The 138,474-nt window shown below is 56.5% G+C and overlaps 3 protein-coding genes and 1 long non-coding RNA gene across 30 annotated transcripts; 1 reads left to right on the forward strand and 3 right to left on the reverse strand.

The window, feature by feature from the left end:
• Positions 1-7,645: 7,645 nt before the first annotated feature.
• PCMTD2 (protein-L-isoaspartate (D-aspartate) O-methyltransferase domain containing 2) lies at positions 7,646-30,333 on the reverse strand. 10 transcript variants are annotated; one of them, XM_072735239.1, is made up of 7 exons: positions 30,205-30,333; positions 29,001-29,053; positions 25,017-25,347; positions 21,503-21,605; positions 20,391-20,562; positions 13,278-13,401; positions 7,646-10,536 (listed from the first exon to the last, which is right to left on the reverse strand). In XM_072735239.1, exons 3-7 carry the CDS (start codon positions 25,321-25,323, stop codon positions 10,160-10,162), a joined length of 1,083 nt encoding a protein of 360 aa, XP_072591340.1. In that variant the 5' UTR covers positions 25,324-25,347; positions 29,001-29,053; positions 30,205-30,333; the 3' UTR covers positions 7,646-10,159. The 10 variants fall into 10 exon arrangements, with proteins under 10 accessions (XP_072591340.1, XP_072591342.1, XP_072591343.1 ...); XM_072735241.1 differs by having other exon boundaries at positions 29,001-29,050; positions 30,205-30,318; XM_072735242.1 differs by having other exon boundaries at positions 29,001-29,050; positions 30,136-30,297.
• Positions 30,334-39,780: 9,447 nt separating this feature from the next.
• On the reverse strand, positions 39,781-102,162 carry MYT1 (myelin transcription factor 1). 18 transcript variants are annotated; one of them, XM_026014999.2, is made up of 23 exons: positions 101,790-102,132; positions 84,597-84,697; positions 76,163-76,217; positions 75,318-75,348; positions 70,061-70,123; positions 69,135-69,382; positions 67,159-68,046; positions 65,342-65,476; positions 64,539-64,629; positions 63,450-63,563; positions 60,770-60,984; positions 58,915-59,039; positions 57,927-58,196; positions 55,376-55,530; positions 54,431-54,493; positions 54,253-54,321; positions 49,795-49,857; positions 49,353-49,436; positions 46,118-46,339; positions 45,145-45,236; positions 44,408-44,511; positions 42,025-42,168; positions 39,781-41,712 (listed from the first exon to the last, which is right to left on the reverse strand). In XM_026014999.2, the coding sequence occupies exons 3-23, from the start codon at positions 76,215-76,217 to the stop codon at positions 41,572-41,574; spliced, it is 3,372 nt and encodes a 1,123-aa protein (XP_025870784.2). In that variant the 5' UTR covers positions 84,597-84,697; positions 101,790-102,132; the 3' UTR covers positions 39,781-41,571. The 18 variants fall into 18 exon arrangements, with proteins under 18 accessions (XP_025870784.2, XP_072591362.1, XP_025870786.2 ...); XM_072735261.1 differs by having other exon boundaries at positions 69,135-69,215; positions 101,790-102,111; XM_026015001.2 differs by having other exon boundaries at positions 58,915-59,102; positions 69,135-69,215; positions 101,790-102,074.
• Positions 102,163-119,416: 17,254 nt separating this feature from the next.
• LOC112932189 (uncharacterized) lies at positions 119,417-122,827 on the forward strand. Its single transcript, XM_026015051.2, has 4 exons — positions 119,417-119,532; positions 120,331-120,490; positions 120,897-121,455; positions 121,547-122,827. Exons 1-4 carry the CDS (start codon positions 119,417-119,419, stop codon positions 122,104-122,106), a joined length of 1,395 nt encoding a protein of 464 aa, XP_025870836.2. The 3' UTR covers positions 122,107-122,827.
• Positions 122,828-125,930: 3,103 nt separating this feature from the next.
• Positions 125,931-132,078, reverse strand: LOC112932260 (uncharacterized). The gene is made up of 3 exons (XR_003237446.2): positions 129,104-132,078; positions 127,350-128,528; positions 125,931-126,816 (listed from the first exon to the last, which is right to left on the reverse strand). It is a non-coding gene; the product is annotated as an uncharacterized lncRNA (long non-coding RNA).
• Between the last annotated feature and the right edge of the window lie 6,396 nt (positions 132,079-138,474).

Here is a 138,474-nt window from a genome sequence, read left to right on the forward strand (position 1 = left end):
AAAGGACTGATGCTAAATGAACTAAGTCAGTCAGAGAAAGACAAATACCATACAATTGCGTTCACGTGTGGATTTTAAGAAACCAATCAAACTGGCAAAGGGGCGTGGGGGGGGGGGGATGAGAGAAGCAAACCAAGAAACACATTTAACCATAGAGAATAAAGTAATAAATACCAGAGGAATGGGGGGGTGGATAGGGAAATGGGGGATGGGGATGACGGAGGGCACCTGTGACGAGTACCAGGCGTTGTAGCCAAGGGTTGAATCACTATGTCGGACACCCGAAACTATATTATACCGTGTTAACAAATGGGAATTTAAGTTAAACTTTATAATAACAATTGTTAGTATTGATGAAATGGGTGAGCACAAGAGATAAAATCAGAAAGGCAACTGAAAATCCAAATAAAGAGTATTTAGAGCCACAAATGCCCTCCTTATCCCAGCTCAGGAGATGCCTGCCAGGTCTATTCTCACCTCAGCAGAGGCCTGGAGTTTGATTCTCTGGAGAGGCCTCTGAATGCCTCTGATGCCAGGCACATACCGTAACCCAAAACCTAAACAAAACATTTAAAACTAACCCACTGAAGATACTGGGACTCCCAGTGCCAGGCACATGACCAGATCCAATCTGTACCTGTAAACAGATAATCACCCTAACCCTAACTCTAATCCTAATCCTAATCTTAACCTAAGCCTAACACTAGACCTAAACCAAACACTAAGCCCAAGTCCCTAATCCATAAAAACTAACCCTAAATCCAACCCTAACCCTAACTATAACCAGTAATCCTAAACTCTAACCTGTAACCCTAACCCTAACCCACTGAGCGAAGCCCCACATTCAGCGTCCCCCTGAACACGAACCCTGAGCCTGAGCCTCATCCTCACCTTTGCCCTCTACTCAACTCTCCGGGCAGATCTCAAAAGCACCCCCACGTAGGATCCTTCCAAGCTCCTGGGCCCTAACCATACCCCGAGGTTGGCTTCTGACAGGACCACTCCCCAGAGCCTGGCTTCGAACACCGAGCAACAGCACACAACTCGACCAGCAACGCAGGAGGGAATCATGCCATGTGGAGTAAAGGAAAACAGCCCAAAGGAGTAAATCCAAAGGATTCCCCGAGCCAAGACCCTCGTTCAGAGTCCCTCTGACACACGGCTGACGGGGCCTATCAGGTTCCTGGGCCCTAACCCTAACCCTAGATTGGGTTCTGACCCGACCCAGAGCCAAAGCCTGCCTCTGAACCCCGGGGGATTTGGGGTACCTAAGGACACCAGAAGACTCAGCTAGCAACACAGCAGGAAATCCTCCGGTTTGGAAGGCTGGCAAGTAGCCTCCACCAGCGAAATGCAAAGATCGGCCTGAGCCGAGCCCCCGTTCAGCGGCGCCCTGAGCACCAACCCAAGCCTGAGCCTCACCCTCAACTCAGCCTCCCGGGAAGGTCTCCACCCACCCAACAGATAGGACCCCCCACGGTCCCGGGCCCCAGTCCTAACCGGAGATATTCTTCTGACAAAACCCAGCCCAAAGCCGGGCTCAGAACCCCAAGGGACCTGGGCCGCCAGAGCAGCGCCAAAGCACGGGAGTAAGACAGAAGCAACTGGTAACATCTGGAAACCCAGAAAGGAGCTAGAACCAGAGAATCTGATAGAAAACCTAAGGCCACACACACCTCCAGGGCCCCTCACAGCACAAACCCTGAGCCTGCGCCTCCCTCTGTCACCCAACTGTAACCCTGAACCCTAACCCTAAAGCCTAACCCTCACCTGAGTTAGGACACTGGATCCGAATGGTAAAGACGTTTTAGACAGTGGGCAGGTGGACACAGGTGAGAGCTGTGCTCGGTTACGATGCGTCATCTGTGGCATCTCCTCCCACAGCGCTGTGTGCTGCGTCCTGGGGAGGGCGTCCCCGGTTTGGCTGAGACGGGCCTGAGAAGGGGCAGCCGAGGTGAGGGGATGACGGCCGGGGCATCTGGGGCCTGGGGTACAGAGTGTCTGCGCTGCGGGGACAGGTTTCCTGCGGGTCTGCAATCTCCGCAGAGTCGGTGACTCCCGCACCCACGTCAGCACCCCACCAGGAGCAGAGGACGTCTAGCTCCGTGACGGAGGCCAACTGCCACCTGCACCCAGCTCAGCCGCAGCGGGAGGCCACCTGTCACACAGAGGCCTGGGCGAGGGTCGCCCCGGAGGCCCCTGTGTCTGCAGCGCAGAGGAGGCAGGGGACTTGGATTTCCAATTCTCCACAGCCCTCCAGCAAAACCTGGTGACAAGTGTGACAGTGAATGAGGGGAACCCACAGTAAGTGCACTGGGGCGTCTAGGCAGGGAGGCTGGAGGGGAGGCTGGAGGGGGGACTGGAGGGAGGCTGGGGGGAGGCTGGGGGGGAGCTGGAGGGGAGGCTGGAGGGGAAGCTGGAGGGAGGCTGGAGGGAGGCTGGGGGGAGGCTGGAGGGGGGACTGAAGGGGAGGCCTGAGGGGAGGCTGGGGGGAGGCTGGAGGGGAGGCTGGAGGGGAGGCTGGGGAAGGACTGGAGGGGAGCTGGAGGGGGGACTGGAGGGGACACTGGGGGAGGACTGGAGGGGAGACTAGAGGGGGGACTGGAGGGGAGGCTGGGGGGAGGCTGGAGGGGAGGCTGGGGGGAGGCTGGAGGGGAGGCTGGGGGAGGACTGGAGGGGAGCTGGAGGGGGGACTGGAGGGGACGCTGGGGGAGGACTGGAGGGGAGACTAGAGGGGGGACTGGAGGGGAGGCTGGGGGGAGGCTGGAGGGGAGGCTGGGGGGAGGCTGGAGGGGAGGCTGGGGGAGGACTGGAGGGGAGCTGGAGGGGGGACTGGAGGGGACGCTGGGGGAGGACTGGAGGGGAGACTAGAGGGGGGACTGGAGGGGAGGCTGGGGGGAGGCTGGAGGGGAGGCTGGGGGGAGGCTGGAGGGGACGCTGGGGGAGGCTGGGGGAGGACTGGATGGGGGACTGGAGGGGAGGCTGGGGGGAGGCTGGAGGGGAGGCCTTAGTGGAGGCTGGGGGGAGGCTGGAGGGAGGCTGGAGGGGAGGCTGGGGGAGGACTGGAGGGGAGCTGGAGGGGAGGCTGGAGGGGGGACTGGAGGGGAGGCCTGAGGGGAGGCTGGGGGGAGGCTGGAGGGGAGGCTGGGGGGGAGGCTGGGGAAGGACTGGAGGGGAGCTGGAGGGGGGACTGGAGGGGACACTGGGGGAGGACTGGAGGGGAGACTAGAGGGGGGACTGGAGGGGAGGCTGGAGGGACGCTGGGGGGAGGCTGGAGGAGGACTGGAGGGGAGCTGGAGGGGAGCCCGCCCCATGTCCAGGACAGGCCCCAGCAGGAGGACCCCGCAGCAGAGACGCCTGCGACAGGCCGCAGCAGGGGAACGGGGTCCCCAGGAGACCCTGACCCCGCAGCCCGGCGCTGAGGAGCCTGCTGCTCCAGGACGCTCCTCCGACACCGCCGCCCAGCTGCCTCCCTCCCCAGGGAATAATGAACAGGTGACAGGCCTGCTCCCCGACCCGCACCCCCGGGGACACCCAGGGCGACACGGCGCCACGGGGACCCTCCGTGCTCGGCGACCGGAAGACCCGATGCTGTGAAAATACCGCTCCCCGAGGCCGTCTACGCAGTCAGCGCAGTCCTGCCGACCTCCCAGCGGCGTGGTCACGCGCACGGAGCCAACAGCCCCGAAGTGGTGTAGACGCGGGAGGACCCTGCAGGCGGCGGCGGCGGCGGGAGCTCCCGGGCTGCAGACGGCCTGAGGGGCCGCAGGACCCGAATCCGTGTGGCGCCTAACACGGCCGAGCGCACCGCCCAGGGGATCCCGAGCCCAGAAAGGGGGTCGCCCCGGCCCCGGGCACGGCCCCGTGCAGGACCCCAGGTCACGGCAAACACCACCCGGAAACCCCGCGTCGGTGCAGCGCGCCATCCTCCGCGGGGCCTGTGGGCACGGCGTCTCCTCACCTGCTCCGCGCGGGTCCTGAGGGGGCTCCTGTCAGCGTGGACGCGCCCCCAGCTGCTCCGCGCGGGTCCTGAGGGGGCTCCTGTCAGCGTGGACGCGCCCCCTCCTGCTCCGCGCGGGTCCTGAGGGGGCTCCTGTCAGCGTGGACGCGCCCCCAGCTGCTCCGCGCGGGTCCTGAGGGGGCTCCTGTCAGCGTGGACGCGCCCCCAGCTGCTCCGCGCGGGTCCTGAGGGGGCTCCTGTCAGCGTGGACGCGCCCCCAGCTGCTCCGCGCGGGTCCTGAGGGGGCTCCTGTCAGCGTGGACGCGCCCCCACCTGCTCCGCGCGGGTCCTGAGGGGGCTCCTGTCAGCGTGGACGCGCCCCCAGCTGCTCCGCGCGGGTCCTGAGGGGGCTCCTGTCAGCGTGGACGCGCCCCCACCTGCTCCGCGCGGGTCCTGAGGGGGCTCCTGTCAGCGTGGACGCGCCCCCACCTGCTCCGCGCGGGTCCTGAGGGGGCCGAGCTCCCTGAGGACAGGGAGATGCCCTTACGATGGCTAAAATGCCTCCGAACTCAGAAGGTCCCCGGCACGTGAATCCATAAGCTCGCTGTGGCGCACCTCACACTGTGCCAAGGTTTGCTTGGGGCTAATTAATTCTCAGAAACAGCAGATAACGGAGACTCTGCAAACCGAGCGGAAGCTGTCACTTGTATAAGGAAACCCCCGTGTGCGGAGCAGCCCCCTCCCGGCCCCAGGAGGACGGAGGACAGTCCCGGGGCCCCTCAGGGCTGCCGCAGGCCTGAGCGAAACCTGCCCGCGACCTCAGCCCTGCGCGCCGTCCTTGGTCCAACAGCCTCCCCGACAGGCCGCCTTGGTCTTTAGCTGAAGACGGTATTTAAAGGGATTATTGGGGCCATTTCAGGGAGCTGAGCATCTCCCACGTACAAAGGATGTGACCACGTTATAAACATGTTTCTCTCCTGTTCTTTTTTTTTTTTTTAAATTAGCAAGGTCTTTATTTTATTTTATTTTTTTAATTTTTATTTATTTATGATAGTCACAGAAAGAGAGGCAGAGACACAGGCAGAGGGAGAAGCAGGCTCCATGCACCGGGAGCCCGACGTGGGATTCGATCCCGGGTCTCCAGGATCGCGTCCTGGGCCAAAGGCAGGCGCCAAACCGCTGCGCCACCCAGGGATCCCTCCTGTTCATCTTTTATTGCAGAAGCGGCCTCAGCCAAGACCCTGGAAGAGTAAACTCGTTTGCGTCGTCGACGCGTGCAGGGCAATGCTATTCAGCAGCAGAGAGGCACGAGCCTTCACCCCCCTTCGGGGACATGGAGGAGTCCACACGGATGCTGCTCAGCAACAGAATCCAGTCTGAAGAGGCTACACACTGTATGGCCCGGTATATAGGACATTCTGGAAAAGGCAAAACTACAGAGGTGGTAAATGGATCATGGGGTTGGGGTCTGAGGTCTTCCGTAGGATACTTTAGCAGTGGATGTCTACCACGATGCATTAGCCAAAGCGCACAGATTTTTTATAACCTGGAGCATACATCATAATTATTCAAATTAAATTATTTAGGATGTGGGATTGTCACAGGACAGAACACAGCATGCGACAAATAAGCTAACTGTATTAGAAATGTATGGAAAAGCTCACTGTAGGTGGTGGGCACCGGGTGCTGACCTAAGCAACTTCAGAAATCACCAGAACGTGTAGACGGAGGGCACATAAACAGTGGACTCTATTTTATAAGATTCTTTCCCAAGGTGTAGCCAAGGATGCTGAAGCAGTTATATCTGTCATAGGAAATCCGGCAATGAATTAAATAAGTGACAAGTGGCAGGAGCCCAGTTCAGCACTGTTAGAGCGCAGAGTTAGAGATGAGCAAAGGGAGATTACAATATCCATGTGACAATGGATCAGGTTTTAGAGACCCCAGTATTAAACTCCTCTTTAGGCAGACCCGGTGGCACAGCGGTTTAGTGCCGCCTGCAGCCCAGGGTTTGATCCTGGGGACCCTGGATCAAGTCCCATGTCAGGCTCCCTGCATGGAGCCTGCTTCTCCCTCTGCCTGTGCCTCTGCCTCTCTCTCTCTCTGTGTGTCTCTATGAATAAATAAATAAAATCTTTTTTAAAAATTTTAAAAAATAAACTCCTCTTTAGCCTAATATGGATACAGGTGGTTCCACAGAAAAACTATCGGTGTAACAGTAAATACCAGTTATGTTAGCAGTAAAATAAGTTTATTTGGGAATAGCAAATAGCAGAAGAATTGCGATCTGGGACAAGTGAGCTACGGTGAACCATAGGAACATTCAAAGAGACAAAGTGGAGGTCAGCTTTTACTAGGTTTTAGGAGGACACTGGGGAGGGCTCTTCTGAAGTTCACTGGAGATGCCAGCATGAGCCCTCTCCCAGCCTTGTCCTCACTGCCTCAAATTGTCCCAAAGCTCCAAGTATATCCTGGGGCCCACTCGGGTCCTCATGGAGATGTGGGACTGAGTCTGAGGCCGGGGTATGCGTGCTCTCCCTGGGGTCAGAGCCAGGGTCAGGACACCCTGCTCCCCGCTAGGCTACAGCATAGGACACACCCCACTCACAGTGTAGCCCCTCAGGGCAAATCCAGGGAGTCTCTGAAATTTAGTGTTCTGCTTATTTAGGGTCAGAATTTGTAAATTCCAACTGAAATAGAGCCCATCATTCCAGTACCTTGATTGGGAAAATACAGCTTTTTTAAAAGAGTAAAGGCCAATATAAAAGGTCCAGTGCTATGGTCTGAATGTTTGTTCCCCCCAAATTCACATGTTGGAATCCTAATGCCTGATTTGATGCCTTTGGGAGGTGATTAGGAGATGAGGGTAGAGTCCTCATGAATGGGATTTTCCCCCTATTTATAAGAGACCCTAAGCCATTCCCTACATGTGAAGATACAAGGAATGTGCCTCTACGAAGAGGGCCCTCACTCAACCACGTCAGCACTCGGATCTCAGACTTCCCGCCTCAGCAACTATGAGAAATGAATTTATACTGTTAATAAACAGTATTTTTTATTTTGCCACCCAAAATAAAAGTTGTTTTAGCAGTCCAAATGGATTAAAACAATCAGCAAGCAGTCTGATCCTCAACACTACCCCTTACTCTGTCCCCAAATCCTGGCTAACACATGGCCCTGGCACCTGGTCCCTGACCCCCTAAATCCAGCCCTAAACCTAAATTCTCACCGGCACCCTAACCCTCATCCCTTGCTACCATGGAAAATATGTTACCATTTACCCAATTATCTTTCAACATTTTTACAAAATAGGAAAATTGTGCCCAAAAGCTAACCACAAACATCCTTGAGACACGTAGTCTCATGGAGTCTGAGCTACCGCTTTTCCATTTTGCCGTTCAAACTAAGCGTTAGTTAAAAAATAATGTCATCTGGGTGACATAGCTGGTTAAACATCCGACTCTTGGTTTCAGCTCAGGTCATGATCTCATGGTCATGGGACAGAGCCCCGCATCGGGCTCCATGCTCAGCACGGAGTCTTCTTGGGATTCTTTCCCTCTTCCCTCCACCCCTCCCCCCACCTGTACATGCCCTCTCTCTCTCTCTCAAATAAATAAATAAATCTTTTAAAAAAATAAGTGTCTTCCCTAAGTATATCAGCATGGTACAGAAGGAGGCAATAACACAGTGATAGAAAACACAAGCTTGTAATAAAGAAAAAGTTTATTTTTAAAGATTTTTGGAAAATATGTAGTCAAGAATTTCAATCCCACACAGGAAACACAAGCCATGCCAAGAAGGCTGAAGTGCCGTAACTATGTTTATTGATACCCTTTCTATTTATCCAATGTATATCTGCTCACTGAAATCTTTGTTTGAAATTTCTGGCATTAATTCCCTGAAAAGGTCCAGACTGGCAAAAGCATTTTTACATACACAGCTGATTTTTACGTTACATACTTTGATATTTATACATTTGATATTTCCTTTGCACGTCTATGGCTTTACTACTTTCAAGACAAAAATCACATACAGAAATACATACTTCTCAAAACATAAAAGTCAACAGTTGTCTAGAATGTGGTTTACAATATAGGGGTTACAGACGACACATCTGTCAGGAAACAGATAGCAGTAGTAGTGCATCATACTGGACTCTGGTGAGGGGCCCTTCAGCCCAGGAAAACCCATTTATAATTCTTCTCTACATGTATAAGATAAACACCAAACTATTTCACATATATTATATCTATATAAACTTTTAACCAAATTCTGGTTTAAACATCACAAAATGACAACATGTAAATACAAACACAAATGTTACGAAAGGTTTGACATATACAGGGAAAAACATGTCTTATGCATTATGAAGAGTTTTTACAGTCTAGCATAAAAGCAAATGTGGTTTAAAAAAAAATAAAATCCATATACGGTTAAAAAACTTAGTCAAGCCACCTCACCTGGTGTAACAGATTTCACAAATATCATGTATTTAACATTATGCTCCAAATGTCCACGTATTGCAGAGATTGCTACATATCAATTAGAATGATGTCAGCAAAGATGTGCACACTAGAAGTGACCGCAAGTAAACATAAACCATGCGCTTCTGAGACAAGGATGCTTGACCTTCAATTAAAAGCCAGGTTAAAAACGACCACGAAGTAACTGTCTTTACAAAGGGTTACATTTTCAAATCTAGGGCAGCAGACATGTTTTCCCAGCTACGCATGCACACAGTATCCTGTGGAAAAAATGACTCACTTACTTAAGAGAGAAGAAAAGGTTTAAAAAATTTTTAAATAAATAAATAAACAACCAGAACTCAGTTCAGCTGGTGAAACCAGAGAGACACTCAAGCTCAGCAACATCCAAGAGGCTAAGGGATAAAACTAGTCATGACTGACCCTACATCAGCACTCGGAGTTTGAGTTTCCTGTTAACGTCTTACACCATTCTTTTCTTTGGGTACAAAAAGTGAGTTTGAAAAGAACCAATGTTTTGGAATGACCAATGTAACTTGAAAACATCCTGCCATCTAACTGACAGGTGGCCTCCTCTTCTAACCCAGAACTTGGTCAACACAGACCGCGCTCCACCCGAAGGGCCTGGAGAAGGCAGGCTTCACAAGTCACCGTTATTCTGACGCAATGGAGCTACTAAAATACACATATTTGTTATTAAGAAAAATTAGAAAACACGTCTTTTTCTCCAGAATTATAAAAGATAAAATCTATTAATCAGTACTCTAATGTGATTACAGAAAAATAGCCAACTGAAGTTTTAAAAAAGCACAGGCTGTCTGTAACATTGTCCCCAATGCAGTTCCTGCATTTTTAACGAATACTTTCCACCTGTTTTGAGGACGGAGCACATCGATGCCTTAGGTGCCCATTAGCATATTCAAGCTTGGGTCAACCAGTCATCCCTACCTACCCTTGGGGTAAAAGCTTATTACACACAACACCTGTTTCATTGAGTCTATTCTAAGGAATTATCTGCCACTCGTTCTTCTAAAGGTAAGAAAAGGTGTCAGGAGAATATTCCTTGGATTATTTCAGAATTCGAGAGAGACATCTGGCAGTTTGATACTTTTATTCCTCCTCCCCATCACAATTTCCTTCTTTTAAAATTACAATCGACAACTCACATTAAGATTTAATCACATTCATTTAAAATAAAGGAGAGCTTTTCAATAATCTTCCCCCCTCCAGAGAACTAAAAGGGTGAGTGGGGCTCAGCGCCAGTAATTAGGAGGTTGGTACTATAAAGTTCTAACTTGGACACAGGTGTGTCACACCCAGGAAAGACTTTACACACTTGCAAACTTGTGCTTTCTTTCACATTTTATGAGCAACACAGGTTACTTTCAACTTCACTGCTTCATGAGTAACGCAGACATGTGTGTCTTGGGTGGGAGACGGTCACCAAAGCGGTCTCTGCGCGCAGAGGTCAGTTTCACCAGAGCAAAAAGCAAACACCCTTCTCCAGGAGATTCTCTCCCTTTTGAGAAAACATTCTCCTATGCACCTTGCGTTTGTCAGATTATGTTTGCTGAAATGATACCAATGAGTGGGAATTCTAGAGGAAAACCAAGAACAAACTGAAAACAGAAAGGTGGAGAGGACCGCACCTCCTTCCCCACAGCATGTGCCCACGTGGCCCGGCGAGGGCGAGGGGCACAGCCTTCGGCTCTGCCTCCAATCGGTGCCCACAGACTTACTTCTCTCGGTAGTACAGCAGGTAGTATTTCAGGGGATCGGGCAGGGGGAGGCTCAGGACCTTCTCGCGCAGGAAGTTCACTGGCGGGGCTGGCTTCGTTTCCGGCGGGGCCTTGTCCTCCTCCCGCTGTTCCTCTTCCAAGTCCTCACAGCTGTTGTCATCAGAGGGGCTGGAGATCCGACTGGCAAATACCTCTTTGTCCAAAAAGACGATGGTCTCCATGCGGCGGCGGCGCACTCTCCTGCGCTTGGCCCTGGGAGTGTTCTTCAGTCCGTTCCCGCCACTGCTCACCGTCTCCTGACGGATGACCTTTTTAATGGTGGCCCGGATGGCGATGCGAGCCAGGTCCTGGAGGCTTCGCACGGCCAGCGGCGCTGTGGAGCAAAGGAGGAGAATGTCAACCTCGTGTGTGAGCGACCCACACAGGACAGGGTCCTGACTCTGGAAAGCCCACCGGTCACTGCCATTCGCGGGGCTATTTACAGCGCGAGCACAGGGGAGCATCTGGCTAATGTCAATCACAGCTCTAACGTGCATGCACGTGGTCCTTCTCAAAAGGGATTTTCAAACAGACTGACCCCAAACTTAAATGAGGAAAGGAAGAAAGTCCGTTTGTCTCATCAGTCAGAAGCAGAAGAAAATCCTGGGTTGCAGCACTTTGCTTCTTGGACAGCCAGGCTCATGACTCTGTTTACTGTACTCGATTCTGGGTTCAAGCTCATCCAATGGGAACACAGAGAACGTAGGCCTCCAGAATTCTTTTATCTATCTTTACATTTTCGCAGTACTTTACAAATTGAGTATTTGTTCCTTTTTCTTATTAGAGAAAAGCAAATCTAAAACATTTTTAATAAGTACAAAAACTCCAAAGCCTACTAAGGAAAAATAAAATCTGGTAAAGTCCAGCTCAATTTAATGCAGGGGGTACACACATGACAACAAGAGCTTTGTCTTGAATGCGGAGGGATTAGGAGTTGTGTGTTAAATACAGTATACTCAAAGCCACCATCACTTTTTTCCCCTCCAGTACCTAACTTCTCCCCAAAAAGAAGACCATGTACAATACAGGGAGGACTCGTAGGTTGACTGTAACAGTTAATACATATCAGAGAGGCCTACACAGAATCCCGTGCAATGCTCCCTGTTCCACAGGAGCCCTGGGAAGCACCGGGGCCCCGAGCTCTCGGCACCTTCTCCCTGTGTCCACACCAGGCCTCCTCTCCTGCTCAACTGTCTCCTCCTTGTTGTCCAAAACAGGCTCCAGCACTTGCCCCATGACGCAGCACCACAACCATGACTCTCTGCTCACTACACCCACCTTTCCTTGCTCACCCCTCAGTCTGCTGAACTGACTCCTTCACGGGTGGCCAGACCTCCGGCCAGCAAATGCTGGCCTCTCTGGCTCTCCCTCAGGTGCCGCTGGAAGGGAACGGACTTGGCCCAATTCTCTCCTGCCAGCTCTCCCTCCACCTCGGCTTTAATGTTCCCTCGGGGGCTGATTCTATTTCCCCTACTGTGTGCCTATCAATCCTTGCTTTGACATCCATGCTGTGGTTCTAGTAACAGACACTGGGCAGCGGCCCCCAAGGCTCTGATCTAGTCCTGACTGGAGTCCCGAGCCCCCCTGGGACCCACATCTACCTAGGTCTACACCCTTCCTCAGAAAGACCCTATGTGCCTGCTCCAAAATCCCTTCCACCATAGTTGCCACTGCCTCCACGGACACAACTTTGCTACTTTAGAAAACTCTGGCCTAGGAAGACAAAGTTACAAATAACTGGACTGTTCACCTCAGGAACCATAAACAACATCATGATTATTTATCATTCAGCATTCGCTCTAAAGTTCTGGCCTCAAACCTGGCATCTCAGGGTACTACCCTCCGTGCTGTCGTAACTCTCACCCAGACCCAATCAAGCGCTCACACCAAGAGGCTTGTCTTCAACCAAACACCCAAGAAGCCTCATGGATGCACCAACTATGGCCTCACCTCTTGACACTTGGGCCATGTTCTGCAAGGCCACCCCCTGGCTGATTGCGAGCTATGTTAGCTTCTCCTGGGGAGATTCCCAGGGAACACAACAAATTCACCCTCCACTCGGCCACCAGGGTCATCCAGAAGACAGAAGCACCACACATCTGGCGGCTTTCCACAGCCTCCATGATAAACTCAAGTCTAACCTACATAGTGGGCTAGTTTCTCCTGTACACCCCCACCTGGACCACACCACGGAGCACGCATGTGCAAAGTCCCCCATCAGCCTCTGCTCATGCTTTTTCTCCCTTTCTTCTCTCTTCAGAGACTTCATTTTCACCCAAAATGTCCCATCTTCTGTCAAACCCTCCCTGGCCCCTCTCAGCCCCTTTCGGTATTCCACTGCTACTCATTACCACATTTCACAGACCGCATCTATATAGCATGTGACCTCCACTTAGCAGAGACCAAGGCAGAGCATTACTATCTAATAAATGATTCCTCACAAATTAAAAAAAAATATACTGGAAGGAATTTGCCAACATGTATTATCTTTGGGTGGTAAGATCGTGGTGAATTTTTTTCCCTTTTCGTGCATTTTACAAATTTTCTAAATGATCAGAATGCAGAATCCATGCTGAACAGCTTTACCTTAAATAAAATCATTTGCAATTCTCATTGCTGCGTAAATTTCTATTTAAATTACAAAACAGTATCTGGATAAATGCTGGCCCTGCTGTTCGCTCTTTCTGGGCCCGCATCCGGAAGGAGTTGAAGGCACGGCCTAGCCAGGTAAGACTCCAGGGTAAGCCTCCTACCACACACCGCAGACCCGCTGAAACATGTACCCCACAAGGCAGCCCCAAGGAGAAAAGGGTCCCCATCACTCTGAGTCCTCTGGCTGAGTGGTGCTGGAACCACACTCTCTCTGTGACACCTCCCCACACAGCAGAATTAACTCCCTCTCATGGGAGTCTTCTGCTTTTCATGACCAGCAATAATTCCTGCAGATTTAAAAGGCAAAAATAACCTAAAACAGGCTGAAAACTCATTACAGCTCCTTATAATTTTTCATTCTCTTCAAAACTAATGCGATTTTTTAAAAAGATCTAAAAGATAAGTAAGGCTCTTTGTACTTACGTAATTGGACAAGTCTTGATTTTCCAGACTCTGAGTGACAAGGCTGGATCAGAGGAGCAAAAGAAACAGCCAGAATCTTTTTGGTTTCCCAAGCAGAAGGACCGGTTCGTGTTATCTTAGTCAACTGCCCCAGAGAGAAAATGAGAATATTCAAAGATCTGGCTACTGTTACTTTATATTTAATCATTCCTACATACAAACTAAAAAAACACAGATATGCTAATTATGAAATAACCTGACAAAAGTGGCCCCACATGTGGTGTGACATGAAGTACACATAACGTATTAATATTATTGCAAGTACATTTTGCCTGAATATGCTCAAAGCCTCCAGACCTAATTTGTTTACAAGAAATGCGTATGTTAAAGAAAAGAAGTCAAAGGATAAGAAGAGACAATCAGAGGAGACAACTTCCCTGGGTTCTCCTCAAGAGTCAGTGCCAACAGTAAGGGGCTGACGGGTGTTCTAAAGTCAAAGTCATTAAAGACATTCACATTCAGGACCACCTGCAAGGACCTCAGGCCATTGTTTCTGGAGGACAGAAACAAAAAGATCTTCTTGCAACAAGGTGACCACATAGCCAACAGCGGCTACTGCTGCAGTTTCACAGTGACTTCCTTGAGGGTGAGTTTCTATGTGACATCACCACAACACAAAGACTGGCAGTGAAGGTCATCAAAACATTTCTTACAAGTCACAGTATTAGGGGTACCAAAGAACCTAGTTAGACAACATGGCCCTCTTGTATGTTCTGTGTGATGGTACCAGTTTCTGAAAGGCCCAAGCAGGTCACGGTGTTATTTTTGCTTGGCTTTGACATGTTAAGATTATACACTCTTGTCTAAAAATACCTAAGCCAGCAAATCCTCTAAAAACTATGATTCTATGTCATGAATCTTAGAACTGAAAGCATTAAAGTAGTCACATACTAGATAAACATTAGTAAGTCACTCACATTCTTGTGTACCAGCAAAACTATTTTTAATTAATTTTTTTAAGATTTTATTTATTCATTTCAGAAAAAGAAAGTACAAGCGGGCAGGGGGAGGGAGTGGGGTGGTGGGGGGAGAAGGAGAGGGAGAAGCAGACTCCCCACGGAGCAGAGCTCAAGTCCAGGACTCTGAGATTATGACCTGAAGCCGAAGGCAGATGCTTAACCAACTGAGTCATCCAGGCACCCCCCTCCCAAAAACTTCTTTTTAAAAAACATCTTTTTAAAGCTGAAGTTCTAATTATAATAAACATCAAATATTTAAAAACCATCAATAAATAATGTGTGAACCCTAAAGGAAAACTATAAATCCATATTCCATGTTCCAGACAAGGAGATGGATGCTGAAAATATGTCTATGATCCTCAAATTAATATATACATAACACAATTCCAATAAAGTGTCTGACTTATTTTTCTGATACAACAAAGATTTCTAAAATAAGTTAAGTAAAGGGGCACCTGGGTGGCTCAGTCGGTTAAGTGGCCAACTCTTGACTGCGGATCAGGTCATGATCTCAAGGTGGTGGGATCATGCCCTGCATCTGGCTCCATGCTCTGCGCTCAGTGGGGAGTCTGCTCCGGGACTCTTTCTATATATATCAAATAAATAAATCTTTTAAAAACTAATAATAATTTAAATAAAGACGTATTTAAAACAATATTCTGAGAAAGAAGAGCAAACATGGGGACATCTAGCCTTGCCATCTACAACAATGATAGCAAGAAGCTGTTGGCTGTCGGCAAGGGTATGGATGACTCCTGTCCTGTGCTGCTGAGAGCAAAGCCTCTGGAAAGGCAGTAGGCGAAAGTTAAAATACAGAGTCTAATCAAGCACTTTTGCTTCTGAGACTGCACCTGAAAGAGGTCATGGGTGTAGACAAAGATTAAGATAAAGAATATCCACAAACATGTCTATGCACAGCCTCTTCAAAGCAGCACTACTTATAAACAGCAAAAGGGTAGAAAGAACCCACATACTCATCAAAAAAATCACATTCTCATATACCAACAAAGAACATTTTTAAATAAACAAAATATAGACATAAAAAAGAATTTCTATTTATGCCAAACATCAAATACTTAAAATGAACAATAAATGACATATAAAACCTAAAACTATCAATTCTTACTTCGTATGTTTGGATGAATACATGGAATGGGAAAAAACGTGCATATCTTCACTTAAGTTTTTGGGGTTTCTTTTTAAGACTTTATTTATTCACGAAAGACACAGAGAGAGAGAGAGAGGCAGAGACACACAGGCAGAGGGAGAAGCAGGCTCCATGCAGGGAGCCCGAAGTGGCACTGGATCCTGGGTCTCCAGCGTAATGCCCTGGGCTGAAGGCCGCACTAAACCACTGAGACACCCAGGCAGCCCCACTTGAGTAGAGTTTGAAAAAAAAAAGTGTGTTTGCTTATATATTATTTGAACAAACAGATAGACCAAAAACAAAGTGGTTACCTACAGGTAAAGTGGAGGGCACATACATCTAAAAATTATGTGAGTATTCGTTATTTAGATTTTGAAATTTTGTAAATATCTCACAAAGTTATAAAAACTAAAATGGAAGTCCCTAAATATTGAAAACAAATAAGCTGTAAGTCAGGCTGGCAGTGTAACCTCACAGGGAAGCATTATTTCCAGTGACTTTAAAACATACAAATTTGGGACGCCTGGGTAGCTCAGTGGCTGTGCGTCTGCCTTTGGCCCAGGGTGTGATCCTGGGGTCCCGGGATCAAGTCCCACATCGGGCTCCCTGCAGGGAGCCTGCTTCTCTCTCTGCCTATGTCTCTGCCTCTCTCTCTGTGTCTCTCATGAATAAATAAAATAAAATATTTTAAAAATAAATAAATAAAACATATGAATTTGTACATCCCCAGGAGAATATCCGGGCAATCTGAGGGCAGTGAGAGACCCAGCCTTCCAGTATGGGATACAAGTGATGCTGTTGTAAGACAGAAGAAGTCAGAAAAACCCTCTGGTCCTACATCTGAGCTCAAGTACCAATATAAACCCATGCTGTGTTTCATGTCCAAAAACCAAACCAACAAAAACATGTGTGTGCGTGCGTGTGTATGGGGGTGAACTTCCCAGCTCCAGAGTTCCACTGAAAAAACTAACCCGACTAACCCAGCCTCACAGATTCCCACAAAGGCCCCACTTTTGCCCTCTAAAAACACTATTTCCCACTGAACTTAAAATTAACAAGGATCCTCAAAAATGGTTAATTCTAATTTTGTGGTACAAAATACACAAAATGAGTGTGGAACATCTTTTCTCACCAGCAAGTAACAAAACTACTGAGGTTATATCAGAGCCCAAGAGCCCTACTGACCAAGATAGGAAATCTTAAGCTTCATTAAGAATCATACAATGATTAAAATATTAAGTATGTCTATATCCATGAATTCACACCGCCAGTAGAAATCAAACAAAATCTTCCTATCCACCACCTTTAACTGATGCTAGAGAACCAGCTTATTGAGGAAACTGATAAACAGAGCTTAAGAATCAGAATTTATCCAGCCTCTCCTTATAAAGTATACCTAGGGTAACCAAATAATTGATGAGAGTGTTTCTCTTTACATTAAGTATTCCAGGTACTATAAAGTGGCAGGATACAAAATCATTGTGCAGAAATCCACTGTATTTCTATACACTAATAATGATGCAGCAGAAACAGAAATTAACAATCCCATTTACAATTGCACCAAAAATAATGAAATATCTAGACATAAACTTAAAAAGGAGGTGAAACACCTCTATTTTGAAAATTATAAAATACTGATGAAAGAAAGGGAAGATGACACAAAGACAAGAAATAGATTAAGGACCTAAACATGATACCTGAAACCATAAAAATCCTAGAAGAGAGCACAGGCAGTAATGTCTCTGACAACAGTTGTATCAACATTTTTCTGAATAGGTCCCCTGAGGCAAGGGAAACAAAAGCAAAAATAAACTACTGAGATCACATCAAAATAGAAAGCATCTACACAGCAAACAACCAACAAAGCTAAAAGACAACCTACTGAGTGGGGGAAGATATTACAAATGACATATCTGATAAAAGATTAGTATCTAAATTATATGAAGAACTTATACAACTCAACACCCAAAAACCAAACAATCCAATTTAAAAATGAACAGAAGACATGAATACACATTTCTCCAAAGAAGAATCCAGATGGCCCACACTCATGTGAAAAGATGCTCAATATCACTCATCATCAAAGAAATGCGAATCAAAAGCACAATGAGGGGTGCCTGGGTGGCTCAGTCGGTTGAGCATCCAACTCTTGGTTTCAACTCAGGTCATAGCCTCAGAGTCATGAGACCGAGCCCTCACTCAGCATGGAGTCTGCGTGAGATTCTCTCTTCCTCTCCTCTGCCCCTCCTGCTCATGCTCTCTCTCTCTCTAAAATAAATAAATCTTAAACAAAACAGAACAAAAAAACCCACAGAGATATCCACCTCACACTGTCGGAATGACTAAAATCAACAACACAGGAAAGAAGTGTTGGTGAGGGTGCAGAGAAAAAAGAACTCTCCTGCACCATTGGTGGGAATGCAAACTCTGGAAAACAGTGTGGAGGTTCCTCAAAAAGTTAAAAATAGAGCTACCCTGCGACCCAGCAATTACACTAGGTATTTACCCAAAGAATATGAAAACACTAATTCAAAGGGATATGTGTACCCTGATGTTTATCACAGCATTATCTACAGTAGCCATTATATGGAAGCAGCCCAAGTGTCCAAGGATCGACAAATGGATAAAGAAGACGTGTGTGTATGTGTCTGTGTATGTCTGTGTGTGTATACACACAATAAAATATTATTTGGCCATAAAGAAGAATGAAATCTGGCCACTTGCAACCACATGGACAGAGCTAGAGGGTATAAGGTTAAGCAAAATAAGCCAGTCAGAGAAAAACAAATACCACTAGTATCACTCACATGTGGAATTTTAAAAACACAACAAATGAACAAAGGAAAAAAAGAGAGACAGAGACAAACCAAAAAAAATATACCTACAGAGAACAAACCCATAGTCACCAGAGAGGAAGTGAGTGTGGGGGGGGATGGGGAAAGAGGTAAAGGGGGTTCAAAGGACACAGATGTTGATGAGCACTGAGTGACATATCCAAGTGTTAAATCAGCGTATTATACATTTAAAATATAATACTGTACGTTAACTATACTGGAATTAAAATTAAAAGAAAAAATAATTTGAGGTACTAAATGAAGAGAAGTGACAGAATCAGAATGTATTATTCTGCATCCCTTAATGAGATAATGGATCAGGACCACAATAGCACCGACAGCGTCGGGAAAAGAGAAACAACAGACATGATATGCCTCTTATGGAGGTGTAACACCTGGTAAGTATTCTTGCACCCCTCCTCCCCCCAAAATTAAGTCAAACTGGAAACTAAGCAAGTCTTTAGATCCAACTAACAATTTATAGTGAAAATAGGCAACAGAAAGAATATGTAAAATATCACCACAGGGCTGTGTAATCTCCAAATCCAGACTATAGGAAACTCTGTAAGACAAATGACCCGATTTCTTCAACAAGTATATTGTAAGGAAAAAGTGAAGAACAAAAAAAGGAGAAGTTATAAACACTTAAGAGATATATAAGCCAAGGGTTCCTGGCTGGCTCAGTCAGCGAGTGAAGTGTGCAACTGTTGCTCTTCAGGTCATGAGTTCAAGCCCCAGGCCGGGTGCAAAGATTACTTAAAAATAAAATCTTTAGGGCAGCCCGGGTGGCTCAGCGGTTTAGCGCCAGGGCGTGATCTTTGGAGACCCCGGATCGAGTCCCACGTCGGGCTCCCTGCATGAAGCCTGCTTCTCCCTCTGCCTGCGCCTCTGCCTCTCTTTCTCCCTCTGTGTATCTCTTGTGAATAAATAAATAAAATCTTTAAAAAATAAATAATAATAAAATCTTTAAAAAGAAAAAAGAGAAGGACCAATGAAATGTAAGACATCTTGCAATTTTAAATGGAGCCCCATTCAAATAAGCTATTCAAACAAATTTTGAGACAATCAGGAAAATCTGAACACTAGCTAGCCAAGAAATGACTGGTAATTTTTTAAGTTAATAATGGTTTTGTGATATCTAAAAAATAGAACCCTTATCTTTTATAGATACACACTGAAATACTTATGGATAAAAATATTGCTTTCCTTAGTGATATTCACTACTGCCTGCATGTAACAGTAAGTAACAGAACATGACACATGCAGCCTCACGTGCAATTCCAGGAGCCAGAGGACACACTATGGTCAACAAACCCACAGGATACTATATAAGCACTCAAAATGATGACCTGGAATGTCACATGGCTGAAAATTATCTCATGAATTTAGTAAAACATCGTAAGTTCTAAACCTTCTTGGAAAAGGGTACAAACTATAAGAATCATACGCTAATATGGCTTAAGGTGGGGATTGTGAACAATTTTATACGTTCTGGATTTTCTACAATGAATGATTACTTTTTAAACAAAATAAATTAAGTGGTAACATTTTTAAATTGCAGAAAATCACACAAAAATGTACAGTCTCCTAATTTTTATCACTTCCATTTTCCCTAGTTCTCTGTGATGGAGACATTATTCCTGGTGACCAATTCGGGTCTGATTCATCCTCTTATTGATTACGACGTGTGTTTCTCAAGGAAGCACAATAGCAACAACATACAGAAACATGCATGACCAAACAGACTGAGATGAGATCCCTCCTAAGAAAGGGACTCCTATGTAACACTCACTGTCACAGAATTTAACAATAAGAATAGAGTTACTCTCATGATTTTTATATGTAATTCTAACAATAAAAGAACCATACTAGAACAGCTGTGGGGGAAGGGAGGGAGGTGGGAGAGAAAGGGGGAGAGATAAGGAGCCAGAAGGGGGTGAGGGGTAGGTTTTACAGCACGGGCTCCAGGGTGCCCTGGCCCAAGCGAGGCTATCTGTGTGACTTGTCCCTGCCCATGTCCTCATCTGTGAGGGGGAGGGAATGGTCATGAGGAACGCAAGGAAAAATGTATGTCAACTTCTTGGCACAGACCTTGGCCAACAGTTAAGCGTGTCAGTTATGACAGGGGTCTGACCTTCTCTTCCAGTGGCATGACAAGGATGCCTCCTACTTTGAGAAGACTCTTCATGTACTCTTCATGCTCTTTCTGCACACCAGCCCCACAGTACACACGATCGTACTGAGAACAATCTGGAGAAATCTCCAGGCAATTGCCAGTAACAAAGGAAGGTTCACAGAAGTCAAATCTAAAAGCAAAAAAATATTTTCCATAACTGAATAGATCACCTGTAGCAAGTCTATACAGTAAATCTATACTAACCACAGGTTATGTTCTCCTTGAATAATCCGATAGTGATATAACTGACAGAGCCAGACTTCCTATTATGAAAGTGAACATCATAAACATGATCCAGGCTTAAATCATCTACCCTCCAATCATCACTGTCTTTACTCTCTTTTTATAAATCATTACCTTACTTAAGGTACCAAAAACAAGTAAAATGAGGGGCACCCGGGTGGCTCAGCTGGTTAAGCACCCAACTCTTTCAGCTCAGGTCATGATCTCAGGGTCATGAGACCGAGCCCAGTGTTGTATCGGGCTCCACACTCAGCAGGAAGTCCCCCTGAGATTCTCTCTCTCCCTCTCCCTCTGTCCCACTCCTGCACTTGTGTGCACATGCACTCTCTCTCTAATAAACACATGAATCTTTAAAAAAATAAAATATAAAAACAAGTAAAATCAAAGAAGACTACACTTGGTATTTCTAAAAAATGTTAAACCCCAAAATAAGAATTTTAATGCCTTAAATAAAAATGGCAAGAGGTAGTTATATATACTGTTTAAAGACAAATCCAACAATTCTGTTTTTGAAACTATTAGGTGATAAAATGTTTCCTGTGTTGGAAACATGAAAATTAAGTAAAATGAACATTCTATTTCCTTCTCTTATTATGTTGGTGAAAAATCACCTTTCCCTGGTATCATAGTTAAAAAGAACCTGAAGCCCTTAAAAGCACAAAATATTTAAAAAATAATTAGGACAGCTATGCATATACCCCTGGTTCTCCTGCCAAAGCTGAATTGTGTTTGCTGGTATATGAACACTAATAAATTTATTTCTCCCATCTAATAAAAATTTTAAATTGTAATTCACACAGCAATCCAAGGGTCGTATTTGATCTTACTTGTCAAAGCTGTCGCTGGTTCTAATAAAGAAGTCCAGCTTCTGCCTTGCATATTCTATTACATCTGAATGGAGTTCAACCCCGTGGTTCACACCAAAAGGACCTAAAATGTTTCAGAATAAGAAAACTTTTAGAACTAGGGCAAGAATTTTACTCTTTATTTCTATTTTATCAGCTTCAATGCACCAGATTCAGCATGTATAATTACATGAAGAAATTCGCGAGATTTTGAGGTCTAACCACATTATCAGACCTAAATCACTCAAGCTAATCTTTAAATATGCAGGGTACACTATGCTCATCACATTGTAAATACTGGTTTCTTTGAAATTACCAACTCCACAGCTTTCCTAAGCCTGGGTCACTCGGCTCTCAAACTGTTAAAGAATTATTTGAAGACGTAAAAAAGCCAAGATCTACAACCAATAATTCAAGATCTTACTAATAAATTGAAGAAGAAAAATGTATTTCCAAATGAAACTGTACTCAGGACTATGTTCCACAAAAGGTCACTAAAACAAATAGGGACACAATTATTTTGATAATCATTAAAATAAAACTATAACTGGGGTTCCTGAGTGGCTCAGTCAACTGAATGTCCGACTCTTGATTTCAGCTCAAGTCATGATCTCAAGGTCACAGGTTCAAGCCCCATGTCAGGCTCAGACTCAGCTTGGAGTCCGCTGCAGATTCTCTCTCCTGCTCTCCCTCTGCCCCCCTCCCACTCATGTACACACTTTCTCTCTTTTAAATAAATAAGGTCTTCAAAAAAATTTAAACAAAAGAAATAAAATATAGCCAAGTTACAATGAAACATTTTTTATATCTAAGGAAATTTATCAATAATCGGCAATAAATTGGTGAGAAAAGTTACAAGCCCACTTAAGAGTAAAGGTGTTCCCTCCATATAAAACTGCCTCTGGGTGAGATCTACTAACAGCTTAGATGAGTCTCTTTGTTGTGGGAATCCATTTATATGAAGGTCAAAAACAGGCAATGCCTATTTGTGATGATGGAGGACAAAGCAGCGCTCTCCTCCCTGGAGGCAGAAGGGCAGCATGAGAGCTTCTGGGATGCTGATTCTACTCCATACTTCGTTCTGGGTGGTGCTTGTATGAAGGTGAATACTTACAGAACAATTCACCAAGCTCCACACCTCACACTTGTTCATTTACTGCAGATTAACTTACACAGCAATTTTTAAATATCTCCATGTAAAAATCAACAGGGCAAGTAAAACTTATTTACTAGACAGATACACTGAAGTCACAGTGCAGCACCTAACCCTACAGTCCAACAGAAATACTAGAAAATAAGCAACCATCTGTGCTTCCGTATCTTTACATTTTGCCACTTGGGCTTACCTGGTCCCCTGACAGCACAGCAGCCACCCCAGGCCAAGGCTTCCCTCTCCACCACCTGGACAACTCATCTGGGGCTCTCCTCCCTCAACATCTGTCAAAGGCACACCTGCTGCTAAAACATTCTCTGATTAAAACACACCCTACCTGAGAAGTCACATTTTCACTATTTACAACATCAAATCCAAATTATCCAACTTCAAGACCCTCTGTCAAGTCCCTGACTTTCATCCCCACTGCTCTCTAGCTAGCAGCACCTTTACTTTCTCAGTCATCATAGTTTCATTAGCCCCTTACCCTTTATCAACACCTATTAAGCAGTTAATTCTAATAATAGATAGAAAACACAGCTCCTATCCCCAAAAAGCGTTAACACCAAATAGAGCAATAACACATAGCCCCCAATGCACCCCAATAAAAAGAGGACTATGAGGGGAGGGAGCACACGGGAAGAGTCAGAACTGACACAGGAGGGCCATGGCACTGAAGCCAGACCGCAAGCCCCCCGTGCCCCCCACCCTCCAGGGAGGGCACTCCACTCCCTAATCTCACAGCACTTTCAGGTCAGCCGTGTGCGGGACAAAAGGGATAAAGTTCAGGGCCAGGCAGAAAGGAAGGTGGGTTCAAAAAAGAATCAGACTCCAGGCCTCACATCAGCTCTGGAGTGATGTGCATGAAGCAATGCTGAAGGCGGAATAAACGGGGGAGGGTGGCCCAGAACATGTGGTATCCAGACAGAGACGCCAGTCCAGTGCGTGCAGCCTCCTCCCTGCAAATGCAAGAGGTCTACCCGGGAAAGGAAACTCCAGTCACCTCCTTAAAATACATCACAGCATTACAGAGTATCCACTGCAACCCCCCAAAAAGTTTTCCTTCCTTCCTTTAGATCTCTCCCCATCTCAACATCTAATTACATTCCCAGCAAACAGGGGACTCAGAGAAGAGAAGCCATTTCTTTCTAATTCCTAGGCAATGTCAAGTGCCAACAGGTCACCTCACATTTACTGTAAGAACTGAGCATCTCAGTTCTTTTCAATAGCATTTCTAACGTAGTCTCCCCAAAACAGCATCTCATCCTTAGCTCCCCCAATTTCTCTGCCCCACTGGAGGGAATCACCCTTCCCTAAGTCCACAATGATACATAACCTGAGCTGTTCCCAAAGCAGTCTCAATCCAAGACAAATTAAGTTCAAAAAGTATTTAGCTTTAAAAAAACAAAACACAAATAAACCTATATATTCGAGGATAACAATCTATAGCCTAAAGACTTATGATCAGTCTCAAAACTTCACCAAAGTCTTCAAACTTATAAAGAACCAAAAATTTGATTCCATACTCACAAAAATCAACTGTTACAGTTAAGATTTTCTCTAACAACCATAAAGAAATGAAGTGGTGGCGTCCATGGTGACGACTAAAAACAGGACATCTAGCACCTGCACCTGCAGTTTGGATGCCACCCTCTCTCACAGATGCTGCAGCAGTCCCAGCCCTGCTTCCTCTTGAGAGAAATCTTTTAAAGCACAGGTGAGCCCGTTACTCCTCTGGCAAAACCGTTCTACCTCTACTCTAAAAGCAGACACCTAAACCCTCAATTGTCTGGTACTGTTGTTTCAATAACAAAAATGCCAATTTCAAAAAAAAAAAAAAAAAGCCAATTCCCATGTGCAGCCTTACAACTTATTTGGGAAAAGAGGCAAAAACTGTGAAATTCTTTCCATCCCTGGAATTTATTTACACTGCCGGGAAGAACTTTAAGTTCCAGGGAATTTTATTATTTATTTATTTTTTTATTTTTTTAAGTTCCAGGGAATTTTAAACTTAGTTTACAGAAAGAGTGACAAGGCAGGCTGGGTGATTGTATTAAACAAAAAAGTCACTGTAAGGCCCCGATCTACACAATTCTTGAGGTGCTCTGTTGTCCAGAAGGAGGGTGTGCTGCACAGGCAGTGGAGGTACCGGTGGCAGCGGGGAGGGAAGAGGAGTCCCTCCTCCTAAACCTGAAGCCCCCCCTTCACCAGCCCACCGATGACTCCATATAAACGATACCAGAACCAGACCATGGCTCAGAAGGCCAACGGCAAAGAGACAAGGTCCCTACAGAGGAAACACTGCCAGCAGACTCGTCTCTCCCACACTCCCCGCAGATTTACCTAGAATGAGCCCCACCATCGAGCTGAGGTAGCCCGTGCCACTGCCCAGGTTTAAGAAGGAGAGCCCCGGCTGCAGGTCGAGGGCTTCCATCACTTCTGAGTAGATGCAAGGGGCCGAGAGGTGGATGTTTCCATGTTTCCACGCCAAGTCTTTATAAGCGTTTTCCTTAAATTCTTCAAGATAATAATCTGCGCGGTCGATAGCTCGGAAAGCTTGCTCTACTAGCTCGGTCCGGATGTACTGCGCTTCCTTCAGATTGTCTATCAGCTCATCGTTGTCTTCACCAGCACTCACAGCACCTCCCATCTTCAAGATCACGCTTAGGCAATACTGTAATTAAAAATGTTTTAAAAAGCTATTTACGTCGACGGTAAGAGCACAACAGTTAAAGTTCTAGTAACATGCCATTTTCAAATTCTGAATTCTGAAAATATCACAGATGGGATGTATTTTGTCAGCACCCACCTGCCCAAATTCAGAAGGAAAAAGTTAAATATGAAATTCTATTATTTCCATCCAGAAGTAAGCTTGTAATTAATAATATCAAATGAATTCAAATGAACTTGAGGTAGCTAATGCATATTCGACAACTGAAAACATCATTAAAGTATGAATTCAGTATTTTACTACAAGTTGTCAATCTACAAAGTCAGGTGTTTAGAATTAAAATAAATCTGCCTCAACAGGGATATATTCACATACAGCAAAGTCACTGGATATAAGCATAAAAAGAATATACATATGGTGTTAACTTCTCTTTGAATATTTCAAATGCTACAGATGAGTTTTGATAAATAAATCTTTAAAAGCAAAAAAAAATGAAATAAAGATAAACAACAAACAATAAAATTACTCACTATTTAAATTTCACATTTAACTGGTGTCCTAAATTTTACCTGACAACTCTACACCCTCACAGACACATAAATACCAGGTCAAGGAATACGTCCAATCTGTTCACTTGGATATACAAATTTCTGGCAAAAACACCACTAACAAAACTCTTACCCAAAAAGACCAATGGTGACATTTTATTTGTAACAAATACGAAATCTGTTTCCAGGCTATAGCTGCTACAAGAATCCTACGCCCACTTTGGAAGTATACGTCATGCAATCTTTCTGCCTCTTTAACAATAAAAGGTACATTGCTTACCTTCTTCCCAACTGCTTTCAAGAAGAAAAAGCAACAATGTGATGCCCTCTGAGCCACCTGCTAACATACAATGTGCCTCCAACTAATTCACAGGGACCTCATCTTCATGAACCATAAAAATATCTTCTCCAATTTTATACGTACCCCATGTAACTCTTTCCAAAAGAATGATTTTACTTCACATAAAATGGTAATGTTTTACAAAACACTTGATATAAATTGCTGGGAAAACCAGGAAACACCAGGCTTCACAAAGACGGACACATTTTCAGATTCAGGACTTCCATAATAACGTACTATAATTTATTACTACAAAGTCTATCATTGTGCTCCCCCTCACAATCCTCTGGATTTCAAACAGCAGAACAAGAATCATAAATCCTGGGGGAAGAGATTCCATACACATACCCCACACACACTACTGGCAACTGCGATGGGAGAGGTTTTCCCAGGAATAGAAATGAACACATGATAATCTTCAGCTTCTCACAACAAATAAAGTATGTGAAACGTGGGGCTTAGTATAAACGCTCTTCTACTTAATGGTTGAACAGTTCATTCTCATCAAGATTTTAGAGCTGAATAATATGCTTTCCAAATCACCAGGATGGTCTAATTACTAGATTTTCACCTCATCAAGTTGTTTCAGAGCCCTTGTTAGGTTATGGTCCACAGCCGGTTAACAGCCGATGGGATAAAGTGCTAATGAGGTCAACTTTAATCTTCAATAAGCCACTTAGTTCTGAGGCTACAGTCTACATCCCTAGTCTCCGACAGTCACCTTACATCTAGGTGACCATTTAAAAGTGGAGTTGCGTTTGCTGTCTAAAGGTCTATTTACAAAAAGGCCTGGAAATCACACGGCTTCCACGGTGGATCTCATGTGCATAATGCTCCACCATCCCATCTCAATAGCATCATTCCATCTTTGGAAAGCGAACACTAACTACAGATTGGATAAATTTTATTTTCTACTAAGTCATCTATCACTTATTTTCAACTCTACTTCACTTTGAAAGTTTATTCATATGCAAAAGCTAGAACTTTAGTAAAAAGAGCTACAATCTCCCAGTCACAGGAGGTCATGGAGGTAAATTGGGACCAAGCAGTTATTTTGCTCATGATCACACACCTGTGTGCTAAGGGAAAGCCAGAATTCAAACCCAGGACTGTCTAGCCAAAGGCCTCCATTCTTTACCCCACACCAAATGCAGCTTTTAAAAATTCCCAAAGGAAAAAAAAAAAAAATTCCCAAAGGAGAAACCTTCTGTAACACGAACATGTTGGTAATCTTTGCCCCAAATGACAGACTAACAACGTGGTCGCCCTCTCTGTTGCCATTGGTAGGATGTGTCACCATCTACGGGGTCTGAGAATATTAACTTTGCCAGGTCATCTATCACTCCCTCACACTGAACGCCATCACTACTTGTCACTGACCCACCCAGGTTCAAAGATATCCTTGCCAAAACAAATCTGGATCCATAATCTAGTCAAATCCAATTGTTCCAAGTAATGGGAAATAATTTTTGGATGCTGTACTTGATCATACTTTGTAAACCTCAATGTAATTCGCCACTCTGGGTAACTGTCCCACAGGACACCTTACTATCGTACTGCTCCTTCCAAAACCAACTGCCGAGCACAGTGGCGGGGGGGGGGGGGGGGGGGGGGGGGGGGGGGGGGGCAGCAGCGGGCATGGGAAGGCCTCATGATTGACAACCCAACCAAGGAGGCCATAGCTGGGCCAGTACAGCCTGAATCCGTAATGGGTGTTTGCGACCCCAGTCTACGCTGGGTTTGTCAGACAAACATGGGAGTGCCATGTTCCAACTTGAGTATCACTTAAGGGAAATATGCACAAGGGAATTTCATGTGGAAAATGAGCTGGGGAATAGGATCTTGTAGCGTAAGCCATGAAAGGTTTCTCTTTTCTGTAACACGAGTGCCTGACTCAAGTTTTGATTGGTGAGAAATAAATACTTTGTGTCCTGCCACTCAGCGCCATGAAGAGTCAGGCCACCTCCCTTCGGAGCGTCCTTTGCTTGAGATCAGATCTTAGAGGATTTCCATGAGAGACTTTTTGGGACACTTGTCTTTTCTCTACCCATGCTTTAAATCCCCTCTTCTGCTTTTAAGTCCCCAATAAATAGCAAGCCTGAGAAGCCCTAGGCTCCCACCCTCAACCCCAATACAAGCAGAACCCCAGGCCTGTGCTCCCTTGAGCGCTCTCTTCACAGCCCTCCACGTCACTGGTGGGCCCACGTATGCCGTAAAATTTCCAGGTTCTGTGAATAATAAACAATTATTTATTTGTTTGTTTGTTTATTTATTTATTTATTTATTTTTAGTTTCCTGATGGTTGTCGCTGAAAGTTGTCTTTCCATCCTAACAATAGGGGCCGGTCCAACCACACCCGTAACTGATGGAGGCCCCGAGAAAACAGAACCCAAGCCACACCTCCTGCCGGCAGAATAAGAGAAGAAACAGACTCATCTTGAAAACCAGAACTCTGCAAGGAACACACGTAGAGGGATTTTTTTTTTCAAATACTTGAAAGGCAGCCACGTATACATACACTGTTCCCGGACCTGATAAAAGCTGGGTGGGTGAGACACAGTAGGTGACGAGAAGTTCTACTCAACACAGAAAAGCTTCCTGACACCTAGAACTCAAGGCCTGAACTGTTCTCAGGCCCGGCCTCGAGCACCCCCGCCCCCAGCATGTCCCAGGCCAGGGACAAGCTGAAGTGGGTCCAGGTGCCCTCCTCCACCTGTAAAGCGGAGTCACAAGCACAGCCACAAGGTCTGAGTTTATAGGAACCTTACTTCACTAATCCTTGAATGACACCCAAGTGGAGTTGGTTACTTCAGCCACTCTGCTGCCAAAAAGAAAAGAAAACCATTACAGGCCTGTGATGGACAAAGGGGAGGCGGAGACGTAGGTGACCCCTTCGAGGGCCGACCGAGCACGCACCCACTCGGGAGGCACATCCCACGGGGGAAAAACGGGGGCCCAGCCCAGGCGGCCTCCGGCCTCCTCCCGGCTCCACGCGGTCGGCCCGAGGTCAGCCTGAGGTCAGGGCCCTGCGTGCCCGAGGTCAGCCTGAGGTCAGGGCCGTGGGCGCGAGGTCAGGGCGGTGGGCGCCCGAGGTCGGCCTGGGCATCCCGAGGGTGGAAGGACTACCTTTACGGCTTTGTTTTGGTTTCGGGTTGGTTTTTCCTTTTTTTTTTTTTTTTTTAGAGATTTAATTTTAAGTAATCTCTACACCCAACACGCGGCTGGAACTCACAACTGCAAGATCCAGGGCGGGAGGCCGCGCGGCTGAGCCCCCGGGCGCCCCCGGCCCCGCACCTTCCTGCTCCGTGAATAGGGCCTGGCTGCACGGCCGCAGTCAAGCGCGGGATCGGGATCGGGATCGGGATCGGGATCGGGATCGGGATCGGGATCGCGTAAGCCCCGGGCACCAGGACACAGACCCCGGGAGGCCCCGCCGCTGCTGGGCAAACCCCGGGGCGCAGGGGACAACCCCGGACAACCCCGGGGCGGAGCAGAGGACAGCGACACCTCGAGGCGTTGGGGGGTGGGGGAGTGGGGGGTGCGGGAGGGGAGGGGAGGGTTGAGGGAGAGGAGGAGCAGGGGAAGGGGAGGGAGGGGAAGGGGTGAAGAGGGCAGGGGAGGGGGAAGGGGAGCTCAGAGGCGGGAGAGGTCGCAGACCCGGGCGGGGGGAGGGAGAGGCGCGCGGGGAGCCCGCGGAGGAGGGGGGAGGAGGGGCGACGGCTAAGGGCCGCTGGGGGGAGGGGGAGGGGAGGAGGGGGGAGAGGGGAGGGGAGGAGGGGGGAGAGGGGAGGGGAGGAGGGGGGAACCGGCCGCGGAGGGGAGGGGAGGGGAGGGGCGGGGAGGGGACGAGGGCGCCCGCGGAGGGGCTGCGGGCGCGCGGGGTCGGGGGAGGGGAGGACGCACGGGAGGGGGGGGTCCGGGAGACGCCGCCGCCCCCGCAGGCCGGGCCGAGGCCGGCGGCGGCGGCTCTACCTCCGGGCTGGGCCGCGAGACCGGGCCGCCCGGCCGCGACCTGCAGCTCCTCGGCGCCCCTCGCCCGTCCGCCGCCCCGACCGCCGCCGCCGTAAACATCCGCCGCCCCACTGCGCAGCTGCGCGCAACGGCCCGACTGCGCGTGCGCCCCGGCCTGGCACTTAAAGGGGCAACGGCGCTGCCGGTGGGCCCCGGCGCGATCCTCGCGGGCGGCTTCCGCGGGGCGGGCGGGCGCCGGGCGCGGGGCGTGGTGGAGGGCGGCGCTCCGAGCCCCGCTGTCCGCGCAGCACCCGGAGCCCAGGCGGGGAAGGGCCGGAAGGGCCGCGTGATGGACACTGAGTCACGGCAGGGGCTGCCCTGGCGGGCGGCGCGGAGGGGACGTTGGAGCAAAGGTGGACGAGGGGAACCCACCTGCGCCGGAGAGGGCCCAGGGCCGCAGAGCGGGACCCTCTGCCGCAGCCGCACCCGCACCCGCACCCGCACCCACACCCGCACCCGCACCCGCACCCGCACCCCGCGGCCGGAATCCCTTGGGGCCTCAGCAGGGAAGCGCGGGGTTGGATGAGGCTCCGCCAAGCTCGCCCGGAATGCCCGCGACCCGGTGCACCCCTGCGCCCCCGCCCCCCTGCGCCCCCTGCCTCCCTGCGCCCTCTGCCCCCGTGCACCCCTGCCCCCCGTGCGCCCCCGTGCGCCCCTGCCCCCCCCCCCCCGTGCGCCCCTGCTGTGGAGCTGGCCCACAGTGAGCCCCACGATGTGACAGGTGACACACACCCAGCGTCATGGATTCACAGGGTTGGGTTCCTAGAGGACGAGGGAGCTTGGGCAAGGGGCAGCCTCGTACGACTTCCGTGGGTCCCATGACGCAGAGAACTGTTTCTGCACAATCCGAGTGGGAACAATCGGAAAGGAGCATTATGCAGTTATGAAGTTACTGAGTCGTGGAGGAAGGGGCGAACACGGCCTCCAGAAGAGCGCGCTGGGGTGATGTGCTGGGTGACGCGAGGAGCGGCTGCAGACCCCACAGACGTAGGGAGCCAGGGTGTGCGTGCACCCAGGTGTGGGCCACACGGTGCAGAGGAGGGGTGCGTCTCCGGGTCGGTCAGGGTGGTCCCCGTGAGGCCGGCTTGAGCTTCGGGCGGCTCGTCGGACACCACGTAGGAGGCGGAGCCCGGAGGGTGGACGTTTGACCGGATCTCAGAGCCGGGAGTCACCTTCAGCAGCCTCATGCCTTAGATGTTGGCCAGACATGTGGCCTCTGCCCAGGCTGCCCTCCAGGTAACAAGAGTCTGAGATACCTTTGCTGGACATCCTGCATCTAAGATCATTCTGCATCCCCAGCAAGGCCTCGTGGCTCTGTGTTCAGGTCCACTGGCAGGGCTTTGCTAGATGCTGCCTCCCCTCCCCACCCCCAGCCTCCCTGGGCCCTGCCCTCTTCTGCTGCTCTGATGCCACATATCCCTTCCCAAAATGCCTGCGTAGCCTACCCAGTAAACTCTGTGAAATCCCACCCCACTCTTCCTTTCACTGCAGCCGAACCTCACATGTGGTTTTCCACATGAGCTTTTAGCAACAGAACCTTTTCTTTGAACAGTTTTGTAAGTCACCCCATCTCTACAACAGTTTACAAGCACTGCTGCTGTGGGGGAGAGGGCTTGCCACCAATCTCATGACCTTGACCCTGACCAACCTCATGACCTTGACCCTGACTCAGAGTCCTGCCTATCTGCATACCTCTGGTCATCTGTGACTGTTTCAAATCACAGAGTCTTAAAGCCATCCTTGACCCCCTCCCCACCGTCGGGGGTATATCCCCCATATACGCCGCCCTGTCTTGTCCCTGTATCCCTCACCTTTAGCTAGGAGAATGTCTTAACTGACCTCCTGCCTACCCTCTCACTACCCCTCCCTGGGCTCTGCCAGTGGTCTTCCTAAAAGCACGGTATGATCACATCTGTCTTCTGTTTAGATCCTCCCTTAAGACCCATCTGCTTGGCTCTCCCAGGGTTCCTTCCCCCACCCCCTCCACGTCAGTTCCACCATCCATGTTCCACCATCATTATTAATCTTTGTAGGGTGTCACACTAAGTTCTTTACATGGGTTATTTCCATGAAGTAGATACCAACGTGATCTCTGAGAATGAGAAGAGCCGTCTCTGACATCGGGAGCTGGCCTGCCGCTCACAGCAAGGCCATGTATTCCGTTGGACATAAGCAATCTTGCAGAGGCACTCCATTGGATACAGTGAGACAAAGTGTCCTAAATGTGCCCAAGCACAGACCAAAACGAGGTCCCTGAGTCACGCACAGAATCTCAAACGTGCTCTTTCCCAGCCAATAGCAGCAACCCCTGCTCTTTCATCAGTTACAGATGCGCCTCCTTCTGCCCTATCCTCTTAGAGGTTATCGTTTATTGAGAGGCCTTAGCTTCCTGGCAGCATCCAATCCACTCAGAGTTTCCCCATCTGTAAAATGGAGGTGTCGGTGCTCTGCCAAAGGCCACCAGACACACCAACAGTTGGATGTGCTTGTATTTCTTGTCCCAGTGTGTGGGATGCACACCATGGGGAGCTGTGGGGTGTTTCTAAACAGGTGTTGGGAAGATTTACTGAAGGGTATGGGCTTGGGTTGGGTGATCTGTGGGCCACTTATGGTTGACCTATCTGGAGGAGGAGTCTCCAGGCACACGGAATGCCAGGGGGTACCTGGACACTTGTGGCTGGAGCCACAGGCAGGAGGTTATGCTGTTATCTTCAAAGTACAGTATTAAGGCTTCCTTTGGTTTTAAAGGTAGCCCTTTTAAAAAATGTGGGTTTTTTTTATTGTGGTAATATATAGATAATAAAATTTACCATTTTAACCATTCTTAAGACATAAAATTTACCATTTTCGTCATTTTTAAGTGTACAGTTCAGTGGCATTTAGTACATTTCTCATTGTTGTGCAACCGTCCCCACGATCCAACTCCTGAATTTTTTCATCATCTCCAACTGAAATGTACCAAGAAACTCTGAAACTCTGACCAAGATGGACTGGACTTGCTGTCATGCCTGAGACAACCAAGAAATGGGCTAATATGTGAAGCAACAGTTCTCAGAACCTGGACATTGTGCAACAAAGCTCAGAGACTCCTGAGAGGTGAGAAACCAATGGGCTGAGCCCTTACAGTTGCCCAACTCACTGCTGCAAGTCTTCAGGCTACAGAGTAGGGAGGGGCATCCCAAGGAGAGCCTGGAGGGCTCCCTGAGTTGAGGAGATAAAATCGAGAATGCAGGGAGACCAAGGTGGCTAGAGGTCCCAGCGCAGAGTCCAGGCGGGGAGAAAGATACGTAGAGCAGCTCCCCTGCAGTGTGCAGTAGAGAACTAAGCAGCACGTGTGTGCGGAAACTACCGAAGGCCAGGGAAAGAACCGTGCCTGTTAGAGGTAGCACTGCCCGTGGTTGCACGAGGCAGAGAGTGGCGTGGGTTACCAGCAGCCACACTGGAAAAGCTCTAGGTTCAGGGAACAGCGGGAGGAGTGCGCAGGAGGGTCTTGCCTCAGGAGTGAGTGAGTTACAGCCCACCCCAGAATGATCACTGCTCAGACCCTACCTAACATATCAGAGAAAGACCTGAAAGGATCAAATTGTTTCCTGGCCACTGTGTCCCGGAGCAAAGCTCAAGCCTTGCAAGCATACAAAATATCCGACACTCCGACAAGGTAGAGTTCACAATGTCGGGCATCCAATCCAGAATTGTCAGGAATATCAAGAAGGAGGTGTAGCAAGGAGTTAAGTGCAGAAATAGAGCTTACGTAAAGATAACCAAATATAACTTCTAGAAATAAACATTACGATGTCGGAGTTGAAAAGTACAGTGGATGCTCTTAGCGGCAGATTGGATGCAGCCAAAGACAGGGTTGAGGACACAGCAGTAGGAACTACCCCAAATAAAACACGAAGAGAAAATAAAATAAATTAACAGCATCCAAGGCAACCGTGGGACAGCCTCACGTGGCCTTACACACAAGTAGTGACTGTCCCAGAAAGAAGGGACACAGGCTAGGACAGAAGGAAATAGTGGAGAAAATGCTGGAACCTTTCCCAATTTAATGAAAACCCTAAACTTCACTGAGCCCCAAGCGCAGGAACGTGAAGAAAAGTACCAAGGGGCAATACAATCAAATTGCTCAAGACCAATGATAAAGAGAAAGAATCTAAATCGCCCAGACAACAAAGACGTGTTACAAAGGACTCAGGAGCGGACTGACGGCAGGCCACGGCCGGCATTGACCACCAGGCGTCGCCCCTGCACGGCTGTTGGGTGGAGACGCTCCGGACTCGGTCCTCCAGAAACAGGAGAAAAAGTTCTTCCTCGTGGTGGGCCATCAAGGACTAGGCCTTCTGTAGCAATGAAATGAGCCTCAAGCTTCTCTGCTACTCCTGCTATGCAGGTAGGTGCAGTTTGATGTTATCAGAAAGAATCGGTGAACTCCAGTGTATTCATATATGTAAAATGATTGAGAAGGGAGGCGAAAACATGATTTCTCATCTTAAACCACTTTAATGAGAAGCTAGTAATGCTTGGGCACAGGGAAAAGGTCTGTGATGGTTTATTTTATGTGTCCAATGCGCTAGGCTATGGTGCCCAGATGTTTGGTCAAACACCAGTCTAGATGTTACTCTGAGGGTATTTTTTAGATGTGATTGACATTTAAATCAGCAAACATTGAGTAAAGCAAATTACCCTCCGTAATGGGGTCGGTCTTATCCTAGCACTTGAGGCCCTAAGAGCAAAGACTGACATTCCCCAGGGAAAGAGGAATCCTGCCTCCAGACGGCCTTTGGACACCAGACTGCAACATCAGCTCTTCCTGGGTTCCCCGCCTCCACCTGCTCTGCAGATTTCAGATTTAGCCACCACAATTGAGAGAGCCAATTCCATAAACTAAATCCCCTCTCCACTCCGTGTGTGTGTGTGTGTGTGTGTGTGTGTGTGTCTGTGCGTCTGTGCGCAGACCGGCGTCCAGAGACCTGCCTTACACCTGGGATGGAAGCACCCTGAGGAGCTGCCATGCACATTCCTTTTTTCTTAGAGACGCAGAGACAGGGGAGGGGCAGAGGGAGAGAGAGCATATTAAGCAGGCTGGATGCGGGGCTCCATCTCATGACCCTGAGATCATGACCTGAGCCAAGACCAAGAGTCAGATGCTTACTCAACTGGGCCACCAAGGAGCCCCCACCCCTACCCCCACCCCAACATTTCTTAAGCTGTGAGTCTTAGGGTTCAAGGGTCCCCTCCCCTTTGCCAGACCCTCAGACTCTCCTCGTTAGCTCTTGAGGGGAGAGCATGAGTGGGCAGCAGCCTTGGAGAAGGGAGGCCAGTCTGGGAAGACCAGACTCCAGACCAGTTGCTAGCAGAGTTGGTGGCAGCAGACATATTCACTCCTCCAGTGCCACGTGAGTGGCACCTACACTCTCGGGGGTGCAAATAGGGGCCGTGAGTGGTGCCTACAAACCCAGGCCTTACCTGGGAGCTGTGGCCACACATCAGAGGGCCGATCTTGGGGTCAGGAGTGATGGCTGGTATAAATGGGGAGATGCAGTGGAGGGGAGGTGACTTCAAGGGTCTCCTCAGAGTGTCACCAGATGGTGCATGACCTGGGACCTGGGCTAACCCTCTTCCACTTCCTCGTCCCTCCTTCAGTAGCACATGCTGTGGACCCCTTTACAGAGCAGGACACCAAAGCAGAGGCTGGAAGTGACCTGCCCAAGGTCCCCAGGTGTGAGATGGCTCCTGACTCAGAGCTGCTGCCCATGCTACTGTGTCAGAATGCAGGAGCCCCCAGGAAGGGGACCTGCCCAACACCCCTAACTCGTATCCTTGTAGCCACCTCGTGTACACACTCTTCCTGCGCCCCCCTACAGAGCACACTCCCTGTACTTGGCTGATTCTCCCCACTTGGTCTCCTAGGCCCTGCACTTGGCTGCTGAGGGAGGTAGCTAGAGACCCGCTGATGGGACACCTGTCTGGGGCTGCCCACAGGTGCTGGGCATCTCCCTTAGGCCGCACCACTTCTGACCCTCAACCTTGGCCAGAACAGCGCAGGGGCTCCGTGTGGCCTGGCATTTAAAGGGTGTAAGTGCTTGAACAACGTCTAAAGGTCACCAGTACTGACCCGACGGCCCTCCCTCCCGTAGCACCGGCCACACGAGGGCGCCTTGACACTGCTACAAGCCGCCCCGTGGCACCTCCCCCGTGGTTGACGGGGAGTGAGTGGTGTCTGGGGCAGGGTTCTGTGGGCTGGAGTGAGCCTAGAGGCCCGAAGCAAACCACCGTCATCGCAGCCCCCCCCCCCCCCACGGATGCCTCGGAGGCAGCTCTCCAGGGACCCCGAGCTGCCGGCGAGTCGGGGCGTCCGGGGGTTCAGCGGTCTCAGAACAACCTGATGCCCACTGCGGTAGTGCGCGTCTCACTTCTTCGTGCTGCCAAGGGAACTGCAGTACAGGGAGGCCACCTCTCAGGACCTAGTCGGGGCAGCCAGTGGTCCCTAGCCTGTGGCCATTATGAGTGTCGTGTTCACAGGACATTTCGGGACTGTGAACCGGGAAGTCTCCCCCTGCTCAAGAACGTGGAAGGGCTGTGGATCCAGAAGGATCCCCCCGCCCGCCGCACAGGCACCCGTAATTTCCCAGACAATGTCAAGGGGCCCCAAACTCCAGAAAGGCCCCACAGATTCAGCACTGCAGGAAGGAAATGTGCCTGAGAGTGTCTCCCAGTGATCCCAGACTGAGCTTGGCAGAAACCAAGAGGCCGGGGGTTGTCACACCCTCTGGGAACAGCAGGAGGGTAGGGAGGCCCTCCAGGGAGGTACAAGTGTGTGATGGCCAGGGAGCAATCAGGAACGTTCGTTCGGGAGGCCGCAGTCCCAGTACGAGAGCCACGTCCTAGTCCTTCCTACGGACTAAAATGTGTGCGTGGGAAGAAACCGCCTTCCAGAGTCTGGGGCGGCGGTGGTCAAGCCCCACTGGTGCCCACGGTGGCCAGCTCAGTGACAGCGCCTGAGCCAGGGAGCCCAGCACAGCCGAGGGGGTGAGGAGAGGCCCCTGCAGGGACGTGAATCCCTGGGGTTCGGATCCTGGGGTCTCGGATCCTCTGCTCAGGGCCCGGGCAGCAGGGGGGCGGGGGGGCAGAGCAGGGGGGCAGCAGGTGGGACTTAGAGCGCTTCTGCGGGGTCTTCACAGCACAGCAGGTGGGCCCGGGCGGACTCCTTGCCGGCTTTAGTCCTAAACAGCACCAGGTTTCCCCTTTGCTGTTTTGACAGCTTCTACAGAGAGACCCACGACAGAATGAAACACAAGGAAAACATTTTTGACAGTGTGTGAAAGACAGGGGCAGACACGTGTCCAATTTGGCAGAAGGTACCCTGTGAGCAGAGATGGGGGGTCCAGTGAGGGGGTGTTGGCTGGCAGGATGCTGGGGAGGAACTGTACTTGCTTCAGCATCCACTCCCCGGATCCCATGTGGGAAGCAGGGTTGCTCTGTGGGCTTCCCTGCCCCCCTACCCCCAGCCCCTCATCCTGGAAGTGGCAGGCTCGGGGATGGCCCCACAGGGCTGAGACTGTACCAGCCCCTCTAATTCTGTGGGGCTCCGGGTGTGCCCCTATGACCTATACTGGCTCAAGGAGCTGCTGGGGCTGTGGCCAGCCCTCAGGAGCCAGGACCAGTGGGCAGACCTCTCAGTTGGTAGGAGGGGCTCCTTGGAGTTCAGGAGTCACGATGTCCACTGTCCCCTACGGAAGGCAGGGCATGGCTGGGGCCATGATACATGCATCCCTGCACAGCTAGACATGAAACCCAAATAACTGCCTGTCTTTCCTCAAGCCATACACCGTCCTCATTAGGACAGTTGCCATGGGTGGCCCCGTCTGGGTGGCAAACATGACCAGATTGGTGTTCATGGGAACATTCACACCCATGTGACAGCACGAGCACTGTGGCCCCTCTTGGTAGCTTGCGTGTAGCCATGATCTCTTCGGCTGGGTGAGGGTTGGTATCTTGCTGAGCCCAGGGAGGGTTAGGCTGGGAGCAGCCAGTGGGCTATTATGGCCAACTGGGTACATGTCCTATGGACTGTGGAATATCCAGGTGGAGTCCCGGCAAGTTCTAGAACTGGGAAAAGCAGGCCTGGGAAACGGTGTGGGAGTCCTCTGCACATGGCAGACATGCACTGTAGGGAAGTTGATATGCCAGGATGTGGACTGGTGCAGCCTCTGAGGAGCGCACAGGGGACAGCACCCACAGGAGCAGGCGCAGGGTGGGGCAGAAACCAGGAAGGGGCTACAGGAGAGGCCAGGTGGCCACAGCCAGATGAGAAGGGGGCCCAGGAGAGCAGGGGAGGAGGGAGCCATAGAAGTTGCCAGAAGAGAAAAAGCCAGGCTTTAGAGGCCTGATACTGTAGACACTGAGAGGAAAGAAAGGCAAAGGCGGTGGGCAGCAGGGGTGGGGAGGTGATCTGGGGTGCAGTGAGGGCCCATAGGCCCCTCTCCCAAGGGTCAGCTGCCCTCCAAACACACCAAATGCCCCCAGGTGTCCTGGACCCCGTCTCACTCAGATAGGGTTTGGAAACTATCAGAATTTCTGAGAACTGGGACGCCAGTGGCTCAGCGGTTGGGTGTCTGCTTTTGGCTCAGGGCGTGATCCCATCCTGGGATTGAGTCCCCCATCGGGCTCCCTGCAGGGAGCCTGCTTCTCCCTCTGCCTGTGTCTCTCCCTCTCTGGTGTCTCTCATGAATAAATAAATACAATCTTTAAAAAAATAAAAAAGAATTTCTAAGAACTTTCCTTTGTCATGTCAGATGGAAGCTCCAGGTTGACCTTAGGGTCAGATTCCCAGGGAGGTCCAAAGGTTGACAGTTCAGGTTGAATGTCCAAAACCTAAGTCTCACCCTGGGAGAGCTAGAGCTCCACCTGACCCTAAAGTGTGAACATAGTGAAGTGCCACTGCAAGGCCAAAACACCAAGCCGGAGAGCTTAAGTCATAAGGAAGAAGGAGGAGGAGGAGGAAGAGGAGGAGGAAGGGAGGGGGAGTTCATTGCCCTGTAGAACTAGGAAGTGCAAGGGTGGACAACCTTTAGGTATGGCTGGATCCGGGAGCTCTGAAGAGATGAAAAGATGAGCGTTCTCTCACCCTCTTCCTTCCACCTCCACCTTAATCTCTCCAATTCTCAGCTCTGCCTCCTTCCGGAATGTCTAAGTTCTCTCATACTGGAGATGGCTTCCTCCTTGTGGCCAGAAGAGATGGCCTGTGGCAACCCCCATCCCACCCTCAGCCCCACCCACCCCCACCTCTGCCAACAGGAAGACTTCTCTCTGAGCCCAAGAGAAAGTTCTGCATTGCAATGCCCATCATGTGGGCAGGGACAGGGCACTGGGACTTAGACCCCCTAGAACCACACCTCGGGGGAAAGATGTTGGTTCCACACGGGGTATCAAGAAGAGGCCCAGGTGGAAGGGTCCACCACCCACCACTCCCCCAGAAGGTGACGGGTTGGGGCTCCCAGGGACAGAGACGGTCGCCACAGCACACACGCTCCCGTGCACAGTCAGAGTGGACTTTTATTAGGAAATCACCCTGCAAACACACCGAGAAGTGCTGTGCTGTGGGTTCCACGCGTTTCCTGAGGAAGGGGATCACAGTATCGGAGCTGTCAGAGGAACAGGGAGCCTGTGAGTGGGGACTGCTCGGTGCCGCCTGTGGCTAGCACTCCTTCACAGCAGCGTGACTCAGCCATCAAGAACCAGCACACAGACGCAACACGAGAAACACGCCAGAGCACACACATCTGCGCTACACTTAAATAAATAATAAATACAGAATTCCATTTGCTGTTGTCCGTGCCTGAAACAAAAGGAACCAAAGGGGTAAAGAAAACCAAAAAGTCTTTCTTTCCATTGGACCAAGGGAAAAATATCCCTAAATTATCAAAATTCCTCAGTTACAAAATACTTTTTTAAAAATTCCATTATTAAAAGAATAAATAACAAAATATATAAAAAATAACTTGGTTGCATCAAAATTATAAGAAGACTTCTATATATAGAAGTCACAGCAAGATTTTTTTTTTTTTGTGGCCTATCTCATAGTCCAATAGTTAATTTTGCTTTGATTTCATTGATTTACCTCTCATGGTGTCCTGGTGTGGGGTCTAGCTGAAATAGTACAAAATTAATAAATAAAAATGTTAAATAAATAGCAAATGTTAACATAAGAGGTTGTGAATATAAATACTTACATCTTGACAAAATTAAATAATTTACAGAATAATTAAACTAACTACTCTTTTATCTCTTTCAGGAAGTGCAATTTCTCTACGTTTAAATACTAACTTGGAATTGTAGTCACAATCGATTTGGACTCTATTTACATGTTAGGAACATTGTGTTTAACACTTTCTATTAAATTTTTTTTTCGTATCTTGAATGGATCTAAAAAGAAGTGAATCTTGGTGGTCTCCGAATTAGGAATTTATCCCCTGACCTTGCTGACACCATCGCCACCTCAGTCAAGCTCGGCCGTGACCCGGGTAATGTGGCAGTGACGGGTCATGGGCAGGGGTGAACGCAGAGAGCCAGAGACCCTGGCCCTGACCCAGACCTGGATCTGACGGCCGCAGCCCCAAAGAGGGGGCGTGACCCCAAGCTGTACAAGTCTCTGCAGGCTTGGGGTGCCAGCTACCCCTAGATGTGTGAGGTGCGCTAATGTGGAACTTCCAGGGGCAGCCCAGGTTAGAGTCCTCAAGTTGGCCGTGCGTGGGCTTCAGGTCTATTTCTAACCCTCTGGAACGGTGCTTTGCTCCATCCTTAAGACAAAACTGAATTAAATGAAAACAGAAAACACACTTGCCACATTGACCTCACTGAGCAGACGCGCACCCTGGGGCAGGTGCTCCAGGCTGACACTGTCACACGCACCACCCGCCCCGTGCCCACGGCTACCCTCCCAGCCTCGACAGACAAAGGAATACTGTGGTTGCAAACTCCAAAACTTCCCTGAGAACCTTGTCCATGAGCTTCCACTGGAGACTTTGAGCTGCTCTTCAGATTTCTTTCAAAAAACAAAAATAAATCACTTTGTAATACTTCCTGCCTTGCCCTGCGCTCGTGTGGGGAGGTCGAGGCCTCCAGCCTGGCAAGCACAACGGGAAAGACACTGATTTCCAGGCACCCCTTTGGATAAGCCCACCTGAGGCTGCCCTGGGCTGCCAACCAGAAGTCACTGTGAGTCGGGAATCTCCGCTGCGGGGGCAGGGCGAGGGAGGTAAACACTGGAGCCACGTTGGGGTGCCCCAGATGTCCCGGTTGGTGGGGTGGCTTCGGGGGTGACGAGGTCTAGACCTGGATGCCCCTCACAGCCCGTTTGATGCTCTCCAGGAGGTCCTTGTTCTCGGGGTTCTGGTAGCACTCCTGGTTGGAGTACATGTCGGTGAGGGTGCTCACGTAGGCATCGAAGTTCTGCTCACATATTGGCTCCTGGAGAACAGAAGCAGGTGAGCAAGGCCCATCCGTGCAATGGGTCCCATGATTTTCAGAAGCCACAGAAATCTACGGATGAGCATTAAGCCCATCTCCTCCTGTGCCACCTGACACAAGCCCACACCCACCAGGGGCAACGCTGGCATCGCTGGGCCGAAAAACCATGAGTGACGTGCTGTGGACTCCTAAGCTGTTCAGGGGAGCCAGAACCACCACGGCCAACAGCCTGCCAGGCACAGCACCCTCCCCAGAGTCCTGGGGGTCAGCCACCAGCTCTGGGGCTTGCCTGCAGGGCCCCATACTGCTTACCATGTGCGGAAGGCGGATGTTGGCGAGACTTTGGATGAGGGCTTGGCTGAGGCCCGACAGCTCCAGAAACAGGGCTTCATTCTGCTCCTCGATGAGCTTGTTCTCCTCCTCGATATTCTTCAGGCTCTTCTCCATGGAGGAGATCTGCACCAGACGAGATGGGAAATGCCTCCTCCTCCCATGGACCACGTCCCTCACATCCTCCTGGGACACACCCGGCATGCTGACTGTGCCACATCTCATGTCTCTCTGGGAGAGGGTGAGGAGGCAGGGACCCTGGCCCCTGGATGGAGGAGGGTATGCAGTGACAGGGCCAGGGGCTGTGTGGGGCCACGACTGTCCCTGCCGGGTCAGGAAGGCACCCAGACTCAAAGCGCCCGGGGCTCCAGTCCCTGCCCACCGCTAGCTGTGTACTTAAGTTTGCCACGTTTTATCGTCCTTGTCTGTAGTAGGAACACTGCATCCACTTTGTGGGGTGTCTGGCCACCTTTGGGTTTTCCCTGCACCAGCAAGACCAACAAAGTACCCTAATAAAATTGTGGAAGGCAAAGCAGAGCCGGCAACTGCCTCTCCCTCTGCAGCTCGTAGCTGAGCGGAGCCGGCCGGTGACCCCCCAGCACACCCCGACAGCGACAGCGACAGCAGGGCTGACGGTCACGGGCAGTGCTGCTTGCCCTGAGTGCTCGGGGCAGCAGGCAGGTAAGTCTCAGGGTCAGGGCAACGCTACGCAGAGGTTCGCAGCCAGCGTGGGGCAGGTGGGAAGCCTGCCCTGGGGCTTGGTGTGGAGAAGACATGCTTGGGAGGCCCTGCCCCAATCTGACCACATCTCAGGGGAGGCTGGAGGCAGAGGCAAGTCACACAATGTGCGTGGCACGCTGAAGCATGCCCTAGGTGCAGAAAGGTGAGCTACCTTGAGGAGGCGGTGGATGGGATGGAGTGCTTTCCTCCAACCGCGTGGCTGGGAAGCATTGCGCTTCTTCACTTGGTAAGAAGTCTTTGGCTTAAAACAGTTTGAGTGGGAGTTAGGGGCTTGCCTACTCTTGCGGAGCCTTTCTGCAGAGCACAGGACCCAAAACTCCCTCTAGAGGAGGGTCTGAGACAGTCCAAGAGGATGCTAGTGAATAAAAAGGTGGAAATCAGGGGAAACAAAAAATCAGAGGTGCTGCCCCAAGGTTACTTTGGGAAGGGAGAGACAGGGTGGCAGTCACACAGTGATGTGTCTTGGCACCCTGAGGTGCCCAACACTCCTCTGCTTCCACTGCCCGTGAACCTGGGGAAGCTGCTGCGAGGCAGAATGAAAATCCTTCCTGATCCCTACGGGCTGATGCTATTTTTATACCGGCTTCCAGAGCACGGGAGGTCAGCATAAAATCTTCTTGGCCAATGGAGGAAGGAACAGTATAACAAGACACGTGGGGCTCCCACATGTAACTCCGCAGCCTCTGGAAGGGGCCTCACCACCTTCCCATCTGTGCTTTCCGCCCTCAGATCCTGCAGGCCTGGTCACCTCCTTGACCCTCTGTCCCTCCAGCCCTAAGGGACACAGCTATGTGTGGTCATTCCTTCTGTGCCCCCAGCTCTGCTCTGGCCCCTAGCTCAGGACAGCGCTTCTTTTCAAAATAAGACCTTCACTGTATTTCTTTTTTCTGATGACAAATGTTCATTTGGGGGGAAATCAGAGAGATAAGACACAAACACTTAAAGTAATTCGTAACCCTATCCCATGGCGAGTGGCTCTTTCTGGGTCAGACACTTTTTCATAGAAATGCATTTATCAGGGTGGCTCAGTGGTTGAGCATCTACCTTCAGCCCAGGCTGTGACCCCGGGGTCCCGGGATCGAGTCCCACATTGAAGCAGGGAGCCTGCTTCTCCCTCTGCCTCTCTCTCTCTCTCTCTCTCTCTCTCTCTGTCTCTCATGAATAAATAAATAAAATCTTAAAAAAAAAAAAAAGAAATGCATTCATCCTGCAACAATGTCATGGAGTTGCTTCCTATTATCAGCCCCGTTCTAACCAGTGAGGACCTCAAGGTACAGACTGCTCACAGGTTTGCCCGGCCACCAGGCTGCTCTACGGCAGCACTGAGGTCAAATCAGGCTCCGGCCAGGCCCTCAGGACCTGCCCTGTGGGGCTGCTCCTACTGACAGGGCTAGCAGGAAAGCCTGCCAGGGCCCCGGCGTGAGCCCCTCAGGACCCCCACTGCCAGAAGTACTACCCAAGCTGGCAGGTGTAACCTGTTCCGAGCGTCCCCGAAGGCTGCAGCCATCAGCTCAGCCTGACAGCCCCTTGACAAGGAGCTCAGCTCTCCCGCCTCCCGGAAAAGGAGGCTGAGGACGAGGACCCCCGAGGCTGGGGCGGGGGGCAGGTGGACACCACCACCCACCTGGGACTGCAGCTGCACCATGGCGGCCTCCATCTCAGAGTTGGACTCGTTCAGGTCGCGAATCTCCTGGTTCAGCTGCTTGATCTCCTCATCATTCTCCAACACTGCTCCAGAGAGAAACCTTGGTTGTGGCTCTTGGCTTTACGCCTCGGCCTGCATGCAGGGGTGCAGGGGAGGCCTGTTTTCTAAATGCAACTAGGGACCCTTTCCAAGCAGAGGCAACCGGCCTCGCATGGTGGGCAGCTCATATCCCACGTGTCATGCTGGAAAAGTGAGCCTCGGACACTAGGAGCCATGTGTCTACGTTTGCCTCCTGCCCCCGGGTGATGGGTACAAAGGTATAAATCTCTCTGTCAGGGATTATTCGCTAAGGTAAAGATGGAAGCTTTCCAGGTGATGCTGCATTTCCTCAGCTTCCCTCTTCCTTGAAACTGAGTTCACAGCCCCACCAACCCCCGAGAATGTGGCTTCTGATGCCGCCAGCAGGGCTCTCTGATGCCAACACGCGCCAATACCCAGGTTAGAGCCAGCATGGCACGCGAGGGCCAGGAGCCCAGACTCCAGGCAACCAGGAGTTTGGAGCTGAGGCTGGGAGACCTGTGGGCTCAGGTCAGGGGTCTGTCTCCACCAGGACTCACTCCAGGAGGGGCTCAGCCTCCCTCACCCCTGCTACCAGGACGGCTCACTCTCCCAGGTCACAGAGATCACTTGGAGGAACTGCAGGAGGGACACCTTACCATCACTTGTCTTGAACTTGGTGCTGAGAACCTCATCCCCTGAGACTTTTCCCTTCTTTCCAGCAAAGGTTGCTCTGGGACAGCCAGATAAGCTGGAAGCAAAGGTCACACACAAAAAACCAGGGCAAGGTCACACACGCAGGGCCAATCCACGATGATACATCGCAGCGAAAGCCAATCCTTGCTGGCCTGCGGCCTGGTAGGATCCTGGTTTGGGACTTTCTCATGCATCTCCTTTTGCCCTCCCGCTCGCTCGCTCTGGCCCCCAAGCCGTCCACTCCCTTACTCAGCAGCCAGGCCCTTCCAGCTCAGGACACTGCCCTAAAGGCTCGTTCTCAGGCCTTCCTCACTGCTCTCCCCACAGCATCTGCCCCTTTGGCCATGCCAGGTACCTCGCTCACTTGTTTGCTTATAGTCTGTGCCCCAGCCACCAGGCCCAGACCAACTCTCGTTCTCTGCTCTGTCTCCTGAGCCTGGTATGTGGCGGCATTTCAGTAAAAGCTTGTGGAATCACTAGCTCATCAATCTTATAGGTGGAGACGAGGGCAGAACAAAAGAAAGACAAGGAACGTTTCTGAAGGGCTGTGTGATGACTCCCTGCACCTCAGGAGGAGAACGGGGGGCCCACGGGCCCCCCGGCCCTGGGCCAAGTATCGGGGCAAGCAAGCGCCCTGGCGGGAGGGGCAGGGCACGAGGTACGACAAAGCTTTCCGTGAGAAGCCTGCAGCCTGTGTCAAGAACACACTCAGGGCTCCGCTGGCTCTTGCTGCAAGGACTACACTGTGGAGGGTGCCTCACGACAGCAGCCACGTGTAGGGCCACATGTCGCAAACACCGGGACCTGGGACCCACCGTTGTCTGTGGCTTGCCTGGGCCGGGCCCCCTCTCCCCCGGAGAACTAGCGGCTGCCACGGAGCCCTCGCGGCCCTTCCTGACCAGCGCGGCCGCACGCCGGAGCACGCAGGACACCTACCTCCTGTGGGTGAGGAAGCTGCCGTTGGCGTGGCCGGAGCCGTCACAGCCAGGGGTGGGACAGGTGGGCCCCTCATTCTTCAGCGATTTCCAGGAAAAGGGTGAGCCGTTAAGCGAGCCCTCTTTCTGCCTCCGAGCGGCCAGTGGGCAGCCAGATGCGCTTCTGTGTGAGGCGTATTTGCCGCTGATGTGACCGAGCCCCACGCAGCCTGGAACAGGGCACCTGGAGCAGAGGTCAGAGGTGAGCACGGGCACTGAAGCCCGCAGACGCCCGCAGCCCCGACGCGGACGCGCCCGCTGTCACAGAGATTCCGGATGCCCCAGGGCAGACCTGCGGCCTTCCCAACCCCGAGGGGGGCAGCAGGGATCACGGCGCCTCCCGCCTCAGCCTTGCGCCTCCTGCGCCACCGGAAGGTCAGCAGCTGCCGTCTGTCCCCTCCCCTTGGGAGCCACGATGTCCCTGGGCCCCGGGAAGCTCTCCGGGACCTCTGGGGCCACAGCCGGACCTTGCTGCCGCATCACTTCTCCATCACCCCGCGACGAGGAGTGAAACCACCCAGGGGCCACTCCCTGGGAGACTGCTCCAAGCACAGTGTCTGGGGGCCCTGGGGTCACAGAAGGTCACAAGGGCACCCGGAGCCAGGCAGTGTGAGGCAGCTGGGGCCGCTGCTGCTCCCCAGCAGGTGAGGAGACAGGGCCTCCCCGCCCAGAGAGGCCCCCACACCGGCCGCACGTCCAGGGTGGCCAATGCAGACTCTTCCTTGCCTCCTTGGCCTGGACCCCTCTTATACCCATCCCCTCTCTTCATCCCTCCGTGTGGGCCTCAGACTTGTAGGATGGCCCAAGGTCATCCTGGCAATCAGTCCGGAGTGGAGACAGGGCGGCAGGTCCTGCAAGGAGCTCGGGCAGGTTCCACTCTCTGTCTGCCCCTCACACCTGGGCACCTCTCAGCTGTGGGTGCTCAGGGGACGCCGGGGCCGGGTACTCGGAAGCACCTCTGAGCACCCAGCATCACAAGATCAAAAGACCAAATGAGAGGCAGCTCTTCGTGGTTAAAACACACAGTTAAATCTGAATTCATTTTACTCGTGTTCTTTGCAAAACCCTAACTCTTCCTCTCATTAGGATTGATTCCCGGGAATTATTCATACTGGGTATTTCAGACATGTGGACAGTAACACTGCTTCTCTTTCCCTCCACGTCCCTCCAGGGTCCGAATCGTCAGAGCTGTCAGGTGACCTCACGTTAAGGTGTGTGTGGGGCGCCAGATCAGGCCGCTTCCATAAGGCCCAGGTAAGCGGGTGGTGGGGCCCGTGACCCCAAGGGCAGAGGCGTGACTCTTCTGTCGGACGCCGGGGTGGCGGGGACAGCAGTGGGGGTGGGGCACCCTGCACAGGCGATGCGCCTTGAGCAGCTCCTGACCCCCACGCTGGAACATCCACGGATTTTATGGCCAGTTATTCAGTTTTGGGAGAAGGGATTTACCACAATGTGCTGACGTGACTTAATCTCAAACGGCGCGGACACAAGATGTCCTAAAAGGGATCTCTTCTGCCACCAGCCCTCCACATGCCAGCTAGCACGTGCTCACGAAATCCCGTCACGCAACAGGACCTGGTGCACCGATTAAAGCTTCTGCTGCGGTCTGCACTTGTTTCAAGATGACAGGCAATTATCAATACAGTGAAAGTTTATGGGGGCGGAGGAGGCCCTATAAAACGGAGGCACTGAATGCCCCCCGCCTCCCTGCCTGCCCGCCGGCTTGCAGTGGAGCCAGTAGGAACTTCATCCATCCTGTAAATGCTGACCTGCTTCTAAGTCATATTCTCCACTTGGCTGCAAAATCTTATTTTTTAAAAAGCAAAGTTGACAGCACACTAGGAGGAGGAAAACTGTTCTTCCCAGTTAACTTAAAAAGTGCTGATCTTGATTTTAATCATTTGCAAATGCAGCACAATTCACTTATCGTATCCCTGCAGCAGGATCCTTGCTAAATCCATAGCAGCTTGCATTTATACGATCACAGGCAAATTCCTGGCTTCTCAGAAGGATAAATACTCTTCATCTGTCCTCGCATTTATTGGGCTGCGTCCATGACACCAACATCCATATATTTTGGGTTTTGATTTAGCACTCATTATAGTTTTGTAAAAATATAATAAATGAGCCACAGCCTTTTTACGCCAAACAGCTGGTGGGGCTGGCCCCTTGAAGGATGTGATGCTGGCCCATCAGGCCTCTCTTCTGTGGCCAAGCAGATGTTTGCATGCAGCTGGAGTGAGCTCCAAGGAGCTACAGACCCTTGGTCCAGATTGATCCCCTCTGCTGGGTGAGCATCCAGCTATTCTTGGCCCACGGCAACCAATCAGAGGAGACCTGCCTTCTGGGGACCTGGCCCTGACCATGCCAGCCTCAAGGCCTGCACCACGACGCGGCCAGAACTGTTCCTTCCAGTCCTCAACTGGCAAGGGGACCTGCTGCTTTGTCCACTGTCAGCTCTGAAAGTCCTGGGAAAGTTGAATGGTGGTTCACTCTGTTTCCCCCTGTGGCCCAGCCTTGCCCCTACGGGCAAGCAGGGGACTCAGGGCACTCCCAGTACCAAGTGGGGCACTCACAGGGTCAGCATTCACACACAATCCCCCTGATGACACGCTAGGCACCCCCGAGAGATGGTCGGGAGTGGGTCTCAAGGACTTAGATCCCTTAAGGCCCCCTCCCCACAGCAGTGTCGAGGTCCCAGTTCAGGGCGACACTCTGGAGCTCCCTCTTTCCATACCAGCTCCCTGCAGACACATGTGAGTGTGCAGACACACACGATTCAGACTGGCGGTCTTTCTAACCATCCTGTGCTCCTCGACTCCCGCACCTGACCTTCCCCGTCAGACCACAGCTGTGCAGGTTTCCCGCGGGGCTGCTCCAGGCCCGAGCCCACACCAGGTGGCCCCCCAGGAGCACGGGCAGCAGGGCTCTTGGCCTCTCCTGGCCCCATCAAACACCACCAGACCTGAGAAGCCCAGACAGGAGCCAGTGCCCAGGCGTGACCTCAATACCACACACACGGCTCACAGCTTCATAGGTGTCCATGTGCACAGCAGGAGAACCTCTGTAAAAACGGGCATTGCCATGGACCAACTGTATTAATGAAAAAGGAGTCTAGGAGCTTTTTAAAAATTATAACATACAGGAAAATCCCAATTCTGCAAACCCCCAAGGGAGTCAGCAAGACCTCAACTTACTTCATCAGCTCAGGATCTTCTTTATCATCCTTTGTGGGTGTCACCCTGGCTCCACTTTTCTTGGCACGAGGGCAGCCTGACAAGCTAGTTTTGAAAAAGAAGAAAAGCCACGGCTGTCCCAGAATGACCACTTCTTACCCACTTCTGCCCCAGCCCTCCCTCCAGCTGTGTGATCAGCAGCACCCGGGCCGTCCCAAGGAGCTTCTGTCGTCGAGCAGAGTGGGGGCAGAGGGGCCTCGGCGGCAGGTGTTGCCATGAGCCCCTGGTTCTGTCTGCAGAAGGCGACCTGATCAGGCGTCGGGGACACCAATCAGATTACAGACATGAAAGAGGCTCTAGCTGCCCCAACATCAATGTCTGACTTGGAGCACGGCAGCTTCATCTGCGCAAGAGGCCCGCCCTCCCCCGCCCGGCCGGGCACCTCGGGGCGCCGCAGGCTCACCTTCTGTGGGAGGCATAGTTCCCCGTTATATGGCCAGAGCCGTCACAGCCGGGCGTGGGGCACCTGTGAAAGACAGTGGAGCTGGAACCAGAGCCAGTGAAGACACTTGACCACAGGAGCCCCTCTGTGCCCAGCCCCCATGCAGGCCCACCGGCCCCCCTAGCACTGGTCTCTCAAAGGCGTGCACGTCCTGGTCAGCCTGCTTCCATGACGCTGGGCCTTCAGAACTCCGCCACCCGGTCTCCCTACAGGGTCCAAGAAGCCAAGACAAGAGCATATCTCCAGTGCAGGAATGATGGGCTCCCATTTTTGGCCTTCTACAAGGTTCTAGACTGGACTGGAAGGTTCCAGAACACATATGGGCCTTTAAACAGCATTCAGAAAGGCAACCCTAACACCTAAGACGGGTTCATTTTCCCTGACATGACCAGGAGGAAGAGCACTGTTTTCTGGGAGGGGTCCGTCATCTGAGGGAATGAACAGACGATTACTGAGCGCCCGTGACACACCATCCACAGCGCTGGGCACATAGAGGTGCAATTTGCACAACCAGAGGCTCCTCAGGGGTGGTGGGCCCTGGCCGAGGGTTATGATGGGAGACACAAAACCCAGAAGCCCACTTGATGCGTCCAAAATGTTTGACAAACATCATGTAGAAGGTAAAAACTACACTTTGATATCCAAGTATGGGTTTTCTTAAATTACTCTTCCTGAACGTCCATGGTAGAAGAGTGAGTGAGCTCCTGCTGGTGTCAGAGCGGGGAGGTGTGCGTGAATGTGCAGGTGGGTCCCTGTGCAACCCGCAGGACCTTGGGGCTGCATCTGGAATCTCACAGAATATTTATCTGCCATTTCTGGTTTCATCCTCTCACAGAGAATAAACCGTGGAAGCTGAGGCTGTTTCTCAATAGAAAAGTGACCCCAGGAAGGTCAAGGGGACTCACATCAGCTACAACAGGACACAATCAACAGACTTCTCTGTGCCCAAGGCCTTTCCTCAGCATCCTCTTCCCCTGGCAAATGCGGCCTCTGGCGTTTGGAGCAAGGCTGAGGAAGCTGGTGCAGCCAAAGGACTCCCCACAGCTTTCGGGCCGCCCCCCAGAGCTCAGCAGGCCAACACTGCCTGTTTCTCATCCAAGGAAGCATAAAGCTGGCACGGCAACCTGGAGGCGTCAACGCCCATCCCTCCAGCTCCTTCTCCAGTCCCGTGGTCTTTCTCGAGCACCTTCTTGATCCCCGTCCTGTGAGCCACACATGGGGATGCCTCCTGGGTCTGCTGGCAGGCCCACCGGGCAGTTCACCCTCCCGTTGGGTTTGGGGGTAACTCAAACCCTACGAGGTTATGACGGCTCCTGCTCTGGGAATGTGTGGTCACATTTCAACCCACATACATTCAGGGCAAGGAGGTTTTTGCATATTAATAGAAACCACACACCGCCTCCATCTACGTGGGCTTCACCCTTTCAAACAAACCCCAACCAGGGCAAGGCTCCTGCCGGGACACTTTGTGTCTCGGCATCATCCAAGGTCCCAGGGGCAAGCCTGCTGCAGACACCGGTCCCGTAGGCAGGAGGGGCATGCCTGCCCGCCAGCTCCAAGTGCCCTGCAGGCACTCTCACGGCCTGTCCCCGCAGCAGCCCCTTCCTGCTCTCTTGGGAGGCCAAGTGCAAAGAGTAAGGGTAGTGCTTCTCCTTCCAGGGTTTGCAGCTGCTCGGGTGGCTGCCTGTGGCTCCACTCCTTCTCAGCTTTGGGCAAATGTGCCAGAACCCAGGCCCACCACTGTAGGTGGTGGTCAGGGCAGCATGGCCCCACAGAGGCCTCGGGCCTCAATGCCCACGAGCACAGGTCGGACTCTGGTGCAACCCCAGTGGCGCCTGTGAGTAAGGCTGGCAGGGAGTGCATGCACACGGGGATGGTCCTGTCAGGCCCCAGCACAAGCGGGACTGGCGTCCCCACGGGGCCCACTGAGGCACAGCTTCTCCAGGCAGGTGGGGCCACCTGCACTCCTTGCCAAGGCCCAATCAATGGCTTTTCCTAAAAGTCGTATCCCATAGAGGATGATGTTCATGTGGCTGGAGAAGCAGGTGTCCATGCTGGGCGCTGGCTGTGGCCACCACTCTTGTGCACCTGAGCACCCACAGGGTCCGTAGCAGGAACCCTCCCACCTGTTCTGAGTGCATTGTCTGGGCAAGAGGGGGAATCCTGTGTCTGAGGGACACACGACAGCTTGAGGGCACGCACCAGGTCTCACCTCCAAGCCCCATCCCACCATCCCTGTCCCGTGGCGGGGAGGCATCTCCCACCCTGTCGAGCCCCCATCACAGCCTTGCAGGGTGTGTGGCTGCACCTCAACTCCCCACACACAGAGTGGGCTGAGCGGCCCAAGGCAGCTGCGTCACCAGCCCTTGACCACACTGGACACTTGGCAGGGAAGAGCAGATGTCCTTGGGATTCGATTAAAACACAGAAAGCACATCATCTGAGACTGTCACTGCAGCCAGGTATTGGTAGGGAGGCCACCGGAAGAATCTCATTTGCAAAGCAGTGTTGTAGGTGCCTTTTCCTCTCTGGGGACAGGTCACCTATCGCTGCCACAGGTGGGTTGGGAGCAGCCTGTACGAGAGGCCCGCTGGACAGGAGGAGAGAAAGGAGAGCGAAGCATCCACACACCAGGAACCTGGTGGAGCCCGGCCCGCATCCAGCACAAGCCCACGCTGTGCCCGAGAGAACCAGGAGCTGACTCCCACAAAAAGACGTCTGGGGCCAGAGGGGAGCCTGGGAGCAGCCGGGGCACCTTCCCAGGTCTGTCTGAACCTGATGAGTGACTTGTTTTCACACAAGGAAGACTTTCTGTTGCTATTTCTAAACAAGCTTGGCTTAAAGTTCCTCACAGGTTCTTAGTCCTAGACGAGCACTAACCCTCCCGACAGCCGCGTTTCCAGGCCCAGGCCAGGCCCACGGCGTCGTTCCAACAGGGCCCGAGCACCTGCTCTGCAGGAAGAAAGGCCCACTGCACGCGTCTGTCACTCGCGCAGCTCCAAAATCATTCAGGCCCTCAAACTGGAAAACCGTGAAAACTAAGCATAGTGAAAACGCAAATAGGGAAAAGGAACATGGGAAAGGCGTTAAGAGAAGAGAGGAAGGAGAGGGAGAGGAGGTGCGGGAAGGGGTCCTGAGCCTGCAGGACGGATGGTCCCAACTAGGTTTCTGCAGCTGGACACAGTGAGGGGATGAGTCAACGTGCACATCCGCCGTGGTCAGCTGAGCCACAGAAAATGCCGAGTCTTAGAAAGACATTTCTGGTGGTGAAGTCGCCCAGATGGAAGGCCCCCTTGGTGACAACAGGCAATGACATGCCTCTGGCTGCCGGGACCAAAGCAGCCTCCCCAGAGTGACAAGGAGGAGGCTGGCAGGATGGGGGGACTCCCAGGCATCTAGAGCTTTCTTCTCTCTAAATCAGCTCAGGCCCCTTGGGAGCCTTTCGCAGCAACAGCTCCTCCTCTTAGAGGCTCCAGGACCTCAGCTCCCATCTGGCCCCAGAACGGAATGAGCCTAGATTCAGGGGCGCCCAATATGGAAGCCCAAGGTTCGAGAGGAACACCCCCGGAGGGGGAGTGACCTGAGATGACAAGAGGAAGACCTCCTTCCCGAACCCAAGGCAGCACTGCACGGCGGCAATGTCACAGCTCAACTGAAGGCGCAAAACCCAAAGGCAATGGCAGTCCCCAGGTCTCGCCCTGAGAGGACACTGATACCCTGGGAAACCGCTGGGCGCTCGCGTCACATTTGAGCAGGGCTGTTGAGCAGGGTAATTGGTGCCCACAGAGCCTGGGCTGCCGTGTGTTAGGGACAGGGAGGAGCAGCAGAAAGAGGGGAGCTCAGCAAAGAGAGGGATGAGCATGGGCAGGCAGCTCCGGGGGGACCCGCAGGGACCAGAGAGACGCAGCAGCGGAGGGCACGGGAGGAGGGAAGGGCAGAGAGTTTCCTCATTCACCGCCAGCACCCAGGTGCCCTAGCCAGAGCCGCGCAGCCCGAAGCCCCCGAGCCGTAGCAAGACGTAGAAGCCAAGGCCAGCGCGGGCCGCTCGCATATCTCCAGGGCGGAGGCGCCAGCAGGCCCAGACCCTGTGCCGGGTCCTCGGGAGAGGGAGAGGTGGGCCGGGCCATCGGGAGCCAGAGGCGGGGCCCCTGCCCCCGGACGCCCCCCGGAGGCCCCCCGGCCCTCGGTCCCCAGAGGCTGGCAGCAAGGGACAGGCAGACAGCGGCACTCAGAGCAGAGAGAGGCGGCAGCAGCCCCAGGCAAGCAAGTCGGCCCCCGTGGCCTGTCTCTCGGCCCCATCCTGCTGGCAGGGGCTGCCCGGGGCCGGGGCCCTGAGAAGGCCAATGGGGCTGGAGCTTCCCGGCAGGAGAGCAGAGCAAGGGGCGCCCAAGAGATGGTAGGCCAGGAGGGCAGACATACTTGAGGTCAGCAGAATGGGCAGCCATGAGGTTTCTGAGGCTCTTGTCAGCAAGAGGGCAACCAGAGAGGCTGAAAGAGAAGAGATGGGACATTGGGGTGAGCCAGAGGGGGAGCAGAGGAGGACAGGGAAGACCCACCACACAGCACCCAGGCCAGCTGGCCCCGAGCAGGGACAAACCTGCGGTGAGAGGCATAGTTCCCGGTGATGTGGCCGCTGCCGTCACAGCCGGGGGTGGGGCAGCTGAACGGAGGAAAAAGAGCGTCAGAACACAGAGGGGCGCACCTGCCGGGCCTGCCCCCCCGGAGGGCACCGACTCTGGCTCCGGCTCTCCCGGAGCCGAGGGCCACCCGCCCCCGCGCCTCAGAGCGCAGAGCAGCCCTCGCCACCGACTGCGAGCTTCTCAAGGAGGAGAAAGGAGTCAGAGGAGAGGAGGCTCAGCCTGAAGCCGCGATGGCCCTGGAGCGCACGCGCCTGCACGCACTCGGGCGCACCCGTGAGCACGGCGGCACGCCCCGACCTGAGGACGCGGCCGGGACGCGGCCCGGGCAGAGCCAGCGGGGGGACGGAGCTAGCCCGGTCCATGGCAAGGAGGCAGGAACCCTGGGGGCCGACCGAGCGGGGGCGAGGCCTGGGCCCGGCGGCACCGCTGCAGGGACAGCCCCCACCGGCCGGGCGCCGCGCTCTCAGCGGGGGTGGCCTCCATCCCGGGGACCAGTCGCGGCCACCAGCGGCTTGCCCACCCTGCCGCCCAGTGGGCCAGGGCCGAGGGCACCGAGTCCCAGCAGAGCACCCGTCAGGCCCGGGCTCTGAAAGCCACGGCGGAGCTGAGGCTGGGAGAGGCCGGCTGCCCTCCGCGCGCCCTGCCCGTGGGCCTGGGCAGGGGCTTCCCTCGCTCCCCGCGCGGCGGGAGCTTGGGTCAGATTCCGGGCGCGAACCCTGTCAGCCGTCGCCTGGCTCGAGGGGGTTGTGGTACAGGACGTCCAACGTCTGCCCGGCAAGCGGTGCGGCCGGGAGAAGGGGCAGAGCCAGGCTGGGGGGGGCAGGGCCCAGGACGGAGCAGGCCCGGCCCCCGGGCTCAGAGCGGGCGGGCTCCAGGGTGCTCCTGGCCCGGCGGGGACTTACGTGAGCAGCTCCTTCTTTATGTCCTTGGAGAGGAACTTCATCTTAAAGTTGGTCAGGGTGACTTCCCCGGGGTACTTCCGCTCCTCAAAACTCTCTTCCGACACTTCCTGGTCATCTGCTTCAGAAGAAGCAAAAGAATGGGCTGCTGGCTCTGACTGCAAAAAACCAGCAGGGAGACGTTTTAACCGGCTGGCGGGGGGCCGGGTGCCCGACCCGGGGCTGAGGGAGAGGGACCCTTGAGAGCAGGGTTCACAGAGGTGGTTTCTGGAGTGTCCTGCCTCCGGGACGACGGAGGAGGACAGCACCCCGCGGGGCTAGCGTGCTCCCCGACCTCGGCCAGAGCTCCTCCGCGGCCCCCAGGTGGAGGAGGCCAGGCCGCTGCCTCCCGTGGCCCTGGGTGCGCAGGTCACCTCCGCCGACGCCCCGGGGCCACCTCCTACACACAGGAAGCCACACGAAGTGCAGCCCCTCCAGTGCCCGCTGTTCGTGGAGCAGCTACGGCAGGGAGAGCACAACGCGAGCGGGGACGTGCGCCGACCAGGCACGCGGTTCCTAAGCTGCGGTTCTAGGTCGGGAGAGGATCGGCAGCCGCCAGACAGCAGGGCCCCGGGGACGGTCCCCTCCGTAGAGGGGAGCCCAGTTCCCCCAAAGGCCCAGCAGCTCAGCACCCGCAGGTGGGTCTGGAGCAGAGGCTGCTGAGCCACGTGCCAGTCCAACCCCCGCCGTGGGTGTGGGCGTGTCCAGCCCCTCGGCCGGTCGGTGCCCTTCCCAGCTTAAGGTCATCGCAGCCCCTTTCAGGCTTTCTGGGAAGGCAAAGCACAGAGCCCAGCGGGGTGAGGGCTCTCAGGACCCACAGGAATCCTGTCAACGCCATGGGCGTCGCTCTGGCTCCCGCTGACGCTACTACTGGCCAAGGCGCAGGGGACGTAGCTCGTTCCCCTGAGCAACATGGGCTTCAGCGGGGTCTTCAGGTCAGATGGCAGCTTCCCAGAGAGGGAACGCATCCCGGAGGCCCCAGACACCGTCCTGGCAGCTGCCAGAGCTGGGGCGGGAGGTGAGGCTGAGGGCAGGGGCACAGCCTCACACGGGATGGATCACGCAGAGTTGGAGAGTCTGGGTCAGGAGTCCAGGGCCGTGGTCAAGGGACCAGGCAGGCCTGAGGCAGGAGCATGTCTGAGCTGACCCACCCGTGCCCAGAGGGGGCTGGAGGAGCGGAAGGGTCTGGGAGTGAGCTGAGGCTCCAGGATGTGGAGCGACTGTGGGGTGGGGCTGGGGGCAGCCTTTGGTGGGCAAGGACCTCAGGGCCTCTGAGACTGATGACATGAGTTCTGGGGTGCTCAGAGGGTGTGCGAAGGGAGAGGGAGATGGACAAGGCAGCCGGGGATGCCAGCCTGAGCCAGGGGTCATGGAAAGGGCCAGGAAGGGGCCACAGACAGCGGGAAGGGGGCTCTGACCCAGGGCAGGACTGGAACACAGTAAGAGCAGACTGTCCTGGTGGCCCCCACATAGGAGGGCCCGACCTGGCCTGACCCTGGGCTTCCGCTGACCGGCGTGAAGACCACCCACACAGCCCCAGGGGCATGTCCCAGGCCAGCCCTCTCCCCTCAGGGCTGAACCTGACAGGTGCCCCTCTTCTGGGGTCTGACACCAAGTCTCCACCATATAAATGAGCCAAGTGACCCCAGCGTGGGGCCCAGTCTGCTCCTCCATGAAGCAGAGACACCTGTGAGGGGTGTATAGGGAGCCTGGGGGAGGGAGGAAGGACTGAGCTGCAGGAGCCGCGGCTCCCAGACAGGAATCCTCCTCGGGGCCTGCCCCCTGCCCTTCAAGAGTTGGTGGGGTGCCGGCGGGGATGGCAGAGAGAAAGGGGGGAACTGCAGGCCTGCCCCCAGTGTGGCCCTCCAGGGCAGCTACCTGGAGTCTGTGCCATTCCCACAGCTGCGCTTTGCTACTCAGGACTCGCACCTCTTTGGGGAAGAGCTTTCCATCAGTTCCACTCTCAAGAGAGGGACACGATTAGGAAGGGATGTCCCCTGTCCCCAGACTGTGACTCCAGCGCGTCACCAGGCAGCGCTGGTCTTGGGACTCAGGCCACTGCCCAGCGCGGCGGCTCCCGAGCCCCGGAGATTCCCCCTGCCTCTGTCCAAGGAGCCAGGTGGCCAGGGTGTCCTGTGGATGGCGAGGAGGGTCTGCTGCCAGAACTCAGGGTGTCCCTATCTGCACAGCAGGTTGGGGGGAGGCCACAAAACCAAGGAATTGGGAGCCATTCCCAAGTATCTCCCCTGGGATGTGAAAGAAGCCCTCCTCCTCCCCAGGCTTTCCAAGGGCCCACGGTGGTGCTGAGTGTGCATCCGTCGAGGTGAGGAGTCCACCTCTCTCCCGGTTGGGACAAGACCACAGCATGGCCCAGAGGTGGGAGATCCTCCAAGAGGGCAGGCCGGGTCCTAGCTTCCTAGCGGCGGCAAGGCCCCGTGTGGCTAGGGACAGGACCCCGGAAGCTCTTCCTGGAGACGCGAGTACTTTCTACAGCAGCCCCCGGCCCCACACCCACCTCCTCGGGTTCCTCTTCTCGTTGGCGACTGGGCTTGGTATAGTCCAGAGGTCGATCCCACTCATCCTGGCGGGAAGCCTGGCTGGACTGGGGCGAGGTCATGGAGCTGCTGGGGGCGCTGGTGCTGCTCTGGCGCTGGGAGGCCTCGGGCGACTTGACGCCAGGGCTGCTGCTGCTGCTGCTGCTGCTGGGGAAAGCGCTTTCTCGTTTGCGGTGTTTATGCATGCTCAAGTCCAGGGTTCCGTTTTCATCCACCTCTATGTCCGCAGCCTGCAATTGTGAGGGTGAAATCCACGCGAGTGATTTCACCCCTTCACGTGTGCCTTCCGGTACTAAATCAGCATTACAGAAGGCCCGAAACGGTCTCCCTTGGAAGGAAGCAGAGCCAAACAAGAAGAGGAGAGCTCTGAGAAGCAAGGATCTGGACTTGCCACTTCCCGAAATTCATGAGGAGGAACCTCCACCCTCTCGCGGGTCTTGCCAACCTCACGAAAGCAGACCCTTGAGAGGCAGTGACCGTGATCACACGGGACATGTGCTCGACCCACAGATTCAGGGGAACACAAGGACACGTGTGCGTGACCCTCAGGCTCAGGGGAACTTACGGGAACGTGTGTGCGTGACCCGCAGACTCAGGGGAACACAAGGACACATGTGCGTGACCCTCAGGCTCAGGGGAACTTACGGGAACGTGTGTGCTCGACCCGCAGACTCAGGGGAACACAAGGACACGTGTGCGTGACCCTCAGGCTCAGGGGAACTTACGGGAACGTGTGTGCACGACCCTCCGGCTCCGGGGAACAGGAGGGAAGGTGCCTGTGCACAGGCACGTGGTGCTCCACAGCACACAGCTCTCGGAGCGGAGATGATAACTATCAGTGGACCCGGGTGTCCCTAAGCACATTTCCTGTGGGGGCATGTGGGCCTGACCGGGAATCTCCCCAGCCCGTCTCCACCTCAGAGGGGTTCCTTGCAGGGACACACCAACCTTGCTGGGCAGGTCCTGTGGCTTCGTGCTGAGGTTCTCGGGCATTTCCCAGCAGCGCGTGGAGAGGTTCAGGATGGCTGTGGCGGCCATGTGCGCGGCCTCGGCATCGTGCGCGTAGTCAAAGCCTGCAGAAGAGGATGAAGTGCACGGGCTGTGCCTGGGGGAAGAGGCCTTTGGGAAAGGTTTGGCTGCAAAAAGGGAACAACACCAGGCGGATATGCAACTTGAATGGGAGGTGGCCACACAGACCCAGTGGCGAACCCTGAGATGGCTGGGAGTACGCGGGCACAGCCACGGGGTGGGCGTGGGGGGCCGTCCACCGCATCCCAGGTGCCCACGGCACACTCCTACCCACCCTCTAGGAGGGCATTCAGGGGGCCATTTCTGGCTGTTCTAAAATTTGGACAGAGAGAGCAAAACCCTGCAAAGACGTGCCAGCGTCTCTGATGTACCAACAAACGCAAACTGGCTATGGGGACATCCGGGTGGTGCAGCGGTTTAGCGCCACCTTCGGCCCAAAACATGATCCTGGAGTCCCGGGATCGAGTCCCGCATCAGGCTCCCTGCACGGAGCCTGCTTCTCCCTCTGCCTGTGTCTCTGCCTCTCTCTCTGTCTGTGTCTCTCATGAATAAATAAATAAAATATTTTTTATACATTTTTTTTAATTTTTTTTAATTTTTTTTTATTTATTTATGGTAGTCACAGAGAGACAGAGAGAGAGGCAGAGACATAGGCAGAGGGAGAAACAGGCTCCATGCAGCGGGAGCCTGATGTGGGACTCGATCCCCGGTCTCCAGGATTGCGCCCTGGGCCAAAGGCAAGCGCCAAACCCTGCGCCACCCAGGGATCCCCAATAAATAAAATATTTTTTTTAAAAACTGGCTACGGGGCTCGTTTACTGGGAGTAAAGAATTCTGTAAACAGGAATGGATAGAAGTCATTCAAGCAGGAAAATTTTTGCCACAACATCTTGGGGTCGCCATAATCCCACTTCAGTGCTGTACTGTTATTATTCAAACAAACACGACCAAGAGGGCATAAAATGTTATCTTTTCTGGTACTTCTACTGTGGTCATGAAGTAAGTCTCAGGGATGACATTCCTGATATCATGGTCCCACCAGGAAATCCAGATCTACGAAGGCTCTCTCTGAGTGCTACATGGTGCCCCTGCATAAGGACACCCAAGGGAGCGGGACAGATGTCCACGCCGTAGCTGGCAGCTGCATCACCCAGCGTTCCTATTATTAACAGACAGGAACTCCCCACTGCCATTTCAGGGCCAAACACCCACTGGGAGATGCCCGTTCCAACCTCATGTGCACAGTGGGGTGCTTTTCCATTTCATATGTGTTCCCAGGCTAACGGGCTTGCAACCCACAGACGGGTACATTAGTGACCAAAAAAGACAGGAAGGGTTATTCTCAAAATTTGTAGGAATGCATTTTGTTAGTACAAGCGCCCAGAAAACTTGCGGCTACTATCGCAACACTCTGTAGCCAGCAATGTGGTCCCCTTGCCGGAGGGCAAATAGCTCCTGTCGGGGCACCCAGGCTGAGCATCGTGGCTGCCCAAGCCTCCGCAGGGCGGACCACATCGAGGGAGTTATTCCTAAGCCTTTGGACATGCACACCGTAAAGGACTTAGGTTTTGTTTCACAGACACATCAGACTTGATGGGGAACATGATGGCCGTGATGTGGGCAAGACACAAACTCCGGGAAAGCCACCACGGTAGACACTGGCACGGCCAGGTGCCCCCAGGGGAGAGATACCCTGCACACCGTTAGAGGACGGGGTCCCTCCTCCCCGTCTCTCAAACCCTATACCTTTCAGGAGTGAAGCTCCCCAACTTACATTTAAAGGCTTTAGGTGAGGTTTCGCTGGTCTGAATCTTTGGGGCAAGCATGCGTTTGCCAAAAACCTGAGCGTCAAAACTTGCGTAGTCAAAGGTGACCTTGGAGAACTTCTCCAGCTCCTTGGCCAGGTTGGCCCTGGGTGTGGCAGGGGCCACACTAGGCCGGTAGCTTCCATACGGAGGAACCTCAAGCTGCTTCACGAAGCACATAGGCCTGAGGTAGAGGACACAGGTGCAGAACCATGAGGACAGGGCCCGGGGACCCACGGCCCATCCCACAGCCTGGGCAGAAACCCCTCGGAGCCCCACGTGCACAGAGACCCTCCCCCAGGACCCACCACTGAAGGGTAGCTGGGGCCTGATCCACAGGAGGAAAAGCTGCTGCAGGGAGGGAGCAACGGGAGCGCTGAGGACAAGATGGCCTGTGTCCTTGCAGACAGTGCTAGCCAGAGGACGGAGGGCCTGAGACTCTGCCCCAGAGCTTAGGAGAGCAGGTCCCAACACCTCTGCTACTAGTAGAATGAGCCCTTGGCGGGCAACCCTGCAGGAGGGTCTCTGGGACAGGGGCCAGCCGCCCCAGACAGCACTCTCCTGATGGAATGACACAACTCCCCAGGGGGGGAGGGAGGTGGGACATCCAGAGGGGGCACGGCTGTGCTTCTGAGAACCATGTTCCCGGAGGACCCGACTCAGCTCTTCCCTGGGCAGGGGTTCAGCCCTCCGCTCTTCTCGGCTTGAGGTCAATTGAGAGGAGCCCTGGAGGGGCCGAAACGGTTGAAGGCACTACAGGCATTCAGTTCGCTGTCCCAGGAGCCCTTAGAAGAGCTCCGTGTTTTACATGCACAAGAGGGTAGCGGAAGGACAGCAGCCCAGGCAGCACAGGAGCCAGGGCAGGAAGACCAGCCAGGTGGGGAATGGCCACCGCACAAGGTGTGCTGGTCAGCTCAGAGAGAAGGGGAAAGGAGAGGCTGGGAGGCCCCTCTGCACCCCAGCTCTGCTTGCTCTTGACTCTGAGCCCAGCAATGACTGAAATCTAAAAAGAATGGGTCCCTGGAATTAAGAAGGGGTCGGCAGTGAGGTCTCCAAGGTGCTGAGTGCTATAAGATCTTGCGTGTGGCCCCAAAACAGGAGCCCGGTGATGGAAAGACCCTGCAACCTTGAGGAGATCAGCTCTGAGCCTGGACCTTGAAGAAGCAGATCCCCCCAAACATGGGCACACGCTCCTTCCCCAAGGAGGTCTGGAGGGCCTAGCAGCATTGGAAGACGTTTCTGGAGAGTGCTTGGTTCCCAGGGGAGAAAAGGACCCTAAGCTTAACATGGGAACCACGTTGGGTTGGCTTCCTCGGCCAGGGCTCCGTCCCGCAGCACAGACTTAGTGCCTGTGACGCCAGCAGAAGTGCACAAAGGTTCTCCCCACACCCCAGCGTGTGATGCCCGGAAACACGAGCTCGCTGGGCCTCACCCTGCCTGCGGGTTTGACATTTTACCAGTGACTTCTATCCAGGCAAGAAGAAAACTGGAGGAGCAGTTAACTGGCAGGAAGCTGGGAGAACAGTTATAGGGCAGGAAGAGCAACCTCCAGCCATCCTAAGAGCCAGCAGGTGGGGAGAAGCCAAGTGGACGTGAGGCTGAAGACACCCGTTGGACGGGAGTGCAGAGGGTGAGGTCCCAGCCCCGGGCCTGCCCAGAGACCCCTCGCGTGGCACCGCAGAGCAGGGCCGGGTGGGCGGGCAAGGTCCTCTGGTTGGGCCTCGGCGGGCACGCTCCAGGGAAGGGGCGCGGGCTTGGGTGAGCCCTGAAAGGAGGTGGGCCTCTCTCCAGCCCAGGACCCACGCCACTGCCCAGCACTAGGCCTCTGCAGGGAGCAAGGGTCCCGGGCTCCCACATTCCCCCGCGGGAGGCAGACGCGGAACTGTGGACGGGGAAGACTGTATGAACCCTAGTCCCTCAGAGAAACAGGAAGCAGTGGGTCCACTGAGTGGGGGCGATGGGTGGGAATCACCCCACTGGTCAAGACGAAAACTCTGAAGCCGGGCTGGCCCCAGGCGAGTTCTGAGGTCTGGCCTCAGTTGTGGCACCCGCTTCACAGGTCACACGGGTGGTGGCAGTGCCAAGCAGATGTGTGCTGGACGGCCGTTCACAAGCCCTCCTGCTGCTGACACGGCTACACACGACTCGTGCACCAGCACCTAAGCACACGCGTGCCTCCTGCTGCCTCGGGACCACTGGGGCCACAAGCAGGCAATGCTCTGAGGGGCACCACATGTACCCACTCTTCTCCCCTGGTTTAGGGGCCCTTCTTGGGGTGAGGTGTAGGCAGGATGGTCGGGAAGGAGCTGCTGCTGGCGCTTCTGGGCAGCAGCAGCCCTCAGCGCCTCTCAGACAAATCCCTGAGTAATCCCAAGGGGTGGGGCCAGATGCCTTTGGGAGGACAAGGCAGGGACAGCCTGTGGGTGTCTGCAGCCCGGCCAGAGCGCTGGTGACAGCAGCACACGTCAGACTCTGTCCTGCGTGCCCAGAAACGACCTCCTGGCTCTGCCCGTGGGAGGCCCCCACTCAGGACACGAGCACACGCATGCACGCACACTCACACACCCGCGTGCACACCCGCGTGCACACGCAGCCCCAGAGGCATTTGGGAAGGCGGGCCCCTTTGGTTCTCTGGCTCCTTTCGCTCACCTGAGGATCCGATCTGAATTGGAGCTATTCTTGGAAGGATCTCCCGTTTGCGGCTGTTGTTTCTCATGAGATTTGGCTAATTTTTCAGCAGCAGCAATGGGACACCCAGACAAACTAGGGAGAAGGCAAAGAGGACAGCTAAGCAGTGCCCCCAGACAGTGATTGCAGTCCAGGCCGGGTACCCCGCAGACCCGGGCTCTCTCGCTCGCCTCCAGCCCCGAGAGTAGCAGCGGCCCCATCCGTTTCTGTCTGGGCAAACTCTAAGCAGTGACACAAAGCCGAAGTGTATCCTCAGTGCCCTCCCAGCCCTGGGCAAAGGCACGTCCGCTGGGCAGGTCTGGGCCACGGCCTGCCCCTCCTGGCCAACCAGGCTACACTCGGGACCTGTCTCTGGCTCACGCTCCGTCAGCCGACTTGGGGAAGCCCACAGGCCACACAACCTGGGTGCTGACCCTGGGCATGTGGCCTCTACCAGGGCATGCGGAGGCCCAGGCCCTGCCCAGGAAGCACCCCACCTAAGACATCCCAGGAGCACCTCCGTCTGTCAGGATTAAGCTGCCTGGCTGCTGGGGAGGTGACCAGTCACAGGGTCGGGAGTCTCAGGAGTTTGGCCTCTTCTCAATGAAGTGACCTCAGCAGCCCTAGCAGCCTTGGCGAGGCCACATCCCTTCAACGCCACACTCCCCGAGGTGCTTGGGCCAGGTGTGGAAATACAGTCGCCTCTTGCTGCGGAAGACGGCAGGCTGCTAAACGGTGGGTGCACCCTGACAGTGTCGCTTCTACCTGGACCACAGCCCCCGCAGGACCGCCCAGACCTTGGTCCTGGCCAGCAGAGGCCCACCGCGGGCAAGAGCCAGCGCAGACGCTTCCCAACACTGGCAGGACGCTCAGCCTCCCCCCAGCGTTCCTGTGGGCAGTGGGCCTCTCCGAAGGGCACATACCCATCCTTCGGGCCACCCTCTGGTCTCTCGGGACCCCCACCACAGTGACCACGTCTGGGCACCGTCTTGACCCCCACCAGGAGGCCTTGACCTGGCACCAGGCCCCGCCCACCACAGCCCCCGCCACCCCGGCTCGGCCCAAGGGTACCTTCTGTGCGTGTTGCGGTTGCTGTTCACGTGGCCTTGGCCCGTACAGCCCGGAGTAGGGCACTTCAGCACGTTCTCATGCATGGCCAAGACTGGAAGAGAACCAGCGGGACGGCGACCGTGAGCACAGCCGCAGGCCTCAGCCCCGCCAAGGCACGTCCCCCCACCGCAGCCCTGCCCCCTGGGCAGAAGCCAACTTAGCTTGAACCCCTCGGCTTGCCCCGGGGTTCGCCCTTTGTTTTTTTGTTTTTTTTTTTTAATTTATTTATTTTTATTTATGATAGTCACAGAGAGAGAGAGAGAGAGAGAGAGAGAGAGAGAGAGGGAGAGACACAGGACACAGGCAGAGGGAGAAGCAGGCTCCATGGATCGGGAGCCTGATGTGGGATTCGATCCTGGGTCTCCAGGATCGCGCCCTGGATCAAAGGCAGGCGCCAAATCGCTGCGCCACCCAGGGATCCCGGGATTCGCCCTTTGAAGTTGGTGCTGCAATTCCTGCCTCTAGCCCAGAAGTGAGGACAGGCCTCCTCGTGGCCTTGAGGGCACCGATGGCTGGTCTCCCCAGCCTGCCAACCCCGACCTCCCCCTCTGTGCGCCTGCGTGTGTGGCAGGCCTCCTGGGGTCCCGGCGAGGGCTGCTGTCTCAGGGTACATAACTGGACACACACCATGTCCCCCGCCTCATAGGCCTCAAGCTTGGGCATCTGGACTGTGCCAGTGCGAGGGGACAGGACCCTGAGTGACCATGTGTCCGCGTGAACATCCACCGAGCCCAGGGACGGCTGCACTGTGCACAGCTACTCACTCTCGGGGGGGATCCTGTCCTTGTGGGGGCACCCAGACAGGCTGCGGTGGTGAGGGTACAGCCCCGTAACGTGGCCGGTGCCGTCACAGCCTGGCGTTGGACACTTGATCTCACGCTTCTCAGCTCTTGAGGGATCTAAATACACAAGATGCATCGGTTAGAGAGGAGCCAAGGGCCGCACGGCGGGGGCCGAGGGGGGAGATCGGGACAGCCGTGATCCTCCGCCCCAGGCAGCCGGAGAAGAGATGGCCAGACCGCCCAAGAGCCCGAGGGGGCCTGGGGGCTAGATAGTTCTGGGCAGCGGTCCTCATGGAAACCGAGGCTGTCCAAAGTGTCCCCCTAGCAGGATGTGCAGCATTTTAAAGAGGACGCCCCGGGGGGCAGCCGGCACCCGCGCACCCTGCTCCCGCGGAGATTGTGTGAGTCTCACTGGCTCCGTGGGGGGGGGGGCGTGCCTCCGAGAGCCCCCATGCCTTGAGGTCCAGCCTCTGCATAGAGAGGTGAGAGATGTGACACGTTCCTTGCCTGGACGTGTCCTTTGGATTTGACAAAACAAGGACAAAAACGGATGCTAACTTGCCCGAAGCCGCACGACTATGAAAAGCACGGGCAGGAATGTAAACTCAAATGTCAGCTGCTGATCTCATGTAGCTTCTGTGGGCCAGGAGGGCCACTGAGTGTGGGTGACGATCCCCAAAGCACGGCCGATGTCCCACAGAAAGTCCTAGATGGAGCCATGGCCTCTGGGAGAGTGTGGAGGCCCCGGCCACACTCTGCACTCCCACCCCAGGTAAGCCCCTAGGGGCTCCAAGGGCAGGACGCTGGCTCCGCCCTCCAAGTTCAAAGGGGTAGGAAGCTGGACTTTGGCCATCGTGAGCCCCCCCTTCCTGAGCGCCCACCGCCCGCCGCGCACGGGCTCTCCCGGGGCTCACACCGGCTCAGCGCCCCAGTGTCCGCCCAGCCTCTCCCACTGCCTCACCCCGAGGCTCTGTCCCCTGGCTCCATGCCCTCGACTCTGTCCCTGGAAGCAGGATACCCTGCATCTGGGTCTCCCAATGTCCATTTCCACGGGTCTGAGTCCTCCAGCCGTGCGCTCAACAGTCTCCCACCACCGTCTGCCCTGATCTGGGAGCCCCAGAGTGACACCCCACAGAGGCCCCAACACCTGTCCATAGATTTGTGTCACCTTTGCCTGGTCTGCTTGCGTCCACGTCCCCTCAAGACCTTGCTGGTCTGAATCTGAGCTCTCAGGCCGCTGTCCCCGACGTGTGTGCCCTTGGCCGCTATCCTCCGGGTTGAAACAATGTCCTCATCTGTGTCCCCTCGGCTGTGTCCCTCGGTATCTCACATCTGACTCATGTGAGTATTCACAGAAAATCTGTGCCCTGCGTCCCTACCTACTTACCACCTGGGCTTCCCCAGAGCTCACCCGGGGCTCCCCATGCCCCAGGTGCGTCTCTCCACAACCAAGGCAGGCTCCCAGGCTGTGGCCGAGCTGCTGTAGCCCGCTCACCGCCCCTCGGGGCCTCCTCCTCCCACCCGGAGCTCTGTGCCTCTCTCTAGACCACCCTATGGGGGCAGCGTCAGTCCTTCTCCTCGGTATCAACAACCAGCCTGTGATTATGTGTCTGTTTGTCCTTTTCTGCACCTGTTGGCCCTGCCCCCAGCCTGTGAGGGACTCTGGCCCGCCTCTCCCCCAGCCTGCATCTCCACACCTGGGGGGCGGGGGGCGCTACCTGATGCAGGGAGGAGGAGCAGGTGCGCAGGGAGGATGCGGGGAGGAGGGCCCGTGCGCAGGGCCAGGCCACCAGCCCTACCTTTGCTGCAATAGTTCTTCCGTGAGGCATCCAGGGGCCTGGCCACCTTCCCTGGTTCTCCGGGGCCCAGCTGGCCCTGCTCGGTGGGTGGGCAGCCCGGCTCACAGACGGCTTGCACCTGCTCGGCCTTCAGGGCGATGGCCTGCTCCAGGAGACCCAGGTTCCCCCGCGTCATCATGTCGTACATCTCCGACTCGTCCGTGACCGCAGACTTCTGGGAGCGTGAGTCTTCGTCCTTGCCGTCGTCAGAACGCACCTCTACTATGACGGAGTACTCGGGCTTGGGGCTGGGAGATGCTGGGTGCCGGAGTTCAGGGGCCTTCTGGGTGGGGGCATGGGGGGCATCCTCCTGGCAGATGACGTCAGGAGCAGGGACCTCCTCCTCCTCCTCCTCTTCCTCCTCCTCTTCCTCCTCCTCCTCTTCATCTTCCTCCTCCTCCTCTTCTTCCTCCTCCTCCTCCTCTTCCTCCTCTTCCTCCTCCTCCTCCTCCTCCTCTTCTTCTTCCTCCTCATTACCCAGGGCAACTTTCATCTTGCTGGACTCCTCCCTGGCCACACCCTCCACAGACTGGGGACCCGGCTCCTGGGAGCACTCCCTGCTGACTTCCACGACGTCCTCTGTGTCGTCTGGACGGATGAACACGTCCTTCTCCCCCTCATCACTGGTGGCCTCTTCCTCAGCCTCTTCCTGAAGCAGGTGCACCACAGCGGGGCCCGGCTTGGCCCCCTGGCCCAGGTCCTCCCCAACGAGGGTCTCTACGGCGATCTGGCCCAAGTTTAGAAGAGAAGTGGCAATGATCTCCTGGTAGCTGCTGTAGCTGCCCTTGGCGGGGCCCGCGGAGCTGCCGATGGGCTTGGATGCAAAGTGGGACTTGACAGGGCTCCTTCCTGCACAAAATCAGAAACATGTGGGAGCTGCGCAGGGGGGCCGCACCCCGCACAGCACAGCCTGAGGACACGCAAGCCCCAGAAGTGGACCGTGGCCGTTGGTGCCTGCGCCCTGCCTGGACCTGGGCGCACTGTGAGCTAATTTTAGGAGACAGCCAGGCTAGTCGCTTCTGGTTTTGTAGCTGGGAAATACTCTGCTATTTTTTGTCAGCATCTTACCCTTATGTCTACTTTCTCAAATCATAAAATGGAACTTAAAGAATACGACAGATTTTTAAGACTGCTTCGCAAATACAAAGCAGAAAACGAATTTGTGTTTTTAAAAGACACACATGTAGAGCTCTTAACTGCCATGACTATGGCGTTGCGGGTGCTGAGAACACACAGGCCCTGTGGGATGGTGGACAAGGACGGCCAGGGGGCGGGAGCCAGCCCTGGGCCGCCCATTCCAGGAGGGGGCCAGCCAGGGCCGCACCCCGAACCCCAAACTGCCTCCTCTATAGGAAAGCAGGCAAGCTGGTCCTTTCTACCTAGAGCCCGAGGGACCGCGTAGCCCTTCGAGCACCACCCGACACCCCCGGGAGGGAGCCCAGTGTCAGGACTCTCCCTGAGGATTGGCTCCACCATAGAAGGCACCCCTGGCTCGGACACGGCACATGGGGTCGGGCCTCGGTCTCAGCGCCACCCCCAGGGCTCCACGGTCTGCCAGGCTTGGGGACATGCACGCTTCCCTCTGCGAACGTCTGGGTGCCCCACAGGGAAGCCGGGGTCCCAGGCACCCTGCAGCCCCATCCTGCCCCGGCTCCCCCAGGGCCTGCTGAGGCCCGGCCCCGCGCACATGCACAGCCTTCGGCCGTCTGTCCGGCGTCTCTGTGTGCACAGTAAGGGGCCCCAGGCCCTCAGGCGCCCCGCTCCGGCCCCTCTCCAGGAAGCACCGCCGAGCATCAGGACAAGCCCTCGCTTGTTCTCGGGAAGGGCTTCCTCGCGGCCCTTTCACTGACTGGGGCGGCCCTCCCGCGCACAGGCTGCGATTCTCCAGGGCCGCACTAAGCACCCTTTATTTCGGGGGAGAAAGAGCCACAAAGCACCTTCAGCTGGCTCAGGACGATGAATCTCCTCCTGTCCTGACATTTCAGCCTCGTCCTCCTCCAGAGTTCCTTCCGATTCATCTGAAACAGAGGCGTCCTTCACCTCGGCATCCTCGCTGCCGTCGGTGTCCACGCTGTAGCCCTCGTCCAGAGCCAGCTTCAGGGGGTGGGACTTCCGCTTGGACACCAGGTGCTCGGCCTGGGCACCCTCCAGCTTCCTCTTCTTGGCCAGAGGGCAGCTCTGCAAACTGGGAGGAAGGGGGCCAGGGCCACCCTGTCAACACCCCCTGGGGGCCTCTGCCCACTCTTCACCCTCTGCAGCCAGTACCCGGTTCTGAAAGTTTGCCTGTACGCCCACCACCATCCCTGCACTAGATGCCCCATGCTCACATGGGGCAGGTCGAGGTGGTGACAATTTTACATGAATTGTCCATATTAAAAACTCGCAATGTGCTTTAAATTGCATTTGCTTCCTCTCTCGTAAGACCCAACCTCAGTGGCCCTGTCCACACGCTCCCTCGTCGGGAAGAGGACGGGACTGGCCCGGGGTCAACTGCAGCCTGCGGCCTCCCACCAAGCAGGTCATCAGGATGCCCCGGCCCTCCCTCCTGCACCTCCAGGCCCTGCACACCCTCACACACCTGCACTCAAGCTGGCTGCCCCCCGCCCAGGATGACAGCAATGACAGCCAGGTGGCAGCTCATCTGGTTCACCTCAACGTGTGGCAGGTCTGCTCTAAGCTCTCCCCACGGACTCATCCAGCCTTTAAGCCCCCAATAGAGAGACCGCGGCATGACACGCCAGGGCCATGTTAGCTTCAGCAGCCACAGGCAGAGATGGAAGGTTCTAGACCTACAGTAGGGCCCGGAGAAGGAGAGGGTCTCCAACACCCCGCAGCCCAGCCTCCCTCCCAGGAACCTCCTTACCTGCGGTGCCTGGAGTACTTGCCCCGAATGTGTCCTGAGCCGGTGCACCCTGGGGTGGGGCAGCTGGGGGGGGAGACAAGCAGCAGGGGTCACTCGGGGGAAGGACCCGCCCACCCCAGACCCTCACCCTGGGGAGCAGGAGATTGTCTCCAAACAGTACATCTCAGAATGGCTGCTTACAGTTTGCTAAAAATTAATGAAATAACTCACCCCATTTAAATAAACGAATGGCTCATTACAATTTTATGAGTGTGTTTAATTAAAGATCTGTATGTATGAGATCAAGACTTCCAACATCAGCGGCTCCTAGACGGCTTCTTTTTTCTGTGAATAAGTTTTTCCCACTGCAGGCAAACTGCCACCAGGCTTCCAAGCTGCTGGGAAACAGGACCCTCTGCGGAGCCCCCAGAACCAGCTCCTGAGGCTGGCCCAAGGGCAAAGCAGAAGAAACCTGCTTCTCACGGCCATCGCTGTGCTCTGAGGCTCTCGGGCCCTGCCAGGCGCATCCAGGCAGGAGCGGCTCTGAGTACACATGCAGGCCTGGCCCAAGCTGTAGGCCCCCGCTGCAACCCTCCTGCAGAACCTGCACCCTGGTGCACGGAGGTGAGGCCGGGAGGGCCGATGACCCAGGGGCTACACCTAAAAAGGGCGGAGGTGCTGCTGGGCCTCACACAGCCTGGGAGCCAGCAAGTGCCCAGGGGATGAAGGTGAGGCCCCGGGGAATTCCTCACCCTCCACCATCAGCCATCTCCCCATCGAACCAAACCACAGAAAACTCTAGAAACTTCTGATCTTGGGCACAGGGCATGCCACCTAACCCACTTCTCCTAGAGTCAGCTCCATGTGAGGCCAGGGTCCTGGGGGCCGCTGAGCATGTCCACAGACCACAGACCGCAAGAAGCGGACACCACCTCATTTCCAGAGCGGCAAACTGATACCCAGAGAGATGAAGAACACATGGGCGGTCGCCCAGAGGAGGCCGTGCCTGAGCTCCTCGGAGGGGCCATGCCCAGTGCCCAAGATGGGAAGACCTTGGTTTTCACAGGCTTGGCGTCGCAGAGCCTGAGCTCCCCACTTCAGCTGGGGTGTTCCCAGATCCTGCGAGGTAAGAACAGGGTAGGCCCCAGAAAGGGCACGGCCCCCGACCTCTGTCTAGACACGCCGGATGGTCTCTAAGTTGATTGATCACGGGCCTGACTGCAATGCACTGAGGGGCTCATCTGGCCCCGCAGGTCACACCCACGGACGCGTCAGGGAGAAGCAGGTGGTCTGTGGACGCAGAGCCCCGCCCACCCCGAGCTCAACGCGGCTTGCGGGGGAGCGGCGGCCTGCGGGGGAGCGGCGGCCTCCGTGGAGCCCTCCCAGCTGGGGCCACCAAGGCCGATCTCAGGGCTGGTGTCCATGTGTTTAAGAGGAAGAAAGGAAAGGACGAAGAGGGAGAGAGGACGGAGGAGCGGGAGGGAAGACGCGCCCATTTTATTGTGGGTTTCCTTTCCAGACAGACAGGACTTACCGCTGCCCCCGGCCTGTCTATTCTGAAATCTCTGCCCCACGCTTGCTTTCTCTCTCTCAAGAGCTAGCTTTGAGACTTTTCACAAAAGGTCCTTGTTACTGGGGATTTGAAGCCGAGGTCCCAATTAGCCGATTAATCACTGAGTTAATCAGGCAATTATGTGACAGCTGCTGTGGAGTCCTGTAGGCCACTGGCACTGCCCCGGAACACGTCACCAGCCCCAAGCCACACCTCCACCCACCAGTTCAGAAGAGCTCTGGCCTCCAGCCCAGAGGGCAGCAGGACAGGCTGGGAGCCCATGGGCGAGGAGCAGGTGAGGGCCCCTCTGGGAGAAGAAGCCGGAACCCCCGCACCCCTGCTCTGCACACAGCAGCGGGGGGACGTCCGACGGAGGCCCCGTGAGACCTGGCCAAGGCCCGGCGGCCACACGACCAGCAGCCCTTGCCTCACGGCCCAGTGTTCCCTACAAGCACCCCCAGGGCAGCAGCTCTGGTGCCCTCGGGGGCTCGGAGCCAGAACCAGCACCAGCTCCAGGCCCGGGAGCCTCTCCCCGCTCGGATGAGGCACATTCGGCCAAACCCCTCCCTGGACTCCCCAGGGGCCCCGGAGTGTGGCAGGGACAGGCCGACAGCAGGGCGGCTTGCCGAGGGCCTGCTCGCACTCAGCACCGCCGGGGGCCGGGGACCACTCAGGTCCAGGCACAAACAGCGGGCGTGAAGGGAAGTCCAGGCCGAGGCCAGGAGGGGCCAAATCCCCAGCGGAAGCCGCGCGCCCAGCGAACCCGAACCCCCCCGGTCCTGTCCCCAAGGCAGGAGCCAGCCACTGAGTCACCGGCGCGGAGGGGACGCTCCGCTGAGGCCACGTGGCTGAGAGGGAGCCCGATGCAGGCGCCCTGCATGGGCAACTCTGTTCAAACTTAGGGGCAGCCCGACAAAGGGGTCGGGCGGCCGGCATCCGGGGCAGGGGTTGGGTGCCCCACCTTCCCGCCAGCCTGCGCGTCCGACGGAGCCTCTGCAAGGCTGCACGACGGCAGGTGGCATGGAGTAAGGGACAAATGGCAGTGCCCACCCGCTCTTCCTCGTGCGAGGGAAACAGTGCCGGGTCCCTTCACTTTCTGGCGGGCGCTTCGAGAGAAATCCAGGGCCTGAGAGGCAAAGTGGGCTGCAGAGGGGAGAGGGAAGGGAGCCCGGCCTGCTCCTGGTCGGCCTGCTGCTCAGCTCAGCCCGAGGCCGTGCCACTGCCCCGAGGGCGCGCAGCCTCCTGGAGGCCGCCCGAGGAGGGGGCCACACCTGATTCCGGGACCCCGAGGCATCGGCCCCCATCCACGCAGCGGCTCCCCCCAGGAGGGCTGCACCCTAGCTCGGCCCTCCCTGCCGGCGACTCACGCCAGGACATTGCTGTACCAGGTCACAGTGCGTGTCCCCTGCGCTGGCACCCAGGCCATCAGCTCCCCAGGACCAGGGTCTCCGCTGCTCGTCTGACCGCAGCCCAGCGCTGGGGGGGGCGGGATGGAGCCCGGCCCGCGGCACCTGCTGCGGCTGACACGCACGGGGAGGAAGGGCGAGAGCGGCCAGCGTGCCGCAGCCCACGTCCCCGCTGTCGCTCACGGTCAGCAAGCGGCTGTGGCCACGGGAGTGACCGTCCGGGCAGAGCATAGACTTCTCCGCTTTACGCCAAGCCGCCGTTCCCCAAAACACGAGGAAGGCTGAAGACGTAGTTGCTAAAACATTAGACATCGATGCATCTGTCCCTAGTTTCCCCTTAAAAACCGTAACAGTCTATTCCCAAGTACGCAGATTGAGGCCACGCGGCGGACGGAGGCGCGCACACAACCCCCGCGGACCAGCCCCCCGCAGACTGCTCCAAACCAGTTCTGTCTCCAGAGGCATTTTTGCTTCTGCTGTTTCAAAATTACAAGAGAGAAGCTCGCTCTTCGGATCTGCCTTTGCAAGCTCCTGGGTGGCTTCACCTGTCGCCCAGCCCCTCCCTCCACTGTCCTGAAGACGCCCCCCTGCTGAACACGTGGCCCAGGGGAAGAAGCACCTCCTCCTGGAAGCCCCTGGCCCTTTGAGCACCTACTGGCCCACCGGTCAGAGGGCGCCCGCTGGCGCCAGCGGCCACCTCCCCTCCAGGGAGCCTGTTGGGGGGCCTCCCACTGGCCTGGTTTGGCCGCCCTGCACCCTGTGATTTAGGCCGGGCTCTGAGCAGTACAGTGTGTGACCCAGCTCCTTGGTCAAACGTGAACCCTCTGAGACTCAGTTTCCCCACTTCACACACGGGGTAATAACAGCACCAGGCAGCGCCTCCTGAGAGCGAAACCATGCTGTGCAGCCACTGCCAAGCCCATCACAAGCCTGGGAGTCTGGCCTCCTCTGTGCCCCATCCCTTTGTCCCCAACGTACAGCCTCAAAGGTTAGAGGGACACGGGGACACTCTGGGGTCCTCTCATTTTCCTGATTGGCAAAAGCCACCCATCAATAACTCCAGTGCTGGTCCCAGACCTGTCCAGTTTAGTGAGAATCTTTCCTCCAAAGAATTAGGAAGCCCTGAAGCCCTGGACGTGCACAGCGATGTGAGAAGGGCTGCCCAGGCCTGGGGCGGACGGAGCAGGGAGGGAACTGCACTGACCCCAGAAACTTGAATGATCTGTTAGACCCCAGCTGGGGGTCTGGAAGCTCACAGAAGGCCCCCGGGAGTCGTTGTCACCCTTACCGCCTGGGGCCGGGGGCTGGGGGGCGGAGGGCTCAGTGCTGTACTCAGCCCCAGAGCTGCTATGGGAATGACGGTGGGCTTGGAGCCCTTCTGTCCCCCAAGGACAAGTCCCAAGCAGGTTACCGCAGCTGCAGCCAAGCCTGGCTTCCTCTCGTGGGGAGTTGGTGAAAATCAAAGGGTGCCCCTGAGGCCCACCTGACTTGCCAGGTCCCTCAACAAGCACCACTTCCCTTTGTCCTTTCAAGCTGGAGCCAGAACACATTGGCATAGCCCTTCAACCCACAGGTGGGGGACCAGGGGGCGGTTTTCTTTGCCGGTTACTGGGCGTCATCAGCACTAAGCACCAAGCCTGGCACCAGAAGGGCCCAGGTCCACAGAGTGTGAAGTGCAAAGGTCGTGTGGGTGGTGCTGGGACCCTGACACACAGACACTGGCCATCCCCCGGCTGCAACCCCAGGGCCAAACCCAGGACAGAAGCCGGCAGGTGACGGCAAGTGCACCTCTGGGGACAAGAGCCCGGCCCCTCCTGCCTTGACCCGGCAAATCCCCATGGTGGGCTGTCCTCCCTTCCTCCCCAGGATGCTCGTGTCCTGGCGAGGCAGGCGAGGTGTGACCCAGAATCTAGAGCTCAGCCACTGAAGACCCCCAACGCACAAACCTCTGTCTGCGTCTGGAATCAGTGGGAGACATGGGACCTGGGCAGCCTGTTCCCTCGTCTCTGGCCACATGGGGCCTCCAACCAGCAGACTCAAACCTCTGTGGGAGCCCACTCCACGGCACCTCGTGGCCGGCCGGGGACCGTGCACACAGTCAGGTCCTGGTGGTGACCGGGCGCGAGAACGCCCGTGGCCCTGATCGAGGCTGGCTGCGGGGTGCGGCCGGAGCAGAGGTGGGAGAGGGCAGAGGCCAGGTGAACACCGCCGGGCTCGAGGCAAGGGCTCGGGAGAGCGGGAACGCCCCGTGTGGGACGCTGGGGGTGCTCAGGGTCACAGGCATGCGCAACGCCGGGTGCTAGCAGAAAGCCTTTCTTACCTGAGGTCGGCACCTGTGGGCTCTGGGGGCACTGAGTGAGAGAAAGAGAAACAGGGAAACACATGTGGGAGTCCGAACAGAAAAGCCACGTTGCCCTCACGGCACAAATGGAATAAAAAGTGGAGGCAATCCCAGTGCAAACTGAACCCCTCCTCCTAGAATGTCCTGCAGGGTTCCCCAGAGGCCCCCGCGAGAGGCTGGTGGTTCTGCAGAGTGGGCCCCATGCCCACTAATACGAGCTGTCCGGGCTTCGGGGCCAGGGCAGTATCTGCTTCTCTAACTGCAGCTGGAAGTCAGCTTCCAACAGGAAACTCAGCCCAGCAGATAAGGCTGGACGGAGAGAACAGATGGGCCACTCAGCTGGGCCCTAGTGACGGGGCACAATGCCCTGGGGTCCGACTGGGCAGCTCAGCTGAGAAGCTCAGTGCTTGTGGTTCCACATGTGCTCATGGGGTCCGGGGGGTGAGGCTGGCCAAGCGGTCAGGGGGCCTTGGCTCCCTGGCCTCCCACCCCACTGCGACCGGCGTGCTGGGAGGGCAGGAGGCTGGGGGCAGAGGGCTCGCAGCATTCTGACTCCAAATAGAAAGATCTCCCGACTGAGCTTTGCCTTCCCCACTCGGTGGAGCCATCTGTCTCCTGTCACCACCCCAGGCAGGCTTGTCGGGACCCCAAAGCAGACACCTCAGGCACCTGAGGCTGAAGAGGTCCAAGGCCACCAGACACCACGGACCCCAAGTGCCCAGCGCACGGGGAGGAGCGTCCCAGGGCCTGCTCGTCAGCGGTTCTGTTCTCGCTGCTTTTAAGGCCTGGGACCCCGGGCCAGAGCCGACGGAGGGGGCACTCACCTCGGACGGCCTTGGAGCGCGTGCGAGCCCGCTTATCCTCATTGTCCAAGCTCATCTGCAAGCAAAAACAACTGCGATGTTCACGGAGACCCAGCACAGAGCCACCCCTCCGGGGCTGCGCCGGACCTCCAGCCATCGTCTGGCTCCAGCTCTGCTGGGGACAGTGAGTCTGCGACAGAGACGCAGGGAGTGGGCTCCTGGAGGGGAAGGCCTGAGGCCCAGAGCAGAGACCCCAAGCCCCGGGTGTTCCCGCGGCCTGCTCCCAGCCCTCCCACCTGGCGAGGAACCCAGGCAGGAGCCCCGCCCCGCCCCCTCCATCCTCAGGGGTGGTAGGGTTTCTGGCACGTGGTCTCCTGGCGTGGCTGAGGAGCACCACCCACTGCTCACGTGGGGGTGCCAGCTGCTCAGGCCTCACGGCGGGTCACCCACGGGGCCCCAGAGCCGGCTTCCCATTCAAGTAAGTGCCTCACACGCCAGGATCATCCTCTTAGAAACAGATGGAGGGGAAGGGACTGGGCCACCACAGAGCGCCCAGAGAGCAAGCGCCTCCGATTTCTACGTGCACCGTCCCGGAGAGAGCCCGGGGAGCGTGCGCCCTTCGCAGTTAGGGACCTCCAGAGCCCTACCACCCCGGGAAATAGAGACCAGGTCAGGGACAGGCCTCAAGTGTGCTGGTAGCCACATTATAAACGCAAAAGGAGGGTTGCCCGGGGGGCTCAGCAGTTAAGCATCTGCCTTCAGCCCAGGGCGTGATCCGTCGAGTCCCCGTCGGGCTCCCTGCATGGAGCCTGCTTCTCCCTCTGCCTGTGTCTCTGCCTCTCTCTTTCTGTGTCTCTCAGGAATAAATAAATAAGATCTTTAAAAAAAATTTTAAAAATAAGCACAAAAGGAAACGTGAAATGGATTTTAATACTACGGTCTTGCTTAGCCCGATCTACCCGACACACTGTGACTTCGACAGTAATCAATATAAGAAATTGTGGACGGGACTTTGTTCCGGGTTAACTCTTCAAAAGCCTGCACGGATCGTGGACTCTCAGCACATCTGGGTTTGGCTGGCCACATGCCAGGTGCCCGCAGCTGCGTATGGCGAGCTTCTAGAGGCAGGAAGCAGGGTCAAGTGAAAGCCCCCTGAGGGCAAGAATGCAGGCCAAGGGGCCTTCTGGACAGGATGCACAGGCCACCCCCCAGGGATGTCGCTTCTCAAAGGAAAGGATGAGAGGGGCCTCCTGAGGGACAGAGCACCCCACACCGTGCAGACACCTCACGTCCCCTGGTCACCCCACCTGAGCCCATCAGGGAACCCCCACGTTGCCTGCCTCTGACCAACTTCCATGGGGAACGCTGTCCATACAGTCCTGTAGGGAGTCAAGGGAGGGCCCTCAGGAGGGTGATACTGGGCACAAGGGTCGCAGACAGCCCGGGGTGGGGGTGTCCCCGGGGCCTGCAGGCTGCCACATAGAACCGTGGGCGTGTGTCAAATCTGGGCAGGTAGGTGATGAAGAGGTACAAGGTAGGAGGGACACCGAGCCGTTCCTTGTCTCCAAGGCCGGGTGAGGTGTGATCCATGCGTCCCATGAACCCTAGGAGGCCTCAGGACAGCCAGGGCCCAGGAGGCTCGCCACCCATCCTATGGTCGGGAAGGGGAGGGAGCTACTCTGGCCATCCCAGGCCGTAGCCCAAAGCCAAACAGTAGGAAAGAAGGAGCAGAGAAAGGAAGGAAGGGCCACAGGAAGGGCCACGGCCCGCACGAGACAAGGGTCTGCGGTCTGAGCTGACACCCCGACCCGCAGAGGAAGGGAAGGCACCCCCCATTAGTAAGACAGAATTTGCAGAGTGAACCTCCCACACGGGCCGTGCTAACCTACAGTGATTTATGTGATTTGTTAAGGAAGAAAAATCAAAACCTGGTTGTAATTTATGCAACCTGTCGACCCCGGGCTGCAGAGCCACAGTGTCACGAGCTGTGCGTTTATTACAGCCTTCCAATAGCATGGAAGACAATTACTATAATCTCTATTTTTAAAGCAGAGGTTCCCCGTGGACCAATGACTCACATTTAAAGTGAAGAGAGGAGCAGGTGTCAAAGGGACTTCATTACATTTATGAGCCTTCAAATGTCATCTGCACTGAGCCCAAGCGCAGGGCCTTCCGACGTAGGCCGCACAATGGAGCTAATGCGTCTGATTGCCGGGCGCCTGCTTTCAGCTGAAATGCAATCTACAGCTTTTTTTTTTTTTTTTGTCAGTTTTCCCAAGGAAATTGGCAATCATTCTGCTAGGTTAAAGCGTGCCTTGGCAATTTGGATTTCCTGCAGATAAATTATTCAAAGAGCAGAGAATAGAGAGAGTTGCAGGGATGCGTAATGGGCGCTGCTTGCAAACTACGAGCTCCCATTGATGAAGCTAACAGCTGTGACATTCAGTTTGCCGAGCACCTTTCCATTTGCAATTTATCTGCATCAAATGGTCAATAAGTGAGAAGTTCTCTTCAGTGCATGTAGCTTTGATTTTAAAAAAGAAAGAAAGAAAACTCCAGCCACAGGAGGAAAAACGAGTTAGCTCTTTAATATGAGAATGAAGCCGGGAGAGCAGTGACGTGGCACAGCAACGACCAAGCAGGGGACTTTGATTCCCTGATTCCCGAGCTGTTTGAAAGGAGCGGTGGCGGCCGCCTGGGAAGCCTCTGGGCAGAGCTGCGATGAACCCAGCTCCTCCGGGCACCTACGTTGCTTCCTTCCCCGAGACCCGAAGGTTCTCCAGGGGCGGGTTCTCTGCCGGCCTCACTGCCTGTCGTGGATGGAGAGCCGGCGCCCATACACCACCTGGACTCGGGCTGCTTGGCTTCCTGGCAGCCCCCCAGGGCCTTCTGTCCCTCACTCCACAAAGACAGGCCACTCGGGCGCAGAGACAATGAGACACTTTCCAACGTTTCATTGATTTATTTTTAAGAACCCTTCACTTGTTCCAAGCACGGGCCAACCAAGTCTCTATTTCTGTCCGGCCCAGGGACTACTGAATGGCCTCTCACCCGAGGGCGAAAAGGCCCCTTGCGCCGCCCGCCGGCCGACCCCGTCCCCACCCGCCGTGGGGCGCGGTGATCTCTCTCAAGAGCGGCGTCGCGCTCTGTTTCTGTGGGCCAACGTCTTTCTGCCACCAGGAGCCTGTCTTACAGCTTCCCTCCGCTCCTTAAACCATCACTCCTCTCTAATTAATATTTCAACAGTTCTGTTTTCAAGAGGAAACGGTGCAGAGGAGAATTTATAAATGCAGAGACATCCTGTTTTGCCACATCCATTAACCAGAGAGAATTGTCTCTTCATCCTTCCCTTTAACTTGCTTTGTTAGTGCCATATAATGGGTCTCACTCAAGAAGGTGTTACTATTTTGTTCTGTTTTGTACTTTTTTTTTTTGTAAAGTCAAGATTAATCACATAAGCTCTTTTTAAATACAAATGGTTCTTACCGCGTCGGGCTGCAGAGACCAGCCCCGTTTCAGACCCATCTGCACAGCACCCTTGCCGAAACGGAGTCTCCTAAGTTGGACATTTACAAACTTGGGACCAACAAAGCAAATGCAGTCATTATGCAGCCTCGAAACCCATAGATTTGTCCGGACTCCTGGGCTGTGATTGTCAGAACCCAGACACACAGCCGGCAGGAAGGCAGAGAGGATAGGCCCTCAGTGTCCCCTGAGTGTCCAGTCAGAGATTTTTCACGAGGTGAGCAACGAGGCCCAGCAGACTTTGTGCCAAGCTTCGCCTTTACCCTCAGAGGCCAGGTCTGCCCCCTGCACCCCCCACCCTCCCCAAGTTCAGGGGCATCCTTCGTGGTCTCTGGAGGGGTCCTCCTCCCCCCTTCTCTCTCTTACATTCTCCTCTCCCTTCCCACTCTCTCCTTTCTTCTTGGCTCTTCCCAGGCCTTCCAGCCTGAGAGCTTCCCTCCTCTCCATGCTGTTCCACGTCCCTTGCTCTTTTATATGGATGGCTAAGGGTGGGACAAAGAACAGAACTCATGCTGAGGCTGTCCTGCCTCCCCAGTCCCTGCAGGTGTCCTGGCAGGAGGAGTAAGAGCCAGCCTCAGCCCCAGGTGGCAGGGTCCTCACTCCAGGAAAGAGCTCAGTGTGGAGGGGGCTGCTCAGACTTGGGAGCCTGGGTGGGAGTGATGAGGCTCAGTGAAGCAGTGACGACCCGAGGGTCTTAGGGAGGGTGGCCTCGGGGTGAGAGATGCTCCCGTCCTGGGAAGCAGGAAACACACCTGGGTGGCCTCTCAAAAGCCAGGCCTGTGCCTCCTTTTCCCACCCTCTCTGTTCTGTGCCTGTTCATTCCTCTCATGGTCCTCATCTTGCTCTGAAATAAGCTCACTCACTCGTGTTTCCAAGGTCATTTCCTCTCCTACAGAGAGTGAGGTGCCATGGCTTCATTCCCTGCTCGGCACATATTATGTAAGGGCCGACAGGCAGACAAATAGACAAATGGCCAAGAGTTGGGAATGTCTCTGAGATCCTGGAACCGGGGAATATGGGCAGGAGCCGTCAGAGCCTGAAGGCAGGCGGGGGTTCCAGACTCCCTGAGGCCATGGGGGCACTCATCCCCACCTGGAGCGGGAGGAGGAGACAGGTTATGGTTCCATTTTATGTAGAATGTGTTGCAACAGCTAGCAAAGCTGGAAAATTAGAATGGACTTAGCACAATTTTTTAAATCCACAAGATTATATGGATTATAGTGTCCCCGTGGGAGGGTTTCAGTGTTTTCCCTCCTGGAAGAACTAGACAAAGAGCGGGGGGCATCTACTGACCCTCAGGAGACCACAGACAAAGCTGCCTAGAAGGAAGGGGTGACATGGAAAGGATGAGGAGGATGAGGAGGGCAGAGGGACATAACAGGAGGTGGCCGGGACCTGGCAGTCACCCACCCTATTGGCTGCAACTGCATCTGCCAGTGTCCCCTTTCTCCAGGGAAGGGAAGAGTGGGGAGGGGTAGCAATCTGGGCTTGTTTCATTCTCTCGCTTGTGCACAGCCAACTCGCACATCACCACCATGAAGCCCTTCCAGCAGATCCATGTTCCCACCCCTGGGACGAAGCTTCACTGAAGGATTTAGGAGCAGCATTGAAGTGAGTTCCGTGCTCCTTCCCACCAAGCACTCCAATGGAATCCTTCAGAGCCCCCCATCCCCAGACCCATAGGCTGCTGCCTGCCTGCACAACCCTCCTGGCTTCCCGTTCTTCTGAGCACGTACCTGCATGCCGGATCAAGGGTCAGCCCGCAGAGCAGCTTCTTCTTCAAAGATGTACAAGTCCTACTACCTCAGGAGCCCTCTGCACACATTCAGCTTTCCACTCTCCAACCTGTGAGGCTAAACCATATGCCCACAGCCCTGACCTCCTTCCTCACCATGGCCCTCCCAGCACCCCTGGTTCCTTGAAATGATAGTTCTGTCCCCCCTTTGGGGCGTCCCACTGTGTCTCTGAAACTCTCCTGACATTCCACCCATTCATTGTTCGACCTACTGGCAGCTGAACACGACAGGCTTTTCCTTGCTTTGTAAAAAGGACACCCCATGGAGCATTACTTAACACATGTCTTGGGAGGGATCCTCCTAACATCTCTGAGCAGAGGATTGTGGCTCACTCCAACCCCCAAATTAAAAATTATAGTTATATGGAGACAAACAAACAAACAAAAGAACCCAGCGTCTTAACTAGAGAGAACAGACTGGTGGTTGCCAGAGGGGAAGAGGTGGCAGGATGGGTGAGACAGGTGATGGGCACCGAATCATGCATAGAACTGTTGGATCATTTATTGTACATCTGAAACTAATATAACGCTGTATGTTAATGGTACTGGAAATTTAAAATTAATTAATTAATTGATTGATTGATTATTTTAAATTATGGCTTTAGGGGCACCTGGGTGCTGCAGTCTGTTAAGCATTCGACTCCTGGTTTCAGCTCAGGTCATGATCTCAGTGTCCTGGGATGGAGCCCTGGGTCGGCCTCAGGCTCAGCAGGGAGCCTGCTTGAAGATTCCCTCGCTCCCTCTCCCTCCGCCCTTCCCCCTGCTCCCGTGCACTCTCTCCCTCTCTCTCTTTCCTTCAAATAAATAAACTATAGCTGTACAGTAGACACCCTAGTGAAGCAGCTACGTATGGGTCCACCTGTTTAAAACTCCAACATAAGTAGGATTTCCATCTGCCTCAGGGTAGAAATCTAGCCACATCCAGTGAGGCAGGCCACAAAGATCAGGCTCAGTGGTACCCCCTCCCTTTCAGGAAGGACGGCTAAACCTCTATGCAATCAACCTTCTCCTGGATTCACATCCAGAATCCTCCATTGCATATTATGTGATTGAGGCCCAAAAGTTTCATTCTTTTTTTTTTTTTAGCTTTTATTTATTTATTTGAGAGAAAGAGAGAACACAAGCAGGTGGAGAGGCAGAGGAGAAGGGATAAGCAGGCTCCTCCCTGAGCAGGGAGCCCGACGCAGGACTAGATCCCAAGGCCCTGGGATCATGACCTGAGTCAAAGGCAGACGCTCCACCGACTGAGCCACCCAGGAGCCCCTCCAATGTTTCATCCTTAAGGTCACGCAGTGGTTTAAGGACCTACAGTCAATACCTACCTACTCCTTTTCTCCTTAAATTGAAAAAATAAAAATAAAAAGCTCAGAGTCCAGCACTTTCCCCAAACACACAACCCCGGACCCTAGCTCTAACAGCCCCTTCGGCCCCTCGCTGAGCTGTCCACACGCCCGGTGCTGAACCCAGAGGTGCACGGCAGGCGGGGGCCCCTCCCGCTCCCCTCCACACCGGGCTCTGCTCCCACCGCCCTCCAGGCACTGAGGTCCACCTCACCCACCCGCATGGGAAGTCCGTCCACCCTTGCTGGGTGATGCGCTGCTCTCCCGTGGCCACCACTGTCCCCTGCTTCGGCCTCCTCTAGCCTGCTCAGTCAGCACTTACCACCTGGGCCGGCCCTGCAGTCCTTCTGGAAATCCATCCTGTCAAAGGCACATCCTCTCTCCTTGTCTGGCATCTTAGCTCCTCTGCTCAGAACAGTAACTCGGGCCCTATTTGCCCAAACTAGAGGAAAGACTAACGGAGCAGTTGTGAAAGAGCCAATGTTGCCAAGAAAGCCTGAGCATAGGCCACCAGGCTGCTCACAGTGGTTCTTGCACCCTCTGAGCTTGTCAGCCCGAGCCATAGGGAGACAGAGGCCTTCTGTCTGTCCTTACACACCTCCAACAGCTATCGATTCATGTCCAGAGCCCCTGACCTCAGACCAAATAACTCTTTCAGTCCCAAAATCTGCTTGAATGCTCAACACTGAGCACCAAGAGATGAGTGAGGCATTTGCCCAGGTGCAAATTTAGGGTAGGAAACAAAAACTCAGTGATCAAGATAATAGTTTAATGCAACATTTTAAAACATCGAAATTAATGTCAAGAATCCTTGAATAAAATTTAAATTTAAATATAGGATTGAAAATAAATAAATAAATAAATAAATACAGGATCGGTACTACCGACTTTTCCTTTTGCCTCCAGCTCCAACATGACAGAGCACCGACAAGCCTACAGGAATCTAAGTGGGAGTGGAGGTGCTTAACAGGATGCTAAGAGAACCATTAAAGACTATATTCTAGTCACCAGGTTCAAAGGAAAGATGTTAGGTTTTGAGAGTAAAGTACAAGTACCATCAAGTGAACTTGCTGCCTAAAATTTTCTAGCCCTTCCCGTCTGCACCCTGGGCCATGCCGTGCATCATGGCTTGGATCCTTGATGGGGATCATCACCCTGTGAAGAAACTGAGAGACCTGGAACCTGAGGTCTGGGAAGGAATGGCCACAGGCCTGTTGTCCCCTCCACTTCCATCGCTGAGGGTCATCAGACCCTGGGAAGCCAGCTTCACCCAGAGTGCATCATGGAAAGTTCTAGAGTTGGTGTGGCTGTATGCCCTGGGTTTGGGAGCATCTCTGCAGAGGCAGGGAGCCTGAGTCAACCCAATCAGTGAGTTCCAGGCAGACGTGAGCAGGGCATGTGCCATCTGCCCCCACTTGGGAAGATGGAAAGAAACAAGGTCAACGGACGCCGTGAGCTCCCGCAGCAAAGTCTACCAAGCATTCGGCCTGCCTGGGGAGCAGCTATGGGGGCAGCCCTGTGTGGCCAGACCCAGAGCCCCGACCTGGCCTCAGGCGACACCCTGCTGTCATAGTTTAGTTTCACTCTACTCAGAGTCATTTTTCTTCCTTAAGGTTCACAGTGACCAGATCACTGATGGTCCCAGCCCCCACATAACCCTCTGTCTACCCTAGACTCGTGGTGACCAGACCAAAAGTCACCTCTGTGCCCCATGCTTGGAAGTGAGAAGGAGCCCTGCCCAGACCCAGGGCGGGGGGCAGGTGGCAGGGAAGGGGCTGCCCTCCAAGCGCCTCACCTTGCCGCGTCGGCCCAGGAGGAGCCTCGAGGTCCTGCAGTTGCTGGCTTTGTCTCCTTGTGTCCACCTCTGACTCAGCAGCTCACCCCGGAACTCATTTTCTGGGGGTCAGAGAAAGAAAACCTAATGAAGGCAGCTCAAGGGGGGAAACGGATAAACTTGGACGGCTCTTTTCCACAGTGTTGATGCAATCCCTTCTTTCTGGAATCCACCAGAACGATGGGCAAAGTCGCGGCCCTGTGGCTGTCCCAGGGATGAGGGATAGGAGCTTTCTCAGGAAAACAGCCTGTGACTGGGGTGCTCCCAGCACCCTGCACCCGTGCACCATCTTCACCTGCCTCCAGGTGGGTGCAGTTTCCACTACCACCGGCTCCTACCAGGGGGCTAGTGCAAGTCCAGTAGGCCTGCGGGGTGGGACCCTTTGCGTCCCCTCGGCCCTGGGTCCTGCCATCATTCCTCTCCCCGTTGCTGCCTCTCTCCAGGGCAATGTACCCAGTAAATATTTAATTCCTCACATAAATTCACATGTCTAAGCACAGGCTGAAGGCATCAGCTGGACATGACAAAGAAATGCCTATTCCCTGCGTGGCACTCCCTGTTTCCATGACAACGAGCTTTCTACAACTGCAGCGTTTCAAAGGAAGGTCATTAAGTAACCAACAATAAAAACAGGAAATGAGTATTCCTGCATTCTGCTCTCCGCTTCCCTTTAGAAGTGAGCTTCGATTCAGCTGAAGGCAGGTCAGCACAGGGCTGTCATACCCATTATCTTTCTTCCCCTCATGCTCCTGACATGTACTCCAAACGCTATTTTTCTAAAATTCCAGCACTCCTGCCCCAGGCGGCCCATGGCTCCGGCCAGAGCATCCTCTTGTCTGAAAATGTCTCCATCCCATTAAAGCGCCTCCTGTGACCTCAAGGGAACGCAGGGAAGCAGAGTGGTTGTCAAGGAGATGGCCTAATGCAAGGTCTTCAAAGGAATGAGTAAAACCACTGGGACTTGACACCTACTGTGTACACCTACTGTGCGCCTCCCTCTCACTGAGCTAAGGGTCACCTACAGGGGGCCCTGTGAGGACTGGCCTCCGCCAGGGAAGTGTGAGCCGCCAGGGAAGTGTGAGCCGTGTGGCTCTTCCTGGAGCCAGGAAGGTCACATGGGGCCAGGCCACCCAGGGGGTATTCACATTCCCCAACCCCCACTGCGAATGTGGGGGATCGCCCTGAACTAACAAGGAGAATGCTGCAAATGGCACGAGGCTGGGAGAGGAAGCAGCCCAGGGGGATGGAAGGGAGGAAATTCAGGAGGTGCGTCAGCAAGGATCACCTGTCACACACTTGACCGGGGATGGGAGATCCCCTTGCAACTCTGATGACAGTGAAGCTGGGAGGCCCCAGGCCACAAAGTACATGGGGGGCACTTTCTACACACAGCTCCCGGGAGAGGAGACCTTGCACATCCCACACGCAGCGCGGATCCTCAAGGCCCAAGCCCCGTCTGTCACGGCAATGAACGTGAACACACGAGGGAACTGGAGTACGTCCCCCTGACAGCTGGAGGGGAGCACAGAGCCCCTCGGATCTCGGGCAGGAGCGGGACTGTCCCGTCCTCACACCCAGCAGGGTGCACAGGCCCTTCCTGCCCTCCTCTCTGTGCTTCCCAGGGAAGCCCAGCGCTGTGAGCCGCCTCTGTGAAGGGGCCTCTGGTTTTCTGTGTGATACTCTCACCTGCCGGGGGGGGGGGGGGGGGGGGGGGGGGGGGGGGGGGCTCTGGAAGGAGAGCCTGTGGGATGCCCGTAGCCCTGCATCAGCTCCTGCAAAGCACTGGAGCCTTCGGAACCTCTGCTCCAGCACCACCAACTCTAAAGAGCTGCTCCTGTCTCCTCTGGACAAAGGAGCTGAACAGCACCGTAGTGATGCATTTGTTGCCATGCCCCTGGGATGGGGAGCCAAGGTAAACAAAGCACCCCCCCCCCCACCGCCAGGTCAGAACCTCATTTATGATGACCCAGCTCTACCTTGATGCAACTCTTTCCTTTTCCTTGGAAAGTTTTGGCAGCAAAGTACAGTCACTACTAGAAACCAGCGAAGTGTGGCCATGCTTCTTTTTGCTGGGAAACCACCTTGGGGTCTTCTTTGTCTCCCCCACTTGGGAGTTGCACTTGGCCAGGCTCTGTCACAGGCAAGACCCCTCCTGTCTGAATGAACTGAGCACGGAGGCAGCTCATGGACACTGCAGAGTCCCCAGGCCAGAGGAAGACCCTGTACAGAGATGCCATCAAGATGCCCCTTCTAGAAGTCGTGCTGCCAGCCAACACCCGGAGGGGGCCAGGGATGCAGGGGGGAATGTAGGTCTCACTCCGGGTCCCACACCTGACCTGCAAGTCACCTTCTTCATCCACACATAAAGTGGGAAAAAAAGAACCTTTTGGGGATTTAGAGCATGTGTGGCAAGTGGCCTCTCGGTGCCTGGTGCATAGCGAATGCACGAGAATATCACCTCCTTTATCATCAGGACTTGCAAGTGAGGAGGATGTTTTCCTCAAGACAGGCTGCCTTCTTTGGGTCCTTAGTCTCCAATGAGTTCTTCTGAAACCCTGCTCGTAGACACAAACAGCAAACAAGCCATGATCTCTCTTTGGGACCACGCACTGTGCACCCTGCCTGTTCCATACTGCCCAGGGTCTGTCCCCACAGAAGCCCCAAACTCACTTTTACAGGACTCCAGTGGACAGATAAGGTCAGAAAGGCAACCAAGGCCTGTTAGCAGATACATACGGGTCCTCGGCAAGGAGAATCTCCTGAGAGATCAATTAGCATCTCCCTCCACTGGGGTCAGAGCCATGACCCAGGCTAGAGCCAGATCTGTCCTAATGCCACCACCCACCCCAACCCAGAACCCTGCAGACCTGCAGCCAGCCCAGCCAGGCCCCTGAGAAGGCAGCATAAAGCCCTAGGACCGGAGCACTTTCTCCTTCCCATGCCCGGGAGGACCCCGAGGTGGCCCATCTGGGAACCCGTGGACCACAGGTGGCATCCATTTCTCCTTCCAGACGCTGGTGTTCATGCCCAGGTCCAACGCCACAGGCTTCTGGAGAGCCCCACACAGAGTGATACGCCCTCCTAGCAGGTTGCTAGACCACTGTCCCTCCAGCCCTGCCTCAGCACTGACAGCCCAACACCTTCCTCAGTTCGAAACCTCCCTCCCTCTCCCGACAATAAGATGACAAGAAGCCTGATCAAGGGGTCGGTGGTGATTGCAAAAAGTCAAAATGTTCTCAGAGTCTTCACTAGGTTTTGTGTCTCTGGTGACCATGGGCTGCCTTTGGGGCCAGAGGCAGTTACCACCTGCCCCTCACCCAGCATGCAAAGGAGAAATTTTCACGCAGACAGAGCCCACGTTGGGCTGCCCCGCACCGACACACACCTGTCAGAGGTTCTCATCACTTGGTAGGAAATGTCAGCCCATCAGCCCCAGCCCTCCTCTGTCCCTTTTCTGTCCCCAACAAGGGAGGGAGATCTTGCATCCCAGCTGAGCTGACTTCTCCATCTGGGCTTGGTATCTCCCTCTTCCCACTACTGATTAAAAGGCACCTAGAGTATCAACCATATTCTTCTAGAATATTTGATCACTCCTTCTACAGTGAACCTTCCTGGGGCTTTTCAACTCTTCAACAAGCTTGAGGACTCCTTGTTTAAAGAACACAACCCATCTGGACTCCACACCTGCTACCACTCCATCTCCACCCCCTGCATATCCAAGCTTCTTAAGGAACTCAGATTTATTTGACTTTATTCCTTACGCCCCACTCCAATCGTCTCCACTAGAGCCCTCCACCAAAACAGGGGGTGGAAGATCACCACTAACGTCTATGTCACATCGTCATTGTGCACCGCTACACACTCACTCCCTCCTTGTCTGGTGGATGCTCCCTACGTCCCCCTGCACCCGAGCCTCTCCTCCGATACCATGCAGGCTCTTTCTGCTCCACTCCTTCTCCCATCTGCCATCCCACGGCCTCCTCTTCCACGGAGGAGCTCCATCTCTGCTCATAACACCAGCTTCTCACAGGACTCAAGCTTTTCCTTCCCCAGGCTCAGCCATCAGTCAGTTCCTCAAGCATCAACAATGGGGACTGTCTTGGGTCCCAAATCCTGCCATTGCTATTTGCTGCATCTTACCAGAATCTGACCACTTCTGTCCTCTCCAGCTGTTGTCTTATTTCCAGAGATTGACACACTGACTCTAAAATCCATATGGCAATTCAAGGAACATAGAATAACCAAAACAATGAAGTTGGACCCCTCACACCATGCACAAAAATTAACACACAATGAGTCCCAAATCTAAACGTAAAAGCTAAAACTCATATGTAACATTGGAGTAAATCTTCCCGACTTTGGGTTAGGCAGTGGTTTCTTAGGTGCAATGCCAAAAGCATAAGCAGTAAAAGAACAAATGGATAAATTGGATTTCATCAAAGTTTAAAACTTTTGCATGACAAACAACGTCATTGATAAAGTGAAAATATAACCCATAGACTGGGAGAAAGTATTTGCAAATCATATATCTAATAAGAGACTTCATTCCAAATATATAAAGAACTCTTAAAACTTCATAATAAGACAAATAACCCACTTTAAAAATGGATAAAATATTTGAATATACATTTCTCCAAACACAACATATAAATGGCCAATATGCACATGAAAAGATGCTCCTCAACATCTAGTCATTAGGGAAATGCTAATCAAAACCACAATGAGATACTACTTCACGCCCACTGAAATGGCTGTAATTAAGAAAAAAAGAAAACAGACAATAACAAGTGCTGAAGAGAATATGGAGAAACTGAAACCCTTCTACGTTGCCAATGGGAGCATAAAGCAGCACAACTACTTTGGAAAACAGTCTGGCAAAATATTAAACAGAGTTACCATGTGACCCAGCATATGACTCCGAGGTACGGAGCCAAGAGAAATGAAAATGTACGTTCACACCGAGTCTGTACACAGCTCTTTGCTGTAGCTTTATTCATATTTTTCCCAAAAGTGGAAAAAGCCCACACGTGCCCATCACCTGCTGAAGAGAGGACACAAAATGCCACTGACTAGCATTTGGCAACAAAAAGGGTTCAAGTGCTTGTACATTGTACAGCGTAGGGAACCTCAAGTCAGACACAAGGACCACGTATTGTACAATTTCATATTTACGGAGTGGAATTTGCAGAATTCCCAGAAATGGGAAATCCACAGAAGCCAAGAGCAGGTTAGGAGATCCCGGGACGGCTGGGCAGGGGAGGGGTGCAGGCGGAGAGAGGCTATGAAGGGCGCAGGGTTTCGTTCTGGGCTAATGACAACGTCCTGGCACCAGCTGCGGTGACGGGTGCGCAGCTGCCCATATGCTACGCCCACTGAACTGTGCACCTGTAAAGGTGGGTTACACGGCGTGCAAATTGTATCTCAATAACGATTACACGAAGGAGCCTCAGTGGGCGTCTCGCAGGCCCAGGGCTCACCGCCGGCCTACGATGACCAAGTCTACGGAGGGGAGACCCCCGCACAGGTCAGGTGCCCTCTGCAGCGCCCTGCTCAGCCCTAGGCGGTGAGCCAGGAGGACGTCAAGGGAGAGTGCGTGCTCCTGCCCAGCACTGGGTCCTGGAGGGAACTGAGGCTCAGGAGGGTGAGGGCTGCCTCGCACAGTGCGGGCCGTGCACACAAGACTCAGTGTGTTCTGGGTTAGCTTTAGGAGGACCATCAAGTGGGTGCTCAGCTCGGAAAATAATGTCCTGACAGGAGCTGCCCTACAAGAGATGAATTGCCTCCCCCTGTGATGAGTGAGCCACTGGCCCGGAGCCGTGGCCAGTCAGTGACTCTTACTCTTGTCTTTGACTCTCCCAGCCTGGGCTCTGTGAGCCTGTGTCCTGGCCGGTGATGCACAAGATGCACCCCACGGCAGCTCTGCCAACACCACGGGCACCTCAGTGCAGCCAGGAGGCATCGCGAGCCAGGGAGCAGATACAGCAGGATGTAGAGGCAGCTGTATGGCTCCCCTGCTCTCCCCCCCCCCCGCCCGGACCGCGACTAACCAACTGCAGCTGCCTGTGTGTCACCGGAGCCACCGAGCGAGCGGCCAGCTCCAGCCACCCCTGCCCGGGGCCCTGCTGCCCCGCAGAGGGCAGGCATCCTCAGCCTCCCTGCGTCCTTGTGCACAGGTAAGTTTTGGCAGTGCCTGGTCCTGCTCCCACCCATCCCACATCACCTCAAAGCCGTGAACTGAGTCTCTCCATTAGAAAGCTGGGCCCTGGCATTGAGTACAAACAAATTTTGCCATTTAAAAGGAAAAACAGGGCAGCCCGGGTGGCTCAGCGGTTTAGCGCCACCTTCAACCCAGGGCCTGATCCTGGAGACCCGGGATCGAGTCCCACGTCAAGCTCCCTGCATGGAGCCTGCTTCTCCCTCTGCCTGTGTCTCTGCCTCTCCCTCTCTTTCTGTGTCTCTCATGAATAAATAAATAAATCTTTAAAAAAAATAAAAAATAAAAATAAATAAAAGGAAAAACATTTCTTTTCTGTTTTTTTTTATCTCAATCTTCATCCATCCCCTCAGCTCCCAGGCCTTCTCCCTCAGACAAAGCCCAGAAAGTCAAGAACAAAACAGTTAGAATAAAAATGTAGAAATAGGGGATTCCTGGGTGGCTCAGCGGTTTGGCGCCTGCCTTTGGCCCAGGGCATGATCCTAGAGACCCGGGATCGAGTCCCGCATCGGGCTCCCTGCATGGAGCCCGCTTCTCTCTCTGCCTCTCTCTCTATATGTCTATCATAAATAAATAAATAAATAAATAAATAAATAAATAAATAAATAATATTTTTAAAAAATGTAGAAATAATTTAAGGTCCACACAACACCAACCACCTGTCACAGTAGGTACCTGAGGGGGCCACAGCCCAGAATTTCACCCTCTAGACCTAGAGAATCTCTGAACCCAGAGCCCAGGTCCAGACTGTGCCTCCAGAGACAAGAAGTCGAGGTCCTCAGGGGCACGGACCCACGTCACATGGCTCCCAGGGCCTGCAGAAGGCAGTCTAGCACCTCGCCAAATTCCCAGTAAGATCCCCATCCCAGATTCCTATTCCCAGGACCTTCCCTGCATCTAGAACCTGGGGGCGGGTGTGCACCTCGGAGCCTGTGCCAGATGAACAAGTCCACGTGTGAAGAAGCTCTCTCCTCCACGGGGTGGACAACGGGGCAGGAGCTGGGCCAGAACCCAGGGCATCCAGATGGAGCAGACACGGCCTAGCCCACCAGAGGTGGGAGCTGAAGACTCATGTGGGAGTTTTTCAGGGAGGCTCTGCACCACTGTGTCCGTCTTTCCCAATTTGGAAATAAAATGTAAAATCTGCATGAAGAATCCAGCACAAGGTCTGGAAGGTAGAGTAGAAGGTGTGTGCTGGAAAGGTTAGCAAGGAGATGGGAGTAAGGAAGGAGCCAGGTGAGACCGAACACCCACCTCCAGAGTTCTAGAAAAGGAGAACCAAAAAATGGGAGGGAAAAGTATGAATTAATAAAAAAAAATGATTTCCCAGAACTAAAGGAAATTATATTTCTAGATTAAAAGACCCATTACGTACCTAACAAAACAAAGACCTGCTCCAACCAAGCTGAGCACAATAAAATTCTAAAATACCAGGAGTACCAAGAGGATCCTCCGGGCTTCCACTGGGGAAAGGTCACAAGCGAAAGATATCATCGGGATGGCATCGGGTTTCTCGACAGCGAAGCAAGAACTTCAAAACTATAAGGTTGAAAATCGGCCTGTGTGCTGTCTGGGCCCAGGCACGGTCTCAAGCAAGGGAAGCGGCAGAATGAAAACACCCCCAGAGCCACGCAGCCCCCGGAGCGGGCCGTGCCACCCCCTGGACCGAGTAGCCGGGGCAGTGGGGTGGGATAATTATCTACAAGAAAGACAAAAACTGGTATGAGAAATGATCCTGCACACACGGCTTGGCCCAGTGGTGAAACAAGTGAATAAAGACCCCGTGGGACATGAGGAGGCTGCTCCGAGGGACGGCGGCAGAAGAGCCTGGTCCCGCGGCTCTCATCACGCCAGGCTGGCCCTGGAGCCCGCGCACGGAGCCCCAGTCCGGGGCACGCGGGGCCAAGCAGGGGCAAAGGCCTGAAGCCCTGCGGGGCTGTGCCAGGAGCGGGGGGTGAGGGGGGCGCTCGGGCCTGGGGGCAGCACCCGGCGGGGGCGCGGGGGCTCCAGCCACCCACTGTGCCTCTGCGGGGCGATGGAAACCAAGCCTCCCGCTGCGGGGAAGGGGCGCACACAGAGAAAGGCAGAGGCCTAGCCCGCGAGCCCTGGGGGACGGGTATTGCAGGTACCTGTGCCACCTGTGGCTGCCGATATCCAGAGGAAATGGAGAAATAAATACGGACCAGGTGCAAGTGGATGCGTGTGACTGCGTGTGCGCGGACAAACGGGTCCGCTGGGAGGCGGGTGCACGCGAGGCTCCGGCCAGGAGCCCGGGTGAGCAAGGATGCACGCAAGAGGCACTGGGGGTGCGTCGGGGCGTAAACCCCGACTGGATGGCCTCACGGGCCCGCAGGGGCAAGCACCGAGATAACCATTACAAATCATGAGTCAACACGGGTATCGATAAAAATAAGTAAATTGGCAGTTTGATGAGGAATGAGGCGTTTCCCTGGCTTCCAAGCACCTTCCCCAATACTCGTTAATTGCCAAGGGAAAGAGTGTGGTTGCACAACAGATGGCGCACAGCATCGTCTGAGCCGTGACCCAAGTATCAGCGCCAGGACACGCGGGCAGGTGAGCCTTGCTCCCGCGCGTCTGCACCGAGGCCAAGTCCCGCCGCGGGAAACAGCCAACAGACCCAAACTGAGGGATGTTCTGAAAAAAGCCGATGAGCTTCTTCCAAAGCGTGAATGGCGGAATGAAGACCAAACACACAGCGTGACGCGGAGCCCGTCCTCTGGGACGGCTGGAGGAGTCTGGGGACCGCACGTCCCCTCAGGTGACAAAGATTCTGCAGAAGCTCCTCTTTGTTGGAAACACCCGGACCAGGGTTCTGGGCAGTTGGCGTGGACTTGGCCAACGTAGTCTCGAGTGCCAAAATATATTTTTAAAGTAATGGGGTGTGGGGTGTGATTTCAGGGAACAGGTGGTCAGTGGAGGCCTCTGTGCGGAGGGGCTGGAGCCAGGACCCAGGGCGGCGGGGGCTCAGGTCCCTCCAGCAACAGCCAGCGCTGCTCCTCGAACCCTGCAGTGGCTGAAATGTCCTGGGCCCAGGCCCCGGCCTGCCTGGCTTCCGCCTGCGGAGCCCGGGAACAGTGGGGCAGGACGGGCCCTCAGGAGACTCCGACAGCCCTGAAAATCCAAAAGGAAGTGGCACCTGTGCCTATAACACGTCGGGGAGGGGCTGCAGGAAAGGCGGGGCACCCTCGAGACCCCTCAGCCCCCTCCCCCCCCCCCCCCCCCCCCCGCCCCCAGAAGCTCCCAGACCTGAGCACCTCTCCTCAGGCCCCACCTCTCATGGGCGAGACACGTGCCCCGGGGGCCCCTCTGGCTGGCGGTTTGCGTCCTGGGTCTGGGGAGTCTCCCTGCACCGTCGGCATCCCACCCACCCGGCCACCTTCTGCAGGGAACGCCACCAGGGCCCAGGGGAAATGGGAGCAAGTTTTCCTCTTTTTCTTTCTTTTTTCTTTTTTTTTTTTTTTTTTTTTTTGTTTAGCTGGAATTCAAAGAGAACTAAAATGGAGACTTGCTGAGTGGAGCAAAGCAGACCTGCTTTTGCTGAGTTTAGGTGAAAATGAGAGAAGGGAGAGGTGGGGGCAGGGGGGTTGGCAATTCTATAGCTTTGCACATTTCTCTCATTATTTTGCTTCTAAATCAGCCTCGCTGGTACTTTCTCTATTCTATAAAAGCCAAATCCAAGCCATGTCCCTTAATCTCTCCAACAGCAGCTCACTGCTGAGAAAATAATACAGATGTAACTTCCAGCTTCATACACTTTCTTTTCCATTTATATGCAAATAGTGACCTTTCACCCAGGCTGTCTCAAAGAAGTGTTTCCTTAAAAATGCAAATAGCATGTTGCAGGCAGTAACTGTGGCTGAGTCTTTCTTATATTATTATTATTATTTCTTTTAACCTTACCAACACTGTAAAAACAACAGCTAAACTGCTCGGCGTAATAATGACTTTCCAAGCCAAATCACAGGACAGCTCTCCGGGCGGCCTGTCAGTGAGCCTGCCAGGAGGCGAGGATCTCAGCCCCGGGGGGCCGGGTGTCCCGGGAGAGGCACAATAGGTGGCACCCAGGCGGGAGCCAGGAACGAGGCACCGGGTTGCGGCACGCGGGTGCTCACAGGATCCCATCACGAAGCTTCCGCCCCAAGTGGGGTTCAACAGGGACCTCAGCCACCTCCTACGTCCGGGCTGGCGAGACAGACAACAAACCCAGGGCCCAGAGGCTGGGCTCACAGGCTCTGTCCCCAGAGGACCTAGGGGCTTCCAGGGGCCTACATGTGCCCCCCCAGGAGGACAGGCCACCAGGAACGACTGAGCAAAGCTGAGACAGCAGGAGGCTAGGAGAAGCACAGAGGGCACCCGGGGAAATGGGTGGAGCTCCCGCGTCCGCCCTGAACCACCCACTGACCACGCGGGCTGTGGGCCAGGGGAGGCGCCGGGGCAGGGGCCCACTTTACCACCTGCACCCACTCACGGCTCCCAGGCGCCTGCGGTCCCCACCACAGGACCCCAGCACCCATCGCCACGTCCACACCCACTGCTCCCCGAGGCCCAGAGCTCAGGAAAGGAGGGTGTGGGTCTGACCCGCGGGCCTGCCTCTGAGCCAGAAGCGCGGACACCTTCAGACCAGCTGCACCCGGACGGCCTGCCTCACTCCCGGGCGCAAGGAGCACGCAGAGAAAAACGAGGGTGGTGGGAGGGACCCAACGGCTCAGGCCTCAGTCAGCAGGCTGGGAACCAGGGGGCCAGTCTCCCGGCCCCTCCTTGTAGGCTCTGGGGTCTCCCCAGGTCCGGAGGGGCCTTCTCTGGAATCCTCTCGTCCCTGAGTCCCGAAACTCCCTTCTGAGTCAGAACTGTCCTGCCCACGGGCACCTGGCGTGAAGCGTCTGCCTGGGGCTCAGGTCATGGTCTCGGGGTCCTGGGGTCAGGTCCCCATCGGGCTCCCCGCGGGGAGTCTGCTCTGTGTCTGCTCCTCCCCTCGCTCATGCACAGGCTTGCTCCATTCTCTCTCTCTCCTTGCTCGCTCCAAGAAATAAAATCTTTAAAAGAAAACAAGAGGGGGGCAGCCCGGGCGGCTCAGTGGTTTAGCGCCGCCTTCAGCCCAGGGCCTGATCCTGGAGACGCGGGATCAAGTCCCACGGTCAGGCTCCCTGCATGGAGCCTGCCTCTCCCTCTGCCTGTGTCTCTGCCTCTCTCTCTCTCTCTCTCTCTCTCTCTCTTTCTCTCTATGTCTATCATAAATAAATAAATAAATAAATCTTTAAAAGAAAAGAAAAGAAAGCAAGAACTGTCCAGCCCGGGGAGAGGAGAAGGGACCACTTCCATCCCCTCTGCAGCCACGCTTACCCGGCTCTTGAGGGTGACCCCCTGGAATGGGCTCTCTTGCACAAACAAAATGGAACTAATCTGCTTAAAGGGCCCTCCAGGGTCTGCCCACACGCCCAGGAGGGAGCAGGCGCTCGGGCCCCCACCCTGGGAACCAGGCAGGAGAGCAGGCAAAGGACGCCCTGCCTGGCCCAGGCAGCTCTGGGGCTCCAGCCCTGGGGGCGGGGACGGTTCTGACATCCCACCGGGTCCCCCTGCAGGAAATGGAAGCATCCCTGTTTAGGGGGAGATGGGCGAGCCCCAGGCAGCTGACGGGAGGCAGCTGTTCCCTGGTGAGTTTAATTGTAGCCCCAGCTCCAGGGCTCAGAGTCGCCCCCAATTTTCGGGTGTGGGGGGAGCCTGCCTGTCATCCTCACAGCGCTGCCCAGCAATAGCCGCCCCCCCCCCCCGCCCCGGCCTTAGCTTAGAAATACTGGGGTGCTGTGCGTGCTGATTTCCCAGCCCGGGTGTACGACGCTTGGTGCATGGAGCCCGGCTTTTGACAGGCCCTGGAGGAAACAAATGCTTCCTGCAGGCACCAGTGCGGCCTGCAAGTGACTTGGGCAAGAGGGGACCGTCGCGGGGAGGGCACAGAGCACATGGGGGTGGGAAGCGCCAGTCCCCGGGCCAACACGCAGCTCGTCCGAGTGCGCTCCAGGACGCACCCCGCATCCCCAGGGTCGCTCGGGGTGCTCCAGAGCCCGGAGGCGCAGCCTGCAAGCCAAGCGCGGGAGCCCGGACACAGGCCGTGATGGGAGGGCCACACAGCAGCAGGTCCCGAACCCAGAGCCGAACCTGTGATTAGTGGCCAGGTGGGCAAAGCCGGGGCCCCTCCCGAGGCTTGCAAAGCTTGTCCAGGTGCAGTTCCAGTAACAAATCCACCTTTCTTCTCCCTTTGGGCTGAGTTGACTTCGGTACCTCGGGGCCTCCAGGGGCTTTTCTGGAGGCCTCGATGCTCCCTGGCGGCCTCAGAACCGCGGGACGAGAGAACACGTCAGGCGGACGGCCCTTCATGGATGGTGGAAATAGCCGGCGGGTGTGTGCTGTGGAGAGGAGAACCCTCCCCGTTAACCTGCTTCGGTGCACGAGAGGCCCAAGCAGCCCCGGAGGCTGGAGTTGGGGCCTGGGCTTCACGTCCATAAACTAGATCACACGGAAACCTAAGCCATCTCGCCAGAACAAAGTCAGACCATTAAAGAAGAACCAGCAAGAGGCACTCTTTAGTTTGGATACCAGCCTGACAGTGCACAGCTCCACGTGCAAAACAATGAGTAACACGCCAATTAACTGTTCAGTTAGCAGTTCCCGTGACTGAGCGGGTGGCTTTGAACCACCCAGCCTGGGAGATCCTAGGGCGGTCCCTGCCCCAGGAAGCCCAGGGCCACGAGCACCCGCGTCCCCAAGCTCCTGTTTATGTCCCTGGCAATGCTCTGGGTTGACGGAAGGCCCCTGGAGAACGGGCGGCCTCACCTGGGCTCACGCGGGTCGACGGCCGAAGGCACGGCACGGTCAGATCAGAACGCAGCAAGTCCCGCGGGTGCAGAGACGGAAGCGTCCGGGCGTCAGGGGTGCACCCTGGCAGGCCGCAGAGCTGCGGGTCTCGGGCACCGCGACCCAGGGCCTGACACCCAGGCGTCAGCTGCTGCCAGTCAGGAGACTGGGCACCCCGCCAACGCCCGTAGGACCCTCCGAAGAGGCATCAGAGGCGTCCGGGGCCCTCCAGAGACCCACTCCCTCCCAGGCAGGCACAGAGCGGCCCCCACGCTCCGGGGACCCTCTCCCTGGTGCTAACCCCTTAATGTGTGGGTTTTAGGCAACAAAATGGGAAAAAGGGAGAGGCCGCAGATGGCTTCTGGCGGCGCCCTCAGACCGATGTCGAACATGATCAAGGTGTGAAGCCAGGCGTGAGGGCGAGGTGGGAGCCCGGCAGGCTAATCTGTCAGCAACTCCGGCCATATGGCGCGTCCGCGTTTCCTCCCACCATCCAGATCACACGCACACTTTCGCACCTTGCCCACCACCCTGAGGGACCCGGGAAGACCGGGCAGCCAGCCCTTGGAGGGCCTGCGCCGTGTGCACCCACCGCGCTGGCCCTGCTCCCGGCCACGACCCCCGGCTCACCAACTCCAAGCAACCTCGGCGGCAAACCGCCCCCTTCCCGTTCCCAGGGCTCCTCTGAAGGCGACCGGAGGGCCTGGGACACCCGTCACTGCTTGGCGGCCTCTCCAAGCCCTGGGCCAACGACCCCGGATTGGAACTGAGTTCTTTTCATTCCGTTTGATTGAAATAACACTGCTTTTTTTTTAAGTGTGAATTTTGAAAGGAAAGAGGGATGAAACAATGGGTGAGCCCCTACTCTCCCAAGGAAAGCGCCTTTGCTCCCGACTGCGTGAGCCAGTGATGGGAAAGGCGTGAAACTTGATAAAAAGGACACCAATTGCAAGGATCAGTCTCTTCTCTGCGAAGTGAGCTCGATGGAAGTCTGAGACTTAAAAAGCATTTCAAGTCAGGTGAAAAACATCCCTCTCGTTCTGTTTGGAGGGTTTTCTTCAGGGACATTCGGGAGAATCCAGCTGTTCATAAAAGACCTGGGGCTGAGGTGCGGCTGGGAGAGGACGGGCCCTGGGGTCTCCGGGAGGCACAAGTCCTCCGGGGGGGGGGGGGGGGGGCAGTACCCGGGGCTCTGCTCGGCCCTCCTGGGAAGCAGCACTTTTCGGGCTGACTAATCTCCCAAAGCTGGTTTTCCTGTAAACTCAACAGCACAGAATTCCCGTTAAAATTACATCCAAATTCTGGTTTATTCATGAGTGAGTTCGCAAGGAAAGAGCAGAGAGGGAGGGTCTAGAAGCTGGGGGGTGGAGGGAGGGGCCCGAGCCAGGCCCCCGTCTGAAGCCAACCGCAGCGGGATCCGGGATGAGCCTTCCAGGCCAACGCAGGCACGGGGCTTGTCTTTCCAATATGCCGGAGTAACGTGCAAGTCTGACTGGCTGCCCGGTGCCCTGCCTGCCCCGGATCAGGTGACAACGACATCCCCGCCTGCCTAGCAGACACACCTCGGCCCTGCCTCCCAGTGCGCTCCAGGCCCAGGCTGGCCAAGGTGTCGGGGCGGCTCCCAGGCCTTGCTCACTCTTCACCCAGCAGACATGCCTCTTGCAGGGAGTCCATCCAAGAGGAGCTCAGCGCCCCCAGCGTCCCCCCACCCCAGCCATCAGGGGGCACGTTGTTAGTCTGAGGAAACTTGTCCTGCTGTCATCACCCAGGCGGGTGGTTGGCCCAGCTCCATTCCCCAACCAGAGTTAGCACAGGTCCTCCCTGCCTACCCACTGCTCACACAGAGCCACCCATGTCCTCCAGGACCCCTTCAGTGACCCCAGGCCAGAGGTCATAGGACCCAGAGAGGAGGGGCCCGGGCTCTGGGCAGCACCAGCGGGAGTGCCCCCCACGGCCAGGGCCAGGCAGCAGGCCAACCTCCAGCGAGACCCTGCCCAGCTGTCGCTCAGCTGCCCGTCCCTGCTCCCGGGCAGGTCTGATGCCCAGCGAGTGCTCTCCTGAGGCCTCTGGGCACTGCTGTGACCTGACCCACCGCCCCAGCCGGAGGGCAGAGCAACTTTGCAGCCCTGAGGGCTCTGCCCGCAGCTTCTCCTTGGAGCACTCCGGCCGACGTGTGACAGCTGCCCTTACCAGTGTCTTCCAAGAGCGCCCGGAGAACGGGCTCTGAATACTGGGGCTGCCCAACCTACAGACAGTGCCTGGGGTCACGCAGGCCCCCTGGGCTGCACGTTGGATGAGCAGCCCCCCTGAGCTGGTGAGCTCCCAGGCCCAAGGACGCCAGAGACCAGGTGCTTCCAGGATGGAAAGGCCTCCGTGTCACTCTTCACAGCCCCTGCTGAGACCCCGGGGTCCGTAAGCGCCTGTGCGGTGGGGGAGTACCAGGGGCGGGGGGCGGGGGCACTTACAGAGGCCTCAGTCTCCAGCTCCAGGGCACACAAGGGGTCACGACGGAGCCGCCTGCCTCTAAACCCCGACCGGCCCCCTCCGCAGGGCGAACGACTCCGGGGAGACAGGCTGAGTCCTGCCTGTTGGTGACACCCTCCCCGCTGGCACCACAAACTCCAATCTCCGCTCTCCCACTCTTTTGTTTACCATTAATTAAAGGGCCATATGGAAGGAGGTGATAATCACAGCCAGGGCCAATGGGAAGGGAGCCCCGGTGGCCGGGAGCCTGGGCCTCTCCCCAGCGCCCGCCCAGCCCCAGGCGAGGACACCCCTCTCCCGGGGCTGGGGTGAGGCCAGGACAGGCCCTGCCAGCATCATCGAAGGGGCAGGGTCCAGCCTCTTGCCAAGACCGAGGCTCACCTCGCCCAGGTTTGTCCCAACACTCCTCCTGCCTTTTGTTCACTCGGCCACGAGCCGCAGAGATGTCCCCGGGTTTCTGTAATGTCTGGTTGTGGTTGTTTAGACCACTGGGGCGAAATTCCTCACTTCCCTCTCCCAAAAGGATAATAATAATCATCACTGTCATTAGCACCGTGAGAGTGACACAGTGTGACACCGCCAGACACACCTCTCTGATGTTTTGTTTCAGAAATTACATACCCAGCCGGACCGGGAATGATGTCCGCTGACGCAAAGCTGGCCCCGAGACCAGAGCAGCCCTTCAGTGACTCAAAGACAGTAAGTCGGACCCTCGCGGCGAGGACCCACCAGCACAACGCGAGGGCCACCGCAGGCTTATTTATTTCCTGATTCACAAAGAAGGAAGTGAATCCACAGGACGGAACAAAGTCCCCGGCCCCAGAACGCATCGCCCCGCAGGCAGCGGCATTGTGTTGTGCAGGCTCATGCCATGTTCCTGGCCGGCCTGATTTTTAGTCTGAAATCCACAAACGCAGTTACACTAATATTATAAACCCCCACACGTGTGACCCCATCACAGCAGGAAAAGCAGCTGAGAGCGGCAGCCGGCGTCTAGTTCTGCGCGCCTATCCCACAGACACATGCACCCTAAATGCTGCTCCTTAAGTTTAGAAATACGTGCCACGCAAAGACAAAATGCTCACATGACCATCTCTCCTCCGTGTCTTGGACGGGGGGCTCACGCGCGGCACCGACTCTGAGATCCCCGCTCCAGGGCGGTCTTCCACTTAAGGAGGCGGTGTCCTCCCCCCCACATCGCTGCGGGGTCCCGCGGCCGCAGCGGTGTCCGTGTTCCTCTTCCAGAAATGCACATAAAGTTTCGTGCCCGGGTACAGGGTCCCCCCAATGTCTTTTCCGTCAGACGCACTACCTGTCTACTGGGCTCTCAGAGAGGCCGGGCGCGTGAACAAGCCGGGGAGGGACAGAAAAAGAGAAGGAAATCAGCCACGGGCAGACCCGGCAGGAGGAGGCAGCCTCGGTCCAACAGAGCAGCTTTAAAAAGCCATCCCCCGACCTGCTTTTCCTGCAAAGAAAGCCTTCATCTTAGAAATGCACTCTGCTCGCGCGCCCTCTCCCTGCCTCGGTCCAAGGGGAAGCACTTGGAGATCCGCCTTTGTCAGCGAGAGAGCAGAACACGGACTTACCTTTCCCCACAGCTATTGTCTGTCCTCCTTCAAAATGACATCACGGAAAGCAATCATGAAATTTACATGGGGGGTGCAGGGTGGACGGGGGAGGGGAGGCAGCTGCCTCCCTCACCGCGGTCACATGTGGGGAAGCCTGTGTGCGGGTTTCAATTAAATATCTTCTCCCTTTAGTGTGCGACTCCTAAGCCAGCTAAAGGCGACGTCTCATTTACTTAATGACCGCTCTCATTAGCAGCGGTGGCACGGGCTGGCGGAGAGGCTCCTTTGTAAATACGCTACCCATGAACCCTTGGGGCTCCAATATATCTGTTTACTCTCCGAGGTGAAATAAATTTACAGTATAGCATCAGAAAGATGGATCTGCTGACTTGGGAAGTGAGAGGTGCCCAGGCCAGCAGAGACCCTGTCTCCTGCCCCAAGCATCAGCCAACAGAGGGTGCCTGCGTTTGCCCACGCTGAATCATAATTAATATGCCGCATGATTGGGGTTTTTTAATGCAAAACACACAAAAGGGCAGAGAGCGTCACAACCGCCATACTCACCCCCCTGTGCTGTCTCCACTAGTGGTTCAGTCCAATAATTCCTAATAGCAGCAACCGGAATGACAGATGCCCCGGGTTAGCACGGCTGCAGCGAAAGTACTTTACAATATTTATTGGTGGTTAGGAATATGACCTACCATCATAAAGAACGGACTGCGGAATTTATTACTCAGATGAACCAGGGGGGTTGCATAGTGGTTCATCTGCATGTTCAAGGATCAGTGACTTAAAAGGATTAGGCATGTATTTTTTTTAAAAGTTCATGAAAGGTGTCTATGGCCACAGACCCAAAAATAAAGTCATACGCACAAAGAATAGATCAGGGAAAAAAGGTACCCGCCTTTCATCACACGTTTTTCTTTTTGGTTTAGGCTTTAAAATAATGAAATCCTCGCAGAGAGATCGTGGGCACAAGTACTCTATGCCCTAAAACCACTAAGTTTCCCCGGCCAGAGGGAAAGACACACGGCTCAAGTTTTCTGCTGTCTTTTTGAGTCTTTGTAAACTGCCTGCAAGGAGCTACCCAATGAAAATCGAGAGGAGGAAAAGGCATCACACACACACACACACACACACACACACACACACACACACACGATGGAACTGCCCACCTACTCTTCAAGCCACCGAATTGTTTTCCACATTTGGGGATAAACGTAGGAGCCTCCTCCGTGTGCAGACCCAGGAGCCGGGCTATTCTTGCTCACTGTCCCAACTGCCTTTTCCTCCTCGTAAGTCGGGCAAGGGAGCGCCCATCGTCATCGTCATCAGGTTGTCAGACACTGTACAGTGAGACAGGACGCGGGCCGGGATTTAGGCGCCCGTGGAGAGTGGCTAGGCCGGCCCCACCAAGTTCAGGGCAGAGATTTCAACTCGGTAAACATCATTGCCCGCTACTTTCCGCGAGGGCACAACGCCCCCAACGTAATCAGCACGAACCGGCTCAGGCCACGGAACGCACGAATAAGGCTTAAAACATTTAGCTTCCTCTAAGAAAGCATGTTTTGAAAATCAGCTGAAACTCTTACACGAGCGATCATCTTTACCAATGTGGGCTGCATCCTACATCGCATGCAAACCCCCGAGCTGGGCCCTAAAAGCAAGTGTGTTCAGTCCTTACACACACACACGTTCTTCGCAACAAACAAAATGCACGATGTGCGCGGGGCACTCCGTTAGAGCGAGTAAAAGGAAATAAACGCAAGCATTTGCTGGTCAACCCGAGGATGAAATATTAATTAGTCAAATGAGAACAGTTTGAGGCTCCTACAATGACTGCCTAGCATTGTTTTTATTCTTTTGTGAGCTCATATACATTAGCATAGAAGGACATATTCAGTGGAGAGCTCTCCTGAAAAGCCATTTTCTCTCCTCTGGACACGCTGTGAGCGCTGGGATAGTTTACATCCCAAACCTTTGGCATTCAGAAATTCTATTAAACTCTTATCGGCAGGCTGCAGGCTGAGGCAGCCCTGCACGCCATTGTTCCGCCAGGAAGATAGAATCAAAGGGAGGGCCGGTGCTGAATCAGCCGTATCCCCCAACAATACCCAGTGTTTCATCAAAGTATCTAGTTCAGATACGTGACAGTCAAAGTTAGGAAACAACAACCAACAGAAGCGACAACAGGGAGACAGAGAGCAGAATGTGCCACAAAGAGCCCTGGTGCTGCATAGCTCGTCTTCCAGGTAACATAAATCGTATTTGTGCAAACCTCTGCCTTTCAGCATCCACACCTCCCCCACTGAGCAAGCACAGCTTCCCGAGGTGTGTGGCTCGGTGGTCGCGAAGGGGCCCTTCAGGCTCCACCCGAGGCTGCTCGGGCAAGCATTTCTGAATGTGCCCGGAAATGTCAAATCGGTGCCTGTTCCGAGAACCTGGGGAGAAGCCCCGGGAGCCCCCACGGGGAGGTTACAGTTGAATGAGCCGGTGCAGAAGATGGGTTTCAATGAGTAAAGGTTCACACTCTTTAGCCGACTCCATCTAGAGAACAAAGAGGGGTTACAGGCCAGGAGCAGGGGCGGCTCCGTGGGCAGCTTGCGGGGCTCGGCTTCCCGCTCCAGCAGGGCGAGGGTGCGGCCGCGCCTGCCGGGCCGATCAGCACTTCGGACAGCGCTCCCTCCCTCCCCGGCGCCGGCCCTTTGTCCCTGCGCGCCTCTGCTCGGCTGCCCGAGGCCATCCCCAGCCCCGCTCCCGCCCCGCTGGCCCCTGACGGCGGCGAGGTGTCCCCCGAAACTTCCTCGGGCCGCGTGGAAAGCCGTCAGGATCTTTGTCGTCCTGAAATATTTCCTTTTCCGTAACTAAGAATGCGGTACGTTGTTCCTTTACGCTTTATTTCACAAAAATCGGTAGGCAAATTGCCCGTGGCTTTTACGTGTGGGAGACGCACAGCGGAACCACTCGGCCGAGCGGACGCGAGGGTCCCCCAACCCCACACGGGGAGGTGAGAGGCGGATTTGCAAAACCAAACTTGCGGCCGCAGCACTTGCTAAGGAAGCGCTTTGTGGGAATGGGGGGAAGCAGGCTTAATGATCGCTTCGCGCGGGTAAGATCATTTCAAATAAAATGTAATTACTTGTGCAAATCTGCGCACAGACATTCCAAGTGTCAGTTCATTTGCTTCATAAAAACTCTTTCAAGTAATTTTGGTCTAAACTTTCTGCATCTGTAATTGGCACCTTCTCCGGTGACCAGCTGGGGGTGAGAGTTTTCTTGTTTCCTTCTGAAAGCTTCCCTGCAGATGGGCGCCCGCCTTAAAGCTGCAGACGACAATTAGGGCCGTTGTGTGCGGAGCCGAGATGGTCAGCATTAATATTGTATAGGAACAGCTGAGGGCGAGGGGGCCGCTGCCCCAGGCAGGCTCTGGCAGATGGAGCAAACAAAACCGAGAGCCCCTCTCACCAACACCCTGGGCTGACTCTGTGCGCCTGTCTCACACTTGCTAGGTTGTGAGCCTCACACACACACACACACACACACACACACACACACACACACTGGGCCATATTGTGAGATGGTTTTATGCTGGGACATCAGACATACCAACCCTCTGACACGGTGTGAACACACGTACTCAGACACGCACGTTTGGGAGGACTTTGTGGGGCTCACACACTGACTCTTGCCCTAACGCCGTGTTAATGTTTCAGACACACGCACACGCACAGGCACACGCAACTCTGCACGTGCTGGGAACCCAAACAGCAGCCGTGCCAGCCAAAGCCTCTTCACCACAGCGAGTCGCAGGTGCACGTCGGTCACCGCACACACGTGCCATCCCACCTCTCCCAGGCCTCGCGGCGGCCCTGCATCTAGGCACCCCCACCCACTGTCCTCACCTTCAACCTTGGAAGGCAAGCCCACGAGCGAGCGAGCGAGCGAGCGGGCGAGCGGGGTCGCCTTGACAGCTCTGCAAGCCACACAGTCAGCTGGAGGGTGAGGCACCGGGCCAAAGAGCCTGGCCTCGCTCAGGAGGCAGCATGTGTCTATCACCTCCTCGGCTGCCCAGAAAAGAACACTGGGTGCTGACGGACACACAGCTAATTAGTCCCTTTGGTGTCCAGGCAGCAATGTGCGAGCAGGCCCGGGGAGGGGTGTGCAGGGCTGGGGAGAGGTACGCACCCAGGAAGGTCCCACAGAGCGTCATCCTGGCTGGGCGGGCACACCTTCACTCCGAAGCCTGGACACACAGTCACATCACGCGGTAAAAAGTTGCCACACAAAGTTCTGTGTCCCGGGGCTCTGGGGAGGCTCCTTCTCGTCAGCCAATCGGGGCCGGGAGCAGATAATCACAAATTGATGCCCTGCCAATGAGGCTCCCTTCCCACACAATGGGCCCGAGACCCCAGACAATGAGCCCCGCCTGCAGGTGGGGAAAAGCAAAGACAGAGCCTCTCCTCACTAGGGGACAAATGAGGGCGGGGAGGGGCTCTTCCCCAAGACGCTTCCTCCTCCCCTCTCCCACTTTGCCTCTCCCCCTGTATTCTTTCTCCCCTCCTCCCCGCTCCCCTTCCTCCTCCCACTTTCCCTGCCTCTTCCAGGCACTCCAGGCAAAGTCAGGCCAGAAACCTGGGGGGAGACCAGTCTGCATGGGGTGGGGTGGGCTCAGGTCTGGGGAACCCTCCCCCAGGCCCCTGTGCCCCCAAACCACGGCCTGCCACCTGCCTCCCAGGTGGGGAGGCTTGGGGGGGGGTTGCAGGAAGGTGAGGGACAGGTGGACGGTTAGGAGGGTGGAACCTGCTGGGGATGTTTCCAAGGGAAGAATGTGGGTCTGGACCTCCAGCTGCTCCCCCAGCCAGGAGTGGGGAGGGCAAGGGTCGGGGTGGAGGGTGGAGGGTGGAGGAGGCCTTTCCGGATGACCGGACCTCCCAGCTTCGAGTCTGGCCATCCCCTCCCCTGGACTTCCCCGATGCTGAGAGGAAGCCCCCACTCACCCCGGGGCAACTCAGATGTCGCCTCCTTAGGGGGCACCCATCGCACCCCCAGCTCTACCCCTCACAGATGGGGGCCTGGGTGTGCTGTGTGGCAGCTGAGGCCACAGCAAGAGCCTGTGTTCACAGATCCAAGGCCAGCCTGGGAGCTAGGCCCCGGGTGGGGCTGTCCAGGCTCTGAAGGGCCCCAGGCATGGACCCTTGCAAGGGGAGAGGGGCAGAAGAAGCCCCGTGTCACCAGAGCATTCCTCTAGAGCAGAAGGCCTCACGGCTGGCCTCTTGGGAGACCGAGTAGAGAAAAGGAACTCCCAGTCTCCCGTCACAGACCCCGGCTGTGGTGGTGAAGGCCAGCTGTCTGCTCAGGCCAGCGGGGTGCGGGGCACTCAGGCCCTGCCCTGCAAGCTGAGGAATAGGCTGTGGGACAGATGCCCTCCCCCCATGGCCCTGTGACCCTGCGTCACCTCTGGGGATCCCTCCAGTGAGGCCAACGAGGACAAGTGCACAGGCAGGTGGTCCAAGGGGAAGAGGGCCCAGGTCGGGCAGCGAGGGTCTGTGCGAGGGCTGCGAGGGCTGTAGCCTGGGCCATGGGGGGACGGTGCTTCCAGACCGAGCGGTGGAGCTGCCGGAGCGGGCGGCGGGGACGGGCAGCTCTGTTGTCCCCGGGACGTGGGCTCCATCCAAGGCTCAGGACCAAGACCAGGCTAGAAGCACATGGTGAGGCATAAGGACACAGGTGGTGCTGAGAGCCGGTGAAGGTGTGGGGAGGTGGGCAGAGCCGAGGCCGCGGAGCAGGCGGCAGGTGGCACGGGGGCTGCTGAGGCAGAGTGGGCTGTGCCCCCCAGGCCTGTCCCAGCCACTCACCTGCACTGACGGCTGTGACCTGGGGTGAGCAACTCCATTTCCTCGTCTGTCAAAGGGACAGCGGGGGGGGGGGGGGGGGCTTCCCCGGGGTCCTCAGAGGGGCCCACACACTGACTGCTGGTCACTGCCGAATAATGACCCCCGCACAGCCTGTGGCCTCGCAACCTCGGAGACTCCCCGGAAGCCTGGAAGCTCCCTCCTGGCACCACGGAGACCATCAGGACCCCAATTTCGGGAAAACACACTCTTTGGGTGTAGTTCATGGAGACTGGCTGTTTAAGGTCACAACGAGAGGAGTGTGGGAACGCGGGTGCTGATCCCTTTACTGAGACCCAACAGCCTTGTAACCCATCCCATGAAAAAATCACTTGGACAAGTTCAGAGTCAGGTGAGAAAGCTTGTATTCCCCAAAGGCCGGAGGGGCCGTGGGGCGGTCACTGAGCTTACTCCGCCGCCCCACCCCGCCGGGCCTGTGCCCAGGGACCAGCATAGGAGCCCACGCGACCTCCAGGACCCCTGCGAGAGCTGCGACAGCTGTCACCCCAGGCTCTCCCAAGCTCTGTGCCCCCATGGAGCCTCCCTCCCTTGGGCCCGAACCAGGACAGCACTGAGCACAGCACTCCGACCCGAGGAAGCCCTGCCACGGGTACCCTCCTGGTGGAGACTTACGCAGGTGCTAGCTCTAGACGCCTGGAGAACCGAGTCCCACGCTCCACTGCTGAGCCAGGGTTAGGATTAGGGGTTAGGGTTAGGGTTGGGGAACAACTGGGACCGTGAGGGGTCATGGTGCAAGCTGTGGCCAGGCCACCCCAAGTCGGGGGGCCCAAGAAGCCGACAGCAGAGTCCAACAGCTCCCCCAACCCCTGGCCATCCTGGGGCAGAAGAGGGGAGGAAAGGGAGCTTGGAGCACACGTGTCCAGACTCGAGGTCTGGACCAGGACCAGAAGCCTCCTGAGGACAAAGAAGGCAAGAAGATGACAGCTGGGGGGTGAGGGTGGAGGTGGGGCAGGGCTGAGACCCGGGTCCAGGCGATGGGACACGGGGACAGATGCCCAGGAGCAAAACAGGAGACGGTGTGGGGATGAAGGAGGGACAAAGGCGGAGAGCTGAGGCAGAGGTCAGCCGGCGAGGGCAGTGGAGGAAAGGGGCTGGAGGGGCTCCGAAGGAGACAGGTCGCCGGGCCCTGGAGGAAGTGGGCGCAGGGCCCCCCGAGTTTGTCCTCTCGGTGTCCGTGCGCCCTGGGGGGCCATGCCCCATCCGCCTGTGCGTGCATGCGTGTGCGTGCGTGTGGTGTGTGTTCTCCAGCGTGTGCACACACGTGGGAGGGTAGAGGGCTCGGCTCCTTGCCCTGCCCCGGGCTCTGTTTAAATGGCTCTGGAATTCTGCTCTCAGAACAGATGGCCTCAGAGATCAAGCTGCCCAGAGCCCGGCGGAGAGGGAGCCGCGGGCGTTGCCATGGCAGGCTGGGTCGTGGCGTCTGCTCATTAGTGGCCACGAGAGCACAGCCCGCCACGTCCCTTCCTGGGGAGGGGAGCGCCCCAGCAGAGTCCCAGGAGGGAAACACCTTTGCAGCAGGGATGAGTTTTTGAGCCAGTGGGTCCTGGCTGGCCCCAGGCTGGGGGCCAAGAACAGCAGCCTGGCCCCTCGGGAGAAGCACCCCCTCCAAGACCCCGTCCTGAGAGGCCCAAGCTAGAGCCCAGGCCACGCTGACCGGGGGGGGGGGGGGGGGGGGGGGGGCGACACTGAGGCTAAGGGCCAACACCACCCTCTGGACGTGACATCAACAGCTTCCTGGGTGGGTGAAGGAGCAAAGAGGCAAAACTGTCAGCGTCCAGTCTCACCCCTAGGCCTGGGCGGAGGCCAGAGGGGACCAGGGCTTCCCACCCCAAATGGGGCCCCAGAGCCCAGAAGGGGGACAGGGCAGCTGGGGCCCTCAGCAGAGCCAGTGGAGGGGGAACCGGTCCTGTCATCCCGACAAACAACCCACCAAGGAGCCAGGCTACCGGCTACTTGACCCTCAGCTCCAGCCCCTGGGAGGAGGAGCCGGGGCCACCCCATCTCTGCTGGGTCCACGCACCTGCACGCAGGGGGCCCTACAAGCCAACGCTGCTGCTCCTGACTTGCGAAGGCAGGGCCCGCGTCTGGCCCCCTGCACCTCGAGAGGCCTCGGGGACACCTTCCTCGAGTGGGAGCTCCCTGGGAAACGGTTCTTCAGGGAACCTCTGGTGAGGAAGCGTCCGGCGCTGGAATGAGCAGGGAGCACCTGCTGGGGACATGAGCAAGGCCGCAAGGGCCCAGGGGCAGCACAGATGCCTGAAGGACACCCACCCACAGCCAGGGGGGCGCCGGCCTCGGGGCTCAGGCCTGCTCAGCCCAGCGCCGCCCACCGGAACCCGGTCATCCCTGCCAGTGCCGCCCAGGGCCCCGAGGCCTCACCTCTTCCTGGGCTGCAACCAGTTCAACCTCTAGATACCCCAGCCTTGGCAGGTAAGAGCAGATTGGAAAGGTCCAAACCCTGTGCAGCCCTCCCACCCGCACGCACACCCTGAACCTCCTGGATGAGACTACAATGAGCCGATCAATAGCCAATAGCCCGGACTCCTCGGAGCCCCAACCCTGCCATCCGTGACCTCATGCACGCGCGGGTGGGGGGTGGATGGATGACGGATGGATGAGTGGAGTGATGCATGAGTGAGGCATGGAGGATGGATGGACGTGTGGGTGAGTAGAGAGGTGGATGGACTGATGGGTAGGTGGGTGAGTGGGGAGCTGGTGGGGGTGGGTGGACGGATGGGGGATGGGGCAGGGAGGGAGGATGGGGTGGAGTGGGAAGATGGGGGATACGGGGATGGGGACAGATGGGGGATGGGGGGCAGATGGGGGACTGGGGGGGCGGGTGCGGATGGGGGCGGGTGGGTTTGTGAATAGGGGAAAGGAGATGGACGCATCAGGTTTCCTAGTGCAGATCAGAGCAGGTGGGAGAGGCTACACCCCGAGCTGGACACAGGCTCACTGTGGCCACCAGGAGCATTCGCCGCCATGGCCCTGAAGCCCAGACCCCTGGGTCCCCCCAGCTACTTGACACACAGCCCTGAGCACATCCAGGCAAGGCAACCCCATGTGCAACCAGAGGCCTGAATAACAACATGGGCCCAGCCCAACTGCCAGCATCTGCGCGTGTAGGATGGAGGGACAGGCCAAGAGCACGCGGCCTCCCTCAGCCCCGGGAGCCCAGGCTGGGGAAAGGGTGTGCGAGATGCCCCAGGACAGGGCCGAGCTAGCAGAAAGCAGGTACTGTGAGACCCGCAACCTCCCCAACCTTCACCAAGTTGGTAAGCAGACCGTCCTGAGGCCCCGGGAGTGAGACGCCCCGGCCCCGAGGGGCTCCAGGCTGTTAGGACACCAAGACCCGCCAACACAGCTCAGAACTGGGATGTGGGCCCAGCACTCACTTTTTAAAATTCAACCCTTTCACAGCTGGACTATTCACTAGATAATTGCTGGATTGATATAAAAAACACTCCAGAGCACAGGGACATGGAGGCCCGTTGGCGGACCTGCCGAGCCCACCCCATCTGGAGGGAGCCCCGTGCACCTTCGTGGGGCACCTTCGTGCAGGTGCGCACGTTGCCTCGGGCCTCGGCCCCGGGCCCTGCAGGCGGCTCCCATGCCCCATCGGCTCAGCTGTAGATGAGGAACTGAGCTCAGGCAGGGCCGAGGCCAAGGCCGAGGCCCAGCAAGGCTCCGGGGAGCTGATGGCAGAACAAGGGCTCCCCAGAGGCCCCGAGCGTAAGAGCCCGCCTCCCCCACCGGCCCGGGAGTGAGGCCACAGCCACGAGAAGGAGGCAGGGAAATAAAACCCACTTTGCTAGTGGCCTTTGTCCCACCACCTGTGCTCCCTTGCTGCTGAGCGCCCCCAGCCCTTCAGCTGCACCAGACAGGGGCACCTGTATGCAAATCCCGCAGGGGCACAAGGGGAGGGAGGGTTGAGCGGCGGAGTCGAGCAGGGTGCTGGAGAGGAGGGCAGCCCTGGGGAACCCGGTGACCTTGCGCTGAAGTCCACGTACTTGGGGTGGCCATAGGCCCCCACCCCAGGAGGGATAAGCAGGATCCTGGGAGGAGGGACCACGAGCCCCCACCCTGAGCCGCGGAGCCCTGTGGCTGAGGAACAGGACACGCAGAGCGTGGGCTGGCGGTGGACGCTGCGCGCCGGTCACTGTGTGGACGTGAAGCTGCAGCCCGGCCCGTCCCTTCACGCGGCTGCGGGATCTCCCTGGAAACACTGCAGGCTGGAGCTCGCGGGGAACGGGGATGAGATGAGGGCAGTGGCAGGAGAAGAGCAGCGACCAGGTGAGCCCGCAGCAGGCCCCGCTCGCCGAAGGGAATCGTGCCTGCACCACCTGTGGTATGGGCTCAGGAAAGTTAAAGGACTTCTTCGGGGTCCCGGAATCAGGCCGCAGAGGAGACCTGGGGGTGGGACCCCCCCATCAGCCACCCCCCCATCAGCCACCCCCCCATCAGCCACCCACCCCCTCCATCAGCCACGACGGACCTGGAAGCTCGAAGCGACACGGGTGCTCCTCAAACATGCACGAAGCACACACTGTGTACACACGGGGCCAGGGAGGTGGGGGCCAGATAGACTCACGGAGCCCTGGGGTCAGATCCGAGGCTGCCGAGACGACTGGACGTCCACGCGCCCCCCACGCCGCGCCCTGCTCCTCCCCTGCTGGTCCTGGACCCGCCCGGCCCGACTCCTTTGCCGACACTTGCTTCTAAGGCCGGAAGAGTCTGGACCCCGCATGAGGCAGCCTGCCTTGCCTGCCCCCCACCCCCGCCGACTCCCTCGGGCAACTACGCGGTCGTCTTCAGTGTCCGCAGGAAGAGCTGACTTGTCCCTGAGCCGGGCCAGAGGCAGATGCCACGGGACACCCGCAGGAGGGGACCCGTCCGTGACTGGTGCTCTTAGGTGGGCAGCTTCACCCCGGACGGCGGCGCCGCGCCCTCCTCGTGGCCCGACCCCAGGCCGGCCGGGCCGTGACTCCGGGCCGTGTCCCCACGCAGGCCGGTCCGGTCTCAGGGCCCCACCCGCCCCAGCCCCGCAGCCCCACGGGACCACCCCCGACTGTGGAGCAAACCCACACGGTCTGTGCGTGTGTCTCTCGCCCACTGAGACGGGCTGCGCAGGAGGGTGGCTGGTGCTCCTGGAACCTCACCCCCCGCAGCCCCCGCCCCTGCAGCGGGGCTCACCACCCCCCCACTCTCGAGGTACGACGTGTTTCCTGGATGAATGAACATAAAGACAAGAGTAAGGAGGTTCACGGCTCACCTGGTCTGGGAAGAGCTGCTTCCAGTTGCCCTGGGCCGTCCGGGTCTCTGCGCCCTTTGCGGGGCCGAGAGCAGTAAAGAAGCCGCAACCCCAAATAGGAAACTCTAGCCCCAAACCAAGTGGCTCCTCACTGCCTGTTCCCAGCCTCCCTGGAGGGGTCAACCACACGTCAGGCTAGTCCATGCTCAGAGTGGCAGGAAAACCCCAAAGACCCTGCAATCAGCAACGGGAGCACGGCCCTGGGTGCCGCCCGCCCGAGCCGCCCCGTCGGTGAGTCCCAGCCGCTCCCAGCCCCTGGGCCGCGTTCTCAGCCGCGACGGGCAGGCCGGGCCAGGGGTGGGCAGCTGCCTTGCTGCACGGGCTGCTGCCCCAACGGGCTGGGTGGGGGACGCCAGCTTCCGGCTCAGCCTGGGGAGGGGGCTGCCCCAGAAGCTTGGTTCCCGCCCGACAGCACAGTGGCCTCAAGCTGGCCACCCTCTAGGGGCAAGATGACCGAGTTCCCTGTAGTGAATCAGGTGCCTGGCCCTGGCTGGGCCAACTGTCCCCGAACCAGGGTCCAGGGGCAAAGTCCTCAACTCACGGGGACCTCGGCCAGACGTTCTCCAAACGCCCCTCAGAATGTGTGGGGTCCACAGTGGGTGGGCCCTCGAGGGCCTGGCTTCAAGGAGGAGAGCGTGGGGGGGGCTCCCGGGGGGCTGAACACAGTGCCCACTCCGGGAAGTGACGCCTGCCTGCCCAGGAACCCCCACCCCCAAACAGAGTCCCCTGCTTCAGGAGCCCAGCGCCCCACTCCTGGGTCCCAGAGCACAAACACTGGGTGGCACCGCTGCATGGCCCAGCACCAGCCCTTGCCCGTGCAAGCACACTCAACCCCTCCTGCAACCTGTGCCCGAAATGTCAGCGTCCCCAGGCCACAGACACGGAAAATAAGGCCCAGGGAGGAGGCTCACACTCAAACCCGGGCCTCCAAGGAGTGCGCCCTCGTCCCTGGCTCTGCGGCCTTGCGGTGAGAACCCACAGACGGAAGCAGTGGCGCTGGCAGCGGAAGCAGAGCTGCACAGAGGGGCTGCCGGGGGTGTCATGCGTGTGCACGCAGCGTGTGCACACCTTGCACACCTTTGTGTGCACAGTTACGTGTGTGTACACATGTGTGCTTGCCCGTCTGTTGCATGAGTCTATGTATCCGTATCTGTGCACGCATGTTGTGTGTATCTGTACACGTGTGCGTGTGTGCACACCTGTGAATCTGCGCGTGCACACATACGTGCAATCTGTGCGTGCGCCCGTGTAGCTGCGTCCTCACTCACGTCTGCACGCCAGCACCTCAGAGGGGCCAGGGGGCCGTGTGCCGGCCGGGCCGGGATCCAGCCTCCCCGCCCTCACCGCAGTCCTCCTCCCGCCAAGCGCCCACCCTGGGGGCCAGGGCCCTCCGCCAGCCGGCAAGCTCACCTCCAGGGGCGCTCACCTCCAGGGGCGCATGCCCCGAGCCGACTGCCTCCCTGCCCAGAGGCGGCCGCGCCTGCACCACCCTGGGGCTCCTGCCCTCCCCCCCACCCCTGCACCTTGTCCCAGCTGCGGTGCGTGTGGGTGCCCCGCTCAGGCCTCTGCCGTGGGCGCCGGGCACAGGGTGAGGGGTGAGGGCCGGCCAGCGCCCCGCCCCGGTGCCCTCAAGCTGCCTGGCTGCTGCGCTGCCTCCTACAAGTGACGTCCCGTGTGGCCTCCCCGGCCTCTGGTTTTCACATGTTTCCCGCACTGTGGGGCCGTCGTGCGGTAGGTGCTTCAGGAAGTGGAGGTTTGTCGTGGGAACAGTGAGCTCCCGGGCAAGTCCTGGCCCTTGGGTGTCCCCTGAGAGCCTCCTGTGTCTGCAGGAGCCCCGGCTGGAGCGGGGCTGGGGGGACAGGAAGCGGCCCCTCTGTCCCCAGGGCCCCCAAGCCCAGCGACTGGTACACGGGGTCAGAAGGGAAGCGTCTGTCGTGGAAGAGTCCCCCTGGGTTGGCGCCGATGCCCTCTTGGGTGGGGGACAGCTCGACATTTCCTGTTTTAAACTGACGGTGACATGAGTTCACGGTTCTCAGTGGCCCTGTGGCTGCTCTCACCGTTTCTCCCGGGATTTCCCTGGACTGTGGGGTCTGCATGTCTGGAGCCCCCCGCCCCGTGTGCCTCGGCATCCCTTCTCGGGGGCCTCCCCAGGTACACTCGCCTGCTCGGGGGCAGCCGCGGGCCGGGGCATGGATACGTGCATGTGCTGGGGCCCAGGGTGGCAGGGCCCAGGGAAGCCGCCAGCAGTCACGCCAGGGACAACCAGAGCAAGACAGCTTCACAGTGGAGGGGGGCCGGTTCCTGTCACCTCCTGCCACCAAGGGGCCAACACCCCCAGAGCCCTCTCCTGACCTGCTCGCTCGCCCCCAGACGTGGGAGGGCACGGGGCTATCCCTGCTGAGTCGGCGCGCCCCCTCCCAGGCCGGGGCCCAGGCAGGGCCTGCCCCCTCACACACACACCCAGCCCCCCTGCACCCACCTGACAGCAGCCACCACGCAGGCCCAGGCCCCACCCCGTCAGACCTCCAGCTGCCTCCCTCCTCAGCCACACTCAGGTGCGCCCCTCCCACCTTCCCGGGTTTTCCACACCGGCTCCTTCCCTGGACCTCCCTGCTAAGCCCTCCCTGGGAGGCTTCCACGTTAGGTCGGCGTCCGCGGGGCTCCCCTGGGCCCCGGCCCTCCTCCCGGCAGCCCCATCAGACGGAACGGCTCAGTGATTGCACCATCATTTGTCCAGCGTCCAACTCCTCGGGGGAGGCCGAGGGACGATGTGCGTCTGCCTCACCCAGCGCCCAGCTCGGGGCCTGCTCACGTGGGTGAAAGGAGGGCCGTGCAGGGCCCACACACGTCTCAGGGAGGCTGCGCTGGGGAGGGGGGTCTCCCAGAGGGGGCTCAGAGAACAGGCCTTCTTTGAGAGGCTGGGGGAGTGGGGAGGGGCAGGGCCGGAAGGCGGGTCCCAGTACAAAGGGTTCTGTCTGCAAAGTCAGGCCTGCACCTGGCCTGCCCCCCCAAGCATCTTCCTGGAAGAGGGGCCCAGGCCCCGGACCAGGAGCTCTCAGCCCACGGGAGCCACCTCCCGCGCTCTGGGGCTGGCTCAGAGGGCCCTGGCCGGCGCAGGGTAGCAGGCCTGGGCACCCACTCGCCTGCTATGCAGAGCACAGGGGCCAGAGCCCCACGCAGTGGCTTCCTTCTGAGGCCAAGGGGTGCAGGGGTCCCAGGCCGGGTCCCCTGAAAGACACAGTGGAGGCAGAGGCTGGTGCACCTCCCCTCCCCAGAGAACTGCTGCACACCCCTTCCTCCTCTGAAACCACAGACGTGGGAGCAGCTGTCGGAGCAGGAAAAGTCACAAACACCCAGTGCCCTCAGCGCCAGGAGGGCAAGGGTTTAATCCTCTTCTCCCTGCAAGAGAGGTCGCCGAGGTCAGTGAGTGGGAGGGAGGGAGGGGAGGTGCGCAGGGGAGGGGCTGGCCTGGTCAAGGCTGTGAATTTGCACCCAGCACCCTGGCTCAGGGGTTGAGCCTCTCCCTTTGTCTTCCCTGAAAGCAACCCCATGGATCTTCATGTCCTTGTCCCAGTCCTGGTCTCCGTGCCCATGTCTCTGGGGGTCTCCTGCCCTCCCCTCTGCAGACCCTCTAGAGAAGGTGAGGCCTGAGCCGTCCTCTAGGGGAAGCGGGGCAGCTGCCAGGCTCGAGACAAAGGGGGATGGGGCAGGAGGGGGCCAGGAGTCCATGCCTGCAGCAGCCTGGCTGCTAATTCTCTCTAATTGCTTTAAAGTTGTACTAATTGAACTGATTGAAAACAGAGTCTGGGGGTGAGGGGTCTGAAGGAAGGAAAGTGTGTCGCCCAAGATGTCGGGAGCCCATCCCCCAGCCCAAGCTGACGCCTCTCAGCTGCCCAGGGCCTCAGCCAGGGCAGCTCTTTGTCTCCTGACCACAGGCCTCGCCTGAGCCCCCTGCCAGCCCTGGAGTCGTGGGCAGGGGGGTGGGGGAGGTGGGAAGGGGCCAGACGGAGCCAGGGAGTCTCCGCGCAGGATGGGCTGGGCCGCGTTCCCTCCACGCACAGAGCCCACGGCATCACGCAGCTGCTGCACGCAGCCCAGCACACCGGCCACCGGGTGTACCCGACGAATCCCCCGGACGGGCCTGGGCCCGGGACCAGGGGCCCTGCAGCCCACCCACCTCACGTTGACGTGGCTGTGACACATTTGCTCTGCACCTGAGCCGGAGACCTGAAAGCAGGCCCGGCCCATTCCCGCCCCCCAGACTCCAGGGAAGGAGCTGGGACACATCTGGGGAGGTGAGTGGCCCCTCACAGGCCCAAGATGCAAAAGCGGGTTTTTGTTTCTCTGATAAGCGCGCCATCGCCCTCAGTGTCCGGTCCCTCCGCGGGCACAGAGTCCACCCCTTCCTTCTAGGCCTCCTCCTCCAACATGCGCTCTTGTCGGATGGGGGAGGTTACTCAGTCCAAAGAGGGCGGCCCCTCACCCCCCCACCGCCCCCAGAAAGGGACTCAGTCCCCCCCAGGGCGTGCCACTCCACTTGTGGCCACCAGGTGCCGCTGTGGACCGCACGTCCTGCACAGCCCTGTGCCTGGCTCTGCTGGGGGCCGTGGAGCGAGCTCCCGTGGGGTCGGGCCCTGGAGGAGTCTCCCACCAGCTTTAGTCTGGACACGCACACCCGTGGGAGGGGCTCTAATACCTTTTCAGCTCAGGAGAGAGGGAGATGTGGGGACTTTCCTCTGAGAGCCTCCAGGCAAATCCGTTGTCCTCCCAAGCTGGGCCAGGCACCTGGTGGCCCCTGCAGGGAGGGGAAGCCGTCAGAAGAAACCTCCGGAAGATTCTGCCCACAAGAAGTGCTCAGCCAATCTCTCTGTACTGTGGAGGACCAGACACGACTCCAGAAACGCCTCCCGGAAGACCAACCAGTCACACAGAAAGTTCAGAAACGGAGCCCTAGGCCTGCTGTCAGGGGGGGCAGGTGTCACGGTGCCCAGGTCCGGGTGAGGGGTCTGTTCCCCCAGAGGAGCCACTGGCTCAGGCCCCCCTGGGCGGCCAGGCTGCGGAGGGGCCGAGGGGCCGCGGGCAGCAGGCTGTGAGAGCAGCGGTGGCGCAGGAGGAGAAGGGGTCCCCACCACGTCCCATCACAGGGAGCGGTCGAGCCTGAGGGATTGTGCACAAACAGGAGCACACGTGAGGCGGCCCCAACCCCCTGAAGGCCCCTGGAGCACAGGAAGCCCCAGGCGTACAAGCCAGCTGGGGCTTGGGGACAGGACGCACGCAAGGACAGCAGTGACCTCAGGGAGCCCGAGGTTCAGTCTTGGTGACTCCCAGGGCCCCCAAGAGATACCGGGGGGCTGCGTGGGTGGGTGCGGCCCGCCCTGGGGGCTGAGGAGCCGAGGGGAGGAGCGGTCAGGGCAGAGAGCGGGGCTGTTCCCGGGGGCCTGGCCCGGCCTCGCTGCGACTTGTGGGGCAGGGGCGGCCGGCTGCAAGGGGGCGGTGGCCAGGCCGAGAAGTGGGTGGGTGGGGCTGGGGGACAGCTGCAGGGCCGTGGTGACAAACAGCAGGACTTGGGAGGTGGGAGTCTCGGGAGCGTCGGGGAAGGTAGCTGGATAATGAGCTGATTGGCAAATGAGTAAACAGCAATTGCTTGATGAAAAATGTTTATGGTGCAATTAGCAGCTGTGCCATAAATAAAAGTTTAACTGTGTTTATTATAAACTTGTTGAGCCACGGAAACAGCTCCCTGATTGAGCCTTTGATGCTCTGTGCTCGCCCGTGCGCCGCAGGAGGGGGCGCGCTCTCCTGACCCCTCCTCGGGCCACAGTCCTCTGCGGGGGATGCAGGGCCGTCCCTCCCGCCAGGCCCCCAGGCCAGGGGGCAAGCGCCCGCCTCGCCCCTGCCTCCCAGCCCTCACGGCTCCCTGGCCTCGGACCCTCCCCGGTCTTCAGCTCCTCCCGCCACAGAACTGTCTGGAACGTCCAAGTCCTCCCTCGGCCCAGCGCCCCCGCCCCCCCGGGGGTGAACGCCCTGCGCGACGTCTTTTCGTCGCCTCTCCCCTTACGTTTTGGGGGCAAGAAAATGTCCAAACACAAAGACAATGAGAAACACTCGGGGGTCACCACCCCTCCGGGAGCGGCCCCTGGGGTTCGGGTCGCCGGCCGCCTGTGTCACAGGGTTACCCCGACGCACATCCAGGCGCCACGCACAGCAGTCGGTGGGTCGCATTGATGCGATGCGGACAACACGATGTTCGCCGGCGCTTCTACTGTGCAGCCTCCGTTTTGAGGTGTTTCGGTCCATCTGGCTGATTTCCCCGCGTGGCATGATGACGGGCGAAGAAACCCCAGGCGCTGAGGGGCCAAGGCCTGCATCGCCAGGACAGGTACGTCGTCAGTGGCCCTGTCTCCGTGCCGCTCGGGGACTCGATGACCCGACGCCGGGGTGCCCTGGGGGCTCAGACAGGTGGCGTCGCGACTCCTCACCTGTCCCTGGAGGATCTGAGCTGGTGCTCGGCCGACCTCTCGTGCCTTCTGCGTGACTGGTGAGGCGCGTGTCCTGTCCTACGATCTGGGGCTGGGAGGCAGCCTCGTGGCCGGGCAGCGGGTACCACACACCCAAGTGCCCAGTTTGGAAGCCAGTGACCCGGAACCGCAGGAGGGTCCCCAAGGGCGGCAGAGGCTTCTCCTGGGTCTTGCCCCCGAGGTCTCCTGGGCCTGGAATGCTCTCCAGGCCTCACCCCCTCCGCTCCCGGCAGATCCCGTGTCTGCTGCGCGCCAGGACGGTGGTGCAATGCCAGCGCCCCGCTGCCCATCGCTAGCTCAGCCCCCCAGGAGCGGGATGGCGGGGCTCCTCCGGGGAGAGAGGGAGGCAGCTCGCGGGGCTCCTCCCCACCGCCCCGTCGGTCAGGCGCCGATCGTCCTGCTGGCCTGTGTCTGGACATCTCCGGTCTCCGGAGTCGCCCTTGCTGCTCGGCCTGTGACAACGTCCTCACTTTCCCTCGGTTATGACCTTCTGCGCCCCGACCCCTGAACCTGCACCCTCGCCGCCCTCACCTGCTGCTGCGGTTCCCTGGCCCACAGCGGAGGGTCTGGCCACCCCCCAGGAGCCAGCGCACCCCCCGCAGCCGTGCCCCCCGACACCTCGCTGCCTCGCACTTGAGACCAGTGTTGGGTGCTCCTTAGAATCCTTTTCATCACAGAAGGAAAAGGGTGATGTTTCCAACCTGGAAACTAAGAAGGAAAAGCACCTTTTGGTGTCGTGGGTGTGATTGCACGTGGCTATGTGCACACCCCACACAAGGCTGCTGGACGAGCTCTTGTTTGTGTCTCTGTCCCACTAGGGCAGCTGTGCCTGCTGGACGGTGGATGGTGGATGGTAGCCAGGGGGCAGTGGCCAGTGGCCGGGGGGTGGTGGACGGTGGAGTTGGACGGTGGCAGCGGGGCCGGGCGCTGACGGAAGACCTCAGAGGAGCAGCCCCTCCAGGCCGCAGGAAGGGGCAGGTGCAGAGCGGGTTTCCTACGACAGACAGTGATGTTTGAGGCCCGCGGGCAGGACTTGGCCACCTGAGGAGGAGGGACGGTGACCCTGGGGGCCTCCGCCCGCCCAACCACACCCACACCTGCCACTGGCCCCTGCCAGCCTTCCTGGGCACGGCCCTCCGCACCTGCTCCTCCCGCATCAGCGCCTCCAGACTCCCTCCTCGCTGCTCGTTTCCTTCCTGGGCCACTGACGCGTCTCCCAGGCCTGTCTGTCCCCTGGACTGTGGGCTCTGACCACGGAGACGTCACCGGCTTGCAGGTAAATACTTTCACCTTCGGTCCGGAATGGCCACCTGGCCACAGGTGCACCTGCCTTCCGTACGTGGCGTCTTCTGTATGGCCTGAGGTGGGGACAGGCAGGGGTTAGGGACAGCCAAGGCCATGCCAGCCCACGCCTCGCCCAACCAAGGCTCCGAGGAGGGCCCCCCGCACCCAGCCAGAGGGCCGCCAAGCGCAGTCACCCAGTGAGCCTGAGAATGACGGTAAGAAGGTGACCTGTCCCTTTAATTTCTTCCCCGGCAAAGCCTCCAGACTACAAAAACAACATTTTAATTTAAATTCCGATTCCACATTCATTCACGGAGCAACTCTGAGCAGGGATTTCATTAAAGGCTTTAATAGATTTTATAGGACTTGTCACATCCGGAAAGGTGATGGAGCAAATGCATTTTCTCTGCCTCCAGAATTTCAACAACGGCTCAGAAAACAAATTTACCGTGAAAATGCAGAGCAGTCCAGCCTTGTACAGACAAGGAGAAGTGACCTCACTGCAGGTGAGCAGAGCCCCGACGGGCCTCCCGCTCTGCCGCCCACACCGGGGCCACTGCCACCAAGGAAACCCAAGGACAGGCCGGCCCAGGTGTCGAGCCTCGGACGGCCCACGCGCCGCTCCCTGCAGGCCCCGCCGCCTCACCTGGAGCTGGAAGGTGTGCTGGGCGGGCTGCCCTCCCCGCCGGTGGCCCTCTTGGTTTGGGGCACAGCCTGACCTTGGACCTGGCGCCGTCCCCTTTCCTGTAGGTGCAGGCCCTCAGACACCGGTGAGGGACAGAGGCAGAGACACAGGCAGAGGGACAGGCAGCTGCCTGTTCAGCTCCGCCACACCAGGGGTCGGTTCGCAGGCAGGGTGGCCAACACACGGTCTTAGAACGGAGTCCTGGAAGCCCCCGCTTCTGGCAAACCCGGGGGTCGGGCACGGGGTCGGGCGCGCAGCGGATGAGCCCTTCAGCCCTTCCACCCTGACTTGCTGGGGCCCCGTGGCTTCCCCGGACCCGACTGCTGCGCGTGAAGCCCATCAGCCCTGCATCCTCCCCCCCACCTGGGGCCACTGGCATCTCTGTGGGTCCTGGACCCCCCTGCCAGGCACCCCAGGAGGCACGTCCCACCAGGTCTCCCTGCCTCCCCTTGACCTAGCCACGGACGGGGGGCACCCTGCACACGCCCTGCTCGCTGCTGTCCCCAGGGACTCCACAGCCCACCTCTCCCCGGGCGGCCTGTGGACCCCAACCCCACTGGCCTCTCCCAGGTGGGCACGGACAGGTCGCCACAGGTACCCCACCTGCTGGGCACTGAGTTTCTAATGGTCAAGGCAAGTGGGGGCGCCTGGGGGCTCAGTCAGGTGAGCAACTGACTCTTGGTCGTCGGCTCAGGCCTTGATCTCAGGGCGTGGGGTTGAGCCCGGCATCCGACTCTGTGCTTGTACGGAGTCGGCTTGAGAGTCTCTCCCTCCCCCTCCACTCCTCCCCCCACATTCTTTCTCTCTCTCTCTAAAATAAAATCTTTCTAAAAAAATCAAGTGTTTAGGAAACTATCAGAGCAAAGCACCAAAAATAATTGTTTTAAGAATTTGGCTTTTTTTAAAAGACTGTGTGTGTGTATTTACGGGGGGGGGGGGGACAGAAGGAGAGAGAGTCGCAGCAGACTGTGGGGGGCTCCATCCCGTGACCCCGAGGTCACGACCTGAGATGAAACTGTGGCTCAGATGCTAACCTGATGGAGCCACCCAGGCGCCCCGGGCTCTTTTTTTCTTCTGAAAGTGTGCAAAAAGTCATCCTGAGGACAATTATTAATGCTTTGGACTTTGTTACACCAATTTATACTTTAATATTGTTTTAATGTGGGATCCCTGGGTGGCGCAGCGGTTTGGCGCCTGCCTTTGGCCCGGGGCACGATCCTGGAGACCCGGGATCGAATCCCACATCAGGCTTCCGGTGCATGGAGCCTGCTTCTCCCTCTGCCTGTGTCTCTGCCTCTCTCTCTCTCTCTCTCTCTCTCTACGTGACTATTATAAATAAATAAATAAATAAATAAATAAATAAATAAATAAATAAATAAATAAATAATCTTTAAAAAAAAATATTGTTTTAATGTTGAATTTTATGTCAAGAAACAACTTTCTGGCAAGGGCTTGACCCTGCTGAGTGGATGGGTGGACGAGCGTGCACATGCTGCACCTGCGGGCCCGCGGGCCATCCTCGGGGGGATGCTGGGTCCTGCACACACCGCGGCCTCCCTCACACTGTCCCCCTCCGCAGACCCTGCTCGAGCACAGCCCGGCGTCACCGTCCCACGGCCCCAGGGACTGCCAGGGGCTGGAAAGGGAGACCAGCGCGTGTCCAATCACCCACACAGACCCTTCCCCGCGACCCTCAGAGCCTCCCAACCCTCACCCCGGGGCACCCTGGAGGCCCTGCCCACGGGCCCTGGGGGTTCCTCAACCGGCCCCTCCCCAGGTCAGGCGCTGGACAGCCCAGCATGCAGCCTGCCCCTCCTCGCGGGCCCAGCGCCCGCTGCACCTGCCATGCCCCCCCCCCTCGCTGCTGCCAGAGGACTCGCAGGACCCTGGACCGGGCTGTTGGGCCTCAGCCATGGGCCTCAGCCCTGTAGGGCCCGAGGGTGGACCCCACTCTACTCCAGGTGGGCCCTCTGCCGGCCAGGAGTCCCCACACTCAGCTCTCCTGTTGCCCAGCTGGAGCGCGACAGGTGTCACCTGCCTGGGCCCTCACTGACCCGGATCTCTAACTTGGATCTCACACCAAATTAAATCCTAGAAGGACCAAAGATGCAGACGTTTAAATACAACCCTAGAGGTACTAGAACACAGCACAGGGAGAATATTGTGAGCTCACAAAGCCCAAATCATACAGAATTAATCACTTCAGGTAGTCAACGCATTTCTGCAGGGCCAAACTGCCTTAAGCAAAGATGAAAGTCAAATGACTAAGGAAGAAAACTATTTGCAAGTATTTAGGGCTAAAGCCTCACTATGCAAAAAAGCTGTACAAATCAATAAGACAAAGTCCAAGAACCCCAGGTGAAGGATTAAATAATTTAGAGGGACGTCCCAGGGGCTCAGGGGTGGTGCATCTGCCTTCGGCTCAGGGCGTGACCCTGGGGTCCCGGGATCAAGTCCCACGTCAGGCTCCCTGCATGGAGCCTGCTTCTCCCTCTGCCTGTGTCTCTGCCTCTCTCTTTGCCTCTCTCATGAATAAATAAATTAAATCTTTTTTAAATTACTTATTTATTTATTTATTTATTTATTTATTTATTTATTTATAGAACAAGGAGAAATTATAATTTTTAAACATATAAAAAGTTGTTCAACTTGACTCAGGAGGAGAAATGCAACCACGCACCCTCCTCCTCAACCCCTAGGTCGGCTGGGGGGGTCCCGGGCCAGCTCGGGGGGCAGCCTGACAACAGATCTTTCAAAGTGGGAACTGCACCCGGGTGCCCAGCACGTCCAGGAGCCACCGTGAGACGTCAAGGTCAGAAAGAGCCTGGATGTGCAGCCACGATGGTCGCAGCACACGGGCCCCGGGACAGAGGCCCCTCCCTTGTGCCTTTTTCTTTTTGAGTCATCTGCATGTACGACCTATTGGCCCCTCCAAAAAGGAAAAAAAAAAAGTGTTAAAATATTTATGTTTATGTCTTTTGATTCCCCATCCTGTAACTGATCCTGAGGCTCTGAGCTGGGGCATGGGGGCAGGCACCCCCGAGTCGGGAGGGCTGGCTCTGCAGGAGCCCCCCAGGATGCCAGCCTCCCCAAGGGCCTGACAGGAGCTCCCAGTGCCCCACAGATGGGTCCCTCCCTGGGAGCTCCTGGCAGCTCCAGGTGGGCAAACGTGAGAAGGCTCTGCTACCTGGCAGGTGACAGACACAGGCTGGGGGGCCAGGACCCTGCTAACCCCAGGGTGCGGTTCTGCATGTCCGGGGCTCTGGGAGGGCCCACGAGGGCGTGCTGGACCCGAATGCATCTGTGTGTCTGTCATGCTTCAGGTAAAAATAAAGAAACAGGGCGCCTGGGGGGCTCAGGTGGGAGAGCTTCTGCCTTCGGCTCAGGTCATCATCTCAGGGTCCTGGGATTGAGTCCCTGGTCGGGCTGCCTGCTCCACACGCACCCTGCTTCTCCCTCCCTGCCGCTCCCCCTGCTTGCACTCTGTCTCTCCATCTGTCTCTCACTGTCTGTCTCAAATAAATCAGTAAAATCTTTTTTGGAAACAAGGAAGGAAGGAAGGAAGGAAGGAAGGAAGGAAGGAAGGAAGGAGGAAGGGAGGGATGGAGGGACGGAGGGAGGAAGGAAGGAAGGAAGGAAGGAAGGAAGGAAGCCAGACCTTCTCGGCAGTGGGACGGGGCACTGAGGTCACTACAGTCTCCAGATGCCCTTGAGCCAAGTGTTGGGGTTCCCGACAAAGACCAATGACCCAGGAAGAACTGTGGGCTGACACCCGTGGGGGCTCTGTAGGAAAACACAGAGCTCAGGCTGGGGGGCCAAGGGCAGGATGTGAGAGGATGTGACTCCCACCGGGCACCCCCACCTCCGGGCTGGGCTGGTGAGCCCCAACCCCAGCCCCAATGCTCCAGCCCCAGCACCCAGCCCCAGCCACCAGCACCCAGTCCCCAGCCCCAGCATCCAGCATCCAGACCCAGCACCCAGCCCCTGTCCCCCGTCCCACACCCAGGACCCAGTCCCCAGCCCCAGCATCCAGCACCCAGTCCCCAGCCCCCAGTCCCAGCCCCAGCACCCAGCGTCCAGCCCCAGCACCCAGCATGCAGCCCCCAGTCCCCAGCACCCAGCTACCCAGTCCCCAGCCCCACCGCCTTCCCCACCCAGAGGCCTCTGAACAGCGATGTGCACAGACGCCCCCCGGGGCCACTCTGAAGCCTGCTCCTGAGCCTAGAGCCGACACCGCAGGGTGCCTGTACCGCAGCCAGCACGTCCACACCGCGGAGGACCCTGCACCTCCTACTGTGCGCAGCGGGGTGTGTCCACCCGGAGAGTCCACTCGGCACCTCAGCCGCACCGTCCAGGCCTCGGGTCCCAGGGCTCCTCCCCTTGTGATCCGCCCGCCCTGGGGCTGTTGTGCCCAAGATTGCGAATCCGAGAAACCACCGAGGAGCCGACACCGATGCAAACACACGAGGGTTTATTTACAAGTTCAAGCTTGGGTCCAAGTGCACCCGACACAGCGGAGCGGGGACTTGGACCCCGAGGTGGGTTTCAGCTGAGTTTTAAGGGCTGGTCTAGGGGACCTCCAGGAGGGGGGGAGGAATTTCTCAAGTTCTGTTCTCATTCTACTATGGGGCTTTCTAGGGCCTTAGGCTGCAAGCTGTTTTCTTCCTGTAACTGAAGCAAAGTTCAGCTCTTACCCAGGGGCCTGGGATGGCTGGACTTGTGCTAACTCTGAACTTAAGGTGGAATGGCCTCAATTCTCTCGGCCTCCACATTTCCCCCTCTCAGAGGAACCTAAGGAAGGACCCAATCGTGGGTCCAGGTTGCTCTCAGAGTGAGCCGAGGGAATGATTATACCAGGATTCGAAACAACCTTGTTGCTGTTCTTGCTCCCGTTTACGTCCCAGGGAAGAACACCCTACGTTTAAGGCAGCACGTAACCCCCCCACCCTGTGTTGTAAGAAGACTAAGTCTAATCCCCTTCTATTTTGAAGGACAACCCCAGACTAGGGAGTCTTGGAAGTGGGAAATAAGTGAGAACGGCACAGTCTTAGCTTTAGGGGATTGTCCTTGTCTGGTTGGCTTTTCCATTCTGGAACAAAGTCCTTGAGAACGGCGTGTGGGTCAGTGGGCCGGACGTGGGTGTAGTGGACCCAGGGAGTAATCCCGTTGACCTTGAGAGCGGTGGGCGTGGTCAGGATGACGATGTACGGTCCCTGCCAGCGAGGTTGAAGTGTCTGGTGTTGGTATCTCTGCACATACACCCAGTCACCCGGCCGATATCGATGGAGCCCGGGGGTGGCCCAGTCTCGTAGAGGGCCCTCAGCTTAGGCCACACCTGCTCATGGGTTCGTTGTAACATTTGGAGGGAGAAAAGGAGTTGGTGATCATCAAACTCAGCAAGCACCTCAGGTGTTTTTTTTTTTTTTTAAGATTTTATTTATTTATTCATCAGAGACACAGAGAGAGAGAGAGAGGCAGAGACACAGGCAGAGGGAGAAGCAGGCTCCACACAGGGAGCCTGATGCGGGACTCGATCCTAGAACTCCAGGATCACGCCCTGGGCCCAAGGCAGACACTCAACCCCTGAGCCACCCGGGCATCCACACACCTCCCCATTACTGGGGATAATAGGTGGAGGAAAACCAACCATGATCTCATAGGGAGTCAGTCCCATCTCATGTGGGGAGTTCCTCACCCTATATAGAGCGAAGGGGAGGAGAGTCACCGGGTCCCCCAGCCTCCAGGGCTGATTTAGTTAAGGTCTCCTTTAATGTTCTGTCCATCCTCTACCTGTCCTGAGCTCTGGGGCCTCTATGCACAACGTCATTTCCAATCTGCCCCAAGTACTAGGGCCACTCCCAGTGTTACCTTAGAGACGAATCCTGGGCCGTCGTCTGATCTGATCTTAGCAGGAAAACCACACCTCGGTGAGATGTCTTCCAGCAGTTTCTTGGTCGCCGTCTGTGCTGTTTCAGGTTTGGTGGGAAATGCCTCTGTCCATTCTGAAAAAGTATCTACAAACACTAGTAAATACCTGCATCCGTATTTTCCAGGTTTCACCTCAGTGAAGTCCTCTTCCCAGTAGGCTCCTGGGCGGTCCCCCCGGAGCCGGGTTAGATCCATGGGCGGTGGCATTAGATAACCGGCATGCGTGGCAGCTCCCCACAATCCGCTCCATCTTTGCTCGAGTCTTTAATAGTGATCTTTGTGTGTCGTATGAGGTCTTCCGTCTTCCTTGTTCCCATACGAGTCCCCCGGTGCATTCTGGACAGGCCTCGCCGTCCTAGTTCCTCTGGCAGGATGATGCTGGAGTCTGCGGCCCTCCCCCAGCCACGCAAGCACTGGGTCACAGGCAAGCGTTTGATCCAGTGTAAGTGAGCATCAGTATAGTTGGGGGTGTCGGGCAGGGTCGGTGCCCCCGGATCGAGCAGTGTGGTTGCTAAGACCTGGGTCACCGTAAGGGCCGCCTCCTTTGCTTCTAAATCGGCTCGCTGGTTTCCCCTGACTACTGGGGTGTCTGCTCTCTGGTGCCCCGACAGTGGATGACGGCTAGGGCCTTGGGCAGCCAGAGAGCCTGCAGGAGTTCAAGGATCTCTGTTTTGTTCTTTTTTTTTTTTTTTTCTGTTTTGTTCTTAACAGTCTTTGCCTCTGCTGTCAGCAGCCCCCTCTCTCCCTCGGCCCCTCCCCGCCGACCCCTCGGCGGTTCAGGGCATGACCCGGGGTCCCAGGATCTAGTCCCACGTCAGGCTCCCTCCCTGTAAAGGGCTCCGTGGACGTGAGCGGTGGCGAGGGCGGACCTGCTGTCGGTGTAGAGGTTTATTCGTTCACCTTCCCCCATGGTCAGCGCCTTGGCCCGTGCGGTCAGTTCTGCCCGTGGAGCCGATGCTCCAGCTGCCAGTGGCCCCGCCCAGACGGTCTCCGTCTCCATGGTTACAGCTGCCCCCGTGTACCTGACTCCTTCTCGACAAAACTGCTGCCGCCCCTGTACCAGGTGGCGCCCGCGTCCAGCAGTGGCTTGTCCTGGAGACCAGCTCTGATTCCGTGCACCTGTGCCAAAATTTGACAGTCATGCAGAGGGGGATCCCAGTCTGGGTTAGGGAGTAGCGTTGCCGGATTTAGCATTGTTGGTGGCTTAAATAAAATTCTGGTGGGGTTCAGCAGCAGGCTCTGATAATGGGTCAGGCGGGCACTGCTGATCCAGCGGTCCGGGGGCTGTTTGAGTTCCCCTTCAATAGCGTGTGGGGTGGTAACATGCAGTTCCTGCCCCATGACCAGCTTGCCTGCGTCCTTGGCCATCGTGGCCACCACAGCAATAATCTTTAAGCATGGGGGCCATCCAGCAGCCACCGTGTCCAGCTTTTTGGAGAGATCGGCTTCCGGGGACCTAAGTACTGGGCAAGGACCCCTTTTGCCTCCCCGTCTTTCTACAGGTAGAAGGACTTGGCTAGATAGGGCAACCCGAGAGCTGGGCGGACAGCAAGGTCAATAAACGCTCTGTTCATGACCTCTGTCCATTCAAAATTTTGCTGGTGCCTGGTGGCCTCATAGAGGGGTCTGGCCATCTCAGCAAAACCTGGAATCCATAAGCGACAGAACCCTGCTGACTCCTGGAATTCACGTACCTGGCGGACAGTTTGCGGCTGTGGGATCCTTAAGATGGTTTCCTTCCGTGCATCCGTCAACATCTGTGTCCATCCTTTAATTCGTACCCAAGGCAGCTCACCTCTGCTCTGCAGGTCTGGGCTTTTTTAGCCGAGGCCCAGTACCTTAGGGCCGCCATGGCCTGGAGCAAGGCCCTGGTGCCTCGCAGGCATGTGGCCTGGTCCTCCGCTGCCAACAGGGGATCATCTACATATTGGAATAAGGTTAAATGAGGGTGCTCAGAGCGGAACTCACCCAAGTCTTCGTGTAAGGCCTCATCAAAGACGGTCGGTGAATTTTTGAATCCTTGTGGTGGTCGAGTCCAGGTGAGCGGCTGTTGATGCCTTTCTCGGGGTCCGTCCGTTCAAAGGCGAAGAGGTCTTGGCTCTTGGGTGCTAAAGGCAGGCTGAAAAGGGCGTCTTTTAAATCTAATACCGTATACCAGGTTTTGTCTGGAGGCAGGGTGGAGAGGGGGGTGTATGGGTTTGGGACCGTAGGGTGCATATTCTCTACTCGCCGGCTGACTTCCCTCAAGTCCCGGACCGGCCTGTGATCGTTAGAGTGCGGTTTCCGCACCGGCGGCAAGGGAGTGAGTGTCCCGTGTCCATCGGCAAGGCCTCAATATGCCCGAGGCCAGTGGTGGCCGTATGTGGGGTGTGATTCCCGTACGCGCTACAGGAGGCATGGGGGATTGGGGGATTGGCGGACCCCGACAGGGTCTGCCCCCGGCCTTAGTTCTATGTATATGGCCGGTCGGTGCCGGGCCAGCCCGACTCCCCCGGTTTCTGCCCACGCCTGGGGAAATTCCCGCAGCCAACGGTCAATGTCAGTCATTGGGGCTGAGGGCGTTTGGTGGAGACGATATTCTTCTGAGTCTTCTAAACTCAGGACAAGCACCTGAATCGGGTACCCCTCCTTGTTTAGGATTTTTTTCCCCTTTGGGGTGGAAGCAAATTTGTGCCCCTATCTTGGTGAGCAAATCCCGACCTAACAACGGGTAGGGACACCCAGGGATGACCATGAAGGAGTAGGATACCGGCCCGTGCCGAGGTCCCCAGTTCTCCGGGGAGTCCGTGAGTACTGTTTGGGGCCCGCGGCCCCTTGCACCGTGAAGTCTCGTTTGCCAATTTCCCTTGGGGTTGTAATAAAACCGAGTGTTGTGCCCCAGTGTCCACTAGGAATTTAACGGGTTGCTCCTCCACTCTGAGAGTTACCCTGGGCTCAGGGAGGGGTGCTGAACCCCGACTCCCCTGGTTGTCCAGGTCCTCCACCTCCAAGATCTCGGCAGGGGCCTTAGGTCTTTTGTTAGGGCAGCTTTTCACCCAGTGGCCCTCTTCTTTGCAATAAGCACATTGGTTTTTGTTCAGCTTAAGGCACTCCCGACGGGGACCAGGGCCATCCTCCTTACCTGTCCCTGAGGCCAGCTTCTTGAGGTGCCTCCGTCTTTCCCGTGGGTCGTCCACGGTTGTGGCCAGCAGGATCTTGGCCAGGTTTCACATCTGCCGGTCACTTAGTTTGGTTTGCTGCTCTTCCGGGCTTTATTATTATTATAGACTCGTTCTGCCACTATCACTAAGCCCTGCAAGCTCTTCTCTCCCAGTCTCTCTACTCTTTGCAATTTCCTTTTAATGTCCGGAGCGGCCTGGTTAACACAAGCCATGATAATTGCGGCCTTTGTTTCCGGGGCTTCTGGGTTCCTAGGGGGGCACTGCCTAAAAGCCTCCATGACTCTAAGAAGGCTGCTGGACTCTCGTCCTTACCCTGTCTCACATCATAGACCTCTGCCAGATTGGTCGGCTTGCACTGCAGCCTGGAGACCTGCCCCTAGAGTCTGGCGGTGGACCCGGAGTCTCTCCTTACCTTCAGTAGTAATCCCAGGTGGGGCGGGAAAAGGGGAAGGATGAGGCCTAGGTTTGGAGCCAGCTGTCTGTCCCCTCCCAGGACAGACTTCCGGGCTTCCACCTGAATTCGTTCTCTCTCCTCGGTGGTGAAGAGAACCTGCAAGAGCTGTTGGCAGTCCTCCCAAGTAGGCTGGTGGGTAAAGAGAACAGGATCCAAAAGCCCGATTAGATTTCTCGGATTATCAGAGAACTTTGCATTTTGGGTTTCCCAATTATATAAATCACTGGTGGAGAAAGGCCAATATAACATTAGCTGTCCGCCAGTCTTGTCCTGGGGGGCGGGCCATGGCGCAGAGGGGAAGGGCGGTGGAGTCGGCCTGCCCCGCATGCATTCGGAGGTGGGGCTGCCTGGTGGGTCTGACCGCATGTCCCTGCCACCGGCCCCCGCATAGGGATTCCCTCATGGGGGGGGGGCCCTTCTGCAGCCCCCGTGCCTCCAATGGGGGGGGCGGAAGGGGGAGGGTTGCCCAGTAGGGTGGCAGGAGAATCAGGTTCTCCAGGGAGGAATCCTGCAAGACCGGATAAAGGGGCGCTTGGGGTGTAGAGTCTGTCTCCTTCTCAGCTTCCTGCAGGGCTAGAATCTCGGTGGGTCCTGCTTTGGGGGGTAAAAATGGTTTTAGCCAAGGAGGGGGATTCTTGATCATGTCCTGCCAGATCAGGATGCAGGGAACCTGGTCAGAGTGGCCATGCGGTTTGTCCCTGGAGATCACGACCTTAACCTGTAAGATAGTAGGTAAGTGGAAAGTTCCTTCTCGGGGCCATCCCACGCCAAAGGTTGGCCATTCTGATATGCAATAAATTTGGAATCTCTCTCTCCGTATGTCTGTGCTCAGAATACAAGCTCTTTCCCTAACATCCGAGAAGTGGGAGAGCATAAGAGACAGGGGGGTGGTTTCTGTCTCCCCCACTATGTCCCCAATCCACACCAAGACACAGACAGTAAAGATGATTAACAAGGACCCAGCAACACAGACCAATGCACAAACAGTTAACAGGGACATAGTAACACAGACCAATGTTCCAGTGCCACCGCAGAGACAAAACAGAAAGTAACCCGAAGGGCTGGCAGCCGGTCCTCCTTATAGACGAGGACCCCTGTCCCCCTTACACGTGAGGACCCCGTCCCCCTTACAGACGAGGACCCCTGTCCCCCTTACACATGAGGACCCCCGTCCCCCTCACACATGAGGACCCCGTCCCCCTTACAGACAAGGACCCCTGTCCCCCTTACACATGAGGACCCCTGTCCCCCTTACACATGAGGACCCCGTCCCCCTTATAGACGAGGACTTTGTCCTCCTTACAGATGAGGACCCCCATCCCCCTTACACATGAGGACCCCATCCCCCTTACACATGAGGACCCCCGTCCCCCTTACACATGAGGACCCTGTCCCCCTTACAGACGAGGACCCTGTCTTCCAGGCGGGGGCAAGGGACGTCTCTTCAAGACCTCCAGTCGACGGCCCGCCAGCGCGTCTGCCTAAGCCAATGTCGACCCCATACAGATTGTACTTTTTCCTACAGGTAAAAGTACAGTGTAGAGCTCTCAGAGAATATGCACAGGATAAGGTGGAAAAGTTGAGTGCACTCACCACACGTGCAACCCTCCAGATGGGGTCCTGGAGGTCTCTCGGATCCTGGACGAGCCCCCAAATGTTGTGCCCAAGATTACGTATCCGAGAAACCACCGAAGAGCCGACACCGATGCAAACACACGAGGGATGATTTACAAGCTCGAGCCTGGGTCCACGTGTACCCGACACGGCGGAGCGGGCACTTGGACCCCGAGGTGGGTTTCAGCTGAGTTTTAAGGGCTAGTCTAGGGGACCTCCAGGAGGGGGGGAGGAATTCCTCAAGTTCTGTTTACATTCTGATATGGGGCCTTCAAGGGCATTGGGCTCTGTTCTCACTCTGATATGGGGCTTTCTAGGGCGTTAAGCTGTAAGCTGGTTTTTTTTTTTTTTTTTTTCTGTAACTGAAATAAAGTTCAGCTCTTACCCAGGGGCCTGGGATGGCTGGACTGTGCTAACGCTGAACTTAAGGTGGAGTGGCCTCAATTCTCTCGGCTCACACCAACGTGAGCACTCGCAGGCCCGCGTGGGGAGCCAGGACGCCCGGGGCCACGCTTCCTGTGGTCTGCGGACAACCTGAGGAGGTGTCCATGATCCAGGCCAGCAGTGTTGGTGCACAGTCCCTGGGACCCCCACCCCCGCTGGGGGGACTGTGCCAGCATCACCCTCAGAAGCAGGCAAATGAGCGGCTCCGCTGCCACCTCGATCTCGGCCCCAGGAGGGGGGACTCCCGGGAGTAAGACAAAGCCTCCAAGGTGGGGTCATGACCTTACCTTCAGAGGTTCATTTAACATTTGTACAATTGGGATTGGGGATCCCTGGGGGGCCCAGCAGTTTAGTGCGGCTTTCAGCCCAGGGCGTGATCCTGGGGTCCTGGGATCCCACGTCGGGCTCCCTTCATGGAGCCTGCTTCTCCCTCTGCCTGTGTCTCTGCCTCTCTCTGTGTCTCTGTGTCTCTCGTGAATAAATTAAAAATATATTTTTTAAAAAATTTGTACGATTGGGGATCCCTGGGTGGCTCAGCAGTTTTGTGCCTGCCTTCAGCCCAGGGTGTGACCTGGAGTCCCGGGATTGAGTCCCACGTCGGGGTCCCTGCATGGAGCCTGACTCTCCCTCTGCCTGTGTCTCTGCCTCTGCCTCTGTCTCTCTCTGTGTCTATCATAAATAAATAAATATTTTTTAAAAAAATCTGTACAATGACTTGGTTTACATCTTTTGTATTTTTCTCCCCAAGCGCCTCCCACCACTTTTAGGAAAAAGTAGAAACCTCGACTCCGCGCCCCTGCCCTCCATGCTTCCTGTGGGCCCGTCCCCTCCCACCGGGGGTCCCCAGGAACTGGGAGCCCTGTACGCACCTCCACAGGTGGGGAAGCCTGGGGTGCAGGGTACTCACTCTGGCAGGCACCCTGCAGCTCGGGGAGCAGGACCCCAGAACCCAGGTGCCCACAGGGCCATCCCCCAAGCTTCGGGGTGATGACCCTCCCTCTCTTCTGCGAGCCTCTGGGGCCTCCCACGCTCCTGGGCTGGCAGACACTCGTCACCTGGCCTCCTCCTCCATCGTGTCGCCTGCTGCGTCTTCTGTGTCTGGGAGCAAGTGTCCGTCTTCCCATGGGGGTCTGACTCCCGAATGACCTCATCATGACTAATCACATCAGCAAACACCTGACTTCTTCTTTTCTATCTAAGATTTTATTTATTGATTCATGAGAGACCCAGAGAGAGGCAGAGACTCAGGCAGAGGGAGAAGCAGCCTCCCTGCGGGGAGCCTGAAGCAGGACTCGATCCCGGGACCCAGGGTCACACCCTGGGCAGAAGGCAGGTGCTCAGTCACTGAGCCACCCAGGGGCCCCAATGACCTGACTCCTAAATAAGGTCACGTTCACAGGTGCTGGGCTCAGGGCCGGAACCTAGCTTTCTAAGGACGCAGCCCAACCCGCATCACCGGGTGGGCAGGGACCAGTAAACCCACACCGCAGACTCACACTCGGGACGGTGACAGAGACGGTGACGGTGACCGAGGGAGCAGATGCCCCGCCCGCCGCCCCAGGAGCGACCCTCGGCTCCTCCCACCAGACTCCAAAACCTGCAGCTCAACCCACAGGACCCCAGGCATCACGACCCACCTCCTGCGGCTGGAGCCCGGCGCCGCTCAGAGACCATGAAACGGGAAGCCCGGGCGCAGAGCTTTCGGAGTCTCGTGACTCAGTGAATCCTGGCGGAGCCCCACACGTTCACACCGGTAGAGACAAGAACCCAAGGACCACCTGCACCCGAGCCCACCCTGACCAAGGGGGTCTAAGCACGCCCACTGGGTTTGCTCCATGTCTACACTCTCGGGATTATCCGGAAGCAAATCCCCAACATGACCACATCATCTCCTTCATAAATATTCTGATGAGAAGTTTTTAAAGGATTTTACAGACAGAAATTACACGATCCTACTGGGTTCTAGAAAAATCAGTCTCGTGGACGCCTGGGTGGCTCAGCAGCTGAGCGTCTGCCTTCGGTTCAGGGCATGACCCCGGGGTCTCGGGATCGAGTCCCATGTTGGGCTCCCCGCAGGGAGCCTGCTTCTCCCTCTGTCTGTGTCCCTGCTTTTCTCTCTCTCTGTGTTTCTATGAATAAATAAATAAAAACTTAAAAAAAAAAAAAAAGAAAAAGAAAAATCATCCGGTTCCAAGTAGAGAAAGACAAGAAATGAGTGGAGGCCAAAGGGGACTCCCAGACGCCCCACATGTGCACACAAAACGCAAGCTGTGCAACACACGTGCACACTCCACATGCCGTGTAGACCACACACATGCATGCATGGCCCAGACTTTGCACACGTGCTCGCACCACCACGTACGTGCATATCCTCGCACCCGTGTAAGCTCCACGCCTCTGTAGGGCTGACACTTTCACCCACATCACACAGAGAAGTCAGGTCCCGAAGCCCATCCAGACACGGCTCCACCTCTGGAGCCCTTCAGGTCGCTGTGCCCTCACCCGGCCCCCGGCCCCCGGCCCCCAGCCCCCCCTTCTGTTGTCCCTCCGGCCTCCCCCCCCCAGATGCCTCCACACCCTCAGAATACCCCAAGACCCTCCTCCCTGCTGCCTTGACACTTGGCCGCCAGCGTGGCCTCCGAGCTCTGCGCTGCCCGCCCGGCTGGGAAGCAGGCGGGACTCGGCCCCTCCCCGCCGACCCCTCCGCACCTGCTCCGCCAAGAGGGCAGCCGGCAGCTGAGACGCCAGCCCAGGTCCCCCCACATGAGCTGCTAGAGGGTGCTGGCACCCTCAGCTCCCCCCGGGCCAGCCCGTCCCATCCCCAACCAGGCTGGGCCTCAGAGGCGCCACTGGCCACCTACTGCCCCTCCACCCTTCTGCCCCCTTCCCTCCTGCAGCCAGAATGTTTGAAACACAAATGTGGGTCCCTTGCTCCGCTGCCTAAACCGCCCCCCGCCGCCCCCACACCCATGAACGCCCTCTCTGCAGCCCTGCCCCCCCAGCCCCGAGGCCTGGGCCTCCCGCCTCCAGCCTCCCGGCTCCCTCTCACCCCCCACCCGCCCCGGTACCACCACTTGCTCCCAGAAGCACCTCTGAGATGGCACCTCGCTGCAGAGCCGCCGTGAGCCTGCCGACGCTGGCCCACCCGCGACAAGCCACCAGCCTGACGAAGCTCAGCCCCGGATGGAGCTCCGGGAGGGAGGCCCCTGTGGCCCGGAATCTTCAGGAACGAGGGCACCCAGGGACCCGGCTGGGGTCACCCGCGGGCCGGCCCGCCTCCCTGCAGCAGTGCTCACAGCTGGCCACTGGGTGTCAGGCTCGGGCTGCGTTGCAGGAACCGCCCGCCGAGGTCTGGGGATCCCGCCCCTGTACCCCAGCCTCCGAAGGCTGCCCCTGGCTGGACGGCCGAGCTGAGGGGCCCCGTGAAGAGGGGGCGTCACGCTGCTTCGGGCCGTGGCGGCCTCCTGGTTTCCAGTTCCCAGCCCAACGAGATCCCCCAGCGCACCCACCTGCAGGACTCCACCCCTGCACCTGGCTGCTCCCGGCCCTGAGGCCCCCCACACCCCGCCGCTCCCCATCCCGCTCGCAGCTCACAGGAGGCCACTATGGGTTCCAGGCGTCCCTCTGAGTCGCCCGAGCCCCAGGCCGAAACCCCAGAGCGGCCCAGAGCACCCCGGGCGGGGGGCGCAGAGCCCTTCCAGCCTCGGCCCGCACCAGCCACCGCCCGCGGCAGGAGAAGCGGGGCCCCGGCTCAACCAACGAGGAAACGGAGGCTCAGAGCGCTTGAGACCTCACCCTGGGTCACAGCAGACACAGGCCCCGCGGCGATGCAGGAGCCGGTGGCCAGGCCAGCCCCGAGCCCTGAGGGGCCCCACGCCTCCCCTGCGCTGCAGCCCCGGCCTGCACACCTGGCCGGACCACGCGCGCTCGGCCACACCGGCACGCACAGCCCGCGCCGCCGACCACCTGAGCTCCTCAGGTCTTCCTCTCCGCAGAAAGCCCGCCCGCCACCCCTCCCTCCCTGGGCACTGGCTCAGCACGTTGGGGGGCCGGGTGCTCCCAGACCCCACGGGAGGCAGGAGCCGAGGCGCGTGGCCCACAGGATGCATGACCAGAAGGGCCCGGACGGGTGGCCTCCTGGACGCGAGGCATCCCTCCCACGACTGGAGCTCGGGCTCTCTGGAGGGCGGCGCAGGGCTGCGTCCTCGTCCTCGGCTGGCCCCTTCCCCTGACCCGGCCCCAGGACCAGAGCCAAGCCGAGCTGTGTGGGTGGGCCCCGCGTGGAGGGACAGGCCCTGCCCACCTCCGGAGCCCTCCCCTGGCCCGGCCTCTGCTCTGAACCATGGCTCTGCGGGACCTGGCGTGAGCGTGACTCAGCCTTGCCCGCCCACCGACCTGTGGCATGCACCTGCTGGTGGATGGCCCATTCCCGGGTGCCTCTGCAGGGCCACTGGGGGCACGGGGGGGGGGGGGCCACGATACCCCCACGTCCCACCCCCTGCACGTCTACATACACAGATGCCCCATGCCCTCCCCATCGAGCCCCAGGCACCTGCGTCCTCCCTGCGCCGCCCACACCCGCAGAGTGGCCAGGGCTGCCGCCGGAGGTCGCGAGGAGCCAGCCCTCCCCCCCCACCCCCCCGCTCACCCCAAGGGCTCCAAGACCTCGGAGACATGCCTCAGACTGGGGGGCGGGGGGTCAGCTCCCGGCGGGGCCTGTTGTGGCTGTGGGAGCCCAGGCAGTGGGGGGATGCTGCCCCATGAAGCTGCGCACACCTGCTGCTGTCTGTCCTCTGCCCCCGGCCTCCTGGGCTGCGTGTCGGGGCGGCAGCAAGAGTGAGCTCTCTGGGACTGGACCCGAATGACCCCCCGGCTGACAAGGGCCGGGCTGCCTCCTTCCTGCCTGGAGTGCAAGTGATCTAGAAGCTTCTCAGCTTGCGTCTGGAGGGCAAGAGGCAGCGCCCATGGGCAGGGCAGGCCCCGCAGGCCACGAGCAGCCGTCCAAGCCGCAGCCCGGGCTGCCCCGACCCTGCCTCCGGGACCTGCCAGCTGCGCTCTGGGCGCTGCCCTGTCCTCCACCCAGACCCCACGTCCCCGGGGCTCCTGCCAAGGACCGTCCCCTGGGCTCCTTGGCCCTCCCACCCTCACCTCACAGATCCTGCTCACCAGGGTCTTCCCTCAAGACCTCCACATGGACGGACGGATGGATGGACGAGAGCCAGGACCCCCAGCAGGGAGATGCACGGCGCCCTTCCTCCCCATTCACCGGTGGCCGCTGTCCTCCATGCACACACGCCCAAGGCCCCGTCTCAGCCTCCCCACCGCAGGCCTCGTCCCGGGGCAGGTGTCACTACCTCCCGCCGGGGATGGCCTTGCGGGGCCAGGAAGCTTC

Source organism: Vulpes vulpes, chromosome 14 (genome assembly GCF_048418805.1).
Source record: "Vulpes vulpes isolate BD-2025 chromosome 14, VulVul3, whole genome shotgun sequence".
NCBI lineage: Eukaryota > Metazoa > Chordata > Mammalia > Carnivora > Canidae > Vulpes > Vulpes vulpes.

Bases quoted from the DNA above. Each gene is read 5' to 3' on its own strand.
- MYT1 (XM_026014997.2), bottom strand. From the start codon at position 76,217: ATGAGCTTGGACAATGAGGATAAGCGGGCTCGCACGCGCTCCAAGGCC. The intron at 75,349-76,162 runs GTGAGTGCCCCC...TCTCTCACTCAG, and splicing joins GCGCTCCAAGGCCGTCCGAG to TGCCCCCAGAGCCCACAGGT. The intron at 46,340-49,352 runs GTAAGTTGAGGT...CCTCTGCTCCAG, and splicing joins GAAGATCCTGAGCTGATGAA to GTGCCCTGTTCCAGGCTGCG.
- LOC112932189 (XM_026015051.2), top strand. From the start codon at position 119,417: ATGACCCGACGCCGGGGTGCCCTGGGGGCTCAGACAGGTGGCGTCGCG. The intron at 119,533-120,330 runs GTGAGGCGCGTG...CTGTCCCACTAG, and splicing joins TCGTGCCTTCTGCGTGACTG to GGCAGCTGTGCCTGCTGGAC. The intron at 120,491-120,896 runs GTGCAGAGCGGG...GGCAGGGGTTAG, and splicing joins CAGGCCGCAGGAAGGGGCAG to GGACAGCCAAGGCCATGCCA.
- PCMTD2 (XM_072735238.1), bottom strand. From the start codon at position 30,303: ATGTTTACGGCGGCGGCGGTCGGGGCGGCGGACGGGCGAGGGGCGCCG. The intron at 20,563-21,502 runs GTAAGATCAAAT...TTTTGCTTTTAG, and splicing joins ACCAGCGACAGCTTTGACAA to ATTTGACTTCTGTGAACCTT. The intron at 10,537-13,277 runs GTAAGTACAAAG...TTTGCTCCACAG, and splicing joins ATCAAGACTTGTCCAATTAC to CGCCGCTGGCCGTGCGAAGC.